The sequence below is a fragment of the Astatotilapia calliptera genome, chromosome 9 (assembly GCF_964374335.1).
Source record: "Astatotilapia calliptera chromosome 9, fAstCal68.1, whole genome shotgun sequence".
Classification (NCBI taxonomy): domain Eukaryota; kingdom Metazoa; phylum Chordata; class Actinopteri; order Cichliformes; family Cichlidae; genus Astatotilapia; species Astatotilapia calliptera.
Genome location: NC_137430.1, coordinates 23,229,354 through 23,340,104, shown reverse-complemented (window position 1 = coordinate 23,340,104; position 110,751 = coordinate 23,229,354). Strand labels below are relative to the sequence as shown.

General features: G+C 41.0%; 7 protein-coding genes and 1 long non-coding RNA gene across 16 annotated transcripts; 1 reads left to right on the top strand and 7 right to left on the bottom strand.

Moving 5' to 3' along the window:
• Positions 1-15,017: 15,017 nt before the first annotated feature.
• On the bottom strand, positions 15,018-15,848 carry LOC113029723 (B-type lectin plumieribetin-like). The gene is made up of 3 exons (XM_026180717.2): positions 15,746-15,848; positions 15,550-15,643; positions 15,018-15,456 (listed from the first exon to the last, which is right to left on the bottom strand). The coding sequence occupies exons 2-3, from the start codon at positions 15,637-15,639 to the stop codon at positions 15,196-15,198; spliced, it is 351 nt and encodes a 116-aa protein (XP_026036502.1). The 5' UTR covers positions 15,640-15,643; positions 15,746-15,848; the 3' UTR covers positions 15,018-15,195.
• A 16,637-nt stretch (positions 15,849-32,485) lies between these two features.
• LOC145419221 (B-type lectin plumieribetin-like) lies at positions 32,486-33,573 on the bottom strand. The gene is made up of 3 exons (XM_026180715.2): positions 33,316-33,573; positions 33,068-33,161; positions 32,486-32,965 (listed from the first exon to the last, which is right to left on the bottom strand). Exons 2-3 carry the CDS (start codon positions 33,155-33,157, stop codon positions 32,696-32,698), a joined length of 360 nt encoding a protein of 119 aa, XP_026036500.2. The 5' UTR covers positions 33,158-33,161; positions 33,316-33,573; the 3' UTR covers positions 32,486-32,695.
• Positions 33,574-34,230: 657 nt separating this feature from the next.
• On the bottom strand, positions 34,231-37,973 carry LOC145431125 (uncharacterized). The gene is made up of 4 exons (XM_080306534.1): positions 37,548-37,973; positions 34,901-35,011; positions 34,702-34,803; positions 34,231-34,517 (listed from the first exon to the last, which is right to left on the bottom strand). Exons 1-4 carry the CDS (start codon positions 37,845-37,847, stop codon positions 34,434-34,436), a joined length of 597 nt encoding a protein of 198 aa, XP_080162660.1. The 5' UTR covers positions 37,848-37,973; the 3' UTR covers positions 34,231-34,433.
• On the top strand, positions 35,483-36,963 carry LOC145431126 (uncharacterized). Its single transcript, XR_013911473.1, has 3 exons — positions 35,483-35,621; positions 36,124-36,303; positions 36,471-36,963. It is a non-coding gene; the product is annotated as an uncharacterized LOC145431126 (long non-coding RNA).
• Positions 37,974-40,294: 2,321 nt separating the features above from the next.
• On the bottom strand, positions 40,295-44,476 carry LOC145431124 (uncharacterized). The gene is made up of 3 exons (XM_080306533.1): positions 44,094-44,476; positions 42,118-42,282; positions 40,295-41,855 (listed from the first exon to the last, which is right to left on the bottom strand). The coding sequence occupies exons 1-3, from the start codon at positions 44,283-44,285 to the stop codon at positions 41,769-41,771; spliced, it is 444 nt and encodes a 147-aa protein (XP_080162659.1). The 5' UTR covers positions 44,286-44,476; the 3' UTR covers positions 40,295-41,768.
• Positions 44,477-45,096: 620 nt separating this feature from the next.
• LOC145431122 (uncharacterized) lies at positions 45,097-47,256 on the bottom strand. Its single transcript, XM_080306531.1, has 4 exons — positions 46,918-47,256; positions 45,775-45,885; positions 45,590-45,691; positions 45,097-45,391 (listed from the first exon to the last, which is right to left on the bottom strand). The coding sequence occupies exons 1-4, from the start codon at positions 47,107-47,109 to the stop codon at positions 45,305-45,307; spliced, it is 492 nt and encodes a 163-aa protein (XP_080162657.1). The 5' UTR covers positions 47,110-47,256; the 3' UTR covers positions 45,097-45,304.
• Positions 47,257-48,238: 982 nt separating this feature from the next.
• LOC145431123 (uncharacterized) lies at positions 48,239-49,628 on the bottom strand. The gene is made up of 4 exons (XM_080306532.1): positions 49,256-49,628; positions 48,965-49,069; positions 48,763-48,864; positions 48,239-48,638 (listed from the first exon to the last, which is right to left on the bottom strand). The coding sequence occupies exons 1-4, from the start codon at positions 49,451-49,453 to the stop codon at positions 48,549-48,551; spliced, it is 495 nt and encodes a 164-aa protein (XP_080162658.1). The 5' UTR covers positions 49,454-49,628; the 3' UTR covers positions 48,239-48,548.
• A 4,766-nt stretch (positions 49,629-54,394) lies between these two features.
• slc4a2b (solute carrier family 4 member 2b) lies at positions 54,395-105,230 on the bottom strand. Of its 9 annotated transcripts, none has more exons than XM_026179911.2 (25): positions 105,085-105,230; positions 104,837-105,000; positions 89,944-90,266; positions 84,353-84,524; positions 71,535-71,703; positions 71,209-71,444; positions 70,327-70,451; positions 69,286-69,506; positions 65,328-65,464; positions 63,227-63,407; positions 62,992-63,127; positions 62,444-62,645; positions 62,255-62,363; positions 61,616-61,800; positions 61,177-61,393; positions 60,879-61,085; positions 60,616-60,764; positions 60,318-60,512; positions 59,692-59,916; positions 59,497-59,586; positions 59,221-59,387; positions 57,368-57,621; positions 57,114-57,283; positions 56,599-56,772; positions 54,395-56,309 (listed from the first exon to the last, which is right to left on the bottom strand). In XM_026179911.2, the coding sequence occupies exons 4-25, from the start codon at positions 84,410-84,412 to the stop codon at positions 56,229-56,231; spliced, it is 3,690 nt and encodes a 1,229-aa protein (XP_026035696.2). In that variant the 5' UTR covers positions 84,413-84,524; positions 89,944-90,266; positions 104,837-105,000; positions 105,085-105,230; the 3' UTR covers positions 54,395-56,228. The 9 variants fall into 9 exon arrangements, with proteins under 9 accessions (XP_026035696.2, XP_026035697.2, XP_080162656.1 ...); XM_026179912.2 differs by having other exon boundaries at positions 89,944-90,023; XM_080306530.1 differs by having other exon boundaries at positions 62,255-62,360; positions 89,944-90,023.
• Positions 105,231-110,751: the final 5,521 nt, after the last annotated feature.

Sequence of the window (110,751 nt, the reverse complement as noted above, 5' to 3'; positions counted from 1 at the left end):
GGTGGAAACATCATGCTATGGGGCTGTTTTTCTGCCAAGGGGACAGGACGACTGATCCGTGTTAAGGACAGAATGAATGGGGCCATGTATCGTGAGATTTTGAGCCAAAACCTCCTTCCATCAGTGAGAACTTTGAAGATGAAACGAGGCTGGGTCTTCCAACATGACAATGATCCAAAACACACCGCCCGGGCAACAAAGGAGTGGCTCCGTAAGAAGCATTTGAAAGTTCTGGAGTGGCCTAGCCAGTCTCCAGACCTCAACCCCATAGAAAATCTGTGGCGGGAGTTGAAAGTCCATGTTGCTCGGCGACAGCCCCAAAACATCACTGCTCTCGAGAAGATCTGCATGGAGGAATGGGCCAAAATACCAGCTACTGTGTGTGCAAACCTGGTAAAGACCTATAGTAAACGTTTGACCTCTGTTATTGCCAACAAAGGTTATGTTACAAAGTATTGAGTTGTATTTTTGTCATTGACCAAATACTTATTTTCCACCCTGATTTACGAATAAATTCTTTACAAATCCTACCATGTGGATTCATGGATTTTTTTTTTCACATTCTGTCTCTCACAGTTGAAGTGTACCTCTGGTGCAAATTACTGACCTCTGTCATCATTTTAAGTGGGGGAACTTGCACAATCGGTGGCTGACTAAATACTTTTTTGCCCCACTGTATGTGCGTGTTTTTTATGTGTAGTGTCTTTGCTTGTATTGGTAAATAGACTGTAGTCAACAGGATTTATCAAAGGGTCATTTACAAAATAAACAAATAAAATTTCTGCCAGTATCTTCATGACTCTTTGTTTTTGTACCTTCTTCACAACCGATTCAGACTTTTGTGGCCATTTAAAATATCTAAATATTGTTATATTTGCTGCAATGTCCATATTCGATATTGGTCAGATCCATTTGAAAGTAGACATTTTTAATGTCAGTGACACTTTCTAACTGTTTAAATAAAGGATACATGAAAATTACTTTGAGAAAAACTGATTGCAGCTTCTACTTTGTGACAGGAATGTTGTTTGTGGCTTAAGATGACTTGATATCATTCATGGGAAATGCATTTGAAACACACTACCAGTCAAAAGTTTGGACACACCTTCTCATTTAATGTTTTTTCTTCATTTTCATCACTATTTACATTGTAAATTCTCACTGAAAGCATTAAAACTATAAATGAATGCACATGGAATTATGTAGAAAACATAAAAGTGTGACATAACTCAAACACTTTGCTTTGATTACTGCTTTCTTTTTTCTTTTGATGAGCCTTATGAGGTCGTCACCTGAAATGGTTTTTCAACAGGAGCTCTCAGAGATGCTGAACACTTGTTGGCCCTTTTGCGTTCCCTCGCGGTCCATCTCATCCCAAACCATCTCGACTGGGTTTACATCGCATGACTGTGGAGGCTAGTCCATCTGGCGCAGCACTCCATCAATCCTCCATCTTGGTCAAATAGTCCTTAGCCTGGAGGTGTGTTTGGGGTCATTGTCCTGTTGAAAACATAAATGATGGCCCAACTGAATGCAAACCGGATGAGATGGCAAGTCGCAACATGATGCTGGTTCAATGTGCCTTCAGTTTTGAATAAATCCCCAACAGTGTCACCATCATCACACCTCCTCCTCCATGCTTCACAGTGGGAACCATGCATGTAGAGAGCATCCATCCACCTTTTCTGCATCACACAAAGACACAGCAGGTGAAGCCACAGATCTCAAATTTGGACTAATCAGACAAATCTCTTCTGCTTGTTGCTTTTCCTTAGTTGTGGTTTCTTAGCAGCTATTTGACCATAAAGGCCTGATTCACACAGTCTCCTCTGAACAGTTCATGTAGAGATGTGTCTGCTTCTGGAACTCTGTGTGGCATTTATCTGGGCTCTAACCTGAGGTGCTGTTAACCTGCGATTTCTGAGGCTGGTGACTCGAGTGAATTTATCCTCAGCAGCAGAGGTGACTCTTGGTCATCCTTTCCTGGGCCGTCCTCATGTGAGCCGATTTTGTCGTAATGCTTGATGGTTTTTACGACTGCACTGGTAAACTCAAAGTTTCAGCAATTTTCAGGACTGACTGACCTTCAGTTCATTTCTCTTTACTTCGCTGATTGGTTCTTGCCATAATATGGGCTGTAAGCTGTGCACCAACTTAAATTCTGCACAACACAACTGATGGTCCCAACCCCATTAAGAAGGGAAGAAATTCTACAAATGAACCCTGACAATGCTCACCTGAGACGTGAAAACCATTTCAGGTGAACATATAAATAAACATGAAGACAGAACTAAACCTACACTAAACATGAGGGGCACGGGAACAAAACCCAAGAACTAGAAATCACAAAACAAAGAAGAACTAGAGCTAGAAATGAACCACAACCCAAAAGACTAGTAATGATAAACCATGTTTAAATCAAACATTAATAATAACACAGAACACAAAACACTGGGTAAGTGATGTCCAGATGGCTACTCCGTCTCCTCTAAAGCTATTTTTCGCCTAACTTTGCTCTCAGACACCTTTATCTGACCTCTCTGCCGTGCACAGGTGCCTTCCTTCACATCAGTGGGTGTCACGTGTGGTGCAACGACCTGGTGTTTTGAATAGATCGCTCGTAATGAGCCGACTGGAACCAAGTGCATAATCAACAGTGACTCACAGGTGTGACACCAAAGGAGCAGGAAGCCAGAAAGATACAAGGACACGCACAGACAGAGGGAGATGGAGAGAAACGGGTGCATCGACCAGGAGATCGTGACAGCATGTAGATGGGACGTGCAGTAACCTGGAGAGTTTGTTAGAATGATTGTTGTGTGATGTAATGCAGATTCTTCATATTTCTTTTCTCTGTGAAACTCGGAGCTTTCTGTGTGAGAACAATCTGCTGGTTTGATGTTCATGTGTTGCAGTAAAGTCCTACGAGTCTTTGACGTAGGTCTTCTTTTGTGTTCTGTTTTTTTATGCTTTCTGATGGCAGCATGTCTCTGTTGCAGTCTGGTTTATGAAACCCTGGTTGTTCCTGCCTCCCTTTCTGTTTCCTCAGTCATGTCTTGTTTGGTTCTGTCAAGTTCACACGTCTTAGTCTTGTTTATTTAGTGTGTTTGTTTAGTTTTTTGTTTAGTGCAAATAATACAAATTTTAATTTATCAGATGCCTTACAAATATCATTTATATAAATAATAAATTTTGAAATGCAAAAATATGAAACAAAACGCCCCAAACTGTCAAAGCTGAATAATAAACAAGAATGGATCTCTTCAGTTTTGAAACGCTTCCCATGAGAAGTCGCAATATATCCATAATGTCCTTAAATATCCTGCCTATGAACGCAGCTCAGGATTACATGATGTTTATTTCTTAGTGTAGTTGAGTTTGTGTGTTTCTGTGTGTTGTAGAAAACTATAATATTGTTGTTAGCGTTTAGAAATTGCAGGTAATAAAACAGTATGAATGTGTTTTGAAACATGGCGGTGCAGCGTTTATCACTGTCAACTCACAGAAAGGTCCTGGGTTTGAATCTGCCAGCCAGCTGGAGCCTTTCTGTGTGGAGTTGGCCTGTTCTCCCTGTACCTGCGTGGGTTCTCTTTAGGTACTCTAGGCTCGTCTCACAGTCCAAACACATGCATGACTGTGTTTGGACATGCACAGTCCTGTTAGACTGCTAACTTGTCCAGGGTGCACCTTACCGTTCACCTCCTGGCACCTGCATAGGCTCCAGTCTCACCACAACTCTGGATTCGATAAGTGATTCAGAGGAAAAAAAAAGGAGATTTTCAAATGTTTTTTATGTGAAAATTTTCACATGAACATAAACTACAGAAGCATTAGAGCGACACCTTGTGGTCTCTCTTCGCAGCTGCAAATAATAATCCTTTGATTTGAATCATATTCTTCCTCTGCACCATAAACACTCAGACTCTTGGACTCTGACCACGAGTGACGTCCTAGTGGATTCATGAACTGTCAGTGCAGATGCTTGTCAGACACCTCATGTGTCTGACAAGCCTCATGACATTGAAAATAAGACTGTAAGTGGACTCCTGATTAACGACATAAGTGACCATCTTCCAATTTTTACAATCTGTGATAGGAATTACAAGATCAATAAAATGGACAGTAAAAAAGAGTACAGACGAGTAAGAACAGAAGAAAGAATGAATGCATTTAAAAAAGATTTATTGAAAGAAAACTGGGGTGAAGTATATCAGGAACGGGACGTTAATAGTGCTTATAATGAATTCCTTAGAATATTTACATTACTGTACAATACCAACTGTCCAATAAAGCAATATAGTAGGAAACAGAAATATATGGACTGTCCATGGATAACAAAAGGTCTGCAAAATGCATGTATAAAGAAAAATGCTCTATACAGAGAGTTCTTAAGAACGAGAACTAAAGATGCTGAAATCAGATACAAAAGATATAAAAATAGGTTAACTAATATACTTAGATTTAGTAAAAAGGAATACTATAAGAAGCAATTAGATATAAATAGAAATAATAATAAAAGATTATGGGAAATCCTGAACAGTGTTATAAAATGTGGGACTGGACAAAAGAACTATCCCAAGTATTTCATTTGTAATGACCATGAAGAATACAATATGGATGTTGTGGCAAATAGTCTCAATGAATTCTTTGTAACTGCTGGACCAAATTTAGCAAGAACAATCACTCATCCTGGGAAAGCACAGGAAAAACCCGATACACTGATTGACAGAAATCCATATTCTATGTTTCTCACAGCCGTTGATGAAAATGAAGTTCTTGAAATTGTCAAAAAATGTAAAAATCAGAAATCTTTGGATTGTAATGATATTGATATGATAGTGGTTAAAAGAGTCATTGAGGCTATTATAAAACCATTTACATACATCTGTAATTTATCATTTCAAACTGGTCGATTTCCAGACAGAATGAAAATAGCAAAAGTTATACCTCTATACAAATCGGGAAACAAACACCATTTCACAAACTACAGGCCTGTCTCTTTACTACCTCAATTCTCAAAAGTTCTTGAAAAACTGTTTAAAAACAGACTGGAAAAATTTATAGATAAACATAAACTACTCACTGAGAGTCAGTACGGATTCAGATCAAGCAGATCAACATCATCGGCACTATTAGATTCAATAGAATACATCACAAATTCCATAGACAAAAAGCAATATGTGGCTGGGTTATTCATAGACTTGACAAAGGCATTTGACACTATAGATCATGATATATTAATAAGAAAACTGGAACGTTATGGTGTCAGAGGGGTAGTTTTAGATTGGGTCCGAAGTTATTTAAGTGACAGAAAGCAGTTTGTGAAAATAAATGGTGGTTGCTCCTTATGTATGGACATTGCTTGTGGTGTACCCCAAGGGTCAGTTTTAGGTCCAAAATTCTTCAACTTGTACATTAACGACATCTGTAAAGTGTCCAAAGTATTAAAAATGGTTCTCTTTGCTGACGATACAAACATTTTTTGCTCTGGTGATGATCTGCAGAATTTATTGGAGGATATGACTAATGAAATAAGTAAAGTGAAGTTCTGGCTTGATAAAAACAAATTATCATTAAATTTGAATAAATCTAAACTGATGTTATTTGGAAATAGTAGTTTAAATACAAATGCAAAGATTCAAATAAATGGTGTTGATATTGAAAGAGTCAGGGAAAATAAATTTCTGGGGGTAATAATAGATGAAAAACTTAACTGGAGAGTTCACGTAAGATATATTCATTCCAAAGTATCACGAAGCATTGCAGTACTAAACAAGGCAAAACAGGTATTCGACAGAACATCACTTCATATTGCCTATGTTTACTGGTTTCACCATACTTAAGCTATTGTGCAGAGGTCTGGGGCAATAACTATAAAACCACATTACATTCACTTTTTACTCTTCAAAAAAAAGCAATTCGAATCATCCACAATGCAGGTTATAGGGAACATACAAACTCACTATTTTTGCAGTCTGAAATATTGAAAATTGACGATATAGTGAAATTCCAAACAGCACAAATTCTATTCAAAGCAAAAAATAAAGAACTGCCAGGTAATATTCAGAGTATGGGTTTTTTTTGAAAGAAGGAAGTTATAATTTAAGGGGTTTTTGTAACTTCAAAACAATGAAGGGACGTACTACAAGAAAAGGCTTTTGTGTTTCTGTTCATGGAGTGAAACTATGGAACAAACTGAATATGGAATTAAAGCAATGTCCAAACATAAAACTGTTCAAAAAGAGTTATAAAAATATGATCTTCTCGAACTATAAAGAAAAGGAAAATATTTAAATTAAGTGAATGTCTCTATTTAAAAACAAACAAACAAAAAACTCATGATGTGATATTATAGTATATAGTATATCAGAAATCTGTTCACTATTTTTATCACAAATTATATCAGTAAGGAAGCTGACTAAATATTCACTGATAATTTATGGCAAAGGGGTGGGATTAAATAAGTGTATACTTCTTCCCACTCCCTTTCAACATGTAAATTAATCAGAATGTTTTTTTGTATGTAATTTGTATAGTATTTTTTTCTCTCTTATTTTCTTTTCTAAATGTACTTGTATATTGTTCACATGTTGAAATAAATTACCAATCAATCAATCAATCAATGTGTGCTAGTTTTTAGTGTGACAAAGAAACAACAGACAAGACTTCAACACAGGAAAGAAGCAGCATTTGTTTCGCAATGACTGTGGTGCACAAGTGGTTTCAGCATCCGCATGTTAATCAGTTAGTGCTATAACGTATATGTAATTAACAAAAAAAACCATGACAACCAGAGGCTGTATATAACTTTATGCTTATATGCTCTGGATGGGTTAGAGGACAGTGTCTTATTGCCTAGAGAACATCTTAACATACATTTTATTGCCGTTTCTTTTTTAAAACCCGATTTTTTGTCCTTTTGTCAGCATTTCCAACAACACTGCAGGTCCTCTTGTTAGGAATCAGTCTGCTCCACTGAGGGAAAGACACGGTTGTTTAAAAGTTTTTGACTGTGTTTATTTTCTCATAATTAAATCTGGACTTGTTCTCCTTAACATCCCGAATAGATGGAACATATTTAATAAAAACACACATTTTATCATCATACATGATGGTTTACTTGCAAAGATGGTTTCATATATGACTTCAGAAGCATCACTTGGAGCCCACCAAAATGACATTTTTTTTCTCTTCTCCCAGCTTTTTGAATTTCATGTGTATCATGTTTGCATGTTTTTCAGTTGCTAAAAATGTGTTGTAGAATTCCTATGTTTTGTTTTACGAGAAACAAATCACTGATGATGTAGAAGTCTCAAAAACTCATGTATCAAATATGATGCACTTGGCTTTACTGGGTTAAAAAAGTCTTGTTAAAGAGAGGGATGATGCAAAACATTGGGAAACCTGTCCCTGTTCTTCTTCTTTTATCGTTCCTCTTTTTTCAGCTGCTCACTCACCACAGGAAATCATCTGCCTCTGCATCACCATGTGAATGCTATCCTCCTCTGTCACACCAACCCTCTGCATGACCTTTTGTCCTGTATATCCCCTATCCCTCCTCTCCACATGTTCAAACCATCTCAGTCTTGGCTCTCAAACTTTCTCTAGAAATCGCTCATCCTGAGCTGTCCCTCTGATGCACTCTGGCAATTACAAAATACATGTTATTAAACTAGCTGGGATAGGCTCTAGCACTTATCCTGAAAAGGATAAGTAATTTTTACTTGATACTTAAAAACCACAGCGGGGTTAGACTGGTCTGTTTACATGGTCTATACACAGTTTGATATGAGCCATAAACTCCACATACAAACATGACTGAGGGACAAAATGCAGGCGGAAGAAATCAAACATCGGGGGGAAACCAATGAGGATGGAGCATAAAGGAGCAGGAAGCAAAAGACAATGAGACCATCAGTGCAGTGACTTACCTGCAGTTAACGTTTGAATGGTGTTTCCACAGTGTTTCTGAATTGTGTGGGACTACTTGAGACGAGAAAACTGTGAAAAATACCTGCCGTTTGGCTCTTTTGCCATCAGAATTGTTGTCTAAAGGCAAAGAAAGATGCCCAACGGATTTACTTTACCAAACTGACCATCCCAGCCTTGCCGTAATGGTCCATTTGATTCACCTTTTATTGTTTATTTTATTTTCACTTACTGAATACGGGACAGACTTGACTGGGGGAAAGAAGGGGAGAAAGAAAGAGGGAAAGAGAAACAGCTGAGAAGAGGGACGGGGGAGAAGGGCAAAAAACAAAAACCAACAGAACGGGCAGAGAAAAAAAATGCATATATCAATCACCTGGATCACCTGCTGAGAAAGAAAAAAGAAAGCAAGCAGAAGAGAACAAGAGTAATAGAATAAACAACATCACAATGATATATGGGAATATGACAGTAAATACTAAATGTTAAACATTATTGTGCAGCACATAAGATCAACAGAACACAGTGTGCTTTGAGGTAGGAGCCAAAAAGGGTGTAGTTTGTGGGTGTGATCACCCGTGTGTACACCTGTGAGCATGGACGTGCTTGTTTTTTGTTTTTTTAAAAGGTTCCTTCATGTAATAATCTGCTAGAGGGTGTGTGGGGGCCACAGCCCCGTCCTCCAGGGCATGAAGCAGGTGTGGAGGAGATCAAAACTCCAGACATCCAGAGGCCCCCAGAACACAAGAGACCAAGGAAGACCAACAGAGGGGCAGCTGCGCCACTGTCCCAGAAAGAGCTGAGGAGAGTCCCAGATGAGGGCTCACTCAGCAGCCGCGGAGCAGAAGCCAGGGGGAGTTGCAGTGACGCGCCCGTGAGCTCCGCCGGCAGCCAGCTGCGCCTGAGTGACCGAGCCCCAGGCCGAGAGGCCGGGGGCACCCCACCTCCGAAGTGGCCCGAGCGAGCCCCAGGCTCCAGGCCCCGATAAGCGGCCGCCAAGGAGTGAGCCGGTGTGTACCTGGACGCCCATCCCCGGACACAAAGAACCACCAACGCACCGATGTCTGAGGGGGTCCGCCACTGGCAGGGGAAGTGGTGGTAGGGGGAGATAAGCCTCCAAACCTTGGAGGGCCTGAGATGTCCCCAGAGAGGTGGCGCCTGACACCCAACCTGACATATAGACACAGACATACAGGCACACACAGATACAAACATCCATTCCCACCCTCATGCTCTCATATGCACTTACTCCACACTCAACCAACGTGGAGACAGACATAAAGAGACGTTGTACACACGATCACACTCCCCAAGCGTACTCTACAAACCGGGTCTAGGTGCCCCCGCCCCTGGAGGGGGGAACTGCACCCAGACCCAGGTGGTGTTTCCCTTTTCCCTGCGGTGGGGGGAGGCAGACCGCCCCGACTCCGCAGCAGCAGGAAGGCTACACACTCCAGACCGCAGTCGGACGGCCAACTCCTCCTCCTAGTCCTAGCCCCCCTGCTCCAGCAGGTCGCAGAGAACGGGGGTGAGAGAAGACTCCGAACCTCCCTCCACCCGCTCATTGTAATGTTGATGCATGTGTGTTCTAAGGTGCATTTAAAACCCAGGAGGGCATGGAGCTACCTGCCAGAGAGCAGCAGGTAAGCGCATGGTCCCTCCTGCTAGCCCTCAATGTCTACGTGTATTTAAAATTGAGAGGTGGGCAACGATGCCAGGGGTGGGGTGTACACCCTGATGGTACTTTGGACTCCGTGTATCGTGCCCACCCCCAAGATCCTATATGTATGTGTAATGAGAGTGTGAGTAATGTGAATGTCTAAGTTGTGGGATAAAATTGAGGCAGAGGCAGCCAGAAGGGGACAGAGGGGGGGGGTAGCCTCCTCTGCACCCTGGTGACATACCCCTACTCCAAGGCCCTGCATGTGTGGGTGGTTGTGGTGGAGCGGGAAGAGGGAGGCAGCTGGAGATGGGGAGGGAAGGAAGGGAGGGGCAAGTGACCCCTCCCTGGGGCCAGCTCCCCCGCTGACCCCAGTAGGCACCCCCATACTCCGCGACCCGCCAGGGAAAGGGGGCCCAGGCCCATCCAGACCGGGCCCAGTGCAGCAGCGCCGCCCGGCCCCACAGAGCCCGGGACAGTCCACCCAACCCCACCACAGAGAAAACTGCACCCACCCCACCATCCACTCATCTTCCAGACTACATAAGACAATAAACACCCAGGCTGAGATCTTCCTCCACCTCTCCTGTATCTCCCCCTCCTGCAGAGGGAGCTCCTGAGGAGAGGAAAGCTCCTGCAAGATGTGACAATCTTCCCCACCAGTTGAAGAGCCCCCCAGGTGGCTCGACGCACCGGCGGCACCCTGCTCCAGGGCTGGGCCCCCATGCACCCACCCGCCCACAACCCCGGCAACACACCAACCAGGACCCAAGCCCCCGAGGCCCCGTCCGGGTCCCAGCCCAGAGACGGAGCGCCCCCAGAACCTCACGCCCATCCCGGACCCACCCAGGGGCAGCCAGGCTACCAGGTCAGTAACCCACGTCCGTCAGCACAGACCCTCCCCTAGCCCCGCTGCACGCAGCCGCGAGGAAACAGTCACCGGAGAGCCAACAGAGCCCCTAACCGGACATGACCGCTACCCCGGGTTGAGCCCCCCAAGGAAGATGCCTCCGGGGAACCCCCCGACGCCCTAAGCCTGTCCCTACCCCCACACCAATCACAACAGTGAAGGCGGGACCAAACTATGACCCCCCACCCCCACTAGGTGATGGAGCTGATCAAAGGAGCCCAGAGCAATTGATCTGATGTGGTGGCAGAGGCTGTATCAAGACTAATGTAATCTAATAGATAATTTCTATATTGGTTAGAATTAAGATTATTTTTATTTTTCCAGTTCATGAGGACTGTTTTCTTGGCTATGCATAGGGCAGTGAAAACCATATGGGCGATATTCTTTTCTGAAGTGACATTATCTAAGCTGCCCAACAAACACACTAAGGGGGAAGTTGGAATGTTACATTTCAGACACTTCGATAAGTCTTCACATATCTCGCGCCAAAACTTCTGAACTGGTGGACAGAACCAAAGAGCGTGGATATAATTGTCCGGTGAATTGGTTTGGCAGTGTGAGCAGTTGTTGGTAGACGTAAAGCCCATCTTGAACATCCGATGACCTGTATAGTGCACTCTATGTAATATTCTGTATTGAATTAATTGAAGACTGGGATTTCTAATTAGATGAAAGGTTTTTAAGCAAATCTGAGACCAGAAGTTTAGGTATAAGTTAACTGATAAATCCGCTTCCCATTTTGCAATAGGAAGTGATATTGATTCATCTGTTTTAGAAACCATTCTGTATATTTTGGATAGTAATTTGGGGGGTTTAAGAGTAAGAAATTGAACCACACTTGGTGGTGTTTGTAGTTCAACTTGACCCGGTTTAAATTTCTTTTTTACTATGGATTTAATTTGTTGATATTCTAAAAATCTTTTCTTGTTGATCCCATATTGTGTAACTAGTCCGTCAAATGAAATAAATTCTGTTCCTTCTAGTATATGTTCTAAATATTTGATTCCTTTATCACTCCAATCTGAAAAGTTTATCATATTATTGTTTTGTAATATGTCAGGGTTGTTCCAGATAGGTGTACGTTTGCATGGGATTAATGAAGACGCCGTCAATTTTAGAAACTCCCACCATGCTGTCAGAGAAGAGCTGATGTTGATGCTTTTAAAGCATTCATGTCGTTGGATGTTTGAGCTGATAAATGGTAGGTCTGAGATCTCTAGATTATTGCAGAGTGCTTGTTCTACATCTAGCCAAGGTTCATCTAAGAGGGTGTGTTTTAGCCATCCTGAGATAAACTGAAGCCTGTTGGCTAAGAAGTAGTGCTGAAAGTTAGGCAGTTCTAGTCCTCCTTTATCCTTGGTCTTTTGTAGTGTTTTTAAGCTTATACGTGGGGGTTTATTTTTCCAAAGGAATTTGGACATACATGAATCTAGAGATCTGAACCAATCTTGTGGCGGTTTAGTTGGGATCATTGAGAATAAATAATTTATTTTTGGTAAGACCATCATTTTTATAGCGGCAACCCTTCCCATGAGTGATATGGGTAGACATTTCCATCTAGCCAGATCATCTTCTACCTTCTTTAAAAGTGGGATATGGTTTAATTTAGTTAGATCTGCAAGCTTGGGAGAAACATTAATACCTAAATATTTTATATTTCCCAATTGCAGTGGTGTAGAAGAGGAATTATGGAAGGAGCAATTAATCGGTAGGACTGTAGATTTTGACCAGTTAATTGAGTAATCTGATATTCTTGCAAAAGAGTTTATCAATTCAATAACCCCAGAGACATTGGTTTGTGAATTTTGGAGAAAGAGTAACACATCATCCGCATAAAGGCTGATTTTATGTTCCACGTTCTTGCATTTTATGCCCTTAATTACTGAATTCTTGTCACGGCGAGTGAGATGAGCCGTGTGGAAAATAAAGGAGGATCCAAACGCAGGCACTTGTATGGGTGTGAGGGTGGTTTATTAAACACAAAAAGGAAATGGACAAACGGCGAACGGAGCAATGACTAAACTAAACTGGGAACAAACTAACTATAGAACACGAACCTGGACATGAATGAGAGCGGGCGGAAACAGATGATGGTAGACTGCAGGGAAACACACAGATGAAGCGGGGTGGAAACACAGACGGACCAGCAACTACAATGACGGCAGACATGACTTAAATACACAGAATCACAGAGGAATTACACACAGGTGGTGGACACAGCTGGGAATAATCAACAAGACGAGACAAAGGTAAAACTGAACACACTCACATGAGACGCAGACCATCACAATAAAACAGGAACAAGCAACCATCACACTAAGACACAAACTCGACATAGAGAGACAGACAGAAAATGGCACATGGAGCTAGACAAATACTAAGCAGACACAACTGAAGAACAAATCCTAAACACCACAGAAACATGAAACTCAAATAATAAACATCATCATAATCAACACTACAAGAGAACAAGAAAACAATCCCTGATGCAAACTAAAACCAAAACATAATAAAACTCAAACTACTGGGTCCGACGGACCCAGAACCGTGACAATTCTGTCTAATTGCTGCTGCTAGTGGTTCAATAAAAATTGCAAATAGTGAAGGGGAGAGTGGGCATCCCTGCCTGGTGCCCCTCAAGAGACAGAAGCTGGAGGATGTCTGGTCATTTGTTCTAACACAAGCTGTTGGGGAATTATATAATATTTTTAACCAGTTTATGAAAGAGTTTCCAAAACCAAATTTGTGTAAAGTTGCAAATAGAAATTTCCAGTTAACTCTGTCAAATGCTTTTTCTGCGTCTAAAGAGAATATTGTAGTTTCTAGGTTTTTACTGTATGAGTAGTCTATCAAATTAAGTAATCTACGTGTATTTGTTGATGAGTGCCTACCTTTTATGAAACCAGTTTGGTCAGGATGAATTAAGAGGGGGGTTATTTTCTCCAGTCTCTTTGAGAGAGCTTTGCAGATTATTTTAAGGTCTACATTTATAAGGGATATTGGACGATAGCTTGAGGGATATACAGGGTCTTTGCCTGGTTTTAGCAGGAGATTAATGTTTGCAGAATTCATATTTGATGGAAGTCTGCCCTTTTCTTTAATTTCCAACAACGTTCTGTAGAAAACTGGTGCTAGAATCGACCAGAATTCTTTGTAGAATTCTGCAGGAAAGCCATCTGGACCTGGAGCCTTATTATTGTGCATACTTATCAGGGCTTCCTGGAGTTCACCTGGTGTCAGTGGTGAATCCAGTGCCATTGCTTGAGTGTCCAATAATTTTGGAAGAGTTATGTTGTCCAAAAACTGATCAATTTCTTTTTTAGATGGGTTTATTTGTGGTGAATACAAAGTTTTATAGAAATTCCTGAAAATGTTGTTTATTTGTATCGGATCATATATTGTGTTCCCAGATAAATCTTGAACAGCACATATAGTTGTTTTTTCTTTATTTATTTTTAGCTGGTTTGCTAGAAATTGACCGGATTTATTACCATGTTCATAATTTTGTAGGCGTAGTCTTTGTACTAAGAATTTTGTTTTTTTTATCAATTATCTCATTTAATTCTAGTTTTGTTTTGCGTATTTTGTTCAATGTTTCCTGATCTTGGTGGGACGCGTAGGCTTCTTCTAGTGATTTGATGTTTTTTTCTAATTCCTGAATATTTTTGTTTTCTTTTTTCTTTTTATGTGATGAGAAAGAAATTAGCGTCTGGACTTCTTTAAGTTGCTTGAAGACGTTTCACCTCTCATCCGAGAAGCTTCTTCAGTTCTACGGTCAAATGGTGGGGAGTCCCAGATTTAAACCTAGTGGGAGTGTCCCCCCACAGAGGGACAAAAGGACCCCCTGATGATCCTCTAATCGCCTGAGCCAAGGTGTGAAACTGGGTGTGGGTCCCAATCAGCCAGGGTTTCGGGTGAGCTCTTTTTGAAACCTGGCCCCACCTTATCATGCGAATTCCTGAGGTGTGTCTGTGTGTCTTTGTGTGTCTGCAAAGACGTGACGTCCAACACATGCAGACACACAAAGACGCAGACGCACTCATAAAGTGAGTCAAGTTTGTTTCTCTAGCACATTTAAAGTACAGCTGTTGACCAATATGCTGTACATCTAAAATAATTAAATAACACCCAACACAGGATGAAATTACAGAGTTTAAGAAAGGAAACATAAAATTAGAAAACCTGAATAAAAACAGGACAAATAATTGTCATCTACACAATGAATTGAGATGCTCTTTTATTAAAAACTAAGCCAAAAGAGAACATAAACTGAAAAAAAAAAAACTGGCTCAAGGAAAAATATCAGATGCTAACAAGGCTAGACCACATGAAGATACTTTCAGGGAAGAAGAAATAAAAATGAAAACGTGTCTAATGGTCAGTGGAGGAATTTACAAAATCTGTGTTAGTTTTATATCAGCAACACTCCTCAAAGTTTTAAGACTGCTTCCTACACCTTTGCAACAATATTAATTCTTAAGAAAATCTCTTTAATGGCCAAAATATAAACACAAGAGGTTGGTCAAATACCTTTCATTTTATTTATTTTTTGCCATTTGTTTACAATTCAGGTTGAAATTCAGAGTCTGATCAAAGCTAACCAGAAAGAAAAAGGAAAAGCTTGTTTATGCGCTGGTATATGTTGCTTTAACAGCATCGCTGAAGGTTTATGCCAAAGGATGGTTGCACACAAGCATCACTTCATGCCTTTGGACTTTTCAGAGCTCCAGATTTCTTCGCACTCTCTGTTCACCACCAGTTTGCCGTCATCGGTCAGTTGAAGACGGCACATGTTGCAGTCAGGTCTGACAGAGCTTGTGTTCCACCTAGGCGTGTCACACTTGTTGTACATGACCAGGTTGCAGTCAGCCTGCATGCACAGACGGACGGCGTCTGATCCATAGGTGTCTGAAGCCCACAAAGGCTTCCAGCCATAGATGACAAAGTTACCATCATCCTGTAGCCATAAATTATATGTTAGATAACTGTCAACACGCATGACTGGGAAACAAGGCTTTTATGAGCTTCTGAACTGAGAACATTTAGTCACCTGAAATATAGCTTTGAACTGCTTGTTGTTGGACACCAGGTAGTCTCCCCTGCGGAGCTCATCATTTTTGGACAAGAAGTTTCTGCTCATGATTCTAAAAGGAGAGAATATAGATGAGCTTGTATCCACAATATGCATTTAAAAGTATCAGGAATGTGTGAATCAATCAGTCAGTAGAGATGCGTAGAATACTTACAGGTTTTAATATTTCACACCAGCCGGTCTGCAAGCAGAAGAGAAGGGAAGAGTTAAAACTGAAAGCATATCACTTCATCTTTATATAATCTTGACCGGGGGTGGAGTCACACTCACTGCCCTTTACAGTAAAGGAAGTGTGTGTGTGTGTGTGTGTGTGTGTGTGTGTGTGTGTGTGTGTGTGTGTGTGTGTGTGTGTGTGTGTGTGTGTGTGTGTGAGGAGGGGGGATTAGTGGAGCAGCAATGTAATGGAGTGGAGCAATCGCAATTGCTGACGTGTTGTACAGGGGAGCTTGCTGCTGTGTTCTCCAGCTGTCCTTTGGTTGGGGTGAGGGAGAGGGGATCAGGGGGTTTGTTTTATGTGTTGTTGGAGTGTCTCTTTTTTCAACCCACAGAACTCATATTGGGTGTGTATAGGAATTTCTTTTACTTGTGTATTAATCACATTATTTTATTGTATAATGCATTGGTGCCACTTGATTTTAACAAGTCTCACACTCATACAGTAAGACAACTGGTGGAGGTGTAGTAAGGAAGTTGGGGGAAGCAGGAACTCCACAGGAAGAGTCTTTTGTCTCTTCGAGGACTCTGGGAGGTATAGCAAGGGAGTGTGAACCTTAAGGTGTGAAACAGCTGTGTACTGGCTTTTGTTCCTGGAGAAGGTATTTAACTGAGAGCCATGCTAGGCTCAGGGAGACTCTGCTGACCTGCCCCGCAGTCATGTAGGCTCTCCACAAGCTTGGTTTTCTGTTCTTTGTGTGTTTGGATTAAAGAATGTTAGCTACCGCTCACCGCTCGTCTGCAGGCTTTATTTAAATGGAAAACTTCCACAACAGGTGTTATACCATGTTCTGTTCTGGGCTTCTCTCATGCTTTTCTGTTTTTGCATCCCTTCATTATCTTTCTATAATCTTACATGATTAGTCCCATAAATCTGCTCAGCTGGAACGTTAAACCATCCTATTAAGAGAGGAAAGGTTTTTGCTCAAATTAAACAAGAAAATGCCTCCATTGCCCTTTTACAAGAAACCCATGTCAGAGGTTAACTCAGGGCTTATGTCTCGGTGGGCGGGGCAGCAGTTTCATTTATGTTTTGAGGCCAAGGCCAGAGGAGTATCAATTCTCATCAGCCCCAGGGTTCCATTCAAACAATATGTTATTTCAGATCAACATGGTTGTTTTGTCATTGTTTCAGGGAGGTTGTATAACGTACAGGTAGTTTTGGTCAATGCATATCCTCCTAACACAGATGATCCCAAGTTTTTCAAACATCTTTTTTCGAATGTACCAGACGTAGGCCCGTACTCTTTGATACTCGGCGGAGACTTAAACTGCTGGTTTGACCCTGTTTTCAAGGGTTCAAGTTTCTTTATTTGTCACATGCATAGTTATACAAGTATGACACACAGTGAAATGTAGCCTGACACGCTCCTCGACATGTGGAAAAATGAGGGGGGGGGGGGGGTAGAGGAAGAACATTATATAAATATATAGTATATACATTGGGTGAATGAATGTGCAGTAGTAGCAGCAAGCAGGTGAATTCTGTACATTAATATGAATAGACATCTGACTATTTTACAGGATAGACAATATAAACATATTTAAAATTAAAGGAATTTGAAATGTACATTGTGCCTTGGTTTAGTGTCTGGAAGAGTCCTGTCTCAGTCAATTATAGATGATGTGAGAGGGCGGGTGTGTGTGTTTAGGGCCCGGATGGCTTGGGGATAGAAGCTCCTCTTGAGTCTCTCTGTCCTTGCCCGGAAGATGCGGAACCTTCTACCAGATTGCAGAAGTTGGAACAGTTTGTTGCCAGGATGGGACGGGTCCTTCAGTATCTGCGCTGCTCTAGTCCGGCATCTCCTGGTGTAGGTGTCCTGAAGCGGGGGGAGAGCAATCCTGCAGCAGCGTTCTGCTGTACGGATCACTCTCTGGAGAGCTTTTTGGTCCTTCACACAGCTGTTCCCAAACCACGATGTCATGTTCTGTGTGAGGATGCTCTCCACAGCGCCTGTATAGAAAATCCTGAGGATCTTTGGAGAGACTCTGAACTTCCTCAGTTGTCGTAGGTGATACAGGCGCTGCCTAGCCTTTTTGGTCTGGACCTGAATGTGGGCAGCCCATGTCAGGTCTGAGGAGATGTGGACACCAAGATACTTGAAGGACTGCACCCTCTCCACTGGAGCTCCATTGATGATAATGGGCTTGTAGTCTCTGTGCTGACCCCTTCTGAAGTCCACCACCAGCTCCTTGGTCTTGCCGACATTCAGCTGGAGGTGGTTGTCCTGGCACCATGATGCCAGATTCTTCACTTCATCCATGTAGGCCGCCTCATCGTTGTTGGAGATGGCACCCAACACCACTGTCGTCAGCAAACTTCACAATGGTGTTGGAGCCGTGGGTGGCCACACAGTCTGAAGTGTAGCGGGAGTAGAGCAGTGACCAGAGGACACATCCCTGAGGTGCTCCTGTGTTGATGGTGATGCTGTTAGAGACGCATCTACCCACCCTCACCACCTGAGTTCTGCCAGTGAGGAAGTCCAACACCCATGCACACAGACGGCTGTTAAGTCCCAGATCCCTGAGCTTTGTGAACAGTCTGCAGGGCACTATTGTGTTAAACGCTGAACTGTAATCAACAAACAGCATTCGCACATAGTTACCCTGTTTCTTGTCCACGTGGCTGAGACTGGTGTGTAGGACGTGGGCGATGGCATCCTCTGTGGATCTGTTGGATCTGTAGGCGAACTGCAGCGGATCTGTGGTGTCTGGGATGGAGGAGGAGGAGATGTTCTTCAGCAGCCTCTCAAACACCTTCATTACTACCGAGGTCAGTGCAACTGGCTGGTAATCGTTCAGGGATGAGGGTTTGCTGTTCTTGGGCACAGGGATGATGGTGGATCTTTTGAAGCATGTGGGGACCACAGACTTCGCCAGGGACTCGTTGAAGATGTAAGTGAACACACCTGCTAGCTGGTCCCCGCTGCTTTCCTTGTGTTCACTCTCCTCAATGCCACTCGGACGTCATGCTCCGCGATGCTGGTCACCGGTCTCTCGCTGATGACGTCACTGTCCTCGGTAGTCAGGCGGCAGATAGCATTAGCCGCCTGGCTAACCTCGAAACGGGCGTAGAACCGATTCAGCTCGTTGGTGAATGCAGAGTCGGCGTTGATCGGCGCAGTGTCCCTGGCTTTGTAGTCCGTAATGGTGCGTAGTCCGTGCCACATACTCCGTGTGTTGCCCTGGTGGAAGCAGGATTCCACACGTTCCCGGTACCGGCGTTTGGCATCTCTCACCGCGCGCCGCACGCCGTATGAGGCCGCATTGTAGGCGCTCATATCGCCAGTGGCGAGACCCGCGTTGTAGGAGGCGGTCCTGGCGTTTACTGCAGTGCGGATCGATCTGTCCATCCACGGTTTCTGGTTTGGGAATGTGGTGACTCTCGCAGTGGGGATAATCTCCTCCACTAGCATATTGACGAAGCATACTGCTACTTCCGTAAACTCGTTGATGTCGACTGCGCATGCTCTGAACATGTCCCAGTCGACGTCGTTGAGTGCGTCCTGTAGCGTAGCTTCTGATTGGGCAGTCCACCGTTTTACTTCCTTCGTGGTCACGTCTTCCCTCCGTATGCTTTGTTTATACTGGGGAATGAGGAAGATGGCGTTGTGGTCAGACTTCCCAAAAGCCGGGTGTGAGACAGCTTTGTAGCCCTGCTTGTAGGCGTGTAGCAGTGGTCCAAAATCCGATCCACTCTCGTTGGACACAAGACATGCTGGTAAAAGTTTGGCATGACTTGTCTGAGGTTCGCTTTGTTAAAGTCTCCTGCTACAATGAGGGCTGCGCCCGGGTCCTTGTTTTGAAGCGAGCTCAGCACATCATGTAATTCGGACAAAGCCATACCTGTGTCCGCTTGGGGTGGGATGTAGACCACCGTGGCGATGACCGAGGTGAACTCACGGGGCAGATAGAAAGGGCGGCACTTAATGATCAGGAACTCCAGATGTGGCGAGCAGCCGCTGGAAAGAGTAGAAATGCTCCTGGCATCACACCACTTTCTGTTTACCATGAAACACACTCCTCCACCTTTGGTTTTGTTCGACTCTGCCGTTCTGTCCGCGCGGAGCACAAAAAATGAATCCGATGGCGTTACGGCCTGGTCCGGCACGGTGGGGGTCAGCCATGTCTCCGTGAAGCACAGAATGTTGCAGTCCCTCATGTCACGTTGGAAGGTGACCCTTGCTCTTAGGTCATCGAGCTAAGCACTTTGAATCACCTTGTTGTTGAATTGTGCTATACAAATAAACTTGCCTTGCCTTGCCTTGCCTTGTTCTCCATGGATTGTACATGAGCGATGCACCTGCTGTCTCAGTCTGTTCCTAATGCCAGCGCGTTTCCCCCGGCGCTTCTTTGTTCTGCGCCTCGGATGAGCGGCCCGTCCTTTGTTGTTCTCCATGCCGCGTAGAATCTCTGGCGGCCAGGAAGGGTCAGGTTTAAAAGTGTCCAAGATTAGATGTTCAACCTTGTCACCGATGTTTACAAGTGATCCGCTGTCGTATACTATAAGACTAGAGGATTTTGGGATGTAAACCAGAGCAAAAAATAAGTAAAAAACAAGAAAAGTGGATAGTCGGAGCGGAGGGTCAGGAAGGCGTCTGGACGTGGCCGCACCATCTGGATCGATCCTCATTAAAACCGGCCTGTCTGAGTAAGTCATCCTCGCGTATTCATTCAGCTTTTTCTACATATGGGGTAGGGGTATTTGGCGACATCTTCTTCCGACCGACAGGGAGTATTCTTTTTTCTCTAATGTCCATCACACTTTTTCTAGGATAGGCGACCTTTTCTTAGATAACTATTTGACTAGCATCGCGAGTGCCTGTGAATACCATGCCATAGTTATATCAGACCACGCCCCCCTAATTTTGACTCTGTCTATGACGACTTACCTAGAACAGACAGGAGTTGGCATTTTAACCCCACACTACTAACAGATAATACCTTTCTGGAATTTATGAATAACCAAATAAATTCTTTTAGACATAAACCTTTCCCTGAACATTTTTAGCCTTTTAGTTTGGGACTCAATGAAGGCCTATCTCCAAGGACAGATCATTTTTATATACAGCTATACAACCTCACGTTTTCCATCAGATGGCGAGCATCTACAATGGGGTGGCTATGACTCAGGTGATATAGCAGATCAGCTACTGATCGGAAGGTTGGTGGTTCGATCCTTGGCTTCCCCAGTCTACATGCCAAGTATGCTTGGGCACGATACTAACCCCAAAATTTCCATGGTCCTGTTAGGGAACCTGGGTGGTTGAGCCACTTTTCTTTTCTGTTAATAGAATTTTGAGTCTTGTCATTCATTGTGTTTTCTGTGTATCTTATGTTTCCTAGTTCAGTTTGTTTACACTCTTGAGTTTATTCAGTATTTCTAGTTCCTTGAGCTCCATCAGTCTGCGCCTCGGTGTGTGCGTTCCTCGTACTTCATGTTTTACTTTCAGTAATGGTCTCCTGTCTGGTGTGCGTCATTTTCAGTTTTGCATCCACCTGTCTCGTCTGTTAGATTTTTGCCAGCTGTGTTTCCCAGATGTTTCCTCTTTGCCTTGATTTCCTCTTGTATTTAGTGTCTGCGTCTCCCTCTGTCCTGCATCCCGGTCTCCCTCAAGCAGGGAGAACGAACAGTCGGGGGGGGGGCTGTGTTCTGCCAGCCTGTTTGTTTAGTTTTCCTATGCCTCCCAGTTTTGTTTTATGTACATTTGGTTTCCAGTATTAAAGCTGAGGATTAAGTTTAGTCTTATCTGAGAGTCTGTATTTTGGGTCCTCAATCCTGCCTGCCTCACACAGTACATGACTAGTCCTGAGTGTTTGTCACGTTTCTCATAATGTTCTCATATGCATCCCTGTCTAATTCTAACCCTGTTATCTCATCATGACCCAGAAACATTTTCTGTAAGTCAGTTCATGGAAGCAAACTAGCCACCACTAATCGGAAACAGAAATTTAGTTGAGCAACTTTTGGGTGTAGAAAGTTCAGAAAAAATGGATGTGAAAGCATGAGTGGTTAATTTAAAATAATCTAACAAAAACTTACAAAATCAAGTTTGCTGATGGTTTGGTGTGCAGTGGGGAAAATTCTAGTTTTCACATTGTCAGACATTTAGATGTAGGTGTTTATAATCTCATTCTAGAATTTTTGTATATCCTTTGCATGCTTGGATGAAGTATGTGAAAACTGCTCAGCTTTGCTTAACGATGTTTGACTATGTTATCTGCTAACTGTGTAGGTCATAGAAGTACAAAATTCCCAAGATGACCAGTGCCAGGAACTTCCTTGGAAAAGATAGTGGGAGTTGCTCTCTGCCCAGCAACAGCCTGTGGGACAAAAACCTGTTGTAACTAAAAGATACAGAGAGTTGTGTGTGAGGGGATAAAAGGGATGCTGCTAACAAGTGCTCATGCTGACATGCAAAAATGCTCCACATGCACACAGACTCTGTTGCAAGAAGCCATTGAACACTTAGAATGCATTTCATGCCATCCAAAGGGCACTATGTACATTTAACAAACAAAGCCTATAAATCTCTGCCTATGTATACAATGTCTGTGTGTAGTGAGAAGGTGGAATTTCTTGTAGACTCCGGAGCCACTCACATCCTGGGCCATCTGACTTCAGGAAATCACATGATACGGTGAGGTTAGGTTTCACAATGAGCTCACCCGAAACCTTGGCTGATTTTTGACCTACACCTGTTTTCATACCTTGGCTCGTGTGATTAGTTAGAAGATCATTAGGGGGCTCATTGTCCCTCTTGGAGGGACACTCCCACAGGGCTTAAATCTGGGACTCTCCACCATTTGACCCTAGAACTGAAGAAGCTTCTAGGATGTAAGGTGAAACGTCTTCAAGCAACTTAAAGAAGTCCAGACGCTTTTCCTTAATTCCTTAATTCAATTCAATTTTATTTATATAGCGCTAAATCACAACAACAGTCATCTCAAGGCGCTTTATATTGTAGGTAGACCCTACAATAATACATACAGAGAAAAACCCAACAATCATGACCCCCTATGGGCAAGAATTTTGGCGACAGTGGGAAGGAAAAACTCCCTTTTAACAGGAAGAACCAGCAGAACCAGGCTCAGGGAGGGGCGACCAGTTGGGGTGAGAGAAGGAAGACAGGATAAAGACATGCTGTGGAAGAGAGACAGAGATTAATAACAGATATGATTCAATGCAGAGAGGTCTATTAACACATAGTGAGTGAGGAAGGTGACTGGAAAGGAAAAACTCAATGCATCATGGGAATCCCCGGCAGCCTACATCTATTGCAGCATAACTAAGGGAGGATTCAGGGTCACCTGGTCCAGCCCTAACTATATGCTTTAGCAAAAAGGAATTTTTTAAGCCTAATCTTAAAAGTACAGATAGTGTCTGTCTCCCAAATCCAAACTGGAAGCTGGTTCCACAGAAGAGGGGCCTGAAAACTGAAGGCTCTCCCTCCCATCCTACTTTTAAATACTCAAGTAAACAACAACAAGTTGGCCTGCAGAGCGAGAGCGAAGTGCTCTAATAGGGTGATATGGTACTACAAGGTCATTAAGATAAGATGGGGACTGATTATTTAAGACCTTGTATGTGAGGAGCAGGATTTTGAATTCAATTATGGATTTAACAGGAAGCCAATGAAGGGAAGCCAAAACAGGAGAAATATGCTCTCTCTTTCTAGTCCTTGTCAGCACTCTTGCTGCAGCGTCACACTAGAGATGTTGCGCAAATGGAAGAACGCAGTCTTACATATTTGTTTAATATGCGCATTGAAGGACATGTCTTGGTCAAAAATGTCTCCAAGGCTCCTCACAGCGTTACTGGAGGCCAAGGTAATGCCATTCAGAGTAAGAATCTGGTTAGATACCATATTTCTAAGATTTTCAGGGTTTATTACAATAACCTCAGTTTTATCTGAATTAAGAAGCAGAAAGTTAGCAGCCATCCAGGTCTTTATGTCTTTTAAGACATTCCTGCAGTTTAACTAATTGGTGTGTTATCTGGCTTCATGCATAGATAGCGTTGGGTGTCATCAGCATAGCAGTGAAAATGTATGCTAGCACCCAGCACTGAACCCTGTGGAACTCCATAATTGACCTTAGTGTGTGAAGAGGACTCTCCATTTACATGTACAAATTGGAGTCTATTAGATAGATATGATACAAACCACTGCAGTGCAGTACCTGTAATACCTACAGCATGTTCTAATTGCTCTAATAGGATATTATGGTCAACAGTATCGAACGCTGCACTGAGGTCTAGCAGGACAAGCACAGAGATGAGTCCACTGTCAGAGGCCATAAGAAGATCATTTGTAACCTTCACTAAAGCTGTTTCTGTGCTGTGATGAGCTCTGAAACCTGACTGAAACTCTTCAGATAAGCCATTCCTCTGCAGATGATCTGTTAGCTGTTTGACAACTACTCTTTCAAGGATTTTTGATATGACAGGAAGGTTGGAGATTGGCCTATAATTAGCTAAGACTGCTGGGTCTAGAGATGGCTTTTTAAGTAAAGGTTTAACTACAGCTAGCTTGAAGGCCTGTGGTACATAGCCGATTATTAGAGATAGGTTGATCATATTTAAGATCGAAGCATTCATTAATGGCAGGACTTCTTTGAGCAGTTTTGTAGGAATGGGGTCTAAAAGACACGTTGATGGTTTGGAGGAAGTAATTATTGAAGTTAACTCAGAAAGATCAATTGGAGAAAAAGTGTCTAAATGAATATCAAGGGTACTGAAAGTACCTGTAGATAATATTACATCTGTGAGATGATTTTGAGTAATTTATTTTCTCTAATTACAATTTTATTTGTGAAGAAGTTCATGAAGTCATTACTAGTTAACGATTGTTGGCTCAAAAGAGCTCTGACTTTTTGTCAGCCTGGCTACAGTGCTGAAGAGAAACCTGGGGTTGTTCTTATTTTCTTCAATCAGTGATGAATAGTAAGATGTTCTGGCTTTGCAGAGGGCTTTCTTATAAAGCAGCAAACTATTTCTCCAGGCTAAAAGATGATCTTCTAAATTTGTGACACGCCATTTCCTCTCCAGCTTACGAGTCATCTGCTTTAGGGTACGTGTTTGAGAATTATACCACGGAGTCAGGTACTTCTGATTAGAGACCTTAGTTCTCACCGGAGCTACAGTATCCAGAGTCGTACGTATTCTTAAACGTAGTTAAAGCGCTTTCAGAAAGACATCTACTGTAATGAAGTCTGTTCTCCACCGCTGTGTAATCAATTATCGTAAATGTAAATGTTATCAGGAAATGATCAGACAGGAGAGGGTTTTCAGGAAACACTGTTAAATGTTCAGTTTCTATGCCACATGATAAAACAAGATCTAGAGTGTGATTAAAGTGGTGGGTGGGTTCTTTTACAGTTTGAGAGAAGCCAATTGAGTCTAATAACAGATTAAATGCCATGTTGAGGCTGTCATTTTTAGCATCTACATGGATGTTAAAATCACCCACAATAATTATTTTATCTGAGCTGAGAACTAAATCAGATAAAAAGTCTGAGACAGAAAGTCTGAGTTTCTGCCTTACACAGACAGAAACTCTGTGTAAGGCCCAGGTGGACAATAGATGATAACAAGTAAGACTGGTTTCTGAGTTTTACAGCTGGGGTGAACAAGGCTAAGCATCAGGCTTTCAAATGAATTAAAAGTCTGTCTTGGTCTTTGGTTGATTAATAGGCTGGTGTGAAAAATTACTGCCACTGATGCTGCCGCTGATACTGTATTGTTCTTTCTTTGTGATTGTTTATGTTTAAGTTGTTTGTTGCTGGTTTTTAGTTTGTTTTTTGTCTTTTTGGGAGCTGACACAGTCTCTATTGAGATAGGTTTTTGGGGGGGTAGCAGGAGGAGAGAAGCTGCAGAGAGGTGTGTAAGGCTGCAACTCTGCTTCCTGGTCCCAACTCTGGATAGTCATATTTTGGGGGGTTTAATAAATTTGTCCATGTTTCTAGAAATGAGAGCAGCTCCATCCAAAGTGGGATGGATGCCGTCTCTCCTAACAAGACCAGGTTTCCTCCAGAAGGTTTGCCAATTATCTATGAAGCCCACATCGTTTCTGGGACACCACTCAGACAGCCACCAATTTAAGGAGAACATGCGGCTAAACATGTCACTCCTGGTCTGATTGGGGAGGGACCAGAGAAAACTACAGAGTCCGACATTGTTTTGGCAAAGTTGCACACCGATTCAATATTGATTTTAGTGACCTCCAATTGGCGCAACCGGGTGTCATTACTGCCAACGTGAATTATGATTTTACTGAATTTACGTTTACCCTTAGCCAGCAGTTTTAAATTTCCTTCAATGTCGCCTGCTTTAAAGTATTTAAGTGCATATGCATATGCTTAGTTGTGACACTGCGATAGACTTCAGTGAAAGTTTCTAAAACTACATGAACCTATTTCAGCCTCAGCAGTTGGAGAAGACAACTCCCTTTACTGGTGCTGATAACGCAAAGGGCGTAAAACAGTAGACCCATTGTTCAGTTAGGTTTCATAGCGAGGCGCGTGATGTGTGGTATGATCAATTTGTAACTTCCTCCCTCTTCCTTGGAATGCATAAAGGAGTGGGAGCACCACTTCTGTTTCAGAACGCTCATTACCTTGTGTCCCTTTCTGTCTGTCCTGTTTAGTTCTGTCAAGTTCATATGTCTTAGTCCTGTTTTTTTTGTTTTGTTTTGTTTTTTTAGGGTGTTTGTTTAGTTTTGTGTCCTGTTGGGTTGTTGGATTCTGTTCACTTGTGTCTTTTCCCCAGCTGTTTCTTCTCTCCCTAATTGCCTTCTGTGTATTTAAGTCCAAAATTGCTGTCTGCTTGTTGTCTTGTCCGTCCTCGCAGAATGTTTTGTTTGAAGATTCGTAGATGTTGGATTCTTTGTTTGGCTGGCTCTTTTGAAAATCTGGATTATTTGTTCTCAGTTTAAGTTAATAAAGCTGCTTTTTTACTGAATTTACGTTTACCGTTAGCCAGCAGTTTTAAATTTCCTTCAATGTCGCCTGCTCTGGCCCCTGGAAGACAATTGACTATGGTTGCCGGTGTCTCTAGCTTCACATGTCTGAGAACAGAATCACCAATTACCAGAGTTTGACCCCCGGCGGGTGTGTCGTCGAGTGGGGAAAAACGGTTAGACACATGAACAGGTTGGTGGTGTACCTGGGGCTTCTGTTTAGGACTATGCTTCCTCCTCACTGTCACCCTCTTTCCCCAGCTGCTTGGGGTCTGCCGGGGAACAGCTACTGAGGCCTACGCTATCTTCGGCTTCACTGCGTATAAGGGCCTGGCAAGCTACAGGTGAATAAAGGATGCGAATCAGAGTCTCCAATTCAGTAATCCTGGCCTCCAGAGCTGCAAATATGCTACATTTGTTACAAGTATCATTTACTATTTACTAATGGAGGCCGAGGAGTAACTAAACATCTGACACAATGAGCAGAAAAGTGCAGGAGGGACAGGTGAAGAGGCCATGGTGCTAGCGAGTCAGCTACGAGCTAAGCTAGGCTAGCAAAACAATAAAGACACAATGAGTGAATACTTTGGCTATAAATTAGGGAGTGACTACGATGACCTGGATGACTTAGCACCTTCACAGACACAGAGTTGAAAATGATAAACTAACTGTGAAATATTTATTTTGAAGCTTTACATTTGCTGTGCTTGTGATTTCACTCACTGAAGAACAAAATAGTTGTATGGATGCATTCACCCCACACATTTCCCTTACTGGGTCTACTGACTGCAGGTGGGAAGACCTGGGCAGACTTGTGCGCAATTGTAACAGAACGTGTGACTGGCAAGTCAGGGAGGAGCCAAAAATGTTGTTCTCCCTAAAACTGAATGCTTATAAAACAGTTATGCTGTCTATTGTTATACTGTTCACTGTGTTTGCTCAGTTGAAAATGGTGGTTTAATTGTTTATTGCAGGTCACACCCTGTGCAGACTCCTCTCATGCACTGGTGTCTGACAGCCTGTGGGCCTCATCTAAATATGATGCAGGAATGATTAAAAATTGCAAACCAGTTTACCTCATCTTTTCCTGTCAACTTAGTTGGTTAAGAATTGATATATAAATTAGTTGATTGTTATTAGATCAGGGAAAGATCATTTGATCATAACACAAGTGAATAGAATGTTGCAAATGAGCGGAGACTAACAGACGGAGTTTCTTGTTTCTGATGTATGTGAAGCTTGCACCTAGACATACACGCACGCCTGCTTCAATGGAACAAACTGGCTTTGTCAAATACATGACAGCAATCTCAAACATTTTTATTTTACAAGCTAAGTACAATGATTGGGTGTGTGACTAAACTGAGTGCAACAGTACAAACCTGGGATGAAACATTACAATGAGGTGTTTAGTAAGCATCTGACAGCAAACATTAGTGTTGTGTGAACTGTGCAGCTGCTAACAAAAATTTATTATTGTATTCAGCAGGTGGAACTATGCCAGTTGACACCAGACCCCAGATTCTGTCAGTTAGTTGTGTGGATGCCGAAAGATATTAAGCTTTTTATGTCATTTTTTGGCCCATTTTGCTGAATAGGACCACATTATCAGTGTGATCACAAGTTTTGCTTGCTTGGCTGAGCCATGTTTTAGCTCAGTGAGATAAGCAGCCGTTCTCAGAGAGGGAGGCCCGGGTTCAAATCCAGGTTGTGGCAACATTTCTTTCACTTAACAGTTAAACTTTTTTAACTCTTTTCAACACAAATTTCAGCTTTTTCACCGCTTATCAGCACAATTTTCAGTTTTTTCTGATGTTTTCAGCACAAATCCAAGCTTTTTAAGCTGTTTTCAGCAAAAAACCTCTTTTCAGCAGAAATTCTGCTCATTCAACTCTTTTCAGCAGAAATTCTGCTCATTCAACTCTTTTCAGCAGAAATTCTGCTGATTAAACTCTTTTCAGCAGAAATTCTTCTTATTCACCTCTTATCAGCACAATTCTCAGCCTCTTCTGCTCATTTCAGCACAATTATCAGTCTCTCCACCTCTTCTTTGTCAGAAAGATGTTGGCGCAGTGAGATGAGAACCTGCCTTGAGTACCAGAAGGGCCAGGTTCGAATCCTGCTCAGAGCAACATTCGTTGCTTTTTTTTTTTTCAATTTTTTCAGCTTTTTTCAGCAGACATCTTCAGCGTTAAGGCATCCACACAGCATTTTCGCAGGAAATGCAAATTTTTCTAGTTTTGGTTTGTTTCCTCTTTCCAAGAGAAAGGCAGTTTTATGCTTGGACATGTCCTAAACAGTGCACTTAAATCAAACCTGTCAGGTGTCATCCCTCCAGGGAATGATATTTTGTGTGTTGTTGATTTAATAATCAGCTCTCTTTTCAGCAGGCCTGCAAAATTGATACTAAAGCGCTATAAAATATTCTTATTGAAAACAATCAAGTGTGATTCTCCGGATTTCAATGGGCTTATAAATTCACTTATCTGGGACACTGATCACATCAGGTGGTAAGTCCTGAGTTTAAAAGTGTTGTAGCAATAAAAAAAAAAAACAATTTTATTGGTTGCATTTTGCATACAAATGTTAGACTTAGATGAAGAAAAGAGGTTAGTGAGAGTGAGGATGAACATGCAAAATTTTCCCTCTAACACTTTAGAATGATGCACATAGTGAACCTCTCTGAGTATGCTGTTGATGCTGAATGGTGTTGAATTGGAAATTTTGTTTTGGTGATTTTATAAAATAATCAAAGGTGGGATGTAATAGAAAATTTCTATTATATTCATTTAAAGTATTTAAGTGCATATGCTTAGTTGTGACACTGCGATAGACTGTTCAGTGAAAGTTTCTAAAACTACATGAACCTATTTCAGCCTCAGCAGTTGGAGAAGACAACTCCCTTTACTGGTGCTGATAACGCAAAGGGCGTAAAACAGTAGACCCATTGTTCAGTTAGGTTTCATAGCGAGGCGCGTGATGTGTGGTATGATCAATTTGTAACTTCCTCCCTCTTCCTTGGAATGCATAAAGGAGTGGGAGCACCACTTCTGTTTCAGAACGCTCATTACCATGAAACTGATGTTTTGATGTGTTCTCCTGCATGTAGTAATAAATAGCGTGACCACAGCTGACTGTGTTGCAGACTTTATTTACAGAGAATTCAATGACACCAAAGTGCAGTTTGAACAACGCCGTCTGTGATTAATGCAGATGGAGTGTTTACAATCTTACGAAGTCTTTGACTTAAAGGTCTTCTTAGTCTTTTTTTTTTTTTTATGGTGTTTTAGTTTTGTGTCCTGTTGTGTTGTTGGATTCTGTTCACTTGTGTCTTTTCCCCAGCTGTTTCCTCTCTCCCTAATTGCCTTGTGTGTATTTAAGTCCAAAATTGCTGTTTGCTTATTGTCTTGGCCGTCCTCGCAGAATGTTTTGTTTGAATATTCTTTGTTTGGCTGGCTCTTTTGAAAATCTGGATTATTTGTTCTCAGTTTAAGTTAATAAAGCTGCTTTTCAGTTTATCCCTCCTGTTTCTGAACCCTTAATTTGGGTCAAGCTCTCCCAGTCATACAGCAAACTTTTCCAATTTCACTAAAAATGCAAAATATGAAACAACAGGCCCTGAAATCTCAAAGCTGAGTAATATTCAAGAATGGATCTTGGCAGTTTTGAAACGCTTCCCAGGATAAGCCACAAAATGTCCTTAAATATCCTGCCTATGAACGCAGCTCAGGATTACATGATGTTTATTTCTTAGTGCAGCTGAGTTTGTGTGTTTCTGTGTGTTGCAGAAAACTACAACACTGTTGTTAGCGTTTAGAAATTGTAGGTTATAAAACAGTATGAATGTGTTTTGAAACATGGCGGTGCAGCGTTTATCACTGTCAGCTCACAGAAAGAAGGTCCTGGGTTTGAATCCGCCCACCGGCTGGAGCCTTTCTGTGTGGAGTTGTTCTGTTCTCCCTGTACCTGCATGTTTTTATACCTTTATGCTTATATGCTTTGGATGGGTTAGAGGACAGTGTCTTATTGCCTAGAGAACATCTTAACATACATTTTATTGCTGTTTCTTTTTTTTAAACCCAAATTTTGTCCTTTTCAGCATTTCCAGCAACACTGCAGGTCCTCTTGTTAGGAATCAGTCTGCTCCACTGAGTGAGAGACACGGTTGTTTAAAAGTTTTTGACTCTGTGTTTATTTATTCATAATTGAATCTGGACTTGTTCTCCTTAACATCCCGAATAGATGGAACATATTTAATAAAAACATACATTTTATCACCATACATGACGGTTTACATGCAAAGATGGTTTCATATATGACTTCAGAAGCATCACTTTGTGCCTCTGGACCATGTGGAGCCCACCAACATGACATTTTTTCTCTTCTCCCAGCTTTTTGAATTTCATGTGTATCATATTTGCTTAATGTGGCATGAAAATTAAAGTTTATGAATTTAAAACTGAAATCAGATCTGCACTCGGTGCCTGGAAACACTCGACAAGGAATTGGCTACCCTCCTACGACCTACAGTGGCTTGCAAAAGTATTCGGCCCTGCTTTTCAGTTATTTATTTGTAAAAAATGTTTGGAATCATGTATGATTTTTGTTCCACTTCTAACGTGTACACCACTTTGTGTTGGTCTTTCAAGTGGAATTCCAATAAAATTGATTCATGTTTGTGACAAAATGTGGGAAAGTTCAAGGGGGCCGAATACTTTTGCAAGCCACTGTATATAAGTCGCTCATGGATTCTGGGTCCCTCAGACCCAGGTCCCTGACATCTAAAGTTATTGGAGAAAACCAAACAGTGTATCAGCACAAACACCTCATAACAACTGCGCTGCCCAGTGGTGGAGGGATGGTGATGCAGGCTGGCTTTACACCTACATGACCTGGGTGCCTTGCAGTCATTGATTCAACCATAAGCTCTATATGCCTAATTACTCTAGATTCAAATGTGATGTCTGATAGCTAAACTACTACCCCCCTGCACCCCTGCTACTGTCACATGTGAAAATGATCCCAAGCACAGCAGCAACAACACCAACAGGATGACTGAAAATGAAAGAATGAAGGTGTTGCAATGGCCCAGTCCAAGTTTGAAATGCTGTAGTGGAAGCTTAAGAGAGTGTTACATTAACAAATGTCCTCAAACCTCAATGGACTGAAGCCACATTGTGAACAAGAGTGGTGCCAAAATTCCCACACAATAATGTAAGAGACTGAAGATGATTACTATGCACTCCGTACCTCCAATTAAAATAAAAGCTCAAAGTAGTTATTTCTGCACTGCTCACAGCCAGTCTTTGTGGCATTAGTACTTACTTTAACAAAGGAAAACATGTGTTTCAAACAGGTTAAAGAGTCTAAAGGTGGGAATGTCCTGATGTGAAGCAACAGCTTGTCTACAGTTTTGGAGCCACAGATGAAATGAGGTACTGTATTCGTTTTGTAAACTGAGCCAAAGGAGAGTATATAAACTGAAAAAAGAACTGGGCCAAGGAAAAATATCAGTTGCTATTAGGTCTCGACAACATGAAGATACTTAATTCAGGGAAAAAGAAAGAAAAATGAAAGAATGTTTAATATTCAATGCAGGCCAGAGTCATCTACAAAATCTGTGTTAGTTTTGATATCAGCTACATACCTCAAAGTTTTATTATTTATTAATACTTAAGAAAATCTGTTTAATGGCATGAATGTAAACACAGGGAACAAGAGGCTGGTCAAATACCTTTCATTTTATTTTTATTTTTTGCCACTTGGTTACAATACTTTGTGCTTTACAGAGAAAAAATGCACATTCAGAGCTAAGATTCAGAATCTTGCAAAGCTAACCAGAAAGAAAAAGGAACGGCTTGTTTATGCGCTGGTATATGTTGCTTTAACAGCATCGCTGAAGGTTTATGTCAAAGGATGGTCGCACACAAGCATCACTTCATGCCTTTGGACTTTTCAGAGCTCCAGATTTCTTCGCACTCTCTGTTCACCACCAGTTTGCCGTCATCGGTCAGTTGAAGACGGCACATGTTGCAGTCAGGTTTGGCAGAGTTGGCAGAGTTTGTGTGCCACTTAGGCGTGTCACACTTGTTGTACATGACCAGGTTGCAGTCAGCCTGCATGCACAGACGGACGGCGTCTGATCCTTCAGTGTCTGAAGTCCACAAAGGCTTCCAGCCATAGATGACAAAATTGCCATCACCCTGCAACCACAAAGAAATCACACATTAGATAACTGTCAGCACGCATGACTGGAAAACAAGGCTTTTATGAGCTTCTGAACTGAGAAAATTTGAAGTAGTCACCTGAAATACAGCTTTGTACTGCTTGTTGTTGGACACCAGGTAGTCTCCCCTCCGGAGCTCATCATTTTTGGACAAGAAGTTCCTGCTCATGATCCTGCAACACACAACAAAGTCAGAATTTTATTTGTGCACATCAATGAAACCTGTTCTTCTTACATTCATTTTTATCCAAAAACTTGATAACAATTGCAAACTTCTGTTCATTTGCAGATATTTAACAGAATGAGTTTATTTTAAAGTATACTTACAGGCTTGAATGTCTTCGACCAGTGAGAGTTCAGCAAATTCAGAGAGGTGATGTGTGAGAGGTAAAATTGACATTTTTATATACCACAGATGAGGGCGGTGACAAAAAGTGAAAAGGGGGCTGAGAAAGGGGCAATAAGCCCTCCTTTTTACGCCTTTGTTCGTCTGACATTTAAAATTTGACAGACTATACTTTAATCGTTCTGACCTTTCCATCTTGGCAAATCAGTCAACATCTTTGTATAGAAAAGTGTGATTATACAGCATGCAGCATTCAAGGTCATGCCTTCAGGGACTTTACGAAATACCTCTTCAACAAGTTTTCTCCTGTAAGGGCAAATCCTTTTCTAGGTAGCCCTGTGCTTTGAGTAATTTTAAGTAGTACTTTGAGTTACCTACGTTAAGAATTTCCATTTCTGTCTTCTCACTCTTTTCTCTTAAGACTATAACATTAAAAAATACAAGTAATCTGTGCAGTTTAACGGAAAAAAACCTGGTTGTCATTCTTACCTTTTTACATTTTTATTTACCAGGATATTAAAAGGTGAAGAAAAAAAAACAATCTTCAAGGTTTTCAAACAGCCTTTAAAGCTTTTAGGATTCAACTTTGAGCCAAATTTAAAAATCATGTTAATTACGTGAAATAGTATTTAGGTTATTGTAGAATTAAATTTACTTGTACGTATTATTACAGTGACATCTGCAGTCTTAACCAGCTTAACGTTGCTGTGTTCCTTAGAAGCCCTGCAGAAAAGTGGTTATTAGATGAGACAGTCTTTTTGTTAGTGGGCATGTTTCTATGATGAGGAATTTGGCCTGTAAAGAATCTGGATTTCTAACAAATTTAAACAACACAGAAATGCATTGTTACGTTTCCTGGGTAATGCAACGGTTGGGTAATTTATTACACACACAGCTGTTTGTCCTCTTTTTATTATATGTCACACATGGAATGCAATGAGTTCAACAAGAAAAAAACACTTCTTTCACACGTTTATCACAAATGAGTGAGTGAATGATAAAAATTAAAGTGGAGTATGCATTTAACCAGTTAACTAATGGTTACTACAGATTTATTTCCTTATAGCTTTCTGGATATATTTGAGCTGCAATGCGAAATCTATGCTTTCACAGCCAAAAGTGTAGGAGCGCCACTGTGGTAGACCATTTTTTTGTAGTGATCCTCCCTGGCTTTCTTCATCTCCTGAATCAAGAAAGAACACAAAAAGATGAATGTGTGAATATTATTCACACATAGAAAGCTACACGGAAAGCTAAAAAATGTCCAGAGTTTTAAAAGTAAAATAGAGAGCAGAAGAACATCAAAAGCAAAAACATAGAAAAGGACAACAACCCAAAATGTTCTTATTACACATGAGTAATACTACCTCTGTGAATCTCGGTTTCTGGATACAGTGAACGTATGGGTTGGGTTGGGCTTCTATCTGTTCTCCTGATGTTTTGTAGCAAACTGCACAATCCATCAGAGGCTGTGGAGCAATGACAACATGAAGAGCATAACAGTGGTGCTGATGCTTCGATAGACGGTAAAGTTAACACTCCTTTTTTAAAAACACATTTGCTCACTCGATCATTCCTGTAGGGGCATCTCTGAGGGTCAGTCTCAGTTGTTCGTTTCGGACACCTGGTGGGTTTCAGGTGGAAGTGGTGGTAGAAGTACCTCATACCAAATCCACCCTGTAAGAGAACATAGGATAATTTTATGGGGAGCTACAAACACGTTGTTTGATACTTTGAAACTATCCTGCAACCTCAACATTTAGATGAGAGCATGGATCCATCCTGTCTTGTATCAAAAGAACAAAGCACTGTGTGGACTTTGCATATTCTCCCCATGTCTGCGTGGGTTCTCTGCGGGTACTCTTGCTTTCTCCCACTGTTTAAAGACATGCAGTTAGTGGGTTTGGGTGACTCTAAATTGCCCAAGTTAATGTCGTTGGGTTGTTTTGTTTGTCTTTCAGTATTAGCCCTACATCAGGCTGGCAACCTTCCTCTTGCCCTATGCTAGCTTGGAAACCCCGCAACCCTGATAAGGATAAATGGAAGAGAATTGATGGATTGAAAAGGTCGAAAGCACGATGGTTAAGTGGAAACTGCACCTTGGACAGAAACAGCTGCATTATACTGCTAGGACAACTTCAGCTCTTTGCAAGTATCTGCACACAGCATGCTAACATTGAACTAGCCAGACAGGATGCTAACGTTAAGCTAGCCAAAAACCCAGAGTGATTTTAAAGTTGACTGAATGCCGACCCCAGCCCAGCAGCCAGACCCTGAACTTCAAGAGGTAACAAACCAATGAGCAGTCAGCTGCCTCTTTTTCTAGCTGCTCATGTTTCTAAAGTTGATCATTTTAAAGTCTCTGTGTGCTGTTTTTCATTTTTGCTTTGTGTTTGCAGCTTTGTGTTCGACTACACAGCAGGCAATTAATTTGCACAAATGTAATGTCTTTGATATACTGCCTAGTAATTGTGGTGACTCTCAAAATAGAGCCATCCCAATGAGAATCAATAAGTGGTAACAATAATTCTAACAAAATTATTGATTCGATAACAAAATCCTTATCATCTTTCTCATCCCTAATGGCTGATAAAGCCCATAAAATAAATGCAATAAACTGAATCTTTAATGTGTTTGTGTGGGAACAGCAGCCACAGAGAAAAGGTTCCACAGAGAAATCTGTTAGAAATGTAGTTTCTTGATGTAATTCCAGTTCAGTGCGCACAGCCCACTAACAGGCTTCAGAGCTTTTCTTTGGTTGTTTGTGATGGTCAGACTTTAATCTGCAGGGGCTGTGGCCTCCACTTCGCTCCACCTCCTAAACTATGAGACAGTTTCTGGAAAGAGGACACATGTCAGGATGCCAGGAGGCAGAATAAAAGTCCAAATAAATCTTCATGCGCAGAGGTCATGCAGAACAAGGCAAACAATCAAGGACTAAATTCCAAAAACAGCAAACTGATAAACAAGTAAGTAGGCCAAAGGGAACATAAGGGAACCAAGGACTACGAGGAAGACGTGATGAGTGTTATAAACACAAGTGAAATGGAAAACTGGCGTACTAAATAGTAGCATATGGGTAATTTAAAGCAACTGACAACACCTAACTACTGATTTTATTTTCTGTTTATTGCAGGTTATTATGCACAAGCTCATTTTCATCAACGTTTGGAGAATAAAGAACATATTTGCCTGAAATAGCAGATAATCCACTGCAGCTGAGCCTCTTGGCTTGAAAGTACATCACCAGATAAATTGCACTTCCGCTGGTGACAGCCAGAGCTTTATTATGAGTGTGTGGAGATATCCACCAAATATCTCTCTGTTCTTCAGTATACGTGCAGGTACAGTAGCAATACTCAGCTGAAGTAATCAGCAGATCTGAGATAAAACCAGCTGCAGTTCAGTTATCTGCCTCGCTCTCTCCCCACAGCACCCTGCATCTCACCATTCACATGTCCCCACATGTACATCCTGATGTGAAATCCTACAACTTTTTACCAGATATACATCTTTTTTGATTGTAAATGGTAAATGGGCTGTTTCTTATATTGTGCTTTTTTACTCTATTTGAGCACTCAGAGCACTCTATACAACAATACCTATTCAAAAAAGCATGTTTTTTTCTATACCTCTTTCTAACATTCATACACATTCACACCACAATGAATCCTTTATAGGGCAACTCTGGGTTTCTGTATCTTGCACAAGGACACTTTGGTATGCAGACTGTGAAAGGCTCCAGTGTTTGAAAGTTTCACATTCAACACTTTCAGTTTTAGCTAAACCTCCTCTGTAAGGCCTTATATTTGAAAAAGAAAGGAGTGAAAGCAGTCTTTAATGTGTACATTCTCACAGAGACACACCTCATCCTGTTTTTTTCTCTGCTGGAAACATTTTCCTCCGTGACATTTAACATCTTGCGTACAGATAGGAAAACAAGTATGAGCCAGAATTCCCCGGAGAAAGAGAGAGGAAAAGTGTGCCAAGTCAGTGTTAACTGAAAGCAGACTTTTGGGTTTTTTTCTCTTTTTAAGATTACAATTCAATGTTTGTCTTTTAAATTTAAGCTGAAAATATCCTGCACACATTTGGGAGAGTGTGGTCTTTATCTCACCCCATCAGTGACGCTACATGTTTTCAAAGTGGGTGTCATTATGAAACAAAAAAATCCGAAGAGCTTGTAAAAGAGCTAAAGCTAAAAGATGCTTACCTCAGTTTCTAACTTCCCCACAGTTTTCAGAAAGCGATAATGCTGTTGGACCCTAGCGTGGGTGCTGAGCTGTTGCATTGCCAGATCCACTCCTTTCTTGTAGATTTCAGGCAGACCATTGTAAGAATCCTGAGCTTCAGCAGAGTACAGCACAGCAACTGCACAAACCAAAAGCAGCAAGCCAGCAGCCATTTTTCTCTGAGTCTGGGAGGAGAGCAGCTTAGAGAATAAAGACCCGAGTTCAAAACAAGTCCTATTATGGCTCTGGGAATCACAAGTGAAACTAAAAACATTGATCATTGACAGACCAGCAGCCGTACTCACTATTTACTTAATATCCCACCCGCTTTCCTGTAACACTCAGGAGGTCATAGCTTAAAACTTTCCAACAGAAAACATGCTCAGTGCCAAAAGAGGACTTAGATTATTACAATCAAGCCATGGTTCACTGATTCAGATCCTGGAAACAAGCTAAGCATGTGGTGCCAAGCTTTTAGCACCAGGACAAATCTAAAGGTTAGCAGTAATTAGATGAAAAGTTTTATTTTCATTTCATTAGATGGCTCTTTGTTTTTACCAACAAAAAAATAAAACCTTTATTTCTGCCAGCAGAACACAAAACAGGCCTTGTGGTGGCTTCAAAACATGATGATCCTTGTTGGACATTGGTGGCAAAAGAAATCAAAGGCTCAGTACTCCAAAGAAAAGTACTTAAAATTCTGCTTAAATCAAAAAAAAAAAAAAAGTGAATGCACAGGTATTACAGAAAAATGTCCTTGTTAGTGTAGCAGAGCCAGTTTTACACACTTTATAAATATAGTTCCTTAAAAGGTTTCATGATAATACAGTTAAGGAGAAAAAAAAGCAGCAGTTTGTAAGCATTTTGTGGGGATTACATTATTTTTACATTATTTTTCTCCAGTAACCTCTTTGGGCCACAGTAGAAATCATGTGACAAGAGATCTAACTGAGAGACCTTTCAAGGGTTGATGGACCAAAAAGGTTGGGAAACACTGGTTTAACAAGTTCACGGATTAAATATTCTCTGTGTTTTTACAGTTTTTCTCAGTCGCTTTGGTGCTTTTCTCAGATCAGAATGAAAATTCTCAAAGCCATTAGTGCAACCTCCACAACATTTAGTCATTTGTGCACATCATAGTAGCAATTTCTCCTTCCTCTGAACAAATTGTAAATGCTCATGGACATGTATCAGTTGCTTTCATACAATTCTCTGCCGTCGACAACATTATCATTCGCTTATGTCATGTCAGTCAAAATGAACTATACTTTTAGATGCTGAATAGTCGTTCCCAATAAAACTAATAGTCTTCAATCATTGCATACAAAATTGGTGAATTAGTTTTTAAATGCTGAACTTCAGCTTTCACTGACGAGGAGGTGTGTGAAGTATCAGTTGTAATCAATGATAAGCCACTTGTTCACAGTCACTCATCAATCAATCCCATGAACCCTCAATTGGCAAGCATATATGAACCGAGCAGGACATAGTGTGTACCATTTCTACGATTCTGTGACACAGAAATGGAAGGTCAGCATCGTGGAAGAGGGGTGAGGATGCGGTGGGGACAAAACAGGGGAAGAGGGAGAAGACGCCAAATACATAGGCCGATTCCTAATGAAATTAGGGCAACACTTGTTGACCACGTTGTCAATCACGGCCTTACTGTTCTGTAAATAGTTTGAAATGTTTATTTAAAAAAAAACACATTGGCTGCATTTTTAGGTAAACCGCTGCAAAAAACTTTGTTGTTTGCATAACTCAGTAACTTTTTTAAGAAGTAACTATATAATTAATTGCCCAACATTGGTCATTATTTACTGTATTTTGCAAACAGAGAGTTACTGGACTCTCTCCCAGACCACAGACTCATAATAAGTCAGAGCTTTATTTTTTTTTAAAAAAAAGTTTTTTCAAAATTGGAGTTCAAGTTATTTTTACTTCCAATAGTGTTAAAATACTACACAGGTCATGAACAAGATTTTTTTACATTTTCATTGTAAGTGGGCTAAAGCACTTAATTAAAAGTCTAACATAAATGTAAATGCTGTAATTTGATTATTTTAATAAACCATGTAACTTGGATGGATTCGATGCTGGCATGACCACAGTGCACACGTCCAATGTTGCTCACAGTGGTCCAAGGGATCGCTCAGGGAGTTTGTGTGTTCGCTCAGACACATGAAAGATTAGAGGGAATATTGCTGCTCAGTCACCTGCTCAGCACTCTGTGGCTCCCACGCCGCCGCCTGTTCCTGCTGGAGGCCCAGAAGAGCCCCTCCAGCAACCTTTCTCATTCACTGGGGGTTCAGGAGAACCTCTCCAGACTCGTGCCACGTCAGCTGGAGGGCCCGAAGAGCCTGCCCAGCCTCATGCCACATCAGCTAGGGATTCTGGAGCGCCCTTCCAGCTGCCTGTCTCTGCTGAAGGGTCCGAGATTTGGGTTTGGGTCCTTTTCCTGCCTGCACACAGCCGTTTTATGACAAAACCTCAATGACCCAAAGCAACACTGTAAAGAAGACAGGGCCAAAATTCCTCCACAATGATGTCAGAGGCTGATAAAGTCAAACCAAAGATGATTACTTCAAGTTTTTGCTGCTAAACCTCGTTAAATTAGCACTTAGTATTTGCAATTAAAGTAAAAGAATTGGGGGGGGGGGGTTTTCCAGTTTTTGTCACAGCTGCGGTGGCAGAGTGGTGAACGAAGGGCTCAAATGCAGGCACTAGCTTTGATGTGAGTAAGCTTTATTTTCAAAATGGTGAGAATACAGACTGAGCGAAGATGGGAAGGACAGAAACTAATATAAACCTAAACTGGCAAAAACTAAAGAAACAAACCTGAAACCATGAATCGCAGAAGAAAATGCAGAAAGATATGCAGGATAACACGCAGAGGTAACACAGATGGACCAGTCACAAGCAGAGGAAAACACAGGGCTTAAATATTCACAGGAGCAATCAGGGAATGGGAGACGGGGGGAATCAGAGCTGAAGAGACAAGGGCAAGGAAAACCAGACACAGCTACACACAGGAAAGGAACCATCAAAGTAAAATAGGAAATATAACAGTTACACCCAGACATGAGCTTAACACTAAGACATCAGACATGGGAACAGGGATCGAACACCGGAGCTCAAAAGAGAAGCCAAACCCTAAGAACAAGAAAATCTTAAGAATTAACCCGAAACATAAGATAATAATAATTAAAACCAAAACCACTGAGTCCACAGACTCAGGACCATGACAGTTTTTTACCTTTTTTCTAAAAAAATATATTTTACTGTTCTGTTCTACCTAATTGCTGAAATAATGGCATGATGTTAAAAAGTGAAAACTTTCAGGATTCAGCCATGAGCCAGATCAGCTTAGGTAAGTGAAATGGTAGCCTGACCTGGGTTAGTATTTGAGTTATTATGGAATCTGATTTACTGGGATTTATTGTTATTACAGTATCTGCAGTCTTAATTAGTTAAACACCAAACCAGTGCAAACCAGGGCAGCTATCCATGACAAGGATTTTGGTCTCATCATGGAAATCTTGCAGACACTAATGCATTGTTGGTCGCTGACCCAATGTTTTGAGTTTGCTCTGGACTTATTATTCATCTCTTTGGAATCAAGAGATTTTCATGTTCTAGCTATGAATTCGTCTTGAGTTTAGTATTTCCTAATACCTCTGAGTTAGCTGTTGGTTCCTGTTTGATTATGTTAGTCACCTCTTTGTGCCCAGTTTGTCTCTTCTCTGTTTGGTCTTTCCGTGCCCTGTGTCTTTTGTTTTCTTGTTTCCCTCTCAAGTCCTGGTCCCTGTGTTTATCACTTCCTGTTCCCTTGATCATCTCTCTGTTTTTCATTCTTTTGTGTCAGTCATGTCTCCATGTCTGTTCCCTGTATCACATTTTCACATCTTGCTCTGTGTCTTATGTCCTGTTTTATTTAGATAGTCACTCGTTCATGTTCAGATTAGCTTCCCCTGTCTCGTAAATAACACACACATCTGATTTTCTTTTCATTGTGTAGTAGAGAAAGCATACAATTATCATTATCTTCAACACATTTATCATTAGTAAGTAAATAGTAGCAATCAAAGTGACACTACAGTTGAGTATGCAAGCAACCACTTAACTAAGGTAACTTAGTAACTAAAATATTTTCTTACAGCTAAAAAAACCCATATATTTGTGCTGCAATGAGGAATTTATTTTTAGTTGGCAGTCAAAGCGAAAAGTGTAGGAGCGCCACTGTAGTAGATCATGTTTCTGTAGTGACCCAACCTGGTTTTCTTCATCTCCTGAATCAAGAAAGAACACATAAACACATTTGGTTATTCACACAAAGGAAACTAAACAAAGAGATCCAACTTTATTCCAAACCGATGAAGCCATTTCACCAGGCTCAATGGTTTGGGGGCCATCAGAAGAGCAGTTTGAGACAAAAAGATTGACTTATTGCAACATTTTTTTGATAACAGGTCAAATATCTAGGAAATTAATGTAGGAGAAGAACATAAAATGTAAGACACTTTTTAAACATTTACATTTGAGCAATAATACCTCTGTGAGTCTCTGTCTCTGGATGCAATGAACGTATGGCTCGGGTTTGCCTTTTATCTGGTTTGCTATTGCTTTGTAGCAAATGACACAATCCATCAGAAGCTGTGGAGCAATGGTGGGTTTCAGGAGAAAGTGGTGGTAGATGTATTTCCCGTCAAATCCACTCTGAAAGAAAAGCAGCAAGTCAATGGATTTGGGCAGGTAGACATGGTCAAGCAAACCTGCCAAAGTTCAAATTGAGCATCAGAAAGAAGACAGGGGAATTAAGCGACACTGAACATGGCATGATTGTTGGTGCCAGACAGGCTGGTCTATTTAAGAAACTACTCGTGTACTGGGATTTTGTGGTCGACGCATCACTGCAATACGGACCACTATATCTGAGGAATGTTTCAAGCAACTTGTTGAATCTATGCCATGAAGTTTTAAAGCACATCTGAAGGCAAAAAGGAGTCCAACCCAGAGAATGGATGCATGCTTACATTAATGCTTAAATTAATGAAATGTTTTTATAAGGTAAACACATTCAAATTCATGCAACCACAGAGAAAAAGTTCCACAAAGAAATCTGCCAGAAAAAAACTGTTACTCAACGTAACTCCAGGTCTATGCCCACAGCCCACTAACAGCCTACAGGGCTTTTCTTTGGTTGTTTGTGGTGGTCACACTTTAATCTGCAGGGGCTGTGGCCTCCATATGGCTCCACCTCCTAAAATATGAGACCGTTTCTGGAAAGAGGACCCAAGTGCAGGATGCCAGGAGGGAGAATAAAAGTCCAAATGAATCTTCATGTGCAGAGATCACGCAGAGGAAGACAAACAGTCAAGGGCCAAATTCCAAAATATATCACCGTGGTGAACTCAAAATATAGAACAGTGATTTTGACCGGTGCACAGAGGCTGTGATGCTCGTGGTCAGTGTCCGACTACATCAAATGATTCAGAGACTAATTCATTTAATTCCACCTTAATAACAACTGAACACTGTCTATAGTATAAAGACAATATACAGTATACTACAGTAACAGTATTAAAGTGGGAAATGGCAGTCAGCGAAGATAGCTCATCAAGCTTATATCTTGTTGAACTCAGCTGTGTAAATCCACAAAGAGCAGCAGGTCAGCTGATCACAGTCTGTACACTAAGAAATTATTGGTTTTCCTCACACTGAGCCCCTACAGCCAGTTTTAGGTTTCCCCCACTTGCTGAATCCCACTTTAACCCCTTATTGTACTCATTCCTGTTTAGATGTAGAGTCAAATTCTCCCTCTACAATGTAGGCAACACAAAATAGATATTTACTTTTTTACTTTGAGTGCATTTCGGAGCCTGGACCTTTTCACTTTTACTTTAGTAAAGAAGTTGATTCAGTATTTAATCTTTTACTGGAGTATTTTTTTCTGTATTTTTACTTAAGCAAAGAATGTCTCTACTTTTGCCACCTTTGGCTATTCTTAACTTTAATGTCTAATTATGCTGTCGTGGCTGTGCAACTCATTCATTATCTGCAGGAAGAAACGTGAAATCCTGCAAGTTTTCACCAAATACACATCAGTTTTGATTCTAATGAACAGCTGTGTGGAAACATCAGTCTGTTAAATAGCACTCCAGTCTTTGCACCTCATTATCTAAACATAAACTGTCAACAGTTTCAGTTTTATCAAACCTTTTTCTGTACAGCTGCTATTTGGCAAAAAAAAAAAGGAGAGAGGAAGAGAGAGAGGAAAGTGCGTCAAATCGGTGTTACCTGAAACCAACATTTCAAGTGTTTTTCTCTCTCTTTAACATTAGGATTTAACATTTGTCTTTTAAATTTTAGCTGTTTCTGTTCTTATGCAGACCTTTAGGAGACTGTTGACACAGTCGGTAAGGTTATCACACCCCATCAGTGAGGCAGCTACAGGTTTCATTAGAAAATAAAAGAAAAAGGGGAAGAGTTGGTGAAAGAGCAAACATCCAAACCAAAAAGATGCTTACCTCAGTTTCTAACTTGTCCACACTTTTCAAAAACTGATAACGGTGTCGGATCTTAGAATGAGTGGTGAGCTCTTGCCGTACCAGATTGACTCCTTTTTTGTAGATTTCAGGCAGCCCATTGTAAGGCCGCCAAGCTTCAGCAGAATACAGCACAGCCGCAGCACAAACCAAAAACAGCAAGCCAGCAGCCATATTTCTCCAAATGCGTGAGAAGAGCAGGGAAAACCAAGCACTGAGTGCAAACCAAGTTCTATTATAGGAGATTAAAACACACTCAGTGGGTAATATCACAGAAGACCACGGTTGTCAAATGAGAAGTTAGACTACATCCTAATGCATTATTACAATTAAGTCCTGCTTCACTAATCCAGATCCTGGAAACAAGCCCAACATGTGGTGACAAGCTTTTGGCACCAGGACAGGATATAAAGTTTAGCAGTAATTAGTACAAATTTTTTTTGTTTCGACTTCATTGGATGGCTCTTTGTTGTCACCTGCACCAAAAAACAGTTGTATTTGGGCCAGGAAAGCAAATGGGATGGTCATTTAAATATTTTATTTCCATGAAATGAAAACTCGTGAAGATTTCAGAGTCAAACATAGGCCTTATGAACACTTAACAAACGTTGATCCATGTATAGTGCATCCAGAAAACATTCACAGTGCGTCACTTGTTCCACATTTTACAGCGTTATTCCAAAATGGATTGAACACATTTTCCACTTCAAAATTCCACACAAAAAAATGACAAAGTGAAAAAAGTTTGCATGTAAATTTTTGCAAATGTATGTACTAATATGTACCTTATGTACTCTCAGCCTTTGCTTAATATTCTGCTGAAGCACATTTGCAGCAATTACCTTTGCTGCAATTATCTTTCTTGTTGCTTGTTTGAAAATAAAATTTGGCCTGTAAAGAATCTGAATTTCCAACAAATATAAACAACACAGTCATGCATTGTTGTTGGGTAATGCAACAGAGGGGTGACTTATTGCACACACAATGCTGTTTTACTCTTTTTATTTCATGTAACACATGGAATACATTTAGTTTAAAAGAAGAAGCCTCCTTTCACGTGTTTATCACAAGTGAGTAAGTGAATATTAAAAAAGTGACACTACAGATGAGTATACATGCAACCTCTTAACTAAGGTAATTAAAGATTGCCTTTATAGTTTTGTGGATATATTTGTGCTGCAATTAGGATCTTATTAGCCGCTAGTACGAGACAAAAGTGTAGGAGAGCCCGTGTGGTAGATCATCTCTCTGTAGTGCTGCAGCCTGGCTTGCTTCATCTCCTGAATAAAGATAGAACACAAAAAGATGTCTGGTGATTATTCACACTCAGAAAACTAAACAGACACCACAGACCATCCAGATCTAATCTAGGTTTTTGAGCCATCAACAGCAAAAAAAAAAAAAAAAGGTTTATGCAGCAAAAAGTATAAAATGTAAGAAAAAAAAAAGAATTTTTTTAAACACATGAGTAAAATTACCTCTGTGAGTCTCGGTCTCTGGATACAGTGAACATATGGATTGGGTTCATCTTGTATCTGGTCTTCAAATGCTTTGAAGCAAATTGCACAATCCATCAGAGGCTGTGGAGCAATGACAACATAAAGAGCTTTAGTTCTGATAGGCAATAAACTACTTTTTTTTTTTAATGTTAGCATTCGCTCACTCGATCATTCCTGAAGGGGCATCTCTGAGGGTCAGTCTCAGTTGTTCCTTTCGGACACTTGGTGGGTCTCAGGTGAACGTGATGGAACAAGTATTTCACACGAAATACATCCTGAAAGAAATAGAGGTAAATTTTATGAGGTGCAATTGCAACATGGACTAAAACCTAGCAGGTTTCATCGCTGATTTTTCTGTAGTAGTCAGCTCACGCAAAGCACTGCAGAGGTCATGTACAGGAAGGCAACAATTATGGGCCAAATTGCAAAAACAGTCTGAGAAAGTGGTAAACAAGCAAGAAGACTACAGTAATAGGAAACACTTTAGCTTTAGTATGTTTCAGGCTTACTAAATCCACTGCAGCTGTGCCCCTTGGCGTGCATCAACAGATAAACAGATACATGTTTACTGTATGAGCCCCTGCGTAATTATGAGTGTCTGTAGATACGTAGCAAACATCACTGTCTTCTTGGCAACAATACTCAGCTGAAGTCATCAGCAGATCTGGGGAGCCGGGGATGAAATCTGCTGCAGTTCAGTTATCTTTCTTACTCTCTCAGTCTCACATCTGTACACTCTTTGTTGGTTTTGTTTAGTCTGTTTGGCCCCCAAAGCACCCTGCATCTTACCTTACACATGCAGCCACATGTACACCACTCATACCCCTGATATCAGTCTAAAAATCCAACATGATTTTTGCCCCATTCAGATTTGTTGCATTTTCAAAGTGTTCCTTTAATTTTTTGAGCAGACTGTAACTGTTTTGTTTTTCTGCACATAAATCTAAATGCTTGTGAATGTTTTAAGTTTCAAAGTTCACATAATCCAATAGAGATGGGAAAACAAGTTTGAACCTGAATTCTCCGGAGCCACAGAGAACTGCGGCTGAAAGCACTGAAAGCAGAATTTAAAGTATTGTTCTCTTTATTAACATAATTCAATGTTGTCTTTTAAGTTTTAGCTAGAAACATTTATGTTCTTCAGCAGAGCTTTAGAAGACTGTTGCTGCAATCAGCAAGGCTATCTCACCCTATTACAGATCTGATACTGATGTTTTTATACAGAATGTTAAGCAAAAACACTGATAACACTGATTCTGGTCAAGAGTTTTCAAAAGAGTCGACAGCCAAATCTAAATGATGCTTACCTCCTGTTCTAACTTCTCCACAGTTCTCAAAAAGCGATAATGGTTTTGGACCTTATCGAGGGTGCTGAGCTGTTTTATTGCCAGATCCACTCCTTTCTTGTAGATTTCAGGCAGACCATTGTAAGAATCCTGAGCTTTGGTGGAGTACAGCACAGCAACTGCACAAACCAAAAGCAGCAAGCCGGCAGCCATGTTTCTCTGAGTCTGGGAGGAGAGCAGGGCAGCTTGGAGAATAAAGACCCGCGTTCAAAACAAGTCCTTTTATGGCTTTAGGAATGACAAGTGAAACTAAACATACCTATCAACAACAGACCAGCTGCACTCACTGTTTATATCCCCCAGTTTCCTGTAATACCCAGGAGGCCACAGACTAAAACTTTCAGATGGAAAACATGGTCAATGTCATAATAAGAATTTGTTCTTACAATAACTAACTTATCCAGAATACGATCTAAAGTGTGATTAAAGCTGTGGATTAGCTCATTGACAATCTAATGATACATTTAAAGACGACCATCTTCAGCTTTTATGCTCTAGGAGCAGAAACATTCTCTGCAGGGATGGGGTTACATAACACCTGGGGATGCTTACGTAACAACTTCATTTCAATGAAACCACAACTCATAAACATTTGTTAGTCACACACATTGCAGCAAATTATCACAGCAAAGAAAACTCATTTCATTCTACTTAAACCAAAGAAAAAGTAAATGCACAGGTATTACACTGTTGTAGCCGTATATACTACATAGATCAGAGTTCCCAAAGAGGCTTCATAATAATATAGTAAAGGAGAGAAGTAACAAATGTTTATAAACATTTTATGGGGATTAGATTGCTTTTATCCAGTAACTTTTCTGGACCACAAATGACACCATGTGACAAGAGGCCCCACTGAGGGACCTTTCAAAGGCTCGTGGGCTAAAAAGATTGAGAAGTACTGGTTTAATAACTTGCCAATATCCTCTGTTTTAAATGCAAAACTTTAACATCAAGAATAATGACTAGTTGAACAGTTCAGAAGATTAAATACATGTCATCAGATCAATAGAGTGGAAAAAAGTGAAATAATCGTCACTGTTCTGACAGAATAATTTATTTATGCATTTATTTATATTTATAGTTTTGCCTTTTGTTACCACCACAGTGGGTTTTAAAAATAATAAAAGTAAGATGTGATCAAAGGACAGACTTCTAGCTTTAATTCAGAGGCTCTAATAAAAGTTTTATATTACCTGTTTATGAATTAGAGCCATTTTTATACACAGTCCCCCCCCCATTTTCAGAGAGTTAAAAAATAATCAGATAGAAGTAAAGCAGATAAAATTTTGGATTCAAAGTTTATTAGAATATAAAAACAATGCATACATTTACTTAGCAAGGGAGCTAGGAAGGTTGCATTTGAATGAAATATGTTCCTCACATGATGAATGCCTCTCAGAGTGAATAATAAAATATATAATAGTAGTTTAATAACATTTCAAAAGACAAGATGCAAACATCATACGTACATCTACCAAACTACAGAAAGGTTAAGTGCAGACTGACAAGAATTTACCTGTCTGATTGTAGTTTTTTAGATATTTTCAGAAGCAAAGACACTAAATGCTGCATGTTTTCTAACAAAACTTTCACTCTTTGCCTGTTGATCCCAGAAGAACTGTTGACCCGCTGCTGTATCCCAGTGTATTGCAGTGCTCCAGTCTGCCTGCTGTCATTGCCTGCCATTCATAACCAAGTAAAGATAAACATGTTTATCATTGCAGTGCGGTTTCATCACTTATGACAGGCCACAGTTAGAACTTTGGGAGAGACTGTATTAAAGGTAAAGCAGGAGATACTGACTTGTGTGATGGCCGGTTTACGGAGGCAGTGAATATACGGTTTGGGCTCTGGTTCGATTTCTCCTCTGTGCATTTTGTAGCAGACTGCACAGTCCATCAGCGGCTGCATGAATGCAGAAGAGCAAAACAGCATAGACAAGTTAGGGCAGGCCATTATCCTCACATTCCACAGTCCTGAGCCGAGTAACTTGCCAAAAACTTACTCTGTCGTTTCTAGGCTCACACGCTGAGGAGTCAGTGGTCCCTTTTTCACAAGTGGTGGCTTTAAGGTAGAAGTGGTGATAGAAGAAGCTTACATCAAAACCCATCTGAGAAGAAAGAAGCAAAGCAACCCAGATGAGTTTTAGTTCATGAAAGCATCATATTCTTTGTTGCTTATAGCACATTTCCTGATGATTTTAATCCAAATACACCATAAACCATAAACTAATAACCAGGTCTTACAAAATAAATGATAAAAATTGAGCAATAAAACTGGATTTGCTGTTCAGTACCTCATAGTCCGACTTTGAGACACTTCTTAAGAAGACATAATGATCTTGGATTCCAGCGAGAGAGTGGAGCTTCGCTAAGGCCAGATCTACTCCTTTCCTATACGTTTCAGGGAGTTCCTGTGCATTCGAGGACAAGAAGAAAGCTCCGACGCTGAACAGCCAAACCAACAGAGCAGCCATTGTTCTCCTTGTGGCCATAAGAGTGAGGGTGATGTGGAAAGAGCAACAGACCACCCCCTTCTGTACTGTTTACTCAAAGACAGAAGAACACCCTGCCCTTACAAGGGAGAAAAACAGGCGTTTCTGTTTTGATTATGCCTCAGTGTTGATCCAGAGTAGATGTCTGCATCCTCCCAACTTCTTTCTTTTATCAGAAAGATTTTTGACATTTAAAAAGTAGTTTTAGTTTTCTATCAGCACAATGATAATAAAGTAGTACTGAATTTCATGTAGAAAATCACAAAATAAAGTTGGATTGATAAAGTAACAAAGAGAACACATACTAAACTGATTTACATTATTTTACTGAAGGGAAATCTGTTGGCGCTCCACAGGGTTCAATTCTTGGTCCTCATTTTATTTAACAACTTTATAGTTTTGTACTATAAATAATGTAAAACAAATATAATAATTCTTGGCATAATTTTAAATGTTAGTCGTAAATATTAGCTGAACTGACCACCGACTGTATATAAAGGATTGACTAACCATTGTGATATTACTGGCTTGTTTGCCCATTTTCAAAGGTTTTGATCTGAGCATTTTAGAAAAAGTGAGTGAAGTTGCAAACTCGTTGGGAAGGTTTCTATTGAGCTCAGTGGATCCAAACAGCCATTTTTAAAAAACAGTCAAAGTCTTTATGGCGCCACAGCAGTCACCCCCCCCCGTTGCAATTAAAAAGAATGTAGGTTTTAGGTACTTTTGCATTAGATACCAATTTCAGACCAGCAAGCATCCATCCATCCTTTATATACAGTCTGTGGAAATGAGTGTTATAATTTCCTCACATAACAGGTAAAAAAAAGCTCATCTTCAGTCCCTGTCTATTAAAATTTCAGATCAAGTCAGGAACTGAAATTAATTGAAAACAGATACTTTAAGAACCATACAAATAAAAAGCGGAGAATAACATGTAAAAATACTAAATGTGTAAAAATATCCTGCTCGCTGATAAACTGCTTGAAGATGGCCAGATTCAAACCTGGAAACTTTCCCTGCAAGTTCTGCTCCATGTTATCATCATTGCACCATTTCACTCCTCATTCTAGCTGCTTGTCTTTGGTAGCCGATGAGCTCATGAGTGAAGACAGAAGAGATGCTGTCTGTGTCAAAGCCTGATTCTTCTACCTCTGCAACCCAGTGGACAGGTATTCAGTCCCAGCCTTTCTAACCATATGTTGTTGTAACTATCCACTGTGTTTTCATGTTAAAACACCTATGTGCATAATAATTATTCTTCAGCATTTCTTCAGCATAGACAAGTCATCATCTTCCATTGAAACAATGGGCGATCGCAGGAAACTGCAAGGAAATTTTTACCGACCAATCAGGGGTTAGACATTTAGACCATAGTGCAGACTGGTCGTTAGGCCTATGTGACTTAGGCCTGACATTGTCACCATGATTGTAACACATCCAAAATGGCAAATAGGTTAATGTCACATGGTTAGGGGTCACATGCCTGCAAAACCTCCATATGCAAAGATGTGAATTGATGCAAATTCAAAAACAGATATTTGTCTCATGGCAGCCGCAGCTGTTTTGTATGACTCAGTGACCATATAAAGGAATTTTACTAGTTAATAGGTTCACCATAGTTTTGAGAGCTTAAAGTCAGATTTGTGCATTATATTGTAAAGAACCTAATTAAAGTTAAACGAGGCCTGGGCTGCGATTTCATGCAATTTCCATTTGTACCACCAGATGATGCAGTGGGCCTGTGTAAGCTTTCAACACATTTTTAGGCTAAAAAGAAAAGATGACGTTAAACGGGGATCACTCAACTGATAAAATGTTGCCCCCTGGTGGTTAAAGTTTTAGTTTAATTCTCTGTGTAATTATAAAAAGTCCCTTTAAAACACAGGAACACGTCAGAGTCCAAATGTGTTTGAATGGCAGTGGGACATCCCTGGAAACACATGAAACAAACAGAATCAGACGCAGGTTTACTCACTTTAACCCAGTGATTTATTATTTTGGACAGTAACCAATTAAAATGACTCAGGAAGAAAAGATCCAGGTTTTCCATGCTTTGTTATTTCTGTATCCAAAATGAAAAATTATGTGCAAGTATAATTTGTCTCTTTCCACTAAACGTGCTCGAATATTCTGGATCATATTATAAACACAAAGCCCTTAACATCAGTGTAAATAAAGGAAATAAACCTCCATATGCAGCCACTGTCGTCCATGTTTACAGACCGTCACGAGTAAAAGCTGAACCAGTGTGTGGCAACCTCTGGTGGGCTTATGAAAAAGGAGACTATATTACTTTTTATTATACATGTTTATTTTTTGTTACTGGCTATAATTTGAAAATGTGTCTTACAAAAGATTCCAAACTTTCCATTGTTTCTTTATAAACACATGATACAAATTCAGTTTATCATCATCTAAGCTAGAGATTTTTATTAAAGCAAACTATCCATTAATAGACACACACACGACCCTGAATTGGATAAGTGGAAGAGAAAAGACTGACAGATGGATGGAACAGCTGAGTAAATGTCCATCCATGTAAATGTGAAGCAGTGTAACATTCATAAATATGTAATATAAAGGATTTAAAAACACATCACAGGTCTGATTTTGGGCATTTTACATTAATCATCTGTAAGTCTTGTGGTAGGGCGACGTTCCTCTTTAAGTGGGACTGCATCGCATCTTTATTCTTCCTCCTCCGTCCCACATCTCTGGAGTCATACAGCTCACCAAAAACATACAAGCTTAGCAGATTTTTTGAATATGATGAAACTATCACTGAGAAAATGAATCAGCAGTATGTACTCACATATCCTCTGTGTCCTGTCCAAACTACAGTGTGTCTGTAGAGGCCTCTGACGGTTAAGCAATAACTTAAATTCAAATTGGTGATGTGTCCCACACAAAAAACTAAGCACATCTATTTTGTTGGGACCTGGTCGCTCTAAGTGGAGCTGTATCTGCCCTATGAACTACAGTACAAAGAGCTTGATGCCCCTGTTGTAATGTATCCGACTCCTTCATCTGTCACTCACTAACACTGCTTTTCGTTTCTCCCCTTAAATATTTAACTCCTGTCTTGCTTCAAGTTTCTAAATATCACAAACACCTGTTCCTACATGTACACCCCCTTTCAGGCTCCAATCAGTTCAGTTACAAATACAACTCAGCCTGTCCCAAGTTACTATGGCAAACAGGGCTTTTCTACTATACTTGAGCACTCAAAGTGTTTTATATGTCATGTCTCATTCATACATCACATATTTCTACAATGCATTCTGTTTAACATTCACACACATTCACGCTGAACACATTGGAAAGCAAAGTGGGGTTTAGCATCTTGCCCACTAAGAATTATGCAGACTGGGACCAAACTTCCAACTTCCAGCTAGCAGATGATCTGCTCAACCCCCTAGCCACCTGTCAAGTGCTCTATGAGGGTAGAAACGTTTTTGCACAGCAAATGAAGTCAGCTGCCATGAATCAGATGTGCTAAAAGGCTGTACTGTTTTCTTAAGCGTCATACTGTCCGCTCAACAAGCCCTGAGCTGGAAAACACCTAGACCACAGGTGGGCAACTCCTGGCCTCGAGGGCCAGTGTCCTACAGGTTTTAGATTTGTCCTCAATCCAACACAGCTGACTAAATTACCTCCTCAAAACGTCTTAAACCTCTCCAGGGGGCCTGGTTATGAACTAATCATGTTATTCGGGTATGTTGACACAGGTTGTCAATAAGCAAATTCTGTGGTTTCAGGTCACGATGGAGCACTCGGCGACAGTGACAGAAGTAGATGCCCTCCAAAATCTGGTAAAGGTAGCTCTTGACCAACATAGAGTCCATGTACTGGCCAGATGGAGTCCAAGTATTTCTTCAGGTCTATGGACAGGAACTCGAAGATGAAGTAGAGACGAGATTCTTGGATTAGGACGTCTAGGAGTCGTACAACATTGGGATGTTTCAGCTCCTGGAGCAGAGAAACCTCTCTGACAGCTGTGCTGGGAACGCCCTCCTCCTCACTCTACAGTCGGATCTTCTTCATAGCCACAATTTGCCCCGTTGCCTTTTGCTTACCTTTATACACAACCCCATATGTACCTTCTCCGATTTTCTCTATTTTCAGGTAGTCTTCCATTATTGCCTTTTTTTTTTTTTTTTTTTTTTTTTTTTTTTACAGACACGAACAAACCTCTTCAGTTTTGCTAACGCTGCACTACCAGCACATAAAAAACCTGCACCTGTGACCTTTAACTAAAACTGAAACTAAAGCTTCAGGAATACTTTCATATCACTTCACACTTTTTGCTCACTGGCTTCCCTTCAGGTTCCAGGTTTTACAGATTTTATTGCTGAGAATCAGAAAGTTTCTTGGTCCTCTGAGCCCTCTGCTCACACACATTGCTGGTCCCTCACTTTTAATATGTGGCCAGCATTAGGAGTGAGACCCGTGCACCTGTCCACACTCTTGAATATACCGTCCATGTAATAGTAAATTGAATGCATGAACACACTCATGCTTTCTTCATGCTTCACAGCATATCATAGACCAATATGTGAGTCAGATTGTGTTCTTGCAGACTCAGTCTTGATGTTTGTTTGCACATTCATTGAAACCATCATATTTGTGCTGCCAAACTCTTTTTTGCTATTTTAAAAACTCTTGGATGTTAATTTTACAACTTTTTTAGTCAAATACCAGATCATTAAGAGAAGATTGCTGCCACCTGCATAATTTCTGTTTGGTGGTATGGCTGCTCTGGGACTTCCTCTACCTTTCAGTGGAAAAGCAGTGGAAAGGAGAGCAGCACCAAGACGTGATAGTTGACAATCATAGAGCCCAGTTCCTTGTATGTGCAGTTGGGACTAAATATGTCTTCTGTGCATCTACCTTTTCTCCTTCCTCCAAGGTGTTTTACATAAAGACAGCCAAACAGACTCAAACGATAGAAAAGAACTTTTATTCATCATCAATATTTGAACCATTATTGTACACGGGAACATCAGCAATAGCCTGAAGACTTTATTGCTTTGAAATGAATCCACATACTTTTAATCATCAGCATACTTTGACATACACAGACTGCCTTCACTTCAATCACAGGCACAAGAAGCAGACACAAAACTGACACTCAAATCCAACCTCTCATAAATATCGCCTTCACTGCCGTGGGCGTGCTGCAGCTGAACGTGTGTGTACAGAAGAAAAAAATATTGTGTGACGTAACCCGATTAAGGCTTCTAAAGCAGCAATTACTCCACAGATTATAAACAGATAAATAACAGATTTTTGATTTATGCATGTCTCAAATGTGCAAACTACTGTAACGTGTGCCATCCTTAAAACACAGGAGACACAGATCACTTCATGGTCCCACAGGCACTTCAGATTTTGTGCGACTGTGACATGAAAAAGGCAACAAGATCACAGCAACAGTGAAACTGGCCCGCCTGGAGGGAAACGTAGTGCTTGAAACATGTAGGTGAGAGTAACAGGGGCTGAATATTTAAACTATTTGACACAGTCAAAGCTTTAACCAATCCATGAGATTGTCTAAACAGGTTGTTTGGAAATTTTGTCGACCAGGCTGACACAATCGCGAGTGACATATTAAAAACGAGGAATGTCCTGCTGTGAAAATATTTAAAATTAGGCTGGAAATCCTTCAAGTTAGAGGAGATCTAACGTGACTGAAGTGCAGCTTATTTTTCTGACCACAAAACTATTTACACGAGACATTTGGCACAAAGAAACCACCGTTAACCGACCACAGGAGAAATGAGACCTCAGAACAAACTACATTAGTGCCCTACACGTGTACGGGTGTGTGTATATATATGTGTGTGGAGACATTTTAAAGTACACTTAATAAGCCACAGTGTCATTTTCCGTTTTAAAAAAAGTGTTTGCACGATGAGAAATGTGATACGATGTCATTAGTTTAGAGAGAAATAGCATTTTTTTTGTACAGTTTTCTTTTTTCTTATGGAACGTCATAACAGTCCCACAAGATCTCCCCCTGCTGGTGATCTTCACTCACCACAGGTGAAATATAAACATTTAAAATGCTGCATTTTCTGCACAAAAACAACAAATAGTTAAAGTAGGCTAAAAATCACTCACAGATCATTTAAGAAGCAAACTAAAGCAACACTGATTACATAAAATACAGTCATTGTTCAGATTTTGTTATGTTAAAAGTGCTACAAGCTTTCGTGTAAAGTGATCAGCTGTCTAAAATAAGACAAAATAAAGAAAAAAAATCTTAATACCTTTATATTTCCTTCGTAAGGCGCTTGGTGATCTTAAAATGTGAAGAAAAGAGTGTGAATAGCAATAACTCATAAAGCATAAAGGAATGTATCCCGTATATCTTCCACATATTCAATGTGAATCAGAGCAACTTTCAGGGCTAAAAATCAATCGTACACGTCTATCTACTGTTAACATGTTTAACTCGAGCTCGAGATAAAGTCATTTGATTCGGTATCTCCTGTCCCCTGAAATGTTTAAAATAAAAACAAATAAACTAAGCGAAGAGTTTCCAGCTGCTTTTCCATTATTTGAGACACAAACTGTTATTAAAGCAGCAGAAAAGCTTCTTAAATAGTGAAAAGTTAAAAGCCAAAGCAACCTTTGACATACTGCATTTCAATGTCTTGATGATGATGATGATGAAGAGGGACATCGCTTGAAGGACGCCGTCCCAGAACTCTAACTGGTGATAACTGACAGATTTTCGGTGCGATTTGACGATGCGAGGGCTCGCTGTGGATCACACCGGCATTTGCATCTCCGAGTACTCGTCGTGACACTCGCGCTCGTCAAACTTTGGCTCTGCGTCGTCAGCATCCAGCTAAAAGAAAGACAAGAAGTCACATTCAGTAACCTGAACTAACTCCGAAACAGCTGTGACTCATTTAAACGACTATTTTATCGCAAATTTGTTTTATTTTTTAAAAATTAGTGAAATTTTGATCTGATGTTTTGTGCTACCCATCTCTGTGGATCAACATCAGAGCCATAAATGTTATCGATATTATCAATCAGTTCTAATCATAACATTTAAATTACGTTTCCTTTTTTACCTCTACAGTGTGTGTCAGCGTAAAGCAGGGCACTGCGCCCCCCTGTGGTTAACTTACGCATGCCATCTCTTTGACAGTGAAGACCCGTCGCAGCACAAACATCTTGACGGGGACGGTGAGGATGAGGACAAAGGGGAAAGCCAGAGACGCCGCCGTCGACATAATGGCCCACAGCACCGCCAAACACACCAGCTGGATGCAGGTGAAGAGATGCATGCGCAGCGTGCGGACCTGAAGGATAGAGAGGTCGCTCACATATCTGACAAGGACAACAGTTTCTGCAGGGAGCGCTCAAAAAATTCCCAAATGTAGATACGTATAACCTTTGCAAACTATTTTAGGGGTTTAAATAAACGTTTAGAGGTTGTGTGGATTAACATAGATAAAGTCTCCCCTAGCTGGAAACCACTCTGAGGGAACTCCGGCGTTTTTAAGTGTGCAAAACATCTTTTTTGTGACAGACCGCAAAAATCCTGAAACTTCTTTTTCTGTTTGTTTCTGCTGCAGCAGAGCATCTCCATCCTCACGTCCTTTACTTTGGCTGTAAATGTGTGTTTTCATGTTCCTCTCACCTTGCGTACATAGGTGTGGTCAGGGTGATACTTTGGTGGCATGAGCAAAAGCATCATCCGCTCCGTTAGCTGGATACCGTTGAGCGACATCACTCCCATGTAGAGGAAGATCCCGAAGAGCACGGCGAGGGGGATCTGACACAGCAGGTCGCTGATCACGATCGACAGGCCTAACGGAGGAGAGCGTTAAAGGGTAAAGTTCACACAGGACACAGCCACGGGAGGAAAGAAAAGATGATAAGTCTGGAACTCACCAACTAAGATTGCAACCAGAAGCCCAGTGACCCGCTGCTCCTTCACCTCCTGGATGCGAGGTTTGTCTCCGGGAGCGACGGCCTTACTCATGACGGTGAGGGCGTTGACGTGGGTCACCGAGCGAACGGTCGCAGCGGCCATCCACGGCAGGCCGAACAGAGCTGAGGTGCCGCCCAGCACCACGATCAGAAGCAGGTCCAGATGGAAACCAGAACCTTTGACAAGCATGCGCTCCTTTTTACTAACTATCAGCCTGCAGGAAGCCGGGACAGAGCCAAACGTAAGAAACACATTTCAGATTAATCACATATGATGAGGTACGGCATTTTTTTTTTGTGTGTGTGTGCTTGTTTATCTGCATTTTGATGCGTTACAGAAGCTAAAACACTAAACACATCATTTAGAAAACAGCTTAAACATCTGATGGGTTGAAACTGGGAAATAGCTGGAAAATTCAATCTTTGGTATGACCACCTTTATTCTTCACTCTGGGTAAACCTACTCCTTTTGTCCTCAACTTTTTTAAGGACACACTGCACACCATGTCAATTTGACTAATAGTTTTTTGCAGACAACCCTGCTAGTTTCATAGATTCAACTAAAGGAATCAGAACTAATTGTGTGTTTTTGTGACAGGCTGCTAGTAACAAAATCCCTAAAGATATCATTTCACACTGGCTCTTTGCTAAATTGTTGGTTATGTGTAGACACAACAGAAGTTCATCCCTTGAGTAAGGAGTTTATTTTATGCTTGAATGTCTCATGAGGGCAGTGCTGAGCAATTTAAATAAACAAACAAAATATTCCTCTGAAAATGGTCAGGTACATGGAGTGGACTGGACATGAGTGGTAAAAGCAGCCAATGTCCAACAAAACTCGTCCAGAAATTTTGGTCAAGATGAAAAAATGATAAGAAATTCTGGCTCCTTGGAAGAAAAACAAATAAATGAACAGTGGTTAAACGTTTAAACTTGTGCACGGTACTGTGCATCACGACTAAAATACACAAAACTTCCAGAGAATCTCCTGATTCAATAAAATGTTGGTCACTAAAGAACTCGGCTGATGTTTTGTTGCTGTAGTTTACCATTTCAGTTATGGTAAAAATGTAGAAAATAATGGAAAAAAATAAAGGAATACTGCCCCCAGCAGGCCATTGTAGAAAGTGTTAAACTGAAATAAATATCTTTATACTTTAATATCCTGCATAAAAAAAGCTGAGTGACATTTTCCCCGTGTTTCATCTGTTACATTATCTGCCCTCTTTCAGTAACAGGGTGTTTGTCTGTTTTTGGAAGGAGGTTATTAAATGTGCAGTCTACTCTGTACAACTGTGTTTAATTAAAAAATGATCTGGCTGTTTAGAAATATCAGTTAGGAAATAAATAATGACCAGGTGCATTTATTTCTTTCTTAGTAAAAAGTTACAAATAGTTCTCTACTAAACTTGTCTGACCCCACATTTGGATATGAATCTGATAGTTTTGTACTTTTAAAAACGTAACAGATTTTATTTATTTGATTACTGAATGACGTTCATACAAAACTATTGAAAAACTGTCAGTGCCCTCCACCTGTAAAACCATTCCTGGTTTGGGGTCTGTCCCTCTCTCTGTTGTTGCACCTCTAATGTGCGTGTTGTTAATTTCATTAACATCCAAGCAGCTGAAACCGATTAACAACCTCCTCTGCTACTACACTGACCAGATCAATATCCCAGGACTTTGACTTGATAGTGTCCACAGGGGAAAAAATAAAAAGTGTTCCTTAAGGAGTTTTTGAGCAGCGTATAAATGTACACCAGCAACTCTTCAAACATCTGCCTGTGTGATGCGGCTCCAGCAAAACTCACGTGGTGATCTGAGTCTCCATGAAGATAAGGATGAAAACCAGCAGAGCGGGCAAGCAGCAGGCAAACATCATCCAGATAGGGAATTCCCCATTTGATCCAAGCGGACTGATGAACCAGCCGCGCTTGTCGGAATTCGTCACTGAAAATCCACTGGGGACACTCAGTTTCTGTAAGGAAGACACGAGACAGACTCCCATCAACCTCTGAGATAAGGAGGTTCCTTATTTTTCCAATATTTTGCATGATAAACACACTGCACAGTCCACTGAGTCTCACCTGTGTGAATGTGTCTTCTATGGAGTAATCCACCAGAACCATGATGAGAATGGCGATCGGTACCCCAAAGTCTCCAATAATCCTGCGTATCTAAACACCACAGACGGCGCGGTTTAAAGAAGACTGCAAAATGTGTCACATCAAACAAGATCAAATATTTGCTGCAGATCTTAATTACAGATTTCAGCTCCTCACCCTTCCAGGGAAGAAAGCGCTGTTCTTGAATTTGCGCAGGTAGAAAGCGATAAAAAACGTCCCCGCCATGAGAACCAAAGAGAGCAGCGCCGTGTTCGGTTCCCCGCTGACCTTCACAGTCGACGGCTGGCTGCTGTTTTTCATCATTAGGGTGATGTTTTCCGCCAAGTCGTCTGCATCGGTGCCGTTGAGGGAACAGCTTTTCAGCGGGTGCTCCTTGAAAATCTGCACACAGAGTTTCATATTATAAAAAGGTGCTCACGCAAACACGCTGTGATTACTTTTCTTAGACAGATTAACAGGTATCGCAACCACTCTTTCTTTGAAATGAGATTAGCTCGTAGCAAAATGCCTTTTAAGTCCGTGCCATAAAACTCTAAAAATAGCAGATCTTCCAAAAATCATAAGTCTGGACCATAATTAAAACTCTAAATCCATTTAGGATTCAGGCTCCATCAATCAGAAAAGATTTCAGGTGTGCTTGTTAGAAAAACACGCTCATTTCGACCCCGACTTCTGAACCCTGTCCAGAGATTAGTCTGCTCTGCTTAGCGTCAGCGGCGCAAACACACAGCGTGCCAACAAAAACTTTTTCTAATCAGGAGCTTTTCACGTCTCATGTGTACCCTGACAAGCTTGATGAAGGTCTCGCAGATGAAGATGAGGGAGATGAGGAAGGAGAAGATTTCCTGGGTGAAGCGGGAGACGAAGCGCACCAGGAAGCTGCCTTCGAAGGCCACCATGGTGACCACGATGATGATGAGCCAAAAGCCGATCCAGACGCGGCCCGTCAGGTACTCTATGTTGTTTGATGTGCAGAACTGTGAGCACAGAGACATTAAGCACATTTGTTTGCCTATTTAGTAAGTCACCAGCATTTTTAACATTTTTGAAATTAACTTCATATGTTTTTATGCAACTTACACTGTAAAAGGCTTCTTCAAAGACCAGCAGAGGTCCAGAGAAGCCCACAACCAGCAATGGCTGAGCCCCGAGCAGACAGAAGACCACCCCCTGCACTGATGTTGACACAATCAGCTCAGAGACACCGATCAGGCCGTTTGTCTTCTCACCTGGAGGCAGACCCGGGGTTAAAAGGTTAATCAAGAGGCCACTATTACCAAAACACGGAGAGGATTTGCGATATGAGGCGTGAATACGCTCTCAATTCCCTCACACAGACTCACCCAGCAGACCTCCAAATGTTATGGCCGGAGAGAGGGCAGCGAAGTAGATGAAGATAACTGCGGCCATGCACTGGCTGTTCAGGGCATCCTTGAAGTCGCTGACATACTTTGGGTAACGCCGCTGCACGTCTCGTATCAGCCCACCAAAAGGCCGCCCAGTACGCTCTAAGGGGTCATCTGACTTTTTCGAAGGTTTGAGGAGTGCCTCTGAGTGACAACAGAGCTTTACGTTAAAACCCATGAGAAGGCACCTAAAATCAAATCGAGTGAAATTCCTAATTGAAACGGAAACACTTACCTTTTTCTTCAAGGCTTTTAGGCTCTTTGGCCATTAGTTTGACCTCGAGTTCCTCCCTCTTCCGCAGCATCTCCCTCTGAAAGCGGGCGACAGACCGCAGCAGTTCATCACCTCCCACCTCTGAAGGTGGCAGCACGATGCTACAGTCCAAGAAGCTGTTGATGGCATTCAGCAGGTCCTGCCTGTCATCTGCCAGGTAGGCCGCCTCGTGGAATTGCTGAAAGATGATGGCAGAAATAAACCAATTTACCCAACATCATTGGTGCCAACAGAAACCTACAGGTGTTGTTTTATTTCATATAAATGTAAAATTCTTCTATGTCCTCCTTCACATTTTTCAAAGTTGACCAGTGGTCCGGATTAGAGCCTTTGCTGGGCCAATCCTGGCTGCAGGGGCTTATTTTTGACACCCCTTGTCTAAATCAGCACCACCACTCACCTTATCAGACATGAGGGTGGAGATGGAGCGTCCTATCTGGTGGTAGTCCATGCTTGTAGTGGCGGGTCCCAGCAAAACAAAGAGAAATCTGACCGGCACTGGCACTTCCAGGACGGACTCCAGCTCCACCGCTTCCTGCAGCCGCACAAACGCCATGGTGGGCTGCTCCAGGAAGTCCACGCTGCCTGGGAAACCACAGGACATAATGGTCAGTGTGCAGAAAGCGCTACATGCAACCAAAGGCAAAGTTTTGTAAGTAGTAACCGGTTTTTAGACTAACTGTAGTTATAAAAAAACAAAAAAAAACAACTAGTGGTACAGCATTACCTGGCCTGTGATTTTAGTCTGTTGCTAGGTGGTTGCTGGGGGACATGATGATTTCATATATAATTCAAGTTTTTCTGGGTATAAATTAGATGTTACAATCATGACATTAAATTTATACCATGCTTTTATAAAAGTGTTGTAGGTGCATAAAAACCTATAAATGGGTAATCTTAGCCTGTTGATTGATGGTTGCTAGGCAATGTGATGCCATATTATCTGATATAGATGAGAACCTTCAGGGGCCTAAGATGTACCTGTGTGCCACAACTGCTGATGCTGTAAGAGAAGTTCATGGACAGATGAGTAACTTACCCACGAGGACCACTGTAGCCTCGGCATTTTCAGGAATCTTCTCCAGCAGCTTCAGTTCATGTTTGGACTTGGACCGATGCATACCAGGTCCAATGCTTGGCTCTCTCTGCTGGAAACAACACAGGAAGTGTAAATAAGGACGGTAAAGATCCCTGTGATATTCTGCAAACTCTGCAGACTCGGACTTACCTGCACTTCATTCTTCTCCATGTCGATGTGCGTGTCTGTGTCCCCCGTAACGCGAACTGTGCCCATGAGGGGGTCGGTCACTGACGGCTCTGTCTGGTTGGTGTGGTTGACACTGTGGTGATGCGCTATCAGACTGCCGAGGCTGGCTGCGGAGATGTTCCTGGGGAAATGGCTACTGTGCTCCTTCTCATCGCTCGGGTGACTAGGGGAGGCAGAGGTGGGGAGAGAGAGGTTGAACAGGAGGAGGAGAGGTAGTGACCAAGCATGAAGCCATCTAATAGCAGGAAGTGTGTAGCGGTGAGGAAAAGAAAACACAGTTTAACCAGCTTCCATTTGTTTGTGCACATACATATATCCGGTCTCCATTTTCCACACCTTGCAATTTATCATTTAACTACCTTGAGACATCATCGCCATTGCAGTGCACAGCATGTGCCACATTTTTTCAGATCATTAACAAGAACAGGTTCACCTCAAATGGCACTGAATGCCTCTGTAAGATGAAATCTCTGCTAGCTTATTTGTAGCACTGAGGCGCTGCCAATCACCTGTGTTTGAGCAGCAGGGCTCTGAGGACGTTGGCCCGGTCCTCAGCTTTGATCTGGTCAGAAATAATCATCTGTTCCACCACCTGGTGGGCGATGCCAGGCAGGGTCTTCTGGTCCAGGTCCAGCAGCACCGCACCTGCAAATACACAAGCAAGCTGAGCTCAGTCGTCTATGAACCAGACGAGAGACTTTCAGGCATACAGCTTACACAAACACACTCAGTCTCTCTCTTTACCGTGGGAGATGGTCCTTCTGAGTTCCAGCAAACTGCGGAAAGACAGCGAAGCGACGTGAGGCTTCCCCCAGCGGTCCGTCTCCTCTTCAACATCTTCCTCAAACTTGATCCAACGGGCCGTCTCCTTCCACTGCAGCTCCTGGTTCTTGTCCATTGTCAGCTCGTTCAGCTCCACAAAGACCTGAGGTGGTTTACATGCATACGGTCCACACGTCATCACTTGCACATCCGTGCCAAACACACAGAAACAGTGAGTAAAGCACTCTGACTGGTCATTTTGTCCAACTTTTCTCATTTCTGTTTTGTGCCTCATCTCATCTGCCCTTGATCCTGCAATCAATCTCAAATGCCACGCTCGAGGATGTCTCCACACCTGAAGGAGAAAGGCGCTATGGTGGTGGATGAAGAAACCCATCATTCACTTTAGCATATTAAAAGAGGCACAGGATAAAGCTAGAATACACAAATAACAGCAGGAGGACCTAACAAATGTTGGCGCTAACATTTCTGATTCCTCTTGCCTTGACTCATACGTTCACATATCTGCTCAAAACTTAAGAAATGAGGAGGGGAAAATTTAGTGATTCATGTCATGCTTTCCAGAAGTGAGCTATCTTAAAAAAAACATACTCAGCACACAAAGATAAGTGTTGTTAATCCTTAATCTAAGTTTTAAGAGTAGAATCTGTACAGCCTTAACTTTCTTCCCCTTGAGCATCCAAAAGCAGTTTTTATAACTGTACAAATTTGTAGTTTCCAACAAAATGTGATGTAGCTGGATGCACTTTTTACAACTACATTTGTCAAAAAGCTTCTTTCGATGCCAAAATATAGCTTAAAAGCAGCAACTACAATGTTAATAACCACTTCAAGCATGCTTAAAATGTGTTTACAACTATTACAAACTAAACAATTTACACATCCAGCTGCACTTGAAAAACAAGCAACTACAAAGACTGCTGTGCATCAGCAGCAGCAGTCTCCCAGCTGCCAGGATCAGGATCTGTTAGGGAGAGATTAATTACGCCATGCTGGGTCAGTCGAAGTCCTCCGAGTAATGATGTCCAAAAAAAAAAAAAAAAACAAGCTGCAAAATATTCCCTTATTCCCTGCTGCATGCCTGTGAAGTCACGCTCACACGATCAAACCTGACTCTTGCCGGCCATCCAGCCTCACCTTCTGACGAGCCATCTGTCCGCATCTGTGGACGCCTTCTGTCCACGAGGCAGAGCGGTACAGAACCACCGGCTGCAAACGGTGCAGGAAACGACTCAAACGCTGACCCGACCGACAGTGCCACAAAGGACGGGACCTTCACTTTCACACACATCCCCACACAAGTAGTTCTTCCTCATCACACACACCTGACAGGGACCTGTTGTTTACTGGGGCTGCTGGGGGCTCGGAGCTGCGTATGGGAATCTGTGTGTGCGTGTTAATAAAACATAGCTCCCCCTTTCTCAGGAGCTCCCAGTGTCTGGTTACCCAAGCTCCCCTCTTTTTTCCTTTCCGTGTGTGAAAGGAAAGAACGAACTCATTCATTTTTAATTGTCTCCTTCTCTCCCCAGCCCATCGGCAAAAGAGTCGAGCCACTGCTAAATTTGAGAGCGAAAGAAGAGAAAACATTTCCTGGACTTTGAAGGATTTGAAATCTGAAGTAGAAAACAGAGCCAACCAATTACGACTGGGTTTAAAAGCCCTGCTATTTACTTTCTCACCACACAAACTTGTTTGTTTACTTCCACTACAAAAGTGGAAGAGTTTCACTTTTAAAAGCTGCTCGTCTTTAAACTCATCTCTTCCAAAGATCCCTGAGGTAAAGAAATAATTTGAAAAATCAAAGAAACTCTTAAACTTTCACTGAGGTGACAGCTTCCAATTCAAACTCTGACTTTCCTCAGTTTTATCTCGACATCTTTATCTCAATTAGGGTCATTCAGACTACCACACACAAGCTAATTTAAGACCTTATTCTTAATTCAGCCCAGTAGATTATAAATGTGCTATAATAAGATTTTTATGCAGTTTCTTAAAATGCAGTGCTTACTAACAACATCAATTTAAGACACCTGTGCGACGTCAGTGTGAGGTGTTGTCTCACCTCATGGGGGGTGCGATCCTGCTTGCGACTGCGAGTGGTCGGCTCCTTGTGGTCCTTGCCGATGTGCACCACTTGGTTCTTGGTGCTCTTCCGGACCAGGTGTCGGCGCATGCCAGGAACATCTTCAAAGCGATGACCTGGAGTAACGGAAATAAACATGCAGCAAACTGTAGCTCCATGCAACACAACAGCATCAGGTCTTTAGTTTGTATGGCACATTTTGTTTCTTTAGCCCAGAGACGGCACACATTGACCTTCCACCCTTTTAAATCTCAACCCATTTAATCACAGGCCTCTTCGCTTTGTATCTAAGGGAGTAGAGTTACTCATGCTGGCAACACACCAACCACTGAAAGGATGAGGAGAAAGAAACATGATGACAGAGACAAATGGTTCTGTCAGGTGTTGGAAGTTCAAAGATCAACAGATCCGCTGATTCATTCAAGTTGAATTCAGAAACCGAGGAGATGACAGCTTCACACTGACAAATAAACTTGAGAAAATGAACAGGCCTGCTCTTCAACAAGAAATATGCAACAGACATCCAATTACTTAGGTTTTAACACTAAAACACTATTTTTGAGACCATAAGGGAGCCTCGACTCAATCTCACATTTAAATGCATTAACTGTGGCCATGAAAACCGGATCATTGAACAGGAAAGCCTACACAAACCCCGAAAAGCTCACATCAACCTTAAATGACAGTCTGCATCTGTTGAACAAGCATCTTTTCTCTGAGCTCACTCAAACATACAACCACAACATCCAAGTTTATTATATTTTCAGGACTTCTACTACAACCTTTTGTGACATCCTGTTTATTCTAAATTGATCTGTTAATAAGTTAAAACACATTCAACACAAAAACGAGTGAAATTTTCCTTAAAAAAATATCAAAGCTTACCATTATCAGAGCTTGCATATCCTACGTAAAAAACACTGAGGCTTTTCTGGTTCTTCATCAAGGCTTTAACTCATTATCTGATAACCGGGCAGGCCTCGCCAGGACAAAAGATGAAATTCTGTCCAGAACTGACTCATTGGTTCTCGCGTCACTCGTACAACCTTCAGGTTTTATTGGGAGGGCCCCTTGTCAGGTCACTACATGATGTTTGCCTGCACTTTGGGGCAGAACCTGGAAAAAAAATGAGCCCTGGCTGGCGTTAAGGAAGAGGAGGGTTTCTGCTGCAGGCATCGAGAGCATCTGGCGCTGGCGCAGCCACCTTACTGCGTGACCCCAACCCTCCTCGCTGCTCAAACTTAAGTGTTGGACTTGTTTTGACAAATTGGAAAAAGTCGCCACTTCTTGACCGGCTCCTGACCCCCGCCGGAGCTGAAGCTTTCAGAATGCATCAGTGAGCAGAGGTGCTAATTTGCTCGGGTCGAACAAAAGGGGAGGGACAGTGATCTAATAATTCCTATTGTTGAGCGGCAGCCAGAGACGGACACTTTCCCAGGATGATTTAGGGTGGCGGGAGGTAGATAAAAGAGGACAGAAAGTATGTGACAGTGAACCTGTTTGCAGGCTCACCTCTTTCATAATGACCAAATATCACGCCCACACTTCCATCCTCAGCTGCCTTGTTTTGGCCCTCGGGTCTACTTAATTCTTCCTCTGGTTTCACTCCTTTAATGATTAAAGGTTGGAAACAGAGGTCCGGATTTAACAATTAGCCACCATGTTGGCTCAGGCCCGAGTCCAGGGCCCTCATCTGACAGCGGGAACAGCTAATTTAATAATGCAGGCCTGTCTGCCACAGTTTCTGATAAGCTGCTGCTCTCTGCGGAGGAGTCGGCTCCCTGACGCAAATCACCTCGGCCCTGGACACTACCCCACGCTGGGCTTGGGGCTGGGAATGTCACAGGGCAGTGGAAAGCAGTCTGCAGTCAAACAGAGAAGGGCCCCACACCTTCACCCTGATGTTTGCGAAGGAATCTAAGCAAAGTGACTAGCTATCAGTTCAGCTGTATTTAATCATTTCTCCAGCTTCTTTAACACGCAGAACATGTTTTAGTGCAAAGTACAAAGTTTGTGTTAATGCTGGTGAAGATTAACAGCAAATGATATCTACAAGAAAGAGTAACGCGTGAATAATACCATATTTTTAAAATGACATTCCCAACAGTGTGTTTTAAACTTTTTGTAAAAGGTGTAGTTAGGAGATTTCCTGAAAACAAAAGAATAATCTACTCACATCAAGGCACTTTTATTGTAAGGCAAAGATCCTAAAATATTAGATAGAAAACCAACAATCACACAGCCCCTCTGAACGAGCACTTAGTGACTGTGGGAAGGAAAAACTCCCTTTTAACAGGAAGAAATCTTCCGCAGAACCAGGCTCGGGGAGGAGGGGCCATCTGACAGTTAGGGTGAGCAGAGACGGACGGGAGAAAGACACAATGTGGAGTGCCAGAGTTTAATAACTGCTAATGCAAATACAGTGAAAAGAAATGAGTGAAGAAGAAGCACCGTGGGAAGCCCACAGAGGCCTAGGCTTATTGCAGCGCAACTACAGGAGGGTTCAGGGTCATCTAATCCAGCCCCATCTTGAAGCTTTATCAAAAAGGAGTTTTAAGCCTGTTCTTAAAAGTAAAGAGGGTGTCTGTTTCCCAAATTCACAGTTTGAGCCTGAAAGCTCTTCCTCCCATTTTACTTTTAGTTACTCTATGATCCAACAAGTAAGCCCACAGTCTGACAGTGAAGTGCTCTAATGGGGTGATATTCTCGCCACGGGATTTTGAATCAGCCGAAGACTACAATAACATCAGTTTTATATGAATTTAGAAGCAGGAAATGTAGGGCCTTTATCTTTATTATCCATGAAACATTTTCAAACCAGGATAAAAAACAAAAAAAGTGAAGTCCCATTGATTGACCATCAATGGGACTTTTTTCTTTTTTGCATTCACAGTCCAGAGACAAACTGATGATTGTAAATATGTGATTATCTGTATCACAATGACCTGTATCCCACCTCTCTACCTATGACAACCTTAGTTTTGTTGAATAAATCAATAAAAGCAATGGTTGGATTTTTTACTAATAAATAAAATACTCTAATAGATCCATCACCTCAGACATTTTGCCCACAAACTGCATATAAATACTTAGTCTTAGGCAAAGAGCAAAGCAGACACAGACAGCTGGAGACACCACAGATGAGTAGTCATACCTGTTGTGCTTTCTCTGGAATCCACCTGAAGAGTGTGTGCAGAGTTGATGTACTGTAGTCTATTGTCTCTCCTCATAAGAGTCTGGACATGCGCAAAAAGCTAGCAAGCACTCTTTTGTGCACACAAAGCCCTGCACTCTTCACCTGATGACGAAATTGAAGTCATATGGCCCACCGGAGGCTCAAGGATGCAGAAACAATAACAAACCTTTACAGCCTGAGATTTGGTGGATTATGCTGTTTAATCACCGTCGTTTTCTTTTAAGAAAACATCTTTCTATGTTTAACAATAAGTCACTATGTACTGCTGAGCAGGTAAGTATACTTTGTACTATTTTTTGTCCAACCTTGCAAGCTGTAACAATCATCATTTTGTAAAGCAGACAGAAACTGCAGAGTAAGGAGATGATTATCTGTTGGGTTTATCATTACAAGGAGCTCATTTTACATACAGGCAGTCATGTGAGCCACTGGTGATCCCAGAATACAGATAAAAAGAATGCTACATATTTACCAGAATACACAAAACATAAAGAGGTAACGAGTCCTCTTTTAACAATATCAACAGCCAATAAAAAGCAGGAGAGAAACGCTTTATTGCTCACATTACATCTCACTTCAATCAACGCTCAAAGTGCGTTTCCTTCAAAAACACCCCTCAAACACAACCACAGAAGGCTAGTTGGAGGGCACCTATGTCAAATACCCCTTTACACTTTTAGTCTGTGTAGGCTTGAACTTAAGCCACGATTAGTATCTGCTTGCCAAATGATTCGCACTCACTCTTGATGCCGTCCAGGTCAGCAGAGGCCAGCGTCTGAGCTTCGCTCTCATCAGTGGGGATGCGCTGGTACTTGGCCTGCTCGGCACCCGTCATGTTGCCCGTGCGTCGACGCTCTGTCAGGTCGTAACTGCGGCTGGCGGAGGAGACGCGGGTCAGTGGCGTGTGCTCGGCTGGGACTGACTGGGCAGTGGGGCTGGAGGGCTCAGATGAAGGCAGTTTACTAAAGAAGAGCAGAAAGATTAGAAGTAAAAAAAGGATTGTTTTTCATCTTTTATCTTTAGGATTGAACATTTCCCCCTTTAAAAACTGGGAACTGTGCACACTCAACCACACATAAAAATCCTCCCAATAGTTATTTCGTTTTAACAGGACTAACATTGTCGAAGTATTACAGCCTTCTACTGCTTCTCCTACTCTGATAAATGCTTTCACGGAGCAAGTTACACATTTAGCTGCAAAAAGCAAAAAAGTGGACAGAGGACAAAGAATTTTAACAACACATCCAGCAAAAATAGACATAATTAACTTACCGTCTAGCGTAAACGCTACTTTACAACCTCGTCTTTAAGTCAACTTCCTCCACTTTAGGTAAGAATGGTTTAAAAGACAAATCTTCTGCGGTTAAGCTGATCTCTAATCGACTCAAAATAAGCAAAAGGTGTATGTGCAGCTTCTTTCAAGCTCAGATTTCTTTAAAAAGGAACAAAGTAAATGTCACAGGTGGAGTCAGGGCTGCTGAGTAGCAACAGGTGATATATGGGTCTCTGAGGACAGGATTCCTCTGGTCCATCTGATCATGCCCAGCAGGCTCACTGGATGCCTGAGACATGGTAACGTACAGTGCATCACACACCCCCGCCCCCCGAACAGGCGTGAGCCTCAGTGCTCTCACCCAAACAGGATGGCTGTGAGGACATTTCATCAAAAAAGACAAAAACATGCATTAAGCAGTCATCGCGGCAGGTAAGGCATGATTACCAACCTAACAATCACGCCCTTTTTCACTTCTTTTTGAAGTCTATGAAGCACACTTGACTCACTCTGTGGAAGTTGCGTCTTCATGTTCACCTCCCACACCGGACTGCGGTACGATGTCGAGCTTTCGGACCGAGTGTGGGCTCTCTTTGACACTTTTGGATACATGGTCATCTTCGGAAACGAAGAACTGTGGAGGGAAAAGGAAGCGTGAGAGTGCTGCTTCCTGTAACACGGTCAAAAATAAATAAATCAGATAAATCTAACGTCTCTCACATCCAGACAATGGAGAAACAAAGCCTGTGGAGACTTTTGCACATAAATCAGAGTTATTTAGATGTTGCTGGATTTCAGTATGAATTCAAAGGGAGCAAAAAGTTTCATGCAATCGTTTGATTATTACTTGTTGATTTTATGCGAACTCATTCAAGTGGGTTGAGGCAAATAGCCACCCACTCCGAGTCCGGTTCTGTTTGACATTCCCTTCTATTAAAAGGGGGATTTTTCCTGCCCAGTGTTGATTAGTGTTTGTTTAAGAGTATAGAGTTTCTTCTCAAATTCCACCAAGCCTCAGGAACCCATCAACATTTATTCTGGTCTAGCTTTGGTCAGCAAATCAAAAAAAAAAAAAAAGTCTCTTTATGCTTAAAGTAGAAAATCAAAGGTGAAAAGTTGTCAGACAATTGCAAAACCCAGAATTCAACATAATTCAAGCTTTTAATTACTCCCGAAATTAGAACAAGCCTAAAGGTACACAGTAGGTTTCAATTTGGTTTAAAAGAGAAAAGTTACATCACATTGTTCCATTTTCTCGAAGCAAATTTGTATTTAAAACCCATTTTCAACCAATTTTTGTATCAAATAACGCTTCTCGTGGGGTTTTATCTTATTTGCTCCCAAACACTGTGTTAAAAAGACTCAAATGAATCTAATAATAAAATGATTACCTCCACATCTTTGGTTCTCTCTGACTCAGATCGCTCTGACAGAACAGAATTTAGCTCTGTCCCCTCTTCTTCCTCTTCCTCCTCATCTTCACCTTCCTCTATGGGGACACTGCAGAGAGGATGGCTGCTTTTGTGATCTTTATCCTTCTTCCTTTTCTTGCTGCCCTTCCTCCTGCGTACGTCAGAGGGCAGTTTGGACAGAGGCCGGTGGATGTGGTGAGAGGAGTGTCGGTGGTCTGAAACACAGATAAATACATCAATTTCAGAGCTGTTCGCACACAACTGAAAGCATCTCCATGCTTTATGAAGCTTCTGTGCACGCTCACATTCAATGTCTTCGTCATGGTAAATGTGGTGCTCCTTATCAGGCACGGCAGCAGCAGGCGTGAGGATCTGCTGGAAGCGCTGGACACCCAAGGCTTTATTCAGGTCCCCATCATCCTCCTCTTCTGGGCGCGGAGACCCGTGTAGTGATGAAGCAGCAGGAGCTTCTGGCTGCAACAAAAGATGAAAATAAACAAGACAGCAGTGAAATAAGAATGAGGAAATGCTTCAGATTGGCAACCTGTCCAGGGTGTACCCCGCCTCTCGCCCTATGTTAGAAGAGATATGCATATGTCTAAGAGTGCATGCTGAAAACCCAGCTCAGAATGAACAAGTGTGCGCCTCACTTAAAACTACCACTAGAGGGCGATCTGTCCTAGCTGTGAACACATCAGTTAGGTCATCTCTTCTTCAACATGAGCTTTAAAGTCAGAAACCATAGCCATGAGCTTTGATCAGTTCCAACAGGGATCACATGGGTGATAAGAGATCTGTTTTCCTGCAGCACGACGCAGTAACCCGCTGAGCCCTGCTCCGTCTCTCCCGGTGAGATATTGAGAAAAGGATGGACTGCAGCGATATGACAAGAGTACCTGCTCAGACACCATTCAGCAGGTGGCAAAACTCGGGGATCGCAAGTCATTTGACACCCTGTTAAATGTTCCCAACATGGTGGTCCTACACTAGGCTTTCCTGTGCTGCAGGGAGCAACAGCAAACGTGATGATAGTTTTGTGTCTAGGCTCAAAGTTTTAGCACAGATGGTACTGTACTCTTATTGTTATCAAATACTTTTCTGATGGGTTTAAACTACAAAACTTCAGTTTAACTACTAGTAATTCAATTAAAATGACAATAAAAATGTCGTTACTTACAAGCACGCTGTAAAATATTTTTATCGTTTTTTTATAGCTCACATCACATTTTCTACACCTTCTACAGCACCTGTGTGATGTACAAAGGTCCCCTAGACACACGAAGATTATGAAGTCCATCGAGATGAGAAAATTTAAGCGGGAAACTTTCTGGTTAATAATAATTATAGGTCAACAGATGATCAGACATGCAGGCATGTGCAGGAAGAGTGTGGAAAACTGACTCCCATAGCCTGTAACACCATGCTTCTTTTTGCATGCCACACAAAGGTGACAGCAGCGGTAAGCCCTCTGCTGAACGGAGGACGGGCTGAAAATAAAAGGCTTTCAAGAAAACGTTCAATATTGACCCAAGGTTCAATTTCTCAGATCTCTCTCCACCCCCCTTTTTTTTTTTTTAAACAAGTGCCTAAAAACAGGAGTGAGCAGACTCACTGCACCTCAGTGACCTCCAGAGTCAAGAATTCAGCTTTAAGGACCAATAACCAAGCAGATCTGTGCTATTTTGCTATGAACTGAAGCATCAGCCTGCATCCACATCACCATCAACCGTTCAGCACTTAATTACTGATCCAAAACCCTGCAGCGCATTATCCAGACGAGTGAAGCCCTCAGAGTGTAGCTAAATGATCTCGTTGTTTGTTTTTACAGGGCCCTCATTCATATCATGGTTTCACGGTGAATCCCTCGAGGTGGAAGCAACGTGTGAAGGATTCTCGAAGGGGTGCAAGAATTTTCCACAACCGAAGGCACGTATGAGAACAAGCTGAGGGAAGCATAGTAGGGAAAAAAAGAGAGCAGAAAAAAAACGAGTAAATTGAATAAGATCAACACTTCTTCTGCAGTTTCAGTGACTTACCTCGCTCATGACGTGAGCTTTATCAAAAGCACGGTTTTTGGTGACAACAAGCGTCAGCGCCCTCCACCATGACAAAACTGGATCTCTTACTTCACTCAGCACCTCTATTAAAGAACTGCAGGCAGGAGATATCCCTCTCCCCCTGCTTATCAAAGCCTCGTGATGCCATAATCAGAGCCCTATCGCCCAGCCTGCCACCTTCACCAGGTTGCGTATGGTGCCGAGGCCGAACAAACAAGACTCGCATTCTCGCTTTGAGGACAAGTGTGGCCTGAAAGGACAAGCCGTGTTTAAACAGTCAAGAACAAAACCCGACGCTGACATTCATCCCCACGTTTTCCACATAAAGTCTAAATATTTACCTGGGTGCTTTAAGTGCATATGATCTAAACCTCTTACACTTCTTTTTTTTTGAAGGCTAATATTGACAGAAGTAATGTTAAGCAACGGGCTGAAAAGAAACATGAAAGACTCAAAAGTGACTAAAATCTGACCTGTGAATTACAGTCTGTCTCAATTACAGAAACTAACAAATGCAGCTGTTTTCACCACATATCTACAGCTACATTTAAGACTTTTTAACAGTACATTAAATTATTTTGATGCACGCTCAATCATCCAGGTAAGGAAAACCTAAAAAAGCTGGACACGTTTTCTCAGACTGAAAAGAGATGAACAGAATCTACTTATTTGGGTTCTACTTTAAATGAAACTAATTAAACTTGACATGGAACCAAAGAGCAGTGTGAAAATAGACTCTTTCCAAGAGCTCGAGTTTATGCACGTTGCTCAAATATATTCATTACGGCGAAAAGAAAAACAAAAGTGTGACCCATCTTAAACACACAACGCAGTTTGTTTCATAAGCATTTCCAGTTTTTAGCTTGAGCTAGAACTGTTAAGTTAGACATTTTACAGTCAATGCTTTTTTAAACATGTGAAAAAGCCTGAAAGGTTGAGTCAGACAATAAAGCACGCTCTTAATACTGAATTTGCACTGCATGATCCAAATGTGTAGACCGGGGCTAGAGATGTGCGGTTTGAGACCCGGCAAAACTGAGTTTAAGACATTTTAATATTTTAGCTTTAGCCAGAAAATGAGAGAAGTTTAAATGCATTAGTAACATAATTCAATCTAAGCACACTCTTCATCAATCCTGTTTAAGTGGTTCAGCTATTTCAACAAATGATCTATGTTCATGTATGAGAATTAGCAGTTGAGGGAGCTAATGTACGGTAATGCAATCTAATGGATCCAATACAGAGAAAAAAACAGTTTAGGATTTCAATTGTTGTGAGCTGAAGAAGGAAGAACAGTGCACAGAGTTCTGGGAGGACTTGAGACGGGGTCTGGGTGCTAGGGAAGACTTATCAGATGACTGGGGAAAGTTCAGCAGTAGTGCCAAGAAGGTGTTCGGTGTGTCCTCTGGACAGAGCAAAGAGGACAAAGAAACTTGGCTGTGGAATGAGGGAGTACAAGAAAGTATTCAAAGAAAGAGGTTGACAGAGAATAAGTGGGATAGGCAGGATGTTTAAGAAAGTAGACAGGAGTACTGGGAAGCGAGGTGTACAGGAACGAGAGGTGGTAAAGACAAGGAAAAAGTTTATAGTGAGTTGTACCTACTGATCTCCAAAGGCCTGAGCATTTCAAAGGTTACTGTGTCTGATGTGGGCGTGTCTGATCATTACTGTGTTTTCTTTGAAAGTAAAATCTCAGCCCACACAAATATATCAACAACAGTGATCACAAAACGGTGTATAACTGAACACAGTAGTGCAATTTTTAACCAGGTCTTCCCATTAACACCTGACCTGTCCAGAGGGTCAGTCAATGAGCTCGTCAATAGCTTCAATGCTAACATGTTAAATGTAATGGACACTATTGCTCCCATTAAGGTGAAGGTTATCTCTGGAAGGAAAAAGTCTCCATGGAGAAACTCCACACTGGTGAAAAATGAAAAAAAGAGAGTGTAGGAAAGCTGAGCGCAGATGGAGAAAAACAAACCTCCAGGTTCATTATGACATTTATAAAGAGAAACTTCACAATTATAATTTACAACTGAGGAATGCAAGGAGGTCCTACTTCTCTGACATCATCACTAAAAACAGCCATAATGCTCGGGTCTTATTTTCTACAGTTGACAGGCTAACAAACCCTCCTGTGTCAGTGGCAGCTGAACTTCATTCAACCATGGCCTGCAATGACTTTGCCAAATTCTTCACTGGAAAAAATCCAAAAAATTAGACAAGCAATTGGTACATCAACAGCAGATCCAGGATATGTACTGTGTCCACCAAAAAACAGTTTAAACACCATGAAACAGTTTCACTCTATTAACAGCAAAGACCTGGAGGACATCTTAGGTCAACTGAACTCCTCCTCTTCCTGTTTAGATGTCCTGCCAACAAGTTTTTTCAAAAAGGTCTCAAAGACTTTAGAGTCAGACCTGTTACAGATCGTCAACTTTTCTTTATTATCAGGTGTGTTTCCAGAATCACTAAAAACTGCTGTAATCAAACCTATACTGAAAAAGGACAATCTTGACAAGACACAAATGAACAACTACAGGCCGATCTCAAATATCCCCTTTTTAATATAAGATCATTGAAAAAGCAGTTTCTCAACAGCTCAGTTACTTCTTAAAACAGAATAATTGCTACGACGCCTTCCAGTCAGGTTTTAGACAGAACCACAGCACTGAAACCGCTCTGACCAAAGTGTTCAATGACATATGTCTGAATACAGACAGTGGAAAAATGTCAGTCTTAGTTTTACTGGATCTCAGTGCAGCATTTGATACAGTTGACCACAACATATTACTCAAACGACTGGAGAACTGGACAGGTCTTTCAGGAACTGTACTAAACTGGTTCAAAACATACGTAGAAAACAGGAAATACTTTGTATCAATAGGTAACTTCACATCTGAGCAGACAAGTATCACATGTGGAGTTCCCCAAGGTTCCATCTTGGGACCCCTTCTGTTTAACATCTACATGCTCCCACTGGCACAGATTATAAACAACAACAAAATAAACTATCACAGCTATGCAGATGACACACAAATATATATCACAATGTCACCAGGAGATCAAGGCCCTGTACAGGCTCTTGGTAAATGCATTGAGGAAATTAACGACTGGTTGTGCCACAATTTTCTCCAGCTAAACAAAAACAAAACTGAGGTAATAGTCTTTGGCGCCAAAGAAAAACGATTACAGGTCACCAGAGAACTTCAATCTATACATCTAAAAACCACAAACCAGGCGAGAAATTTGGGTGTAGTGATGGATGCAGACCTAAACTTAGAAAAACACATTAAGACAATAACAAAGTCAGCTTACTATCACCTCAAGAATATTTCAAGGATAAAAGATGTGATGTCTCAACAGGACCTGGAAAAACTAGTCCATGCATTCATCTTTAGTAGGCTTGATTACTGTAACAGCATCTTTACAGGTCTACCTAAAAAAATCAGTCAGACAACTACAGCTCATTCAGAACTCTGCTGCTCGAGTCCTCACTAAGACCAAAAAAGTGGACCACATCAGTCCAGCTCTGAGGTCCTTACACTGGCTGCCTGTCCGTCAGAGGATAGACTTTAAAGTTCTGATGCTGGCCTATAAAGCTCTGAATGGTTTAGGACCAAAATACATCAATGACCTCCTGACCCAGTATGAACCATCCAGATCCCTCAGGTCATCTGGATCCGGTCTTTTATCAGTTCCCAGAGTCAGAACCAGACACGGAGAAGCTGCATTCAGCTTTTATGCTCCTTATATCTGGAACAAACTCCCAGAAAGCCTCAGATCAGCTGAAACACTCAGTTTATTTAAATCCAGGTTGAAGACTCACCTGTTCTCAGCTGCATTTGAATAAAGCACCAAATCCACACTTTTAAGCTTAAATTTCAAAACTTACATTAACTACTGATTTTATCTACTGTTCTGATTTTATCTGTTTTGATTTTATATACTGTTGTTTGTTTGTTTGTTAGTTAATTAGTTAGTTAGTTTATTTGCTTGTTTTAATCAATTTTAAATCATGCTTTTTATTTGTTCTTGTTTCTAATGTCTCTGTAAAGCACTTTGAATCACCTTGTTGTTGAATTGTGCTATACAAATAAACTTGCCTTGCCTTGTATGTGAGGCTGGATACTGAAGGAGTGTTCATAGCTGCACCGTGCTGTTCTCTTCAAGGAATTACCATTCCACTGCTTTGATAGCACTTTAAAGCATATACCTAAGGTTAGAGCATTTAATATTAATTCAGTACCAACTGAGTCATGGGTGATTCAGCGAATTTCAGTTATTTACCCACATTAAGGCCTGTTTATCTTAGGCTCAGCTCTTTTGTGTTGGTGCAACCTGACAGGAGCCCATCCACTCGTGTTACATATAAAATGTTATAACGCAAGTTAAATCATCAGTCAAGCAGAAGTTAACACCAAGATAAAAGTAGCGAGGTAGTGGCTGGATTTCATCTTTACTTTTTGCGGATGATGTCATTCTGTTTGCTTCAACAGGTGGTGACCTCCAGCTTGCACCGGAGCAGTTTGTGGTCAAGTATGAGACGTCGAGAATGAGATTCAGCACCTCCAAGTCCGAGATGATGGTTCTCAGCTGGAAAAGGGTGGCGTGCCCTCTCCTGGTCAGGGGAACGTTTCTACCCCAGGTGGAGGGGTTTAAGTATCGGGGTCTTTTTCATGAGTGAGGGGAGAGTGAAGCGTGAGCCACAGAAAGGAGTTTCCTTTAGAAGTGTCCTGGACTGTGTTAAACTTGATTTGGACTTCTTTGGGAAATCTGATTTATGACGAAACCAGAAGTCACTCTTGACCCTACACCGCAACTCTCCACGCCATTCACACCGTTGTGAGCTGCATCAGTCTGATGTGTAGTTGCATTTCTCAGGAGGTGCACATCAAAGGTTATAGCATAAGGTTAAAATGAATTCACAATTACATTGTAAATTACATCATAGATTTGCCTTCGAAGCATGAGTCACGCATTAGAAATAGGGTGAGGAGGGCTGTCTGTGTCAAAAGGAGCCAGTTGAGGTGGTTTGGGCATCTGACTAGGATGCCTCCTGGACAATTCCTAGGCATGTATTTCAAGTATTTCCTACTGGAAACAGGTCCTGGGAAAGACCTAGGACTCTGAAGATATTATCTCTCTCAGCTGGCTTGGGAACAACTTTGTATCCCCCTGGATGAGCTGGAAGACGTGGCCAGGGCGAGCAAAGTCTGCCTGAGCTGATCCCACATATGCGGCAAAAGAAATATGGATGGATAATTTTAAAAGGGGCATGTCTAGTTAGCTTTTCCTCAAAAAATATATATTTTGTTAAAAGCGATTTTCAAATAGCTAACAGGGTTTATCAAATACTGTATTTGCCAATTTTAAAACCTTTATCCACTTGTGAAAGATTTCCTTTCAACATTAGTTTACTGTATCTGCCGCACTAAGACTGCTGAAACATGTAATGCATCCATTTTTAATGCAGGTTTTAGTAAGTGGCATGCATGTGCAGAGACTGTTGTAGAAAGAAACCAACACTCAGCATGTGGAGGCTGCAGGAGATTATTTGTGTGGTGAGGCAGTCGCAAATCCTCCACAGTCAGCACTTGGAAGCAAAGTGGAGGCGGGGGTGCAGACACTGTAGTGATCATGTCGTGCATCGTGGCTGATGTGTCGCTGTATTAACTCATATCTTTAAAGTAAATCAACTGCAAGGAAATCCCAGTGCAGATTGTGCTCAGTTTTCCAGAACAGTGTGTGAAAGCAGAAGAGTTGTAACCCAGGTCTTACCTCAGCCAAATTTCTATTACAAACATTGATTTCAACAACCTTCCTGTTGCATCATGCATTAAAAAAGGCCATGTTTAAAGTTTTGCTTTTCCCAGCCATCAGTCTGACGCAATTTGGTAGTATACACAGCCTGGGGTCGTGTTTCTACGCCTCATTTTATTTTAAAATGTCCAACTGACAAACTCAGTTTACAAACCTAAGTGAGATGAGTCACATACAGAGGGAGTCAGATACACGTCACAGGAAGAATGAAGCTAGAATGATATATAATAATTTTTTTTTTAAAAAGTGTGAAAGAGGAGGTAGTGCAAACCACAGAGGGCTGATCCCAATCACGGACGACCAACAGCTCACTGAAAGAGTTCACTGAAAGATCAAAGTTCAATGCCGCAAAGACAAAGTGTGCATTTCAATCTCAACGTGAAGTTCAAGGGTGAGACTCCCTAAAAGGAATCAAAGAGGGGGGCGTGATTACGATTGTGAAATAGTCAACAGGCAAAGAATATTTTTATTTTAACCTCCAACAAGAGGCCATCTATCCTGTTTAAAGCTGATTTTTTAAGATTTTTGTAGCATCCCTTAACATAACAATTGGAATCACGTGTACCATGTTTATAAAGCTCTACATACTAAAACCTGTAAAGCGGGAATGGAACCTCGTGAGAAATGCCACAGTCGTGGAGGGCAGCACCAATAAGCTGAAATAATTCTACTCAGTAGAAGTTTTCTCTCCTTATTAGCTTATTGATGCCGTTCTCCACAACAGTCCCAGTTAGGGCTGCTCGATTATGGCAAAAATGATAATCACGATTATTTTCACTGAAATTGAGATCACGATTATTTGACGATATTTATTTAACCCTTTAAGACCTACTATAGAACCAAGTCCGCCAGAGTTTTTTTTTTTTTTTAACATGCTGTAGTGCCATTTGTGGGAGCATTTCAAGTTGCTATACATCAATACAACTGTTATAGCCCATATTTTAATAATATGTATGCATTAAGTCCATAGTAATTACATAAATTGCAAAAAAGTGCAATAAACTACAAAAAAAATTGAAAATCGCTTTTGTTTTGTTTACATATATTTCTACTTGGAGAAATTTAAGAGGTTTATCCCTCAAAACTTTAAATACAATAAAGTTGCAAAAAATAGTTTCCCACCACAGGAAATTTATTTTGAGTGTCTTCATAGTTTTATTTTGGAGATACACCAATTTTTATATACTGCAGGAAAAACAAAAAAACAATCCTATGATGCAAATTTGCAAAGAAAACAGCAGGTGCATCATTTCACTGTGGGAAGTGTTACGAACAGCTGATAGGAACGGCAAAGCGTGTTTCTGGAATATTGTGTTTTTGTTCCTGCAAGCGCTTTTTATGCAATTTTTGCAAAGCTATATGTGGAACGAAACCGTGACCGAGGACAAGCTGATGGCATCAGATGTAAGTACAACTCCTCCGGTTTCATATGCAAAACAAATTATTGCGCTAGCTTACACGGTTCCGGTTCTACAGGGATTTAAAAATAGTTACGCAAAACGGAGCATGCTGCTCTGACCGGCTTTAAAGGGTTAACAATGACTTATAATATAATATAATATAATATAATATAATATAATATAATCGGCTCAGTCATTTTTAATGATCGTTGAAAGCCCAGATCGTAATCGTGGTTTAAATTCGATTAATTGAGCAGCCCTAGTCCCAGTGTCAGTTAAGTGTAACATTTCCCATTAAAAAACAAAGTTTAATAGTCTAAACCTGCAGTTCTCAAAATCACTGATGACAAATTTTACGTCACTTAAACTAAAGTGGACCCAACGAGGCTCACAGACGTGTAAACTATAACAACTATTACAGGGGAGAAAATAAAGGATCCTCCCCAATAATTCTAACACTGACTCAGCTAATTTGCTAATGTGGACTGATTAAGCCATTTCTCCATGTACTCCGTTTACATTCCTAATAAGGTGACCTACGCAGCAGCAGGGGCAGAAGGAAGCATGTGTTGCACCCCGAGAGAATGGAGTGAGTTAGCTTAGGGTCACCAACCAGCAGATGTTCTGTAAGAAACCGTGACTTCAGAGTTTCATTTCCAAGGAGAGAAGTAACAGAGAATACTGCCACAACACTTGCCCCGTTATTTTTTGTAGGAAGTTCATTTCCTTGTTTGCTTTGCAATTTAACAGTTAACTCGTTGTGGTTTGGTTACAACCACTGAAGAAAAAAAAAAAAAAAATCTCTGTAAGCCCCTGTGAAGAAAACCCATAATCTCACTGCTGACCATCAGAGGAGTGACTATGTGCAACTACTCGCGCATTAAGATGACATAAGGAAGTAATTATTAACTTCTATTTCTGCAGCTTAAGGAGAAAAGGAAATGAGCTACTGGGCATAGAAAAAAAAAACCCTCAAGAACAAGACTGAACATTAAACAGCTGCAGGGGTCGTGCTGAGGTTAGGTTTACCTTAAGAAGCAAAGTCAGACAACATTTGGAACAATCTCTGTTCGGGGAAAGCGGGGAAAGATAACATCAAGCCAAAATGTCACACAAACAGCCTAAGCACAAAGGTGACAAACTCACCTTATACAGGAAGTCCATCAAATGACATTACAGGCGTTTTTGCGATGTGAACCTCAGAGACAGTTTTGGTTTTCCTGTATCAAGGTAGTGCTGGCTCCTTTCCTAGAAGGCAACGCGTTTCCATTTCAGTTTGCCTCAGTCACGTGACCAGGGCAGATCTTCACGGCAGGAAGACGACAACCACTGACATTAGTTTCAAAATGTCAGCACATAAAATCCAGAGTGGAGTAACTGACCACTCCTTGACCACACACACACACACACACACACACACAGCTCAGGAGTTAATCATTTACCCAGAATTTTTTTTATCTTTGTGCTACCAACTGGCAAATCTCATCACAGCCAAAAGAAATTATGGATCACAGGCTCAGTTGACTGCCATAAACCTACTAAGTACAAACACAATAAAGACATGCAGAGTGCTGTAAATGAACACAGGAGCTCTGCCCTTTGCACCATGTTCTTCATAGCAACTAATGCCTTTGGTATTATACACAAACTGAATATCTGTGCATCTAAAAGCACTGTATTAGGAATTTACTGCTTCTAAATAAACAGCATTTTACCTTTTTCGCTTTGTCAGGAACAGAAAGTTTATTTAGTTATTATCATTATTATTATTTAGTTATGATTTTGATCAAGGGAATAATCTGATCCTGAAGTGCTGATTAGATGTGAGCTGTGCAGGATGTAAGATAAACAGTCATACGCAAAGCTATGCATCCATCTATCCACAGCGGGGTGTAATATTAGTCAGATGACTTCATTTAAATGCTTAAATGAAGCAGCAGCACAAACATGGTTGAGAGGTCCAGTTCACTGACTGGCAAAGGTTGCCCAAGTCGGCATGCCTGTCAATCGAAGCAGCAACATCCCTAAATTTAAGCCTTAGTAGCATAACTCAAGGAAGAGTTGGATATAAATAAATAAATAAAAAATCCGCCCATTACAGTTGTAGAACTATTACCTCCAATCTCAAGGCCACACCTGGAAATGGGTGCAGTTCAATGAGTTGGTGCTCCAAGTATCTCAGTGTCTTGTTAATGTGCAAGCAGGAGACTAACAGATTAGTGCAGCATCTGCAGTGATGTGGATGCTGAATCAGTCTGTTGGGGTGGAGAGAGCCGAGTGTAAAAGTGAAACTGCCGATTTTTACCGATAAATCGACAGCTTTACTTTTGTGTTTTGATGTACGTTCCTACCCTCACCTATTGCCTCGAGCTGAGGGGAATGATTAAAAGAAAGAGGCTGCAGAAACAAGCAGCGGAAATGATCTTCCTCTAAGGGCTGTCTGGGCCCTTAGAGACTCAGTCATTCAGGAGGAGCTCAGAGTAGAGCTGCTACTCCTCCACATCGAATGGAGCCAGCTGTGGTGACTGGACACCTCCTAGGTGAGGGGAAACAAGCACGTCCTGCAGGGAGGAGGCCCCTAGGCAAACCAAGGACATACAGTAGACATTGCATCTCTTAGCTGGCTTGGGAACACCTTGGAATATATATCTATATCTATCTCTCTATATCTGTATTTATCATTAGACATCTCAATAGATAGATCAGTAATTGCGTTTAGTGGATCGAATTTCATCTAAATGCTTCTAATTCTCTGCGTTAACAAGTGAGATTCGACTTCGAAGTGTGTATGCCTGGTGATTCAACCTTTGTCTAGTTCCCGAGTAGTTGCAACATTTGAAATGAAGTCCAAAGCTAGGCTCAAGGTGGGATTTCCTCGATTGGATCTGCCGTGAAAAACTGAAAACAACGGCAGAAGACGAACGTGTACTCTCAGTCAGTAGTGGCCTTCATGACTGGTTATTCAGAAATAAATGTTTTCCCATTTCTACCTAGCTGCACATATAATTCACAGTAAAGTTATCAAAAATATGGCTTGTCATTCTGGGAAAGATAGAGCTCCTGGGAAAGGTGAGTAAATCAGTTAATAAAACCGCAATCCTGATATTTCCTGGTATGAAATTGAATGTATGCCTGGAATTTACAAACCATAGTCATAAACGGATCAGCTCTAGCAATATGAGAGTATTCACGGCTGGATTGTAATTATTTTCTGCTGCAGCAAGATAATCACGAGAGGACCTTGTTGAGAACCTCTGTGGAGGAATTCTGCTTTCTTTGGCCACTGACCAGCTGCCCTCAGGCCTTTGCCAGCCATGTTTATCAACTCGTGCTCCACCAGCAGCCTCGCAATCAACTCTCATTATGTGCCAATATTGTTTTCACTGTTTTCAACAACGTCAACTTCAAGAAAAGAGGAAGGAAACAGATTTAACTGTGTGCCTGCTGATATTTTCCAGTGCTGTAATAAGAGGGCGATTTCAACAGGAGCTGCTCTCTGAGCGTTCCTGAACATTTTTATGTTGTAGTCAGAGCTGCTGTATGTTGGCAGAGAACTGGATGTTACTAGATCTGCACGGGAGGGAACATCACTGTCCAAAATACACACTCCAATGCCAGAGAGGGCAGAGGAAGCTGATGCAGCATAAATCCAGCACAAGGAGAACTGATAGGAAAAGACCAAACTAAGGAAAGACTAAGTCCTGCCAATGTGTTTAGTTTAATGTGGTTTTAAATCAGAGCCACTATCTCATATCCTTTATCATGCAGCCAGTGATGGTGTAGCCTGACCTCATAGGGCAGGCTGAAGCTTTTGTGCATGTGGGCGTGCGTACTTACTCCGTGAATAACCGAAGCCACGGCGTCCGTAACCTGGCTGGGAGCATCGGGGTTGCTCATGGCTCTGCAGTAGAGTCGTTGCTGGAGAGGCGCTGGAAAGCTGGTTTAGACTGGTGTGGCTTTAGCCCTTCTCTTTCTCACTGGGACTCAGACAGCTTTTGGGCAGCATAACCTGGAGCCAGATGCAGATCAGGGAGTTAGATCACATGATGACAGATTTAAAACTTCAAGGTGAACAAGAGTGCAAAAGCCACCAAATACAAATCTAGAAAGAATAAGGACGAAGCTATCTTTGAGATTTAAACGAAAATTGTCAGCGTTACACTTTTTTTCAAGGTCAGACAGTGAACTGTCCTAGTCAATTAACCCCGGGGGGTGGGTGGGGTGGGGAGGCCCTTTTGTTTCTTCAGACTTAAACTGGTCACTTTTATGATGAAGAAAAATGTAATACATTATATTTGAGCCATAAAAAGGCAACAACTTCAGAGAACTACATTACATCTTTCTTTTCCTTTTTATTTGATTCTTGCCTTGAAGCCCTGCAGAGCTTCCCAACTACCATTCAAGGTCGTTGACCAATTCAGCTCGATAAGATAAGAGCCAGATAACATTAATGCTACTATGAAGAGGAGCCTTTGATAAGCGGCAGCACGTGCCTCAGCCAACCTCCGTCATTCCAGAGTCTCCGTCACGTATGGTACACATGTAATCATAGGTAGAGATTGTGTAAAATGTTATTGAAGGGGCTTTCGGTACAATACGTACAAAATTAATTGTATCTCTCATTAGATTTTCTTTTTCATTATTAAATCAAAAGTTGTGAAATGGTGTGGTTCTGACTTCTTCTGAGTGCACCCTGAATGTCCTTGGCTGTTGATGAAAGCAAGAAATTGAAGATGCCATCTTAAGCACCTGGGGAAAAAAAAAATATGGTTACATTTTACAGTAAAATGTAACCATATTGTCAGGCTAAAAAGATCAACCGAAACTTTAGCCAAATTAAGCAAACTGGTTACTTTTGTATATATCAGGTACCCAAAGAGTCCTTAAACAATATTAAAGCAGCAGGAGGGCCCTCTGTGGGTTCATGTTCTGCCAAAGCTGGCTTTCTGACAGCATCTATCAAAGAAATGATAAGCCTCCTTGGTGCCTGAACGCAATCATATCACTGACCTCGTTCACAGTGAGCAATTTCATAGAGGTTTCTCTGAAGTACAATCAATGATATAAATTTTAATTTAAGAGGCAGACTTGAACTTTTGTTTGGACATGGATTTAGCAAAGATAGTACTTCACTGCACCAAATGTTAATTACATGCATAGTTTGAGATAATCCCATCCGTGCGGCAGTGGTAATAAAAGAGTCCGCCTGAGTTTGAGCTTTGGGCGTGCATGAAAATTACTTTCTCAGTAAACCTAGACCCCACCACAGTGGAGGAGGCAGAGCTGGCTACACAGGGATAAAGTTACCAAACCCTGGGATTCTGGGAGAAAACTATGGGAACCAGCTCATCCACCTAAGGGCACGTCTGTAATCATACCTTTAGGATAACAATAATGATCAGAAAAGGAAAACAATAATGACTGCAGTTGCCTTTTCGAGCAGGTAGGTTAAGAAACAACATGGTCCTCTGTCTGACATCAGGTACACTTAGAGGACTGAATAAAAGAAAACTGGTGGGTCCCTTGTGCAGGAACTGAAAAAGGCACTGATAAGTGCTGAGGTCAGCATGTTCCTTTTCCCACCTGGAAGAAATCCATCAGGTCTTCCAAGAGTCATCCACGAGTCTGGTACTTTGTAAAGAGTTTCTTAGATGAGGAGGATGGAATTTTTTTTCTTTATAAGCTTGAAAACTTTTCCGTGTTAGACTTAGTCACAGCCTTTAAATGTGCAAACACAAAGCTTTGGGAAATCTTTCCTTCAGGGAGGAAGTAAGTATGAAAACAGGAAGAAGGTAACAGCAACAGACAGATGCCTGTCAGTAGGAGCTGTAAACTTATAGAAAGAAATGGAACAAGTGGTTTCCAGATTTCTTTCTAGCAGCTGAAAAATAGGTCTGATCCACACATACACAAGTCCAAAGCTTCAAATGCAACCAAATTAGCTGAAATTTTAGTGCCATGTGTGTAAACTAAACAGAAGTCAAAGACGCACAGCAAATGTTGAAATTGTAAATTTTTTGTTTTGTTGAAAGGTATACTCTTACTTTGAAACCTATTAAAGCAACAGGTTTCATAAAAGGCTAAGTTAAGGCACCACCTCTTCTTTGAACAATACTTTTGGTAACTGAGGAAACTTTTTACCAGCCAATTTTCCCGTTATTGCTTAATATAGGACTCTAGCTAATTAGCTAGTCAGGCTTCCTTTGTATTATGTGCCAAAGGTTTTATTTTGGTGAAAGGTCAGTAAGCAGCAATGAGACTGATGACACATGCAGAATGTGGTTTGGCATTACCTTGTTGGAACGAGGAAGGCCTTCCCTGAAAAAGGCTTGTTTGAATGGCACCATACACCAATCCAAACCATGCAAATATAACATTAATGGACCCTTTACAGATATGCAAGGTAAACACACCACGTGCATTAACTAACCGCCATACTTTAATGGATGCCGACCTTTCACGTGAATCTAATAACCTGCATGGTGCCTCTCCTCCTTAGCTCCAATGACTAGTCAAATTCTGAATTGCTCATTTTAAAAGCGCTCTAGCCACCTGGGAGCTTGTTTGGTTTGCATGGTAGTTGGATTTGTTGATGTGCTGCGTTCAACGAAAATAGCCTATGTGTTACTGAGCCTTTGCAGTTGTATCGACGGGCTTGTAGTGGTGAGCCTGGATTTATAGTAGGCCCAAAGACTTCATACTCAGAAACAATACTAAATTGCTTTAGCCTGAACTCTTCATCTGTATTTGTTAAAGACTCAGCCTTGTTTGAATGCCTTTTTTTGTGTAAATATAGCAAGTCTTGGTCAAAGGACAACGTCTAAAGCTTGGCTGGGAAAAAAATAACCTGGTGCAAAAATAAAATGAATAAAATCACATTTACATTTAAATGTAATTTATAAGTAATAAAAACATTTTAATGCATTTACGAAAAAAAAAAAAAAAAAAAAAAAAAAACTTCCACCTGACATCTAAATTTAAATGTCATTCTGCTTGACAGGTGCCCCGACTGGTAAGTGTTCAGTGTTTTATTAGCCTGTTACTGAGGACAGCTATGCATTGCACCCATAGAGATTACAGATGCAGATTGCTATATAGCCCTCTAGCTTCAGCTGATAAATGGCACTCCAGCCTTTCATCCATATAAGATAACTTTAAGAAAACAGTAAAGTTGAGCTTTCAACACCAATGAGTGACATCTTTCATGCCATCTGTGATTAAGACACTAGCCTAATCTTTTATGAAGTGACGTACAAAGATGATTTGTTTTTCATTCTAAGCATACAGATTAATAAAAAATAAAATCAATCACAGCTAACATTTTTCACCCAGATCTACCTCTCATACTTTTTATTATACAAGCACTGTGCCAACCAGGAGATTACCGCTTGAGAATTTAACATTTACACTTTTTCTTCAGCATGTGCAGCTTGACTGTGTCCCTAAGCATATAGCAATGTAATGGAAGACCACGATTATAAGTATCCCTGCAACAGATGGTCTGCCCCCCCAGAGACTACTGATGTCAGCATCATCCAGTCAATTTGGGATTACTTACTTATTAGAGAAGTCACTGCCCCAGCCTAAAAAAACAATAGAAATTAAGCCAGTTCTTCAAGATCCTCAAACAAATTAAGTACTTAATGCTTATGTCTGCCTATGGTTACCTTCAAAGGGGTCACACCCAGTGTTGACTTGAATCAGATTTTTACAGAAAACAAGCGGGTGTAGCGTGTAACATGTTATTTTATAGTTTCTAACGCGAGACTGCAATAAATCCCAAAAGCAAACACTTCCTTTGCTTTTAATTACACATCAGATTAATCTGTAAATCTCCAAAGATCTGCATCCCACTTTCAGAAGAAGAGGATAACGGAGTGGGAGAGTGATGAGAGCTTGACATTTTCTCTTTATTTGGATCTCTGATGTGTACTTTGTGATGACTCATCGCTCCCAAAGTGTATGAATGCACCTGACTCTTTGGCTCTGTGGTATGTTGTAAATTTCCATTCCTGATGGAAATCCCTCTATGTTTTTAAACTTTTCTGTGAGGAAGAGTTCCCTACCACCTGATGCATATCACAGACACATTTATGGGTAAATGGGATCCTTGAAGACAGCAGGTTATAGAAAACAGAGCGCTGGATTAGGAGTCAAGTACTGATGGTTTGGCGCAAGAAAATCTCAGAAAAATAGCAAAAATGTCTTATACAGACCTACAAACTGTTTATTCTGCACCTGTGCATCTTCCACTTTGATGTCATTTGACCGTTTGTGTTAATCGCAAGCAAAAGGTTAAAAATATCCTATGTTGTGCCCTCATAAATACACGAGACAGTCAGACGACGGGACGGAGGTTATGAGCCAGAAGAAAACCCACGACAAAAGCCCACATGTGCGTTAAACCAACGTTCTGTCAAGACGCCGCGGCCGGGCCCGGCTTCGGTTGGCAGCTTGGCACGTGAGCGCCAACCGCAGTCTCCCTGCACATCTACAAATTCTATCAAAAACAAAGCATAATTAAAGAACAGTTCAATAAAATGTGCACACTGCCAATAAAAATGCCCGTGCACAGAAATAGAAGCTTGATCACAATGTCCAAACCTCAACCAATACACTGGCCTGTATTTATGAAAGCAGGACAATGACAGGGAAGAAAGAAGAAGTATGAGGTTTCATTAAAGAACAGAGCTTTTCCTTTAGCTGACAGTGCAGGTTTGAACAGACAACACCATTTTTTTTCCTGAAACACCGACTGTGTTGCTAACCTATTATACCATTAACCTTTTATTTAAAAAAAAAAAGAACAAAAAAAATAAAAAAGAACTAAAGTGGGTGAAGCGACAAACACTTTAGAAAAATCACATCGTTTTTTGATGTAGCCACAAATGGTCAAATTCTGATTTAACCACATCACTTAGAAAGCAATCCAGTCCTAAAATGTGTCCTTTGAAGGCACCAATTTAGGATTTACAACACTGGAAAAACATGTTTGTGCTACTGAAACACAAGTGGGCAACAAGAGAGCTCATTTAAAGATCATTTAAAGGGCTTTTTGTTGTTTTTTTGGTTTTCTTACCCCCTTACTTTCCCTCCTTCCTCAAACTGTGTAATCTGTGGAGCATATTTTGATTTGTTTACAGCTGGCTACAGATCACTGTGGTTGAACCCTGAGTCAGCTCTAATCTCACCTCAAATGTTTCATTATCAGGAAGGATTAGACTTGACAAATAACGGATCAGGTTACTCTTTTAAGCACTAGCCCATATGAATAATGAATTAATAAACCAAATAAAAATGAATGGCAAAATCAATAATCTGTAAAAAAAAAATACATACAAATGTGACAAATGCAAATAGTTGAAAACCTAGCAACTGTTAAAGAAGCAGGAAAAAAAAAAAAAAAAAGCTTATTGATTGTACCATACCTTTGTGTGCTTTACTGCAGAGAAGCCACCGCAGACATTGTAGTGCAATTCTGAACTCTGCTGTGAATACAGACCCGGGGCTGATCAGAGTGCAGGGAGAAAACAAACAGAGGGAGAGGAGACAGATAGGAAGACAAAAAAAAAAAGAAGGAGAGAGAGCGTGTTAGAGATGTGGAGTGTCTCGTCGAGCCGAATGCCCTCTCAGACCAACATGCACAGACTGATAACGCCAGCCTTCCTCCTCGGGATTACGTTTCCTCCTCCAGCCTGCTGACATGTAGCCATGTGACTCTAGGACCCATTCAGCACTGAGTCAGAGGCTCCTGCACACGCACACACACACACACACACACACACACACACACACACACACACACACACACACACACAAAGTGGAAATGCGGCGATCGATATCTCTCTTTACATTCTTTACAACAAACCGAACGAGGGGAGTTGGATGTTTTGACAATTTTTTGCCTTTGTGACATAGACTTGCATTTGCTTACCACTAACTGTGACCAGTTCAGCTAAAACTAAACAGTGATTTTCTGCAATTTAGTTATGCTTTTTTTATTTTAGAGACCTTAAAATTTCAAATAACCCATAAAAACACCAAAAAAAGAAAACAATGATTAGACGCAAGTTAGGAAGGGTAAACATACTTTTGAGCAGCTGAAGTGTTATTTAAGAGTTACTGTAGATATATCCTCAGGCTCCAGCCTCCAGGTTATGTTTTTGTGCTTTTTCACAGACAGTGCAGAAGTGTCTTAAATATGCTAACCCTTTAGGATTCACCGCAGCAGATCATCTGTCCCCATCTAGCCCCATCCTCAGCATCTTCCCGTCACACAAACCCTCTGCATGAACCCCATCCACTACATCAATGAATCTTCTGCTGGCTTTCTTTTCTTTCACGCTGAAAGCTCCATATTCAACATCCACTGTCCCTTTCTCTGCACACGCCTGACCTCGCCAAAAAGATTTTTGGTTGTGTCTCTGGGAAAACACTTGCTCTGTGATGTCAGTGAACACTTTCCTCCTGGGTTTATGGACTCAGTTGCTCGGAGGATTATCCAGAACATGCTCATGTCCCTGCTGTCATTGTCATAGATCTTCTTGTCCTTTTCATGATGGCAATGCCGAAAATGCTCAACTCAAGCCTAACGGGACTTCACTAACCAGTGGGTGACGTAAGAGTAGCTAATTTCGTCTTTTATACTGTGCATGATCCTAACATGTTAAACTGAAAGGTTAAATTAATAAAAACAAAATTAGCCAATATATTTCTGGCATGTTTGCATACTGATATTAGCATGAAGCTGGGGGGGGGGGGGGAACAGTTTGGGGGATGCTAGCATGTTTACAATGGGCAACACAAAGTACAGCTAAGGCTTATGGGTAATTAGTGACCAGCAATGAGCCAATAAGCACCATGGAAGTTACTAATGATGTTTTCTCACTTGTTGTCCAGCTGCGTGCTGAGACACCATTGCTATCCTATATTCACTGAAATTGTGGCAATATTACGGCTAACTAACACTAATGTTTTGTGCATAAACAAACCAAGGTGGGAAAAACAAATGTAGGTGTACACTCTGTGTACATACTGTTTGTTTTTCCAGTCAGTTTAATATCCGATTAATGTTTTAAATGAAGCATGAGGGGAATCACCAAAGCAATTACAGGTAATCGTAAAGGAAATCTGAATACAGTCCACCCAAAAATTGTTGCAGAGACCTTTACTTCAAAACCACAAATGTCAAACTCGTGAAAGTTGGAGAGGAAACATGAGGGGATTTCTAAAGTCAGTAGACGTCAACTGCTGGGGACAACGACTGCATGTCTAATCTAGCATCTGAGGGGCCATTCATAAGGGTAGGTTTCACCTGAGCTCAGCTCCAAGTTTCACAACAAACTGTCTCCTTTAAAATAAAGAAAAACTTCTCATTGTAATTAGATGATAAAAGAATTGAATGCACTTTATGACAAACTGTGTAAACCCTCCAGATGCACTGTAGGTAACTGTAAACTGTAAATATTAAACATAAATAAAAACATAAATTAATAAATTAAGTGTTTCTTAATTGGTCGACCCAGTAAACGGTCAAACCATACAAGAATATTTTGTGGTTCTCCAGTTTTTCAAGCATCAAAGTCACATGAGGTTTGCACACAGTGCTTCCCATGTATTTGTTCTCAAAATATCCATGACAAATCTCTTTCTCAACCTAAAAAGGGTGAAACAAAGTCATGTGATACAAACTTAACAGGTGACCAAAGATGGCAAAGAACATGACAGGGGGATTTGTGAGGGACATGAACTGGACAGATTATTTTCTTGTTATCGTTTATCATCTTCTCATTTGGGCTATGAAACTTCTGCTTTTATTTCTAGCTCCCTCTGCAGGTTATTTACTACAGGTGTTTCTACTTCGCCACCCACACCTGGTTTTCAGACCCTGCTGAAAACACATTGTCTCTTTCTTTATTTTGTTTGAAAAATATATTTAAAACGTTGTTTTACGCGAAGACAGAGTGCTTTAGTTGTTCCCTATGGTTATATCTGCATAACAATAATTATTACAGAACTGTGAGAATGTGTTAAGCCACCCCTCATTTCTTTAGATTTTACTAGGCAAATGAGAAAAAGGTGCAATGATTGGATGCAGTTTTGTTCAGTTCATTTTCAGTCCAGTTCATGTATAGCTGGCTAACCAACTACTTCAACCTCCCCACTTCCCTTCCTTAAGAATGGCTTTTTGACAGGCACCGTTCCACTGTGAACACTGTTTTATGTCTCGAAAACTGTTATCTTTGGCATTTTTCATAGAATCACCTAAAGAAGTGGGAACAACTGTGACAGTGCCTGAAGATACAATTTAGATACAATTCAAAACAATTGTATCTAAATTGACTTTTGTGTGTAGACACAACACTGATTCATCCCTTGAGTCAGGTGCCTTTTATATGCTTGAATGAGTCACAGGTCTGTGTTAAGTGGCTTTAGAAAAAGATAAATAAATACTAAAATAAATAAATAAAACACTTCCTATACAAATAGTCAGCTACAAAGACTGAACTGAAAATGAGTAAATGAGCAAGGAATTTTTTTTTTTTTTTAAGCCTTCAGAGTCTACTGCTAAAGTCAGCTTAATGATTACAGGAAACTCTGGAAGCAAAATAGAAAGAAATGAGATGTTGAAATGTTGTTCTTTAAACATCTACCTGCTTCACTAAAGAGCGCCCGTCAGATCAGCCACGCAGCTCTTCTTTTCTTCTTTAATTATTAAAAGGGTAATAGCTTTCATCTAAACATGTAAACAGTGGGTGCTGAAATTAATAAACAAGTATTATTTTATTTTATTTTTTCCCCTGGCCTGCCGCAGCTTTGCAGCATAGTTGGCAATGGAAAAAAAAAAAAAAATCCTCTCATGTTATGGAAGAATCAACACCATTACACAATTAATCCCACCTAAAGTCACAAAAGCCGCCACATTAATTGTGTTTTGCAGCGAGCAAAGAACAACCCTGTGATCTAAACAAGTTGCTTATCCATTCGCCAAATAATCAAGCACTGCATTCCACAAAAGCTTATATCAGCCTAAGGGCTAAAGAAAAACCAAACGCCAGCAGAAGTCGGAGGGTGTGTGTGTGTGAGAGAGGTGTAGTTGTTTGTCTCCGGGGATGTAAGCTCACTGCAGAGTCACATGCATATCTTGCGGGGGGAAAAAGCTAAAATTAAAGCCACTTCAAAGTCTGGGGCTTTCCTCAATAATAATAGCATTATCCACTGTGGCCAGCTCTAAAAAGGTGCAACTTCATACACACATTGACAACAGGTAGTCATTTCTTAACCGCAACCACCAAATGAGAAGCTTACATCACATCACCAACCTGCACAGAATATGTCAAGTTAATGTTAGGTTAATATACCGAGCCAGATTTGGCCCAAAAGCTGGACTAAATAAAGAAATCTGTACTTCGGTCGAAACATGAAAGCAAACACAAAAATGACATTTGACGAGAATTCTTGCACGACAACAAGCTGCCTTAACGCAGTGTTAGTGTTAACGCATTTCGGAAAACTCCCCTCAGCTTCCTGTAATTCTTTTCTCCACTCAAGTTTAACACAAGGCAATATTCTTAGTCATAAAAACACACAAACACACTGAAGTGATGCAGCTGAGGCTGGACTTGCAAAGACTATGCATTAACACAGAGGTTCACTACAGCAGTCAGACCCCTTGTGCTGCCTTCTAATGCAGACTGACCTCGATGAAGCTGTATACCTCTGACAGCTGCCCTGCCTGTGGATCTCTATGGCGATTTGGCACTGGTGTGTTGATAGCGTTCACTCAGTTGCCTCCGAGTGTTTTAGCCTAAAATAGCTCAGCAGTTTAGAAGTGACCCCGCCAACTCCTGAGTTTTGTAACATGCAGACATCTCTTCACAGCCCAGTGGCCACACCAGCTTCACTCAGGGTTTGGCACGGTCTAGAGACTTCAGCATGACTATGCTTGTTATGCGCACAAAGTCACTGGAAGAGCTCCAGTCTAACACAGCGAACAGCTGCTCTCAGTCAATCTATGCACATCTTATATCAAACTCCCATCAGAGGGTTCAGGCAGAAAATGGCTGTGCTTACAGCTGAAACAGCACCTGTCTTTGGAGTGACGAGAGATTTCAGAGACTGCTGAGTCCCAGCCAGTCTATCGTCCTCACCTCCAGAAAAGAGAACGCAATCATCTCTCAAGCATTCACATACCTCAGAAAGGCTTAGGGTATACGAGACACAGCGGCAGGCTAAAACAGACGCAAGTCTTCGCTCTACTTGAAGAATATCAGTGTCCACAAAACCGAAACAACCCAAGACTCAGCAAGTTAGAAAAGGCTGCAAAGACTTAATGTGTCTGCTATAAATAGGAGGCATGGAAACTGAACAATGCATTCAATCAACATGAAATAGGTCTTTTTTTTTTTTTATCCTTGTTTGACCTTTATTCCCCGTTTATAGAGATAAAAGAGATGTATTAACAAAAGCTTCCACTCTTTGTCCTCCTCCTTAAAAAAAAAAAAAAAAAACAGTCAACAGGAAGTAGCAAGCCTCTAATAAACATACAAAGTAAAATACGTGTCTATGTTTTCATCTTATATCTAGATATTAGTTTGTAAGGAGTCAAAACAACCAGTCACAAGCTTGAAAATCACAACAACGAGCTTAAAAAGTAAAAACAATAAAAATGTTAAAAAAGCCATAAAGAGCCAAAGGGTAGTATTCATATTATCCACCCATTTCATCCTCTGTTATTAAAAAGATATTGATTTTTGCAGCTCTAACAGCCTCCAACAGCAATTGTGGTATTGGTCTCAAAGTACCCATATCAGATTGTAATAAAACCACTGAGCTAGCACAGTGAAGGTTCTCTCGTATTCTACTTCAGTGAATACTGAGATAAAGCACCTTGTCTGCAGCAATGTAATTACAATGCTGGATTACACATAGTAATATAAAGGGGGGGGAAGCACACAGTGTAATAATGGAGAAAAGACGAGTTGGAGCCGCCCGAGACCGGTCCTATCCAGCTCCAGTAGTCTTAGGGTGTGGTTCTCCTTCTCAAAATTGCATCAAGGGCTGCTCAGGTTGCAGAAAAACAGCAATTGTGAAGCTGTGACCCGGTGCACTTAGAATAACCACTTATTGTCCTGAGACTTAGAAAGGCGCGGGAATAAAATATCCCCTGGACTCCCAGACCCAAAACAAAGCCCTAAAAGAGATCTCACACTATGCCAAATACAAGTCAGCCATTTATTCATTTCTTGGGAAACAACGTAATGTGATTACGTTTGTGTGGCTGGCAACACAACTTGGGAAACCTTTGCCAGACTGAGAAAATGAATGAAATTTGAACTTGTGTTTGCTTGGGAAAGGATGATGAAGGCAAAGATTGATCCAAGAGGAACAGAAAGGATGTCAAACCAGATCATATTTAGTCTGGTTTAGATGCTCCCAATAAACTACAATCTGGAGACAACTTAATGAGCTTTAATGTAACAGGACAGCAGGCCTAACAATGCACATTCCAACGTCTACAGCCAAATCACATAATGATAATTAAATGCAAAATAGCAGGATAGAGCCGAGCAACAGCTGAGCAACAGCCAAGCAAGCCAACGTCATGGTTCCAGATAATAAACAAGACAAAAATAACAGTGTTTAGGTTCAGATACATTTTTCAGGATTAATATGTTTATGGAAAAAGCAGCATGCTTGTTTATCTGCAAGGGGAAGGTAAAACAAACATGAAGAGCTACAAACCCGTGATAGATTATTACCAAAAAAAACATAATGCAGAAAAATGGGTTTGGGATAATGCAGAGAGGATATAATACTCAGTTTGTCCAGCTTCTCTTTTTATTGCTTATTGCACTCTCAGCATAACATGTAGCAGAATGTTAGGGGTGCAACGATACACAAAATTCACGGTTCGGTTCGATACTTTGGTGTCAAGTAGGGCTGCCACGATTAGTCGACTAGTCACGATTATGTCGACTATCAAAATCGTCGACGACTGATTTAATAGTCGACGCGTCGTTTGAAGCTTTGTAAGATCCCAAAAGACGCAGGAATAAGTAGCAGGATTTAAGAGTGTAATAACGGACTGAAACAGAAGATGGCAGCACTGCATGTACAAGGATGCCAGCTGCCGTTAAACCCCGAAGAAGAAGAAGAAACTGTGTCCCAGAATTCATAGCGCAGCCCAGCTCAGTTTCCAACAATGGCGGCAGCTAGCTAGTTTTAATTTTACTCTTATTATTCTTTCTGGGTTACAAAATAAACGTTTAACATATTTTCAGGCGAGAATGTAACTGTGTAAACCTCAAATATCTGCTCAGTTTATCAAGACACCAAATATTTTCAAAAGCGCTCCGACGTTTTCGGAGACGTCTGTTACCCACTAGTTCGATAGCTAGCCGGGGGCAAGGCTAACTAGAGCCGTGAGAACACCGGACTCCCGGCAGATCGTTTTCAAACCCACCGCCGTCTTTCGCTACTCAGGTTAAATATATATAAGTCACTTAGATAACTTTAAAATGTTATTGTTTGGCTTTTTTTAGTATTTTATTTGTTCCTGAGTAAATCGGTTTGGCTGAGATTAAAGGTATAGTTTTTACACAGCTGAATAAACGTCAAGCAGACAGCTGATTATCAGAAGTGTGAGATGCTCCAGAATTTACTCCAGTGTCCTCTTATATTTTAGATAGCAAGGAGTTTATTAAACTTCACTGAACCAATCTGCAAATTTCATTAAAATTTAATAAACTATCATCTTGTCTTTATTTTTAGTTAGCACAGACCTTAAACACTTAAAGCTGTAAGCTAATGATAGTTATATAAGAGCAGATGCTGCTGGTGCAATAAGCTGTACGTTTTACGTCCAGTGGATGATGATCTGATTAGTCGACTAATCGCAAAAATAATCGGTGACTAGTCGACTATCAAAATAATCGCTTGTGGCAGCCCTAGTGTCAAGGTTCGATTTTTTTTGATACAAAAAAAAAAAAAAAATGTTCATGCCCGTTTAATTTGTCATTTATTAAAATTATAAATATATATTTAACTCAAAAGTACAGTTTTTAAATTTAATGTTGCTGAAACAACAAAGTAATAAAAACATAAATCTGATTGAGGAATCACTCATCTTTGGAAAAGAGAGTTTATTACAGAGAAATGTCTCTTTCCAAAATAAAAGCTATACCATACGCTTCTTCTGGGCTATACTCTCAGCAGCATATTAAACATATCAGGTCCCCATAAGGAGAATCATATGCTAACGGCTGTCTAAATGACTCGGGTAAAGTTTGTAGCATCTGTGCTTGTTGTTTTTGTCTGCTTCCACTTGTCTTTGCACTAGGATGGCGTCGGAGTAAATGTGCAGTCATATTCGTTGTGTTCCCACTAGTGCTGTCAGCGTTAATCTCGTTGAAATGACGTTAACGCCACAACACGGCAAATCTCCGTTAACGAGCTACCGCGGATCGCCCCGTGCATGGGGCTGGACGGCCAACACGTTAACGAGCAAACTGCGCTAACACACTAGTTCCCACCCATGTAATTGAGCATTGCGTGGCACATCCAACATACTGTTTTACTTTAGTCCATGACGCGCTTACCTTCAGGGTCATACGTCACATGAAAACCAAAATAAGCTAAGTCCATCAATGAGCTTGTTTCTTTTTGAGGCAAAGATGTGAGATTTTTGTCATTTTATCTACCTTGTTTAGGTGTCTGCCTCCATTAAATCAACTCTACAAAATATTTACATGTGAGGTGCAGTGGCTGAAAAGCTCCACTACCCTACTTGGCTTATTAGATTGGGACTGTGCAATTATCATTTTTGTTATGACTATTATTTTAATTACAAATTGTCCCTTTTTTTTAACCAATGACCTGAGTTTGTGCAAGGGATCGCCAACCGGTCTCTGGGCCCGTGTGACTGATGCCCAACACAAGAAAATCAAGATAAAATAATTACAGTGCCACATCCTTTTCTTTTATCGTTGCTGCAGTCTGAAAATCCATATTCACATTGGCATCCATTTGTGGCTGTTCAGTTCACTAAGCTATTTATTTATTCATTCAGGTTTTTCAGTTGAACTGCCCTCCATACAGTGGAAAGCAGTTTAACTGAGAAGATAACTTGTTTATGTATAATAAATACGCAGTTTCTCCAGAATCTGTAAATAATTGCGTTAAATGATCTCAAGCTTGTTACTGACCAAATTAGTTATGATCATGATTTTATAGAAAATTAATTATAAACATTTGGTATACTATCCTGAATCATCAGGCGTAGCACTGATGGTGGTGGGTTAGAGAACTTCAACACATAACCTGACAACTCTAGTTAACCTCCTAAGACCCAAACTCTTTATGGCATGCATTTTTTTATTTCTCTTTCCCATTGTGACTTTATAGTGTTCGATAGAACACTATAAAGTCACAATTGAGTAATGATGTGCAAAACTTTTTATTTACAAAAACAAAATAAGAAACAACAATTGTGCGCCTTTGAGCAATATGGCTCATTTGAAAGCAATTTGCAAGAGCAAAATTTAGTATTGTGGTCTAGACAACCCCAAATGTGATGTCCCCATATTTGGACGCCAGATCCTAGGAAATTAAAACAGTGTGTTCATATTAACTAATTTGCAAAAGATCATCCTTCTGATTCACTAATATCTACATTTTTCACTCCTTACAAATCAGCATCAGAGCAGATATCCAGTGTCTGCCATGCTCTGATAAAAACGTTCAGCTCATCCCCCCCACTTTTCCTTCCTCCCCTTCTGCATGACCAAGCAATTCACAAAAGGAATGTGGAGACGCTCTGCTCAAATATTTATCCTTCAGCATTTTTTCCCCCCTTTCCTCTAAAGCACAACACGCTGCTGTTGTCAAACCAGCTTGCAATAAGTCTGTTCGACATATTTCACAGAAGCAAAGGAAAACAAATAAAAGCTGAGACTGATCACACTGATAAGTGTTCAAGCATTGCAGAGCTTTATGGGACAAAAGGACATCGAAGGACTCGGGAATTTATTTTTTTCTTTCTCAAAGATCAAATAAGTTCAGATTGACCAAGACAAACATTTCACATTCCTCCATCTAGCCCTCAGGTTTTGAACAGTTATAAGGGGGAAAAAAGCATCACTGTGGTTTATATCACTTAAACTTAATTATTGGAAACGATAATCAGTTTAGCCAGTGTATTGGCCTTGCATCAAAATAAAAATATCTCCTCAAATAACCTGCAGTGCACAGAGATTATACTGGTGAGTCAGCAGAAGAGACATCCTTCCTCCATCCTGCCAGAGGACATGTGTCCTTACATCCATTAGACAAAATACACGGTCCTGGTTTCCAAGATGGGGATTTCAAATGGTGCAAATAATCATGAGTTATTAATTCACTTGAAATTACACCTATCCATTTATGAATCCAAACAGATGATAGACTAAGATGGGGTTTCTTTCTCTTTTTTCTTGCATAAATTATCTTATTTTCTGCAACATAATCTGTGGAAACCAGAAACAAAACAAGCCAAAATGGATTTTTCCTCATTAGTTTCTGTTGCAACGCTTTACTGACAGTGAATTTAAAAAGGGATGTTGCCCATTTTTGCCTCCTTAGACTTTGCTAGAGTAGTTTTGCATTAGTCACAATCCACAATAATCCACTGTTCATCCACTCTCTGAAACAAGCTATTTTAGCTTTCTTCTGATTGGCTGCCCCTCACAAACTTGAGGTTTAAACAGCAGATGGATGTGGCTTTTTTGCTTGGAGCCAGAGCCTTGTACTTGAGATGACCATATAAGGAATATCCACTCTCTGTGACATCATAACGAGGCAAAAGTAGACAAAAGTGTTTTAAACTAGACATAAAGCACAAAGTTTTTAATATTTAATACATGCATGCACTATTGTAACACCCTGCATGTATGACAGAAAATAAGGAAGAGCATAGTAATAGGTACAGGTCCACTTTAAAAGCAAGTTAAGTTTGTATTTACCGTAACCTCAGATATCAGAGAATGCGTTACTGTAATCCGATTACTTTTTTCAGGTAACGAGTAAAGTAAGGGATTACTATTGCAAAAACAGTAATTAGATTACCGTTACTTTCCCGTAGGAACGCTGCATTACTGCGTTACTAAAACCGTGATTTTTTTGCGAGTACGTCTCATGACGGTGACGTAAGCGAGTGCAACGTTTGTGACAACAGCTGTGTGCAGATCAACAATGGATCACATATCGATTGTGGGAGAGAGTATGAGCGTGCAGCGTTTAAAGCGTGGAAGTACTGACTTTACTTTGAGTTTGATTCCATAAAAAGTGACAAAAACATTAGTGTCCGTTGTGCGTGGGAAGAAAACTTCTTTTTACAGTGAAACCCCCCCCCTAAACTTCCAAGCAAGCACCGAGTGTGCAACGACGTAATGGGAAACTCAGAAACTCGCAGATTCTTCAACTGACCGCTGTGGCACACCTGCACCAGGGTAAACCTCCGCCTACCCTACTCCTGCTTTACAGGTGAAAATAGAGCAACAGGACCGCTGAGTCTTTGATTTTATTTATTTTCTGCTGTGTTTTACTTGCATCTATTTGAAAGACTGAGTGTAAACACACACAAAAAAAAATTTATGTGCTGGAATGTGCAGAAAATAAGTTTAAATGTTAAACAAATTTCTTCAAGTCAGAGAATGTTGCATATAATTAAAATTTTGCTTGATGCATAAAGTTAAAAGGTTAAAACTAATAAAACAAGTTTTAAAAAGAGACTTTTCCATTTGATTACATTTTGTATGATAGATTATGCAGAAAAAGTAGAATTGGGCTGGAAGATCTATCGCTTTATCACCTATTCAGGTTGTAAATCATGTTTTTAAAAAGTAATCAGTAACTAAGTAATTAATTACTTTTGAAAATAAGTAATCAGTAAAGTAACAGGATTACTTTTTTGGGGAAGTAATCGGTAATTAGTTAGTGATTACTTTTTTCAAGTAACTTGACCAACACTGGATATGAGCATCACTGTTTCCTTTGTTTTTTCCACAAAAAAAACAAAACTATGTTACTTGTAACCGAGCCCTCCTGTGTCTTTGTTTCCCCAGATAAAATCAGATTCAGACCTCTTTTGCATCACATGCTCTGCCGCAGCAGGAAACTCACAAGTGGCACTACAACATAAATAATGCTACGTTCCAGTAATTAGTCTAAGGCAACATAACCTCACGTCTAATGACAAAGCGCCATTCAACATTTCTCTTCTTGTCATGTGCAACCACCGCATGAGAGCCATTTACAGAAACGGTAGATGTTTCTTACAGGCTGCAGCATCAAATGATACGCATTAATGCTTTTCTATGCTGTTTCCTCAAACCTCAGAATTATCTCACGGTATGGGAATACAAATGAAAGAATGACCAGATTGTGTCTTATTTGGCAGAAATATGCCCTTTTTCTGTCATTTCTCATAATCTGATAAGCCTAGATGTCTGTTATTCTTAAGTAAATTAAATCCCAGTTAACAAAACTGATTACAGAAATTATTTTATTACCTGCTGATTTCCTTTTGGCTCTAGCCAGAACTTGACTGCAGGGGCGGGGTATCTGTTGCCTCAAATCAATGTAAAACTTTTAGAGCAGTTTGTCTTTTTTAAAACAACAAAGATATACATTTTCTTGAACAGACTTGCTTAACAAGCTAAATTAAACAAAACTGTTCAATTGAACATTGGCACAGGCCAAATTTCAAAAGTGGGACATGGCCATTTGCCGCCATGTTGTGTAATAACTTCAGAAATCATTCAGTAATTTCTTGCTGTGGTGTCTAAAGAGAATACCCAAGAAACTGCTGATCGGCTGAGATTTTCCCCACACACCCATCTTTAGAGTTTACAGAGACTTGTCAGAAGAGGAACTATCCAGTAAGTGGAAGTTCTGAGCAAAAATGCTTAGTAGAGCTTCTGAAATCAACAAACTCAAGCACTCGTTACAACCAAGGGATGCAGAAGAGCATATCTGAATGCACAACATGCCAAACCTTGGCAGCACCCACTCAATGCCTCTCCTGTCAGCTAAGAACAGGAAACTGAGGCTACAGTTCACAGTTCACACAGACTCACTAAGGCTGGATAACTCTTATCATACTGTACTTTGTTATTCTCTCTGCAGAGGATGTGCAGATTTAAGTGCAACTATTGCAGTGTGTACTTGTACTTTAGATGGAGGAACTGTACAGAGAGATAGCCAGAGGCAGGAATAATTTCCGGTGTCGTTCAATGCTGCATTTTGGTAATCTCAGGCTCTCACTGGACGTGCTCCTATGACTGGCCAGGAGGTATCGTCTAGCATTTGCCCATCTCTTGGCTAACATCTGCCTCTCTGACACCACTTTTAGAGACTCCAGCTTCATCCCCACACATTACTGGCCTTCGGGATCAGTTTATTGAGTCTGTTGGCCTCTGTGACCTTCAACCTGTGGCCCTAGGATGCAGGGGCATGGAGGATGGCACTGGCCACAACAGACTCTTACTGTAGAAAAGCAAAGTTTAACTGATCTTGCATATTGCCTTGATCTCATTCAGATTGTGGAATCTGAATTTATTTCAAGCATCCATCCTGGCAAGTATCAAGGTTTCAGGCTTCTAGTGCAATGGTGTGGGGGGGATACTTTTATTGGCCACCTTTGCGTCACTTAGCACTAACTGAGCCTGTTTAGACACCACAGCCTTCTTGAGTATTGTTGCCAACCACAGATTGTTCATCTTCTGATGTCTGCTTCCAGCATGACAACACACAAGGTCACAAAGCTCAAATCACCCCAACTGGTTTCCTGAACATGACAATAAGTTCACTGTACTGAAATGGGCTCCACGGTGACCAAATCTCAGTCAAACAGAGCACCTTCGGAATGTGGTGGAACAGGATATTCATATTGTCATGTCTGCAGCAATTGTGTAATGCTACCAAGTCAACATGGACCAAAATCTCTGAGGAAAGTTTCCAGCACCTCGTTGAATCTATGCCATGAAGCATTAAGGTGATTCTGAAGGGGCACACCCAGTATTAGCAAGGTGTACCTAATAAAATGTCTACAGAGTGTGTATTGAGAATATGTCTTATCCTATGTGCGTTCACGGTCATGTTCCCAAAGCTCCACGCCACGTGGGGGCAAAAAGAAAAAAAAAATAAAATAAAATTTAATATTAAACTTTTTTTCCCTCCTAAACATTAAGTCTTGATGTTTCTTTTGAACCTTTATCTATAAATTTATATGCATATGTAACAGAATGATAAAACCGATTGACCGTGCTTTCGTCATCAGGAATCTCAGCTTTGGAGTGACCTTCCTGAGAAGATAAAGCAAAATCTACAACTTGCTCCAAACCACTTCTAAAAACAATGTTTGGTTTTTTTAAACCTGCTGTTATCTCCTCTCCTCTCCATCTTTTTTTTTTTAAATATATCTCCCTCTTACTGTCCTTACAGTATTATCTTTTTTTTTTTAACTGACTATGTGTTTTTCTTTTTACTCTAACTGACAATTTGTCTTTATTACAGAATGTTCTCCTCCACCCTAACTAAAAACCATTATTCTAAGAGGCAGAACAGAGACACTTAGTGTTCAGTGTTACAAAAGAATGAATAAGCTGGCAGATGGGCAGACAGAGAGACCCCTGGAGATCAGAGGAGAGCAAAACAACATGTGTGCATATATTAAACATCATTTTTTTAAAAAGGAATAAAAAGCTCTGGCTTCTTCAGTGGTATTTTAAATTCACACAGCAGTCATTTTACAGCTGCAATCATGTTTTTTTAAAAAAAGAAAGAACCGTTGTAGTCTGTAACCTTATAACTTTTGGGTGTATGATTAACACAACAAATAACCAAAATAGGATGAAACGGCTTGTTACAGCTCCTAACCAGTGCTGGCATGCCTCGTTTAATAACTGATTAATGTATTAACAGGAAGATAACCAGACTGACGACATCTGGATTAACTATTCCCCTTATGACCTGAGAGACAATAATGCTCCTGTTGATCCAGTGAGTGAATGAGTGAATGAATGAATGAATGAATGAATGAATGAATAAGACCGACCACACGTCCACTCCCTTCACTGCTGTGTTTAAAGCAGTCTGTCCTTCCTGATGACACAACGTGAAACAACATCCTAGCTCTTAAAACAAAATCACCAGCGTGGCTTTGGTCAGGAGGTGAAAAGCACTAGTCTATGGGATGAGGAACTCCCACGACATCAACAAAAACTCTCAGTCCGACCACATTTCTACCACTTTCCCCCCTTCCTCTTTGTTTTTTCACATTACCTGGTTAACAAGCTGGGAAACAAAGCTAAGTCATCCACCGGCGGAGGTAACGGACACTTGACTGCATGTGTGGCAGTTGACTGGCTGTCAGCTCCGCTTCTTCACTACACAGCAGAACAAGACGTCGGTCGAAACCCGTTAACTGACTTCAAAATTACGCCGCTCTGAGCGAAAAAAAGATGCTTTTTCATAAAGCTAAAGTCGTGTGAAGCGCTCACTCACACACAGATTACAGCTTAATTACTTACCGGTGCCTGGTACTCGACCCCAAACTCTACGTGTGCTCAAGCCGGTGTCAACACTCCAGAAATAAAAGCATTTCAACTTCCGGCTAGACTTTCAACTTAAAACAATTTCGCACCAAATTCGTGCATTTGCCACGGTCACGTTAGATGCATGACATCTTGAAGCTTAAAGCAAGAAAAATAATCAAAAACGTGACACTGCAGTGAGACAAAGGACTTGATTGTTTCTATACTGCATCGTGCACCTTTATTTTGAAGTTACACCAATCTAATTCCGGTTTAATCTAGGTAACTTTTGGCAGCTGTCGCCGTTTTCTTCAAACAGAAGTTGCTGCGCCTGCGTGAACTATAAATCACATTTCAGAAGGCCTGTGACGGCGTCGTTCCGTTATGATGCTTATGACGTTAATATAAATAAATGTACGTGGGAAAATAAACATTAAAAACAATAAAAGGTTTTCTGTTTCTTATATTTCTATTTCACATTTTACGCAGATCAAAGCGCAATATGACATTAAGTTAAAATAATAACGACAATTTACTTATCTTGACTTAGGAAATTTCCAGAAAACCCTTAGTTTGACCCCCAGAAAGGACGGGCAACCTTTATTAGGATCACTAAAAATCATTTAAGGCTCATAATTTCATAATTTTATTCTGTAACAATGTGAATTTATAGTCATTTTGCCCTTAGTGTTAGTTTTCAATGACTTCACGTTTATTAGATAATTCCCTTTTCTGTTCCCATTCTGTTCCTTTAGTCTCCGTACTTGTCTTTTTGTCCTTTCTTGTCTCCCCGTTAAGTTGACTCTCTTCCTGTTTTATAATAGTAAGTGTTGTTCTCTTCTGTGTCTGTGTGGAGTTTCTCTTCCTGTCTCATTATGTTAGCTGTCTGCAGCAGCTGTGTTCCCACCTGTTACCTTTCCCCTCGTTATCTTCTGTGTGTGTGTGTGTGTGTGTGTGTGTGTGTGTGTGTGTGTGTGTGTGTGTGTGTGTGTGTGTGTGTGTGTGTGTATTGAGTACTGATTCGCCCCTTATCCTTTGCTGTGTTGTCCCACATTGCTGTGTGCTACCTCGCTGCAAGCTTTGAGTTTGAATATTTGAATTCCTGGCTCAATTTCAATAGATCTTTCAGTAGATCTTTCCTGGACGTTGTTTATTTCTTGGAGTTACAGCATTAAAAGCTGATTTTGACCCTTTTTCCTGAGTCCTGCATTTGGGTTCAGCTTTGACTGGTTACACAGCTGAGTTATGACACTTTAGTAATGCTGTTGTTGAGGCTCTGGGGAGAGCAGTCCATGACTGGTAGCTTTCTGCTGTGTGTGTGTGTGTTTTTTTTTAATATATGGGTGTACTTGTATTGCATGGCCACCATGTTTGGCCTCATTCTCATGCTGAAAAATTAAGCTGCTGCCAGTTAAACTATTTCCAAATGGTATTGGCATTTTCTGCATTCATAATTCCATCAGTTTTGACAAAATTCTCAAAACCTCCATCGTGTTTTACAGATGCTGTTCATCTGCTGCAGATAGTTTTCATTATATATCTCCTCACAAGAGCATGGTAAGTTTTCAGCTTATATTTCTTCAGACATCAGTTTCTTTGTGCAAATATATGATTTTATGTCTGTCAAGCTGAGTTACCTTCAACAAATCTCTCATATCACATGTCGTTTATAAAGAAATATATCTGAACAACACTGCAGTGGGTTCATATTTCGCATTACTCATTGCTGGCAGCAGAAGTGGACTGCCTTGTCTTTCCTTTGTATACCAGCAGAACCTCAGGGGCTACCTCAGCCCACCTTGCTGTTCCCTGCCATCACCTGACTGCACACCTGAGCCACTTGTATGCCCTTGCATACTAATTATTAGTCACATTGTTTGATGACAGTGTAATTTCTGCAATTTTATTGAAATATACACATATATGTGTACATGCAGGTCTACTTTAAATATATGTCTAGCTTTACCCAATATCTAAGAATTGTATAATAATCTAAATGTCTCCATATGCATGTGAATAAAGTAGTAAGTAAGAAAGAATATATTATGAAGGCTGTATAAGCTGTATGAACTTTATCTAAAGGTCTTCCTTCTTCTTTCACACATATTAACCCTACCTGTCGCATTACGGTCTGCTGCAACTTTATGAATATCTTATCTCGCTTAATCACATTGTTATCTGTTCCTGTGTCACTCACTGTTGCTGTATTACTTGTCCACAGCAGTCCTGCAAAAGCATTAAAGAAAGAGTCTTTATATTAATTTCAAGTGTAGAGTAATATGAGTAATTAAATCCTACCTTTTCTTTTCTTTTTTACAGTGCTTTTTAATCAGAAGAACTCACAATGATACAAGCGCATGGTGTTATTTTATTTTATTGTTTGTATCTTCTCAGTTGATCAGATAATTGGATAATCAGACCATCGGGCTTATTTATGATTAATAAATTGTTTATGCCAATCAAATTTTGTATTTGTCTACTAATAATGCATGACATCTGAAAATCAGTGTATAAAGTCTATGGCCACATCACATAGAGTAAGTGTGACCCCTGCTGACAGCTTACTGCTAATGAACTCTGAAGTTACACCTGTTGTGTTTAAGCATTATAATATATGTAGTGAATGAATACCCACTTCATTGAGACAAAAAGAGATTAAACATAGTTTAATTGTTCCAGAATGTGGAAATTATTGTCTCACAGCAAGCAAAATAAAGTGGAATGGACAAAATAATTAAATAAGGGGGGTTTTTTCAAACAAAAAATCCAAAATGTAGTTTTTATTACACAGTTAAGTTCAATAAAGACATGAAAACAAGTGAAATAAAATAAAAGAGCTCAATGAATTAAAATCTGGCACTGACAAAAAGACAGGAGGTTGAGCTAGGGGAGCAGATGATGTTAAGATTCTCACTGGGAGAGACCAGAACGGACAAGATTAGTAATGACTATATCAGAGGGACAGCTCACATTTGGAGATAAAGTTGGAGATGCAAGGTTGAGATGGTTTGGATGTGTGCAGAGCAGGGACAGTGGCTATATTAGACGGAATATGTTAGATGTTGGAGCTGTCAGGCAAGAGATAAACAGGAAGACCTCAGAAAACGTTCATGGATGTAATGAAGAAGGACCTGTAGAGGTTTGATGTGACAGAGAAGGATGTTAGGATGAGACATCTCCATACCTCCACAGATATCTCACCTGGACCAGATGCCTTTCCACGCTTCATCCTATTCATAGCTGCCCCACTTCCTCTCCCTGATTCACTGTTACTATCTCACAGCACACAAAACATGAAACACATACATACAGAACATAACAAATACAAAATAGTTCAATAAGGTCAAGATTGCACAAAAATGGAGACAGTTAAGTAGGAAAAATAAATAAAGTAAAATAAATAAAAGAGCCCAGTGAATACAAACTAAATATTACATGATAAACTTTATTATATTTACATTATAAACATTATAAACTAAATATTATATTATAAACTTTATTGTTGTTTTGCAAATCTTCACTCATTTTGAATTTGATGCCTGCAACAGGTTCCAAAAAAGCTGGGACAGGTGCAGCAAAAGACTGGGAAAGTTGAGGAATGATGTAAAGGATATTACCATGTGGGCTCAGGTATACTTCAGAAAAACTATTGTTAGTTAACACAGTTTGTCCCTACATCTACAAGTGCAAGTTAAAACTCTACCATGCAAAACGAAAGCCGTATATCAACTCCAGATACAGCCCAGAAATGCCACCGGCTTCTCTGGGCCTGAGCTCATCTCAGATGGACTGACGCCAAGTGGAAAAGTGTGCTGTGGTCTGACGAGTCCACTTTTTCAAATTGCTTTTGGAAATCATGAACTTTGTGTCCTCTAGGCCAAAAAGGAAAAGGATCATGTGGATTGTTGTCAGCACAAAGTTCAAAAGCCAGAATCTGTGATGGTATGGGGGTGTGTTAGTGCCCACGACATTGGTAACTTGCACATCTGTGAAGGCACCATTAATGCTGAGAAGTACATAGAGGTTTTGGAGCAACATATGCTGCCATCCAAGTGACATCTTTTTCAGGGACGTCCCTGCTTAAGCCACATTCTGCATGTGTCACAACAGCGTGACTTTTTAGTAAAAGAGTGCGGGTACTAGAATGACCTACCTGTAGTCCAGACCTTTCTCCCATTGAAAATGTGTGGTGCATTGTGAAGCACAAAATACCACAACGGAGATCCCAGAGTGTTGAGCAAAGGAAGTTTCTGGTACACCTGTAAAATGATGTATACCAGATCTTAGGTAAACCTACAATCTCAGTTTAATGCGGTTTATTATAAGTGTATATTAACTAATGTTACTAGGCCTGTATACTCGAGGTATTGTGCTAGACTACATTATCAAATACCATCAATAGCATATAACACATCATAGCCCTTTGACGTTAATACCAATCTACTTTAAAATAAGCATTTTTATTCTATCAGTAGATAAACAGTAGATGAAAACAATATTTCTAAGATTTTCAAAGGGTAGAATTATCTGCTGGATGCAGCTCATAAAGTGTACCTAATAAATTGCAATTTCTTTTTTTATTATATTATTTTAGTTGCTTCAGGAAGGTGAACGCGCGCAAAGCTACTGGTCCGGACGGGATTCCCGGCCGCATCCTCAAGTCATGCGCGGCTCAGCTGGCTGGAGTGTTTACACACATCTTCAACCTTTCCTCTCTCTGTCTGTAGTCCCAGCCTGCTTCAAAATGGCCACCATCGTCCCAGCACCCAAATCCTCCACCATGTCCTCATTGAACGACTGGCGACCTGTAGCCCTGACCCCCATCATGAGCAAATGCTTCGAGAAGCTGGTCAGGGACTTCATTTGCTCTTCACTACCCGACTCACTGGACCCTCTACAATTTGCATACCGCCACAACAGGTCCACTGATGATGCCATAGCCCTGACACTACACACTGCCCTGTCACACCTGGAGAAGAGAGACACGTATGTGAGAATGCTGTTTGTAGATCACAGCTCAGCATTCAATACCATCGTTCCCTCGAAGCTGGATAGGAAACTGCAGGATCTAGGACTGAGCAGCTCCCTCTGCAGCTGGATCCTTAGCTTCCTGCCTGACAGACGCCAAGTGGTCAGACTGGGCAGCATCACCTCATCCCCCATCACACTGAACACTGGTGCTCCACAGGGGTGTGTACTGAGCCCTCTCCTGTACTCACTCTACACCTACGACTGCACAGCCACTAACAACTCCAACATCATTGTGAAGTTTGCGGACGACACTACAGTGGTGGGTCTTATCACCAACGGTGATGAGACGGCCTACAGGGAGGAGGTCAGCGCCCTGACCCACTGGTGTCAAGACAACCATCTCACCCTCAACATCGCAAAGACAAAGGAGTTGATAGTGGACTTCCGGAGGTGCAGAGAAGTACAAACCCTTATCACCATCAACGGCGCTGCTGTGGAGAGAGTGAGCAGCTTCCGGGTCCTTGGTGTACATCTGGCTGAGGATCTTACGTGGTCAGTACACACAAACAAAACAGTGAAGAAGGCGCAGCAGCGCCTCCTCTTTCTCAGGAGACTGAAAAGATTTGGCATGAGCCCCCGCATCCTCAGGACCTTCTATCACTGTGCCATTGAGAGCATCCTCACTGGATGCAT

Excerpts from the sequence above, each read along its gene's own strand:
- LOC113029723 (XM_026180717.2), bottom strand. The coding sequence starts at position 15,639 with ATGAGCAGAAACTTCTTGTCCAAAAATGATGAGCTCCGCAGGGGAGAC. Across the intron at positions 15,457-15,549 it reads AGTTCAAAGCTATATTTCAG|GATGATGGTAACTTTGTCAT; the intron begins GTGACTAAATGT and ends TTATGGCTACAG.
- LOC145419221 (XM_026180715.2), bottom strand. The coding sequence starts at position 33,157 with ATGAGCAGGAACTTCTTGTCCAAAAATGATGAGCTCCGGAGGGGAGAC. Across the intron at positions 32,966-33,067 it reads AGTACAAAGCTGTATTTCAG|GGTGATGGCAATTTTGTCAT; the intron begins GTGACTACTTCA and ends TTGTGGTTGCAG.
- LOC145431125 (XM_080306534.1), bottom strand. The coding sequence starts at position 37,847 with ATGATCAATGTTTTTAGTTTCACTTGTGATTCCCAGAGCCATAATAGG. Across the intron at positions 35,012-37,547 it reads TGGGGAAGTTAGAAACTGAG|GGTGGATTTGGTATGAGGTA; the intron begins GTAAGCATCTTT and ends GTTCTCTTACAG. Across the intron at positions 34,518-34,701 it reads AGAAACCGAGATTCACAGAG|GAGATGAAGAAAGCCAGGGA; the intron begins GTAGTATTACTC and ends TTCTTGATTCAG.
- LOC145431124 (XM_080306533.1), bottom strand. The coding sequence starts at position 44,285 with ATGGCTGCTGGCTTGCTGTTTTTGGTTTGTGCTGCGGCTGTGCTGTAT. Across the intron at positions 42,283-44,093 it reads TGGACAAGTTAGAAACTGAG|AGTGGATTTGACGGGAAATA; the intron begins GTAAGCATCTTT and ends CTTTTCTTTCAG. Across the intron at positions 41,856-42,117 it reads AGAGACAGAGACTCACAGAG|GAGATGAAGAAAACCAGGTT; the intron begins GTATTATTGCTC and ends TTCTTGATTCAG.
- LOC145431122 (XM_080306531.1), bottom strand. The coding sequence starts at position 47,109 with ATGGCTGCCGGCTTGCTGCTTTTGGTTTGTGCAGTTGCTGTGCTGTAC. Across the intron at positions 45,692-45,774 it reads GCCCCTTCAGGAATGATCGA|CCTCTGATGGATTGTGCAAT; the intron begins GTGAGCGAATGC and ends ATTGCTCCACAG. Across the intron at positions 45,392-45,589 it reads AGAGACCGAGACTCACAGAG|GAGATGAAGCAAGCCAGGCT; the intron begins GTAATTTTACTC and ends ATCTTTATTCAG.
- LOC145431123 (XM_080306532.1), bottom strand. The coding sequence starts at position 49,453 with ATGGCCACAAGGAGAACAATGGCTGCTCTGTTGGTTTGGCTGTTCAGC. Across the intron at positions 48,865-48,964 it reads GTGAGCCTAGAAACGACAGA|CCGCTGATGGACTGTGCAGT; the intron begins GTAAGTTTTTGG and ends GCATTCATGCAG. Across the intron at positions 48,639-48,762 it reads GTAAACCGGCCATCACACAA|GCAATGACAGCAGGCAGACT; the intron begins GTCAGTATCTCC and ends TATGAATGGCAG.
- slc4a2b (XM_026179911.2), bottom strand. The coding sequence starts at position 84,412 with ATGAGCAACCCCGATGCTCCCAGCCAGGTTACGGACGCCGTGGCTTCG. Across the intron at positions 62,364-62,443 it reads TGGAGAAGAATGAAGTGCAG|CAGAGAGAGCCAAGCATTGG; the intron begins GTAAGTCCGAGT and ends TGTTGTTTCCAG. Across the intron at positions 60,765-60,878 it reads AACATTTGGAGGTCTGCTGG|GTGAGAAGACAAACGGCCTG; the intron begins GTGAGTCTGTGT and ends GTCTGCCTCCAG.